The sequence below is a fragment of the Labrus mixtus genome, chromosome 9 (genome assembly GCF_963584025.1).
Source record: "Labrus mixtus chromosome 9, fLabMix1.1, whole genome shotgun sequence".
In the NCBI taxonomy this organism is placed as follows: domain Eukaryota; kingdom Metazoa; phylum Chordata; class Actinopteri; order Labriformes; family Labridae; genus Labrus; species Labrus mixtus.
Window position 1 is genome coordinate 14062743 of NC_083620.1, and position 144179 is coordinate 14206921.

The 144179-nt window shown below is 40.1% G+C and overlaps 3 protein-coding genes across 9 annotated transcripts; 2 read left to right on the forward strand and 1 right to left on the reverse strand.

Moving 5' to 3' along the window:
• Positions 1 to 8527: 8527 nt before the first annotated feature.
• Positions 8528 to 120828, forward strand: gria4a (glutamate receptor, ionotropic, AMPA 4a). 6 transcript variants are annotated; one of them, XM_061046388.1, is made up of 18 exons: positions 8528 to 8931; positions 11609 to 11767; positions 54429 to 54668; positions 59894 to 59946; positions 60236 to 60367; positions 62898 to 62951; positions 63972 to 64130; positions 68872 to 69039; positions 70204 to 70308; positions 71104 to 71214; positions 79478 to 79684; positions 82112 to 82327; positions 83337 to 83497; positions 98740 to 98938; positions 104331 to 104578; positions 109058 to 109172; positions 112571 to 112708; positions 117197 to 120828. In XM_061046388.1, exons 1-18 carry the CDS (start codon positions 8838 to 8840, stop codon positions 117359 to 117361), a joined length of 2724 nt encoding a protein of 907 aa, XP_060902371.1. In that variant the 5' UTR covers positions 8528 to 8837; the 3' UTR covers positions 117362 to 120828. The 6 variants fall into 6 exon arrangements, with proteins under 6 accessions (XP_060902371.1, XP_060902370.1, XP_060902374.1 ...); XM_061046387.1 differs by lacking the exon at positions 109058 to 109172 and adding an exon at positions 111013 to 111127; XM_061046391.1 differs by lacking the exon at positions 109058 to 109172 and adding an exon at positions 111013 to 111127 and having other exon boundaries at positions 112571 to 112818; positions 117197 to 117337.
• Positions 120829 to 125118: 4290 nt separating this feature from the next.
• msantd4 (Myb/SANT-like DNA-binding domain containing 4 with coiled-coils) lies at positions 125119 to 134071 on the reverse strand. 2 transcript variants are annotated; one of them, XM_061046394.1, is made up of 5 exons: positions 133949 to 134071; positions 129835 to 130577; positions 128670 to 128765; positions 128255 to 128554; positions 125119 to 126989 (listed from the first exon to the last, which is right to left on the reverse strand). In XM_061046394.1, the coding sequence occupies exons 2-5, from the start codon at positions 129940 to 129942 to the stop codon at positions 126225 to 126227; spliced, it is 1269 nt and encodes a 422-aa protein (XP_060902377.1). In that variant the 5' UTR covers positions 129943 to 130577; positions 133949 to 134071; the 3' UTR covers positions 125119 to 126224. The 2 variants fall into 2 exon arrangements, with proteins under 2 accessions (XP_060902377.1, XP_060902376.1); XM_061046393.1 differs by lacking the exon at positions 133949 to 134071 and adding an exon at positions 131609 to 131703.
• Positions 132125 to 141686, forward strand: aasdhppt (aminoadipate-semialdehyde dehydrogenase-phosphopantetheinyl transferase). The gene is made up of 7 exons (XM_061046395.1): positions 132125 to 132459; positions 132605 to 132718; positions 133243 to 133372; positions 134116 to 134237; positions 135176 to 135337; positions 139990 to 140058; positions 141228 to 141686. The coding sequence occupies exons 1-7, from the start codon at positions 132316 to 132318 to the stop codon at positions 141378 to 141380; spliced, it is 894 nt and encodes a 297-aa protein (XP_060902378.1). The 5' UTR covers positions 132125 to 132315; the 3' UTR covers positions 141381 to 141686.
• The last annotated feature ends 2493 nt before the right edge of the window (positions 141687 to 144179 follow it).

Sequence of the window (144179 nt, forward strand, 5' to 3'; positions counted from 1 at the left end):
TCAGTGGCTGCCATTGACTCGCATTGATCCACACTTTACTTAGAGTAATGCGAGGAGTCCCCAGCTGCAACATCACAGTGTAACACCATCAATTGATTTGTATCTGCTAATGGTCTTTTTGTCTGTTTCCAATAAGATACAAGACTTAGCTGCTGGGGGCAAGGGAGGAATGAGTGAGAAAGAGTGTGACAAAAAGAGATATTCCTCAGCAGAAATGAGGAGAAAAGAAGCAATTTCGCTTGGCGCAGTTGGGGGAAAGAAAGGCTTTGGGCAAAATGGAGATGAAACGATACAGGTTAAGGAAAGGATACAGAGAGGACTGGTGGATACTGATATTACCCAAATGGTGTGCTGAAGGAAATGCAGAAGGTATAACGGATGGATGGAAAGTTTGAGGAATTCCGTTAAGGGGATGAGTCATAGGGCACATGGCTAAGGAGGTGGATAAAGCTGAGGAGCTTCAGGAAGAGGAGTATGAGGAGGGTGTGGAAGGAGGAGGAGAAGAAAGACATTTAGATTGATGAGTCATCAGAAGGAGGGGATGGTGAAAGGGAAGGATGGATGGATGGATGAAAAACCAGAGATGAAGGAATGGGGGAGTTATTCTTGTAACCTTTCAAGCAGGAGTTGTGACACATGGATAGATGGATGGACGGACGGACGGATTGTGCCACCATATTTTTGATAACAAGGAAATAACTTTAGATAAGCTACTGGCATGCCATCCTTCAGTATGCTAAGTTCACACTATGGAAGGTCCTTCCATACTGACTCTTTGCTCTGCATGATGACAGCAAAATAGATGATGTTAGGTCAAGGGAAAATGGGGGAGGGGAGGTATATGCACACAAACACACTCATACTCACATTTCACTGCCTTTAATTAATTTCTCAAACAAAAGAGATCCAAAGACAAAGCTTGCACTAACTGATACGGGGTTTATTTGTGCTTCTGCCATTTAAAACGTGCACTGACAGTGAATCTCCATCTTAACTCCAAGGTCTTAGGCTATTGTCTACAAGGACCACAAGGTCAACTGCAATGGAAAGAAGAAGGTGACAGATACAGACAGGCAATATTAGAGATATTGTGGAGCTGAAGGTAAGTGTTAGGATGTCACATTGTCAGCTATAACACATATTTGTAAAGCTTTGGAAACATAATGGATACAGAAACTGTGTGCTCTTATATTTTCTGTAATTCAATCGTTGATTCTCAATGTTTCTCTTTTTGAGAAATGTTAAAATTCAATCCAAACTCCTAATAAACTATTTTTGGGGCAGTAGCAAAAAGGGGGAAAAAAAGGATAGGATGAAAGAATCCACTCTATTTAATTCAATCCAGTCTAATGTCTGCACAGCAAGGCTATTAGAATTTGATTCTGGTACAGTGTGTAACAGCAGAGTCCCATCATCATAATTGCAAAGAAAAACATTTGAGCCACAATCACATCAAATATCACATAACAGCTACAAACCGTTTGATGAGAAGGCAATAGGGGAGCCAGGACGCTGCAGAGCCATATTGCAGTGAGGGGAAAAACTGTTTTTTCATCTGTTTGTCCTTGGTGGCGATGATTTGTAACACCTCCTAGAAGGTAATGGCTGGAACAAGGAGAGAGCTTGGAATCAGTCGGATTCTAAAAACATAAACATTAAGAGCCTACAGCTACACCAGCAGCTCTTTCATCTGTACTCAGCACAGTGGTGCTTTAAGGGAAATTGCAATGTCAGCATTCTAGCATTCTCACAGAGACAATGGGAACATGTGGATGTTTAGCAGAGTTCCTGTTTATCATATTCAGCCTTATAGTTGAACATGTTTACATGCTAAGTGCTAATTAGTATTGGCAGCTGTGGCTCAGCAGGCATCATTGTCCACTTATCACAAGGTTGGCGAGGTTGATGTCCTTGGCCAGCAAACGAAATTGCTTTAGAGGATTGGGCCAGAACCTGGTGTGGTAGCTCTCTGCATGCTTTTTAGTATTATTAGTAAGTGTGTTTTGGTGATTTAGAGAGGAATTTAAAAGGGCTCCAAATGAATGTGCGCGCAACTGCAATTCAACTAAAAGGATTAATCAGAGACTACAACTTAGGGCTTTTGAACATCAAATTTTGACACTGTTTTTGACTAATAGAATTTGAACTGTATTCCATAAATGTTCATACTGAGGGAACCATTATTGTTATAACATAGTTTCATGGCAACAAGGTAAAGGGTTAGGGTATCAAAGTCAATATGATTCATGCAGACCATTGATATTTGTACAAATTTTATTGGCAGAAAAACTAACATTTGCTGAAATATGACAGACTGTACCAGAGTGCTGTCTGCGCTATCCAGAAAGCCACATGGATCACGTGTCAAATAATCTAACCAAGTTTGCAACTTTGGTTTGCATGATAAAGACACACTAATTGTTGGTTGATTGACATTACGTTCAGTAAGTATAAATGTTTCTAATATCCCTGATTTAATTGTGAAATGTGGCTTTTCTAGCAGTGATCCATCTGGGTTTGGACATACAGTAGCTGAGACATTGTTATTTAGCTAGTTTGGCCATGTTATGTTTGTACCAAAGTCTGTAGAGACTTTGAATTACATTTGTTAATTTGCCCTGCAAAAAAACAACATTACTATGCCATTTTGACTTTAATATCAGTCTAATTAAACACATTTTTCACCATGAAAGTGGAGGAGTATATCAAAATGGGTTGCTTTTCTCAAATGTCAAAAAAGACCCAAACCAGAGGTAAAGGTTTGTTTTTCAACATCAATATTAAAGTGTTAATTTTCAATCAATATGGTTAGACGTACAAAGCTAACAGCAAAGTGTCAATAACCACACATCTATAGACTCTTCGTTGATTAGTCTTTATATTGACCGTGAACTGAGCTAATGACTTTGGCCAAACCAAAGATATATGGATATATGGCCAATATATAAATTGATGGGTTTAAGAATATCTGATATTGATATATTGATTAGAGCTACTTTAGAATATGAAAGATCAAGACATATTTTCCACCATGAAGTCCTTCATAATGACTTGCTATGTTAGAATAAAAAGGGTTTTGTTTTGTTTTCTTCTAATTCTATGTGTGCAGGTCATGCATTAGCAGAAGTATGTTTTGTTTTCCCCAAACCTGTACTCATTGTATCCTACAAAAGATGTCTTCTTATCATACATTTCTAATGTGTTAAACATGAATTAGTTTGTACAATAAATGTGACAATACAGTACACTTCTTAAACAATTTTTCCCAGGGTCATGATCGATTGTGTAAATTTTAGAAAAGATTAAAAATACCATCAGCACATATTATAGTAGAGATAGAGTTTCTCCAGGAATAGATAAGATGCAAGCTTTTCTTTTCAAGTGCATACACAGTGTTGGCCATTGTGATGAGTTTATTGGCAAGGGAAACATTGTTTGGTTGGAGTCTTTCTCTTGAATCTTCAAAATTCTAGTCTTTGAATTAAAAAAAATTCTCTCAAGGACAAATAAGGAATATATCAACTGTTTCAGCAATCTGAACCTGACCAACTCAGCCTACAGGCACCAATTAATAGCGCCTCACTCACCTCATACTCCCCTCTGACTGAGGACAAAGTCTCTGAGCTTCTGCTGGACTCTCAGCCCACCACCTGTCCTCTGGACCCGATGCCATGTAACCTCTTACAGACTATTTCCTCTACACTTCATGCTACAGTTATGCACATCGTCAACTCCTCTCCTTAAATGGGTGTCCACCCCCCCTCCCCCACACACACACTGCATTCAAGCAAGCACGGGCCACCCCACTGCTAAAAAAAAAACCACACCCTGGGGGTGCCAGTAACCTAGTAGTTTGTGCACTCGCCCTATGTACGGAGGCTAAAGACCTTCAAGTGGTTTGAATCCAATCTTAAACTCCTCATCTGCATGTCATTCCCCACTCTCGCTCTTTCCATTTTTTGACTCTTTCCACTGTCCTATCTCTAAATAAAAAGCCCAAAAATATACAAATATTTATTTTTTTTATATATATATTTTTTAAATAAACCCAGCCCAGGTTAAAAACTACAAACTGGTTTCACTTCTGCCATTTCTGTTAAAGTCTCTGACCCAAATCAGTCTTGCATTAAGCAGGGACATTATACTGAGGCTGCACAGCTGTCAGTAACCAAATTGTTACATTTGGCTAGACCTGTCAGCTGCCTTTGACACAGTGAACCATCAAATCCTCCTATCCACACTCTCTCTTGGCATCTCAGGATCTATCCTTCGCTGGTTCATATCCTACCTCTCAGGGAGATCTTTTAGTGTCTTGGAAGGGATAAGTCTCCAAAGCTCACAGTTTATCCACGGGGTGCCTCAGGGGTCAGAGCTCAGTCCCCTTTTCTTCTCAATATAAACCACCTCACTTCACTTGGTGCAATCATCCTCTGCTCTGGTTTATCATATCATTGCTTTGCTGATGACACCCAGCTCTTTCTGTCATTCCCACCAGATGACATAACAGTCTCTGCAAGAATTTCATCATGCCCTGCTGATATCTCTAAATGGATGAACGAACGCCACCTTCAACCCAACCTATCAAAGACTGACTTCATCATCATTCCAGCTAGTCCCTCAATGCAAACACAGATCAATATCCAGCTTGGAAAAAACAAACTCATGCCCACAAATTCTGTCTGGAACCTGTGTGTCATGATTGATGACCAGCTAACATTTAAGATTCACATGGCCTCGATTGTCCGGTTGTGTCGATTTGCCCTGTACAACATCAGGAAGATCAGACCTTACCTGTCAGAGCATTCTGCACAGCTCCTGGTACAGGCTCTTGTGATATCACACATTGACTTTTACAGCTCCTTTCTGGCCAGGCTTCCTGAATGCACAATCAAATCTCTGAAGGTGATCCAAAATCCAGCAGTGCCAATGGTCTTCAACAGATCAGTTGCCAGGCTTACATTTGTCTCCTGTTTTTCATTGACCTATATGTCTTAAGACTCTGGACACTTGAGAAACTTAAAAATCTGTATGCACTTCCTGGTGAAGGAAATCTACAAAGGACTAGGTGGTAACACTTTATATTAAGGTGCTTGTAATAAGCGTTAATAACAGGTAATAAGTCACTTATAAGACCTTATTAGATTCTTATTAACACAAATAAGACTATATAAGTGTCAATATAGGCATAATTAACACATTTATTATGTCTTATAAGACACTTATAGGCTCTTATTAGAAACGTATTAACACTTTATAAACCGTCATAAACATTAATAAGATGCTTATTAATGTTAATAAGACTTCATGAGTGTTAATTAAACTATAAATTAATTTATAATTGGCTTGATATTAATTAATTATATTAATTTATATTAAGGTGCTTATTACAAGCACCTTAATATAAAGTGTTACCAACTAGGGTTTCATTTCTAAATCATGTCCCTCTTCTCATAAGGAATACTTTTTTTTACATTTTGCTGTTTAAAAAGCATCAAAATTGCAACAGTTCAATGTTGTTTTTCTGCAAATTTGCTCTTGAAACACATTTACATGTAGATAACACTATTGCTGTGGGAGAGCATTAGAAAGTTATAACAATGATTCATTCTTTGTGTCTAAGTATAACTGTCCTGTATAACAAAAGCATTTCCTTTAAGATATGTTTTCCTTTAATTACTGTTATGGATTACCAATGAAGAAAAATGCTGAATGAGCACAATGAATGTGTTTTCCAATAGCACATAATGTCAGAGGTTGACCATTAATAGTGTCATGTGGAGTTCAGCGAGACATCTTCATTTAAAGATGCCTTTAAACAGCCACCAAGTCACCAGCAGAAAAAAAGGAGAATGTTCCCCAGAGGGGAGGCCTTACAAAGTTCCTGTGTGTGTTTAATACTAGTGCCATGATGCAAGCAAAAGTAAAAATGCATTATTCATTTTTTTCTTAACTGTGTAACTGTGTCAAACCTTCAGCAGCATTTACATACTTTATTTAGCCCACTCACAGTAAAACCTGAGGTCCCCAGTCAGTCTGAAGGAGCATGAAAACACACTGCTAAGAGACAGCAGGAGAAGTCATTATCACATTCAGTGAGTATTCATAAATAAGTAAGAGAGCCGAGAGTCAATGAAGTCCCTTCAAGAGACATTCTGTTCAGGATTTAACATCTGCGTTGATTGCATGCTAAAAATAAACAGCAATGAATAACCTCCACCATGAAGCACAGTAATTAAAGTTAAGATGGCTTAACCTTTGTCTATCAAGAAAAGTTTGGGAAAATGACTTTGTATAAGCATCCCTTCACTGCATTCTATACACTCTTGTAGGCTGTAAGCTGTCTTTTTAATGAAAAGCCAACAGGAAGTTCAATAGATCTATCATTGCTGCAGACTAATCGTCCAGCAATGGAAAAAAGACTGTTAAGAGTTATTATAGCCATGTGAAAGTGCCCCTATGTTGCATGTTTCTACCTGGATCTTTAGTGGACTCATCAGATTAATACTTCAATGTTTGTTACAAAAATATAACCACAATTGAGATTTTGGAGAAACTATGGGTAATATGGTTGGTCATCTTTATCTGCCACTCAGGTATAAGAGAGAGCTACACATTCAGAGGGGATTAAACAGTTCGGGAGCCCTGGCCTAATTGTTCTTATCAGAATAAATGCACTGGCAATGACACTGCACTTTTGTTGGATGCTTTCCCCACTTTCAATTTGAAAAAAGTGGAGCAACTGCCTGTGTTTGGGTGCTGTCGAAGCATTATATTTGCAACAGTGTGAGTCAATTCGATACGAAACAGTTTTTATATTGTGCGTCAGAATGAGACGTCAAAGGATATACCAAAGTGAATGAGAACATGTTGTAGACATCAACAATGAGAATCAGTCTTAAGCTTTAAAACTGTTTTCCCGTTGTCGAATTTAGGCATCAAAACTTAAATGTCAGCACAATGCTCCCCGTGTCCGTAAAGGTGACACGGAGGGCAGGTGAAAGCGTCCCAGCCTGCAGCACTATAGGTGAATTTCCTAATTAGCGCACCAGACGCATCTCATCAATGTCAACTCCTGGTGAGCTGTTTGTTTTTAGATGCCTGCAGACTCTCAGAGGCACATGGTGTGAAAGCAGTGAAGAGTCTGACTGCTGCCTGCATGCAGCGCAGTTTGGTTTCAGCACCATGGACAGAGTCCGCCAGTCTGACTGGACGCTTGCGACATGAGGATGACAATACCGAATTGAACATCTATTTGAGCACTTCGCAGGCACTTATACTGTTGTACAGGCAGGTCTCCAAGAGAGATTCACAAGATTTTGTCCGATTATTTTAGCTTAAAATCAACTTCAAATTCGAGTTGGAGGCCACCCATGTGTGTTATAGCTGCCAAATCGTGCAATGTTCAATATAAGATATGTTGAACTCATATTTGTTCCAGGATATTTCATTATACTCTTATGTTCTGTAACCGTGTGGGAAACCCCCTCAGAGATGGACAGAGCGCATCTTTCACTGGGACGAGCCATAAAACATTCGTTTCGTTTTGCCATCTGGAAAAATGAAACTGTGCTCTCCACCGTGTAACTACGCGATCCCACACCGTCTGTCAGTTTTACCGACCTGCTACCGGCGCATGCTAGATAAAAACCACTGTGGTTTGGATACAGCTATAGCATAATGTACTTTATGCTAGAGATTTACTCCAGGTTCGATTCTTCCTCAGCGTTTTATTATCGTATTTTAAGATGCACAAAACACATTTTTAAAAGCATTCTGTGTTGCCCTGTGGTCGCGCTCAATGCCTTGTGGTCTAGTCTTCTTTTTTTTTTTCTGCAGCCAGATGTTTGTGCTCACGAGGTCGTGACGTTTAACATCCACACAACGACGATTTTAGCGGGTCCCCAGGGCGCCATCAGAGTCCCGCAACTGCAGGCGGCCTGAGGTTTCCCTCTGTTAGCTGTCCTAAATGCTTCTGCTTTAGTGGGGAGACACAGAGTGTGTTTGGCCGCGGAGTTAACCAATGCGTCAGGATGGATTGTAATGAATTTAGTTTGAGCCAAGCCGAACCCCTCTCTTAAGATTGCATTTTTTTTGCTTGAATCTCTTGTCCCTTGTTTTTGGCGCGCGATCAAGCGCTTTTTGTGTTAATGATCTTGGGAAGTGCTGACAAAAACAAAATATGAGCCTTGTTAGGCTAAATGCTGTCGAGCTTACACAGAGGGGACAACCGAGTGGTGCGCGCAAACACGCACGCAAGCACACTCACGCGGATCATTCACTATTTTCCTTTTTTCTTTCTTTTTGCTTTTACTTGTATTAACCCAGACCAACCCTTATCAAAAGGCTACAGCAAGCCAATTCAATGTTAGTAAATAAAGACGGCAGACGAGGAAGGTGAAAGTGAGAGATGGAAAGGAGGAGAGGGGCAAAGAGAGAGAGAAAGAGACAACGAGGGTGTGTGGGTGATGGTTTAGGAGAGAGAGGTAGAGACGGGGTGCGCATGTCCAGTCCATCCATGCAGGCTGCTCTCTGAGCTCGCCAATCATTCTAGCGAGTTTCCCCACTCTTTTTTTTCTCTCCCTCTCTCTTCGCGTCGTTCCATGTGCACCGAGCGCACGGCTCTCTCCTGAGCGGACACTGCAGGGGGAAGAAACGAACGATCTCATCATGGAATAGGAATACTGCTGGACAAAACTGGGGAAAAACCTCATATCTTTCTTCTTTCCCCCCTTTCTGACGCCTTTCCCCCCCTCTTTCTCTATCTCTCTTGCATCTCCCCACTTTCTCTCTTTCCCGATGTCTCTCAACAGTTTCTGAAAGGATTAAAGCAAAGAAAAATGAGGATTATTATTTTTTCCTGGCACTTTCTCGGGCTGTATTCCGCCCTGTGGGGACTGGCGACAGGGGCTTTCCCCAGCTCGGTGCAGATAGGTGAGTTGGAGGATTCTTACGCACGGATCATCATATCAGACACACTACACTTGATATCATGCGTTTTGGTGGACAGCAGTTTTTTTGGGGGGGGTGCGCGTTGAGCCTTGAAAACACAAATTACTGTGTAACTCTAAAGCAGGAATGATAGAAGAAGAGAAAGCACGTCTTGGTGCATCTTGTTCTTCTGATTTAAAAAAAAAAAAAATGTGACTCGTTTGTTTCATGAAAGGAAGAACTTTGCACTCCTGCTATCCTTTCACTGTGTTTGCATGTATTTTAAAGGCTGATCTGGGCTCATGAATGTTTCAGCTAGCTTTGTTCCCTTCGAGTCTTCTTCAATGTTTAGACACTGCAGTATTCGCTCTCTCTCTCTCCCTCTCTCTCTCTGTCTCTCTCTATTTCTCTCTCTCTCTCTCTCTCTCCCTCTCTCTCTCTCTGCCCTTTTCCAGTTACCCTCCTGTCAGTGCTGGAGAAACCTGCCTTAAAGATCAGAGACAAAGTTAACTAAATCGGGATCAACAAAGGGTTTACCTATAGGGCATACTGACCACACACACGTTGGAACTTTCTCTCTCTCCCTTCCTCCTCCCTCTCTCCTACACACACACACACATTTGTAAAGGCATGTGTGTGGTAATGAATGCACTGCATCACCCGTTGTGGGGGGCATCTGGGAGGTCCTATAATGAGATTCGGCTCCTTGACTCTGTCTCCCTACAGCTGCCAATAAACTTAATATGCTAAATATTTCTTCTTGGCATACACACATACACACACACACATGCAGAAACAGATATTTGCTCAGGATTTCAAGCATATACATAGTCCACATGGAGTCATAGAAATACACACATATTGTAGGCTCTGTGTGCACATATTGTACACCATGCAGGGCTAAACTTCAGTCTCACACCGGAATGCATATATGTGCACACATTAACCATACATGCGTTCATGTACACTGTGTGTACCTAAGCATATGTGATCCTTCAGAAGCACACACATTGTCTCCCACTGTTCTCCTTAAACACTCAAATATACATACAGGATTACTTGCTGGGCTCTCCAGCAGTTCATTTCAGTACTCATTTGCATATCTCTGCATTGCACACAAGTGTAATGTCAGTGGAAGCACAGGCTGTTTCTCTCTGTCTGTCTGTCTGTCTGTCTGTCTGTGTGTGTGTGTGTGTGTGTGTGTGTGTGTGTGTGTGTGTGTGTGTGTGTGTGTGTGTGTGTGTGTGTGTGTGTGTGTGTGTGTGCGTGCATGTGCATGTGCATGTGCATGGGTGTGTGCATGTGTGTCTGTGTGTGCAACAGAGGCAGAGAAAGACACAGATGAGAAGGTTTGTAGAAATTCTTAGAGAGACTGGTGCAATAACGTATCATGACTAGGACATATCAAGACGCCTCACCGAGTTGAAATGTGTGTGTGCATTCTAATTTGGAATTCTGTCTGTGGCCACACAAATATTGGACATTTGACCCAAGATTTGCGATACGAAAGATACATTGAAGTTTATTAAAACCCATCAAATTATTGTGTTCATGCAAAATCTGCTTTACACATTACTAACACATGTCCAATGGGTGTTATCTTTGTGTACTGTAGGGAATTGGTTACTGATCAAATAATCTGCAAAAACTAAAGAAAACTAAGGCACAAAAAAGGAAACATAACGCAAAGTTCTCCTTTGCATGACACACAGTTGTACACATAAGTGGCTCAATGTAGTGATACCGCTTTGCTCAATATGCTCTTGCCTCCACACTCCCTCCCTGTCATCTTTCTGTACTCCCTCCTTTTTTTCTCTCTCTCTCTCTCCTGATGTGAAGTCAAGCCTTTACAGTCTGTCATTATGATCCAACTCAGTTGAGTTGAGTTTGATTCAGTAAAACTTAAGTCACATCCGTTTATTTCAGTTCAGTTACAATTACTGTTTGAGGAAATACAGAGAAAATCTATACAATTGGCACTACGAACACATTTATTGACAGGGATATTTACAGATGTATAGCCAACCAACATGTTCCATTAACAATGGGCATAAGATATAAAGAATAACTGTATCAATCTCTTGTGTCTCTTTTTTTCATATCTTTTTAGTTTTGATATACAAATTATTAGTCTCACTGGTCCTTTCTCATCTTTATTTTTTTTTAGCTAGACCTCATCTTTAAAGGACACTTACCTCACTCACCCTTTCTTTTTGTATCCTCCATGATCTTCCTTCATTTCTCTCACTCTGTCTGATCCGGCCTTCATTCTGTTGTCTTTTATGTCCTCTCTGACTCATTACCCCCTTGGCTGCCTTGAATTCCTGTCAGCTTTGTTGTCTTTCTTTTCTTCTCTTCTCCTCTGTCCCCTTCTGTCATCCTCTAATTCCATCAATGAAATCCACAGTGTGGGTATCCTCAAGTGTGTTTGCACTCATGTTTGTGCGTGACAATGTGCTAGAAGACAAATTACCTTTTTGTAACAACGCTAATGAAGATCTTGGCTTTCTTCTCCATCACCCCTCTCTTCTGCTTACTCCCAATTTATCTATCCTTCCTCCCAACATTACTCTCCTTCTCCCTGTCTCCGTCCCTCTTTCCACCCAACAATAACTCACTTCCTCTCCTCTCCATCATACTCTTTTCCTCTCTGCCCCCCTCTCTGTGTCCCTCTCTCTAGGTGGGTTGTTCATTAGGAATACTGATCAGGAGTATACAGCGTTTCGGCTAGCTATCTTCCTTCACAACACCAGCCCAAACGCTACGGAAGCGCCCTTTAACCTGGTCCCGCACGTCGACAATATAGAAACGGCCAACAGCTTCGCCGTCACCAATGCATGTAAGTACCAAATGTGCATGCAACTACAAAAAAGCTCAAACAAATATGTGCAAAGTTCCTCTATTTCTCTTCCTATTTTTTTTCTCTTACCTTTTAAATGTCTGGCATCCTCCATGTTCGTTTGTTAGCCTCTATATGCTCTATTCTTTCTGTACTGTTGGAAGAAGAAATGGTCTAATTGGGATCTTAATTTAATTAAAGGATCAGACTGCAACTTCAATCATCATCATAATTTCCACGCAAAAAACTCGGGCTGTGTTATGTTTTGTTCTTGTTGTGTAAAACTGGCTTTTCTGCACAAGTGCCAGATCAAATTTCCATTTTGAAATGCTGGTTTTAGAACATGCTGCTTACATTTTAATGGGCCTAATTATAAGCCATGCATTTTGAAAGTTGTGTGGGTTATTTTTGTCATCAATTATGTTAAAAAATATTTATAAAATCATATTTTTCCCACTTGCATGTCGTTCAACTCTTCCCCTTGTCCTTTGGAACGGTACCAATAACAACCTGACCTCATTATAAATATATTCTACATATTAAATTAACCTCAGCTGCAGACACTGATGAAAACGGGCCCTTTGTGTCCAGAACCGAGTGAAATAGTTGATTCTTGTGTCCTCTCTGATCTTTCTGAGGGATGACAGCTAATCTTTCGGCCCCCCTCTCTTTTCTCTGGGAGTTGAGATCTAATCCTTCACTCTCTCGCTCGACCTAGGAAGACTGTGAGAGAGAGTTAGTGATGTTTGTACTGGCAAGTCATTGTTAACAAGGCTATGTGGGAAGCCAACAGTTGCCAGCAGTGCAGTGCTGTGCTCAGCATGCTACAGGTGTCTGTGTTTGTCTTTCTTAGAAGTAGCATGTATTGGCCCTGAAACAATACATGCAATTTGTCAACTATATATTTATATTCAAATAGGATGATTCATGTCCTGCATCAAAACGTGTATATAATAGCTCACAGGATTCTTTGGCTCTGCTATTATGATGCAAAGACAACCATTTAACAAGTGTTGTTCTTCTGTTTTGGACATGTTGTTCGCATGGTTTTCGATAGACATTTGTCAGTTTTTGTTTAGAATATAAACATTAAAAGAAAACATTTATAACGTTAATGTGTGCTTTTTGAAGCCACCAGTTTTGCCTTTGTCCCACACTAATCACTTATTGTCATTTTCTGCTCTTCTCGGAACTGTTGTGTGAATTCATCCACAATGATTATGGCCTACTTTTTAGTTTATGGAAGAAGGGGAAGATAATTCAATTCAATTCAATTCAAAAAACTTTATTTGTCCCCGGGGGGCAATTCAAAGGCACACAGAGCAGTAAATTAACAACAGTGCAAGTAAACGAAACATTTTAACCTAAATATAAAGTGTCAATTTAAATACAACTTAAAGCTTAAACTTAACTTAAAAATACAAAATATAAAAGAGTAGATATAAGTGGACAGTGATCGGACTAACAGATGCAAACAGAACTATGTGCAGTAAACGAGAAATAAATATATATATACAGAGCTATGTGCAAGTAGGCCAATACTGAATGATAAGTTATTAAGGTGCATGGTGAATAATGGAACAACAGAACTAATATATACAATATAACTGTAAAGGTAAAAAATTAGATGGATAAGAACAACAGGAATAAATTAACCAGAACTGTATGAATACTGAAATAGAAAGGATAGAATAAAGTGATGTAGTGCATGAGACCTGATACAGCAGAGGCAGTTAAGGTGCATGGCAAATATAAAGGAAGTAAAAAAGCAAGTTCACGGCTGAGAGTCTGCACTGGTTGAGAGGTGTTGGTGTCTGTTGGGGGGGGGGGGGGGGTCTGTTGAGGAGCTGGACAGCCCTGTGAACAAAGGCTGCCCTTCTCCTCTGTGTCCTGCAGCAGGGACAGCGAAGCCGGCGTCCTGAGGGGAGCCACTCAAACGCTGGGAAGAGAGCGTGTGAGGGGTCCTGCATGATCCGACCTGCTAGCCTGATTGTCTGTTGCTCATAGATCGATGTCAGAGTCCTTACAGGTAGTCCAATGATCTTAGAGCAGACTGTGACCGTGCTCTGCAGGCGGTTTCTGTTCTGGAGGGTGGTGGAGTGGAACCAGCAGGTTATAGAAAAAGTAATAATGCTCTCAATGAAGGAGTAGTAGAAGGTCAGAAGAATGTTCTTACTGACTCCAAAGGAATTGAGCTTCCTCAGGAGGTATTTCCGCTGCTGACATTTCCTGAGAATCTCCTCGGTGTTGGAGGCGAATTTCAGCAGGCTGTCGAAGATGGTACCCAGGTACTTATACTCCTCTACTAGTTCGACAGGATTCCCATGGATTGTGGTGACTGCTGATGCAGCCAGTTCCCTCTGCTTGTTGGAGAAGGTCACCACCATGTCTTGTGGTCTTGCTCACGTTCAGTTCGAGGCAGGAGCTGTCACGCCACTCCACAAACTCCTGAAGAACCGGTCCACGGTGCTGAGAGGGGCCTGACAGCAGAGGCAGGAGTCAACTGTGTCGTCCGCGTACTTCACCAGGTGACAGTTTGGCTGCGTGGTTCTGCAGTCGTCGGTGTAGAGGATGAAGAGCAGAGGTGAGAGCACGCAGCCCTGAGGGGAGCCAGTTGAGGTGTGTTGGAGGTTGGAGAAGGTGTTGTTGACCAGAACTCTCTGTGATCTGTTGGTCAGAAAGTCCAATATCCACAGGATAAGCTGGTCGTTCAGATGGAAGCAAGTTGAAAGTTTGTCAGCCAGGATATGAGGCTGCAGGGCGTTGAATGCAGAGGAGACGTCTGCAAACAGGAGTCTGGCTGAGGTGTTGGGGTGCTCCAGGTGTTTTTGAACTTCATCCCTTCTGTTTGACTAGCCTCTTGAGTGCTACTTGTCTCACTCTGTGAAGGGCTTTGTAATTTACTGAAAATCATCTTATTGTACTCTGTGATCAAAAAATGATTACTGACAATATCATTTTTTTTTGTACTTTGAATGGACTGTAAGACACTCTCACTTGGTTTACTCTGACTTCTTGCTTTTGGAGACAAAACTTCTCTGTGATCCTGTTAAAGGAACATTATTTAAGGGCCCGTGTCCACGGACAGCGCCCAAAACCTCAGTTCCAGAGCGCTTCTCAACAGTGCTCATTGTTGCCAGGTTGCAAAAGTTAACTTCTGCTTCTCTCTGTAATGTCCGTTAGGTGTGTTTAAGTACCCTCGAAAAGACGAGTTGGACTGGCGTCTCCTCCGCCATTGTTGTTGTCAAAGCTGATATCAGATATCCCGCCGCTTCTTGATTTTGATTGGTGGATGAGGGAGAAGTGACATCGATTACAAATGTATCCTTTAAAGTATTTGGTTATTTGCTTTCTAACATCTGCTGGGTGACACTGGATCGTGCCCTTCACTCATGCTGTTAGTAACGACTCTCTGTTTGATTGTGACTGTTTGGTGACTACAAGATGGGACTAATAACTCTAGGATTCAGGATGAGGGGGTACACAAGACTCCCCTCTTTATATCTCTCTCAAAGTTTCCTTTGACAAAGATTGATTTGGCTCAGTGATGTAAATTTATTGCAACACTGAATTAGATATAACAAAGACAGAAATGGAAAATAACTATGTAGAAATAATCAGTCTTGTCACAGAGGATCCTGTTCTCTTTTCTATGTTGTTTAGAGGCATCAGTATTCATTTCAGTCTGTTTCATAACCCATTAGCTTTAAGTAATTGAATATGTTTGGTTTTTATTTGCACTTTATTCAACACATTTGTTGTTAAAAGCATGACTTTAAATAAAATGTGTTTCCTCTGCGTTGAAAGGGGTTCAGAACAGGGTATCATGTCATATAATGTCCTCTGTCTTACACAGTAGTGTGTTATATCCATCATATTTTAGGGACATTTTCAAGTAATTGTACTGTAATGTTTCACCTCCTTTTCTCATTAAACTTTAACAAATGGACCACTGGGGCTGTTAACTAGGCAGAGCATCAGGATCAATACAGTATAATGCAATACTTTCCCCGGTGTATTATTTACCAGTGTTTAAAAAGTATCCTTAAATACCTTCAAGTCGTAAATCAAATCTGACATGAGCTGCTCCATTGTTAAACATGGCTACAGAAAACAGCAGAGAAATGGTTCTCTTTAGAGTGCGTCAATGTCTGTAAGATCTTAAATATCTTATAGCGATTGATCTGTGCTGCAGGTACACAGGAGTAAAATACATTTTGACATTTTATACCCCTGAAGGGTATTATTTTTTAATTTAACTGCAGCCAAATGCAAGTCACATAAAGTCATAAATCAAAACTGTGTAATGCAATTTCCAAGTTTGTTTGTCTCCCGTTGCCTGTATTGTAGTGCCACATGAATGAATAGACAAGTTAACACAACCTACAGTGATTGGAAAATTAATAGTCCATCCACTACCTCCCACCCACAAATATCATTACATGCTGCGTCTATTTTTGTTCACTGTGAGTGGGGAGGTCCACATTGTATACACATCAGGTGTTTTTTCTTCTAATGTAAGGGGAGGAGGAGGAGGAGGAGCAGAGATTTTATTGGTGATGTGTAAAGGGGTGTGTTGAGGGGAAAAAAGATTGGGCTGGTTATATTGAATATAGAAATGTGTGTGGGTGGGTGTGTCGCTCTCTCTTAGTACTCTTACTTCCTCTTTCTTCTATATCCACTAAACCTGAGTGACCTGTCAACTTTTCAGTTGTAACAAATCAATGTTGTGCAGACGAATATTTTTAAATATAAGAAAAAAACTATTTAAATCTTGGTAGATATCTAATTTGTTAGGCTACATTTGGGGAAATTGTTCATAAAATTATGCCGATACAGAATATTTCTACATGGATGGGTGCCACCATAGATCTACAATACGTGGATATTTCCACTCTAAAATGGGAAAATGAATTATATAGGATAAGGCCAGCCAATGTTTTTGTTATTGTAAAGGAAATCCAATTAAAAGGCCAAAGCCAACAATTAAATAATCCTATAAAGTGCTTCTATATGTTGCAAAAGTATTAGGAAGGCTAACAAGATTTACTTTGGTAACAAATCCCCAAAGTTAATTGAGCAATGTTACACTGGAAAACCATGATTCAGTTTTAGGCACTCGGCTATAAGCAATTATAAAATGGTGTGTTGACAGGTCCTTTGGTGGCCTGTGTGATTCCGAGATACCAGCCTGATTAATTTAAAGTCTATCTGCTGGAACTTCATTAACTGTCATCAGAACTCCTCAGGCAGAGTGGTACTCAAAGTGCAAAGTCCCAGTGCTTTTGTGCTCTGTATGAAATGTGTCAGACTTACTCTGAACAAACTGCTTCTCATTTATACTGAGAATGACGAGAATGTATTTATCATATAAAGTGACAACATTCATCTCTCTGAATGACAGTAGAAATCTCTAAGGTTTGGTAGAGGAAAAATGAATGATCACCGAAGTCAGTCAGATATGCTCTCCAACTTTCACTTTCATTGTTTCTGGACCTAAACTCGAAGCAAATCATCCTGCAACACACATCAACAAGTTGCGTTGAAATGCGTATTCATCCATGACTGAAAATAGTCCCTAACATATGCACAATTTTTTTCTGGTTTGAGTAAGATTTGCTTAGAGCTAGAGTGCCCAGCTGTTTGTGGGAATTAAGCAGCCTATTTAGAAATTAAGCGTATATTTATGACCCAATTTATAAGAGTTATGGCCTCAATAGAAACAAATGGGCTAAGGTGCCGTAGCCAACATGCGAGGGAAGTTGTACACGTCTGAGGGATGGAGTAACATAAATGTGTCTTTCAACAGGAAGTTGTGTTTTTGCTGCTGCTTAATTGTCAGTAGGGGTTAGGATTATTAAAGAATATGATGGAAGGATGTTGCCTGGATAAAAGATCCCAATTAATTCTTGAGCAGATTGGAGTCTGATAAGCACTATTGGTTGGTCTGTGGTCTCCAAGTGCCCTTCTATTTGACAATAAGAAAAGTTTAGACTAGCATGACACAGACTTTATTCTTTGAAAATATATAGTTCAGATTGCTCCTCTGTTCTGTGTTTTACTTCAAGATTACTTTATTTACTTTTCCTGCTCAGAAAACTCTGTTTCTCTTTCCCTCCCAGAGGTTGTCTCTGCCTACATATCATCATCTGTCTATCTTAGTGGTGTACACACACACACACACACACACACACACAACATACACACACATAGTCATCTGGGCAATGGGCCATGAGAGGAGGAGTGTTTGGAGAATGAAGCTCTTCTATGCGAGCCGTCTGCCGTCTCTCCGCAGGCTACACATAACATGCGTAACCACTTCTCTCTGTCTCTGTCTGTCCCTCTTTCTGTCTCTGCTTCTTGCCCACTTTGCTTTCTCCCTCCTTCCATTCTCTCTTTCTCCTCTCCATCACTCTCTCCCCCGTCTCCTCCTCAGAGTCTGTCTCTCTTTCTCTGCTCCTCAATTCTTCATCATGTTTTTTTTCCGTCTCCCCTCTACGCGCAGGCATGGTGAATTGATCTCTAAATTAATACCTGACTCTTGCTCCGGGTGTAGAGAAACCGCCTGGCATTAGAATAGGGAGTTCTGCCTCTGACCTTGGCTTGGTCCTTTCTATTCTAGTATTCAGGAAGCGTGAATGGATCATAAAAAATCCTTGGTCCCCGTCGTTTCCCCTAGTCACCAAGGAATACAACCCATTTTCTTGTCCCAGGGTCACACATCCATACAGCCTCTGCTGCTGTCAGTCTTTCTTTGTTGTTTTCTGCACACACATGCGTACCCTTGTATCAGCCTCTGCCTCCGTTAAGAGTCATATTTATGTCAGAGTTTCTCTTAGCTGTTTTTCCTTCTGTGTATATGTGTCTTTTGATGTGCCTCAGCCAGAACAGCAACACAATTCCACTGGGCTCACCACTCTTTTTTTGTCACTAGCTTATAGCGAATAATACACAACATGACCAGAAGCTGCAGGGAATCTTGAGTATGTGTGGTGACATTTCTCTCCATACTAAGCATATGGGTGCTAACATGTGTGACAATGAGTGCACAGGCATGGAACTGTGTGTGTGCTGTGAAAAGAACCCACTGAGACAGAGCGTGATGAAGATAGACAGAAAGTGATGAGATGAATTAGGGACAGAGGAGAGAGAAATGAAGAGGAAAGGATTTTTCGAACAAAGAGGTGTTCATGGCTGGTTTGTGGTGCCGGGGCTGAGAGACGCGGTGACGTGCTGTCATGACTCTGAACTTGATTCTTTATTTGAGGGATAATTCTTCTCCTTTAATCCATTCCAAGTCAAAACCTATGACACATGATGAACCCAGAATGAGCACAGACTGTATATTTATTCTGTTCTGTTGGTTTATTTTCTTTCAGATCTATTATATTCTAATTCTGTTCTTTTTTTTTTTCATATCTGTTCTGTACTATGTAACACCAGCCATGGCTAAGTTCAAACGTAGTCTAGTTTGGCTGCACTTTCTAATGGAACATTTTTTGCCCTACCAACATTTGAGGTGTTGCAGCTGAGAAGGTTCCAATGTAAGGATAAATTACAACTTAAATCTTACAACTAGCCTGTAGATGTAAAGGCCTCCATAAAATACGTTGGTCCGGCTGTTTGCAGTCTGCAGTGCGTTCTCCGTGATTGATTTTATCTGTATTATATATATATTAAGACATGTGCGATGATTTGACACATGTATGACACATTTGTTTCCAATGAGAGGAGCAAGACGTAACTTTTAATTAGCTCATGTTGTAAGCTCTTGACATGAATGATGCTATTTTACACTAGCTGTAAGGATGTATGCTTTAATTATCAAACATATAGCTTTATCACATTTTCATTTCTGTTTGTCGATTAACGGCAGTTAACAGAAGTTATTTTCAGCCGTTAGTCTGTTAAGAGACAAAGAGGAAACACTGTAACAAATACTGCAATAATAATAAAAATTCCTTTCACTTATTGGTCACATGAAGTTAAGACATTTTCTTCTATATTATATGGACGATATTCACTACTAGTGAACCCAACGTCTACGTCGAGCAACCAATATAACTGACACAAATTAAGTAACACACTATTTTGTTTCAATGTTGTGTTTAGTTTGGATTAACACCCAAACCTCTGACTGAATTTTCTAGGCCATTGTTCTTCTCTGTGCTAATATCTCTTTCTGTTCCTTTTTATTCCATTTCATTCTTTCATATTCTGTTCTTTTTTTATTCTATTATTTGTATTGTAATTTTTGTCTGTTTTCTTCATTTGATTCTATACTCCAGATTATCGTCTGTTATATTCTATATGTTCTTACTCATATTTTTTAATCATTATTGATCATTATTACTCTTACTATTGAATTCTTACTATTAATTAGTATTATTGTTATATTCTTTGTTATGATATGCTTTGGCAGTATTCTCACATGCATGACAAAAAAGCATACTGAATTGAAATGAAAAGATTCTATTCAGTTTCTTTCTGTTTTTTTCAGTCTGTTCTATATAATTCTGTTCTGTTTCATTCGGTCTACTTCTTTTTTTCATTGTGTACCTACTGTACAGAAGTTATGATAATGATGAAGATATTAAGTGTGTGCTTTGGTTGGTTGATTACTGCACTGGTGCATAACCTCATTTATCATCTAGAGTTAATAGATTGTGCCTATAGTGAATCATTCACAAATCCATACTGTTTATGTACTATTGACTGCCACAGATTGCATTTACATCCTGGCTGCACCTGATTATCTCTGTGTCCTGATAGAGTGAAAACGTGGGAGTCAGAAGCTCCTTGAGGTGTCACTCTTGTTTTGTTGTGAGGGGTTAAGGACAGAATGATTTCATTCAGCGTGGTGAAAGCGATTAGTCATCCAAATTCAACAGGAACAGTCATGACAAGCAGTGTATCCATCCTTTCAATCCTCACACCTTGAATTCATGCATTTGCATTATCTAATTAGAAATGAGAAACATGGCAGTGCCCCCTCCCTCAACCTCCAAAACCTCCTTTGTGGCTGATCCCTGCTGTATATGAAGGAAACATAACATTAGAATATACCTGGAAGTAACTTGGTGTTGCTCTATTTGCGAGAAAGTTACACTATAAAGTACATTAAAGAGGACATATTATACCCCTTTTCTACCTTTTCAAACAGTCCACTGTGGTTTAAATGAAACATCTGTGCTGTGCTTTGGTCAAAATATAACATGAATCAAGCACCAGAGGAGGTTTGTGACTCTGTATATACCAGGTCTCTCAGAACGCTCCGTTTTGGTGTGTGTGTCTCTTTAAATGCAATGAGCCCCCCCTTGAGTTTTCAAAGTAGACATCACTCCTTCACTAGTGAGAATAAAAATGGTGGACCTGCACAAAAGTTTTGTTCTAGGCTGGGGGTGGAGTCCATGGGTGGAGATTTTAGTGTAGGGGAAGGTATTTCTTTGCCAGAAACCCACTGTGATGTCACAAGGAGAGCACATTTTTCTCTGTGTTGTAAGATGTATGCAGACCACAAACAAAGGACTGGATGGTTTATTTCACATTTTGTGGGCTGGTAGACACTCAGGTTACCCAAATATATGTTCAAAAACACTTTAAAAGTGGATTTTTCATAATGTCTCTTTTAAAAGGAAATTCTTGCAAAACTGTGCACTTTTCCATTCTAAGAGGCTCATAATAATTAGCACAGTCAAATAAATATAGCCTAACAGTCACTTTACATCCGTTGGAGTTCTTGTCATGCTAAAAGCTCTTCCGAAAGTGATCAGTCACAAGTTCGATGTAGGTTGACGTCACTGTTTTCAACACCTCGCACTGACATTTTTTTTCCACAAAGTTATTTCAAGAGTTTCTTCACACCTTTATGTTACTTAAAAGGTGCCAAATGAAACGCAGAATGACAAGTCTTGTTCCCGTGTTGACAAGAAAATTACAGCTTCTGTGGTGATTTAGCTGTAAATTGAAAAAGGTGTTAATACAGTGATGACCATGGGGACACACATTTACACACATGCACACACAAACACACACTCAAAGAGTTCTTCAGTGTTTCACATTCATGTCTAGCCTTGGAGCTTTGATTAAGTAGATTCTGAAACTCTCTCCCTCTACACCCACACACACACACATAGAAACACACTCTCTCTATTTGACACATACACATTGATTTGCCAACCTGTCCATATATTTCCAACTTCCACGTATACAGCACTTCTGTGTGCCTTTCTCTCGCTCACTCCTTTCATTAAAAGGCTCAGTCACTTCTACATGATTTGAGACGCTCAATAATAGCACTGTACCATCATCTTTATCGGTGACGTTTTGCATGGTTATATGTCTTCTTAATGGCCACACTGGGGGAAATTGAGTGAAATAATATCTGAAATCCTGGCAAGGCAGGGAGATTTATTGTGCTGCAAAGCTTCCTTTATTCATGTAAGCGGCGTACTGAAAGTGCCGGATAACCCTGGCAGGCCCCTAAATGCTTTTCCTAGCATCAAGATACATATATTGTTCAGTGCTAAAAGCATAGCAGTAATGGGTTAATGTAACCTAAACATTCCTTATTTAAAGAGCTTTATTTTCTTAGTCACCAGATGGTAATAACTTTAAATAGTTTAAATGCTTATCATGTTCCTATTAAGAGATGAGTTAAAGTCACTTTTTGCAACTGGAATGGTAATAATGAAACATTAATAAAGAGCAACAATACAGCTCAGTTGTTCTATCTATACAATACTTTCCACAATGTAATTATGACAGTATTGTAGGATTATGCCAGCCTGACAGGCCGTGACTCTACTTTCTAAACTACTTCCTCAAAACAATAGCTCTTATTTCATCTAGTCAAGAACGTTTGACTGACATCATCACATACAGTACTGGTATATGTGCATCTGTTAGCTTTATGAAGCGGCTTGCAAATAACCACTTTCGCAAATTATCAAGGACTTTTTTTCCCCCACACTGTAATTTCTTACTTGAAGTAGTCAGACAGACAGAGTTTTTATTTTTAGGATTTTTACATTATCCAAAATAAAGAGAACATTTGAATAAATGTATACACGCACATAGGTCCAGATAGTATATGCCTGTTTAATCCTCTCTATTATACTAATAACACTAAGGTATTATACAGGTGTTTCATTCCTGTGTTAAATATCAAAACAGAGGGGCAACACGTCAATATGTCATGGTTGATTCTTAAAGACTCCAGACTTCAGAAGCCATCAGAAGAAGTTCAAAGAAAAGAAAATGTCCTACTGAAAAGTAACAATAGATGCTATAGCAGACTCCTTCGATAAAGCTCAGTAAGTTAGTTTGATTTTAAGTTCTGCCTCTGTCTGTTCTGAAAGCAATAGCTATAGTTTATGTGGCGTTACCTGTTGTAGACAATCAGAATTCAAGGGGTGCGATAGGGGCATCTAAGGCCACCCCTGGAGACACCCCAGGTAACAGAGACTGTAGAGGAAGGTCAGTGTGTGAAGACCTCACATAACAACAGCAATGCTAAAAGGACTATGCTTCAAGATAGTCAGCATACTTACTTCACAATGTCAAAATAGACTCAGCTTTTATGGTTCTGCCAGCAAGAGGGTCATTTCTGTTGTGTTATTGTACAGTATATGCTGCATACTTGACATCGTCTGGCATCTTTGTGCTTGTTTCTTTCAGTGAAGAACCTAACAGCCACATAAGTTTTCACAGTTTGGATTTTTCCTTAACCCCAATGACAACTAAAAGCTGAACAGTACTGTATATCAGTGTGGGCGTGTGTGTGTGTGTGTGTGTGTTCAGCTGCGGCTGTTTTTGTGTGTATGGGGCCTCATTTGGAGTGCTGTAAGGGCTCCCTGGCTCCCAGAAGAATTGCTGCTGTTGCATCGTTTAAGCCACAGCCGCAATGACCAAACAGCAGCAATATTATCAGAGCATGCAGCACAGTCATAATGTATCCACACATTTGGCTGCAGGTAATATGATTTCATTTATTGTTGCAATAAAACAGGTTGTTTCTCAGAGTGTCTCACTTCTTTCATCAGAAAGTCCACGATGCTCTGGCATTGGTGAGAGTGTGTTACAGCCAGTAACTGTTTTTATTTTTTTATATATTTCATATAGTGCTGAAGGCTGTCTGCACAGCGCAGCATGACACTCAATATTTGTCATTTTGGTAATTTCCTGCTCTTAATTTCCAATTGTGTAATACAAAGTGGGTCCAAACCCACACTGAGAGCAGTCTTTCCCATTCTCACTTTATTATGCCTATTATACAGCATCACCTCAAGTGTCTTTCCTTAAGGCGTCAGTCCTGGATCATTTGGTGATACTCTTGTTTAATAGGGTAATAGCAAGTGCAGTGTAAGACAGCAAAAGTCCCCCGAGCATCTATTCTCTCTAACATTAAAAAAAACAACTGATATATCTGTTTATGAGGCCGTTGTCATGTTATTTGATGGTGTACATGGCTGTAGTTTTTTACATAACAGCTATTTAGCTATTGCAAAAAAACAAAAAGGGATCCACCGAAAAAAATATGGTGTGTGTTTTTCTAGCACATTTTTATCATTTTTTACCATTATGTTTCAAAATTGGGTCTAATAAATCTATTCAGTAAAACTGTCACTGAAGATGTGAAGCTCTTTGGAATAGGAAGAATGTGTCTATCAAAATAAAATGTGTTTTTCATCTTTTGAAAGAAACAAGAAATCTTGCTTCCACAATATAGCCAACAGAGGCTGACACTGATGTCTGTGAATGCTTTGAGATTTTTAAGTAAAAAAAAATGTCCCAAATATATTCGGTTATATCTGCAACATTTTTGAACTGATATTCACCCACTGAATATCTGAAATTCTGCCCCACAGAAAGCATTTCTTCTTAGTGTGAAAAGGCCACATTATACAGCATTATGGAATGTGTTCCATTACCAAAGAAGTACTGAAACCCGTTTTAATGAAATTCCTTTTGTGGCTCTGTAGTTCCTTGAGGCAGGTTCAGGCAGAGTGATTTTGTCTTATTGCAGGTTTTACAGACTACTAAGCCTGAAGCATGTTGGGTAAAATCCTCCCACGACATTTTGCAGTGCTTGGTCTGGTTCAGCCACATGATATGAAAGTGACGATCAGAAAAACATTTTAATTAGCTGGCGCGATCAGGTAGGCAACAAGCATAAAAGAGAAGGAGGTTTTTTTTTCTTACATGTCAATATGAATTCCAAGTCAGCACCGTATTCTCTCGCCTTTGTGTTCAAGTCTCTGTTGTAATAAACAATAAATCATATCATCAAACCACGCTGCATGCTGCAATGAATAGTCACATACCCTCTAGGTAATCTGACTTCACTAGGATAAAAGGCAGACTCTGTCTCTTTAACCCACACATTGACCCACACCTACATGAGATTACACACACACACACACACACACACACACACACACACACACACACACTCACCTTAAGAGCCTCGACTGCCTCTGTCTGTCTGTTGAATACGTTTCATTAAGAGCTCCATTTTCCCACTGGACATGAAAGCAGCGTTGTAAACAGTAAAATATCAGTTCCCTCTGTTTTTCTTTTTGTTTGTTTTACGCTGTGGCGTTTGGTGAAGATGAAAAGCATGAAAGAAGATGACAGAGGATTTTAAGTGTTACTCATTGCCTAAGCAAAACTCAGGGGTGTTTAAACTGAACAGAGCCGTGTTCGCAGTAATTGTCTGTGACGTCTTTTTGTTGTTCTTCACTCTCTCGGCTTAGCTGCTGTTGTTTTCATGTCCCGATCAAAGGATTTCCATTTGCAGTCTTTCTTCTTCTCACTTTGCTTTTTTATTCTGCGCTTAAAAGCACAAGCATGCACTCGTGCGTAATCGCAAACACAAACATGGTGCTTTCTTGCTGTCTGTGTCTCCTCTGTGTTTCTCGCCTGTATTTCCTTGAGTTATACTCACAGTTTATCGGTTTTTTTCCCGCCTCACTTACAGTACTTCAATTCTCCCTTTCTCTCACTGTCACACCTCTGTCTGTCACTTTTCCTGTCTAATTACTTATCAGCCGTTAAGTTGCCTTGAGTTGTGGACAAAAGCTGTGATGTGTCCGTGAACATCAGCTGCAAAAGCATGCACACCTTCATCATCGCATCTGATCCCCCTTATCTATCAGTCCTTATGTTCCTTTTGATTTTTCTTTCTTCAACTGATACTCATCTCTGTAAATATGCACAATTTCATACATTTATTATGTTTTATACGACACTGTTTTAGTGCAGTACTCCTCATTTTTACATTCCATCTTCTTCATGAGGCTCAACAAGCAACCCAAGTCTCTCTCTCTCTCTCTCTCTCTCTCTCTCTCTCTCTCTCTCTCTCTCTCTCTCTCTCTCTCTCTCTCTCTCTCTCTCTCTCTCACACACACACATAACAAGGAACCATCCCAAAACCTTCATGTGTGTGCGTTTGTTTCCATGGATTTATGATGTGGATGAAAGGAAGGGCATTAGTTAATATTGATGAGTGCTGCCACTCAGGCCTTCTCGCTGAGGCTCACTTAGAGATGAGAGGCATGACCTTTACACACACACACACGGCAATGTGTGCACCGGCACACTTCCTTTCACAAATGCATACAGAAAACACAAAAAAAAACACCCACAATGCTACATTCCTTTATGTGTTATCAAAGTTGAACTCTGTGCTTTAACCTGAGAAATCCTAGAATACACAATCATGTTGGGCCTGAACTGGTTAAATCCTGCTCGCTCATTGAGTTCATTGCAATTCTCCTAAACCTCAAATGTCGGCCTTGAACCAATTCATCCCTAATGGCCCATTGGTATTCCGCAAGAGCAATAGATTCCAAGGTAACCAGCAGGTAATTCATCACACTTACAAATAGGAAGGGACAGAGTAGGAAGCAAAAAAAAAAAGCTATTAAAGGGATCAGAGTAGAGCTCATATGAAGAGAGAGAGAGGCTCTCATGAAAATAGAGGAAAATAATTAATTATGCACTCCGGGGCGATTATCGGGGGGGGGGGAAACACACAGCAAGAGGCAGGGAGGGTCAGTATATGAGCACATATATGCACACACTCTCAGCAATGCAGTAGAAGCTAGTCTTTAACCTTTATGTAAGACCGAGACATGGCTTCTGTGTTTGTTTGGACATGTTCTTGTTTGTGTTCTATACTGGCCTTAAAGATCGATTTCTTTCTGACAGCATTGGTATTTATCTCTTTTGGCCTGCTGGTTTACCTGTGTGTGTGTGTGTGTGTGTGTGTGTGTGTGTGTGTGTGTGTGTGTGTGTGTGTGTGTGTGTGTGTGTGTGTGTGTGTGTGTGTGTGTGTGTGTGTGTGTGTGTGTGTGTGTGTGTGTGTGTGTGTGTGTGTGTGTGTGTGTGTGTGTGTGTGTGTGTGTGAGACACAGGAAGAGAGAGTACAAGTGTCTTTGGTGTATGTATGTTTCAAAAGTCACATCACAGTTTGCCCACTCATTCTGGCTCGTCTTGCTGAGGTAGTGGAGAGCATCAAAAAGTAGGCACACACATGCACCCGTGCAAACACACACACACACACACACACACACACACACACACACACACACACACACACACACGAGCATACATACGCAATCGATCTGGCCCTCCAGACAGTCACAGTGATGGATGGATACTCCCTTGCTTCTATTTTTACCCCTGAGCACTCTCGGTGTCTGCCGTCTTATCTTCACAAGTGAAGGAACATGAAGAGAATCCCTGTACCATGATTAAAAACCAAAATCGAGTCTGTTTCTGTGCTGAGGGAATGTTTACGATTGCATTTTTATGAGTAGTGTGCTTTCACCCTGGTAGCAGCCCTGCAGGGATTTTTTGTTTCTTGCTGAGCCACATCTTCTTAATTCAGCCTCCTGCTCCTCTACTTGTGAGGCTGTATGAAACGGAGCGCCGCATGGTAACACTTGCTGCTTCACACGGAGGTCTCGGAGGAGTTCCTCTTCTTTAATCATACAGAAACATGTCAAAGAAAAACAAAGAGAACGCTGATGAAGGACAGGTGTTACTTCAGAAGCAAGTTGCAGGCTCTCGTGGTGATTAGATAGGCAGACCGTATGCTCGAGAATGTGTCTCATCGGACTTTTACTTCAAGCTGAGAGCAACTTGTACTACGAAAGCCGACAAGGGCAATCGTGCCCAATGATTCCCATTACACTAAGAGAAACAGAGTGCAAATTCAGAAGATAATGAAAAGTCAAAAACACACGCAAAAGTACAAAACAAATGAAGGGAATGCGCTGCAATTCAAATAAAACAGGCTGGAAAAGGTTTGAAAAAGCATTAACATGAACTGCACTGCAAATACATGAATGTTTTCCTATGCAAAAGAAAAAAGCTGCAAATTCACTCATCACAACAGACATGATCAAAGTCATGGGCTCCCTTAATGGTCAGTTTACACCCAGCATAAGCACCCTCCTCTATGCCAAGTATTGTTGGCCTGTGCATTGTATGTTGACGGAGGTCATCTATTTTCAGCTGACCAGGTTTAGTTCGGGGAGCTGATCATTTATTTTTGGATGCAGGTGTTGAATGTTTACCGGGGAGCTTTGCTTAGTCACTGCATACAGCGCCATCATTTAGCATTGCATTCATGTCTTTGAGAACAAATAGGACTTTCACAGATAAAATTGCTAACTTCAACACAGTCTTGAGAAAGGGTCCTAAACAGCTAGAATCTAGTTATTTTCTCTCAGAAGTTTATTATAATTTATCAGGCTCTAACATTCATTTCATACGTGTATTTCTAATGTTTCAAGCCACATTTCTAGAAGATTCATTCTTATTGTGCGTGCAGGATTGTTACATTGGAATCAGTCATTTTACATAATGTAAAGCATCTGAATGCACCTGCCACAACTGGTAATATTCTGCTTAGCTCTTTATTAATTTACCCAAAGCGCATGCAGACCATGAAACATGATTGCAATCTAATTCAAACAAAATTCCTGTAAGTGTAAGTGGCTCCGACTTAATTAAAGAGACCCTTAAACTGTGCCATAAAAATATACTTGTGAGTCACACAGCCTGCATAATAATCACGACGACAATCATCTGATGACTCCATTTAGAGAGGCATTGGGTTGGGAAATGTAAACTAGCCGAGCATCCACATTAGCTTTTGGCAGTGTGGAAAAAGTTCATAACAAGGTCAAAGCCTTCCCATCTGGGGCCCTTTTAGTTAGAGGAGTCACCAGAGGGTGCTTACTAAATGGGATCACCAACTGCCTGGAGGGCCCCCTCTGCTGTTGTTTTTTTTTGTGTGTGTGTGTGTGTGTGTGTGTTTTCCTCCCTCTAAATTTCTCAAGTTAAAGGGGACTTTGTCTGTTCCACATTTTGTCTAGCTAGTGTCTAGACAGTCTTTTGTAACTATGTAGCCTACTTACATTATTGTGAAAATATGTACTAATGTTTCAAGAATTTCTTCCTGTCATGTGCCTATCCTTCCTCCTGTCTGCAGTACATTCTGGATTTAAATTCGAAAGAGCTAAACAGCCTTCATCAGCAGCTATTATTGTTCTCTGTCGAGTGAGCAGCTGGAGGGAGACTCTACTCAGAAACCTTGATTGCAATAGTTGTCAAAGTACAGTTAGTAATTACACTTAAAGAACTCCCAAAGGTAAATGTCAGACTGTGTGTGGGAGTGTGATTTCTGTATCAAGATGGAGCCCACTATACTCTTACTCTGTGTTAAATTGAACTCCACGCTCGCTGGCATCACATTCTCTCTGGCTGTAAATATCAGTTATTGCACCTCTCTGGTCAAATGATCCCGTCACTTTTCATACAGCACTACCAGCAGGTCAAAGCATTCACATGGGCCGAGTTAAAAAGAAATCCTAAAATAATGTTTATACTTTTATGCGCACGAGTTGAAACGTCACAGACATTCTTCTCTCGAATCTCAAACATACACACACTACAAGATTGCCGGAGGTAGCGCCTACAGCACAGCACCGGATGTGATCTCGTATAATCTCGCGTGATGTCAAGCAGATGCAAAGAAAATGCATTGCTACTGTGAGAACAATCATATAAAGAATGATTAACGTTGCTGGATGACACAATGTTTGGGGAGACGTGGTCAACATGAGTTGTTGTTCTTCAGCAGAAGCAGGAGGTGAGCTCTCTGTCAGCAAAAGAAGTATTCTTTGCCTCAGGAAACACCATCAGGGATTTGATCTCTCACGCTATTGTGGCATCGTCGGAAAGTACTAATGTAATCATCCATCCATCTATTATCTGTAGCTTACTGTACAGGGATATGTACCTTGTTGGAGTGGCTGGGGGTTGGAGCCTAACCCAGCTGTAACTGGGCAAGAGGCTGGTACATCATGGAGAGTCAATCACAGGGCCGACACATAGAGACAACCACAGCTCACACTTTTAGAGTCAGCTATTTAGCATGTCTTTGAACTGTGAGAAGAAGTCGTAGTCCCTGCAGAGAACCCACACATACACAAGGAGAATATGCAAACGCCACACAGAAGGGCCCGTGTGTGACCGGGCTTTCAACCTGGGAACCTTCTTGCTGTAAGGCGACAGTGCTAACCAATGCACCATCATTTATTTAATGTCGACATTATGCTAAAAAACAGCATAGTAGTATTATCACTGTAAGCTTGATGGCTGTTTCTTGTAAGCATTTAGCTCAAATAATCACTGCCCATGTACAGTGAAGTCAACAGTCACTGATATAGGGCTTATAAGTCTTTCTTTCTTTCTTTCTTTCATCACCTAAGGCAGGTTTCTGTGTTTGTAAGGCAGTAGGTGAGAGTAGAGAGGAAAGATTTGGGTCAGGTTTCTTGTCTGGTGAAGGACGAGAGGTGTGGGGAGGCTTGATAACATGAGAGAGGATAGAATCAGAGCAGTAACTCTTCTGCTAACCAAGAGTTACAGTTTAGAGCTGGCTCTATCTACCTAGCTGGCCATTTTTTACCTGACCACATTTTTCTCTTGTAAAGCAATGGGATACACATGCTGAACTTTTACTTCCAATTGTGCAATACAAACTGATTCCGAACCCACACTAGCACTACTAGGACTGCTGTTTAAAGCAGCGATATTTACGCCCCTGTGATGATTCGCTTTCAAACTGAATCTCACAGAGGCGTAATTCGGGGACCTAGGGTTCCCCCTCTGTACTGTCGTCGGAGATAGTAACAAAGGTGTTGTAATAGTAACAGAGGCATGACAGTTTCAGTGGAGCTAGTGGGGAAGCGCAGCTCTGTGTGTGCATGCATGTCTGACTGTGTGTCTATGTGGAGCTCCCGCTTAGCCGTTTTTCCGCAATGCCGAAACGCAATGTGAATTCATAGACTGAGCCAGGGATATTACGCCGTGGCAGAAGCAATATGAACGTACAAAGACGTGATGATGGCTGAGCTTAGTTATGTCATTTTGCGAAAAAAGAAGTCCAAAAAGGGGCTACTGAGAGCAGTCTTTCTCATTCTCACTTTATTATGCCTATTATACAGCATCACCTCAAGTGTCTTCCCTTAAGGCGTCAGTCCTGGTTCATTTGGTGATACTCTTGTTTAATAGGGTAATAGCAAGTGCAGTCCCCTGAAAATCTATTATGTTAAACATAAAAAAAAAAGGATGTGTCGGTTATGAGGCCATGCTCATGTTATTTGATATTGTTATTTGATATGACAATGATGATTGTGTTCCTGAGGACATGGAAGGACTTTTGAGAACACTCAGAAAGACGCAGTGCATCAACTCTGACACTGTGTTCTATACGTGTGGATTGTTACTCTGTGGCTTATCATGGCAGTGCGGTACAGACTGTGAACTGTGGGAACCAGTGCACATGAACTTACTGGCACCCTCCATCTCTTTATTCAAATTACTATAGACACGCACACAAGCACACACACACACACACACACACATGGTCTGCCCTCTCTCCACTCGTTTTCCCACAGGCTCTATTCCTGACACACATACACACACACCCACACACACCCACACACACACACACAGAAGTGGTCACACGCTCGAGGGGATGATAGGATGATAGTACAGATGGCGTACTAGAGTAATATTCTCCATATGGGAAGGTAATATCGTCAGAGCAGCCGTCTGGGGAGATGGAGTGAAGGAGATTGGTTTTGTAGGGAGGAAGTGAGGGAGCAGGAGGCTGATTTTTCTGTTGTCTATGAGATTGTACACCAATGAATTTGGTCATTTAGTGCCATTGCGGTGTATAATACAGTAATGAGGTGGGAGTTAATTGGTCATAAAGGAAATTTGAATCAGTATTAGATTAGATTTTAGATGTTCCTGTTTGACAAATTGTGTACCAATATGTACATGCAAATTAACAACTGAAAATGATGCTTGTGATTCACTCACTTACATACCCACCTTTGGTTTTGAGAGGCATGAGAGACACTGTTTGGCTAAAGATGAGGACCCAAAAGCATGAAATTCAGTATGTCTTGAAGTAATCAATTAATACAATTTATAGCTGAAAGGATTGCTTTATTACCAAAAGTAATGTTTCCTTCATGGCCTTAGTTCTTGTGGTAATTGGTTTTAGAAGAAACCCCGTACTAAATAGCTTTATACAACCTTAGTCTCTTAACAATTAATGTTATTCCATTATCCATAAAGGGTTGCTGGGGGCTAGAGGTGCTGATATTAGGCAAGAGGAAGGGCACACACTGGACAGATGGCCCGTCAATCAAAGTGCTTACAATTTGAGACAATATCCAACCCACTCACACTAACAGCTACGGGCAACCAAGAGTGACCAATTAACCTAACCATGTCCCTGGGGTGTGTAAGGATGCCAGAGTAACCCAAGAGAAACCAAGCATGAGCAGGCTCACGCGCTAAATCCACATTGAATGGCCCCGGCATGCCATCAGATTTTGAAACCAACCTTCTCGCTGTGAGGAATCACCGCTAAACCAATCCGCCATGCAACCCACACATAAAGATGGATGTGAAATAACAAAAAGAGTCAGCATTGTTATGCTCTTTAAAAGTCCTCGATGAAGAGTTATTTCCAACAGATACAGCACAGAGGACATGCAAGAGCTACTGTAACTACATGTTACTAATATGCTAAATGTTTTGATTGCATGAATTACTCAAACTAATGAGCTTAAGATACTAATTGTTTTATTTAATGACTTCATGTTGAGAGTATTAATGTACTTGTCGTGAGAATTAGTTGCGTCAACTAACTGCTGTAATGTAGAGATTATCTTCTATACACAGTTGATCTGTTATAATCAATGTAATCTAACATTTATGAGGTAAGCTACCGTTTCCTTCTATATTATACCCTTTTATATCAATCCATACCGTGTTCTTTTTTTTTACCATGAATTCTTTATTTTGTCTTGCTCAAAGTTGTTTTCATTTCATTCATCTGATGAATACATATTGGCTGTGTTATGATTTATAAATAAGTATCAATAAGTAAAGAAAAATCTTGGTTTTTACGGGGTGTGTGTCAAAACTAGTTACTTTCAAGCCCCCAAACACAGTCCTGATCAAGAGCTTCTTCACTATTTTAGGTTATTACGTTTTCTTTTTTTAAATATTTCTCATCTGATGTTTTTGTTTGGCCCAATTTCACAACCCCGGTAAAAATGCTGAACAATATGTTTGCAACGATCTGACACAATAGTGGATGAACACTGAACAATGAACACTCCATCCAACACTGCATAATAGATGGTTATTCGTTCCTGCAGTGTGTCATAAGTGCCAGCGTGCATCATGGATTAGAGACGAAGCAAAAAAAGACCACGCCATAATGTGACATGACCCGTGATTTCCCTTTTTAATGTATAAGGACACTATAAGGATTAACCAACATTAAAATGGATTCTCACCAGAGGTCTTTTTTGTCCTTACTGTGTCCTCCTTTAGATCACTTCCAGTTTTGTAGAAACAACTTGAAAGGACTGGGGGATATAGATTGTAGCTTCTTTTTATAGAGCAAATCTATTTTTTATGAGGGGAATTGTGCATTTTTAGATCCACTGGATGGTTTGCTGGTCGCCAGCCGAGAGAACAAGAGGGATCGGAGAGAGAGATATGAAATAGACAGATATGACACAAACTGCACATAAAGCTTGTAGAAGATGTCTACTTTGCTCTTAATTGGAGCAAGCAGGAATATTTTCTTTCAGGCAGATTAGAGAGAAGCAAACGACAGTACTCAATGCGCTTGTGTGTGTGTATGTGCTGCTGCGTTTGTGCTCATCCAGCCATCCATCTAAGCAGTTGTTCATATCCTGCACATGTCTTTGCACATTCGTCTTCATATTTCATTTCATGTGCGCAATTATCTGCCTTGTTTGTTGATGGTTTTACGCATGCAAACAGCTTAGCCTGAAGAGCGAGCGAGCGAGTGAGTCATTATCACACAGAGCCTCTTAAAAACTCGATGTGCAGATAAGGCTCTGAATGTTTTTCTGCACATGTGATGATATATGTATAGTATGTAACAGCCCAAGGGGGTGGATGGTTTTCCGCAGCAAGCAACCTGGCCTTGGCTAGCTTTGAATGTTTGCTGCATAACACTGAAACTCTTTTAATGCAGTAGAAATCAATTAATCCATCCCTAAAAGGAAATGCAAAAGATATGATTGTGTGCCCCAGTGCAGAAATAAAGCTGTTTGTGCTGGTTAAGATGTGATTTATAATGGACTGATTAGAAGTTATCCCTTGCTGTTTAATCCTGGCTAACAAAGACGAAGCCCTTGGTCATCAGACTTTGTCGATAAAGAACAAAATCCTGATACTCAGCATTTGTCCACTAGTCCTTTTGAAATGATTCAGCCCAAGTCCCACAGCCAATTACTTGTGAATCGATGATGTTTACTAGCCTCATAGGGCTCCGTGTCTTATTTGGACTTAAATGCAATCATTTGACATGTTTTTGCAGTGGCTGTACTAATAACAAAAAAAAAACACACAATCTCTGCTGATACTGCTGCACTTTCTAAACTTAAATCGAGTTTCTTCCCACATTTTCTCTGTCAAGGGGAAATCTCTTTCAGAAGGCTTTCTAGGACATTCTTGCAGCTGTGCTTCTCTGATAAACTTTTTTCATTGTAGAAATTGGACAAAACCTTAACCAGAGAAAAAAAAACATAAATCACTGGAAAAGCTGCATGAAAAACATTTTTTTTAAAAAGAAAGAAAGCTGTGACCCATGCAGGCTATGTATTGTCATTGCCTGTTGTAAACACAAAACCTGCACATTAGCTGTATGTTTCTACATTTCACAGTCCTTACATGACTGTGCATTTGATCACTTGGCAGCATGTTGGGTTTCAGGACTCTGGTCAAAGTTATTTTGTTTTTGTGTCTGTCAAAAATGTAGATATTCTGCAATAAAAAAGAAGAGTGATCACTTCATTTTTGGTTTTAGTCCATCAACATGGGATCAACTTCTTCTGAAGTCTGTTCTATACATTAATATTTATTCATTACTTCCTTATCTTCCCTGTACAGATTCTTATTTTTTAACAATATTAATTTAGTTATATGTGAATGTTAGATGACTTTACCTTAAATGATGCATATGGATGCTTAAGTTATGATAAATGCTTCAGGAATTATTATAAATTATTTATTATTATAAACCCCTGCCCCATTGAAATTTCATGAGGTAGGAATATAAACGTGCCACGTGCATTAAAAGGTCACGTAGCTATCTTACTGTAAATCAGTGATCCCAAAGTGGAGCCTATAGGACATTTAGGTGAATGGGCTTCCAGGTAAAAATAAAGCTGAAAGTGAATCCTCACCAGTGACACAAATTTGAAAGCTTTATGATACAGTTTCACTTTGAATTGCCTCTTCTTGGAAATTGGCTTGTTAGTTGTTTTGGGGTTTTTATTATTGTCACAGTCTCATCTGTTATTCTTAACTTTTTTGCAGCCAATGTTTGAGATACCTTCTAAAAATATATACAAAGTGTTTGCAAAGAGCATGCATGGCAGGGGGTTTAGTGTGTGTCAATATACGTTTTGTGTATGGTGAGGGGTAGGGGGGAATTATGTTCATCTGCCCAAAAATATCTGGGAACCACTGCTGTAACTGCAGATCATTTCATAAGTACATGTGCACATATCTTTCCTCTAATGATCTTCATTGGCAAAGTTAACAAGCTGCGACCTTTTTATATTATGTGGCACCACTTATCTTTCATCAAAGCACCCCCCCCCCTCCCCCCCTTTTATTTTCACTGGGCAATGAACAGCTCCACTGCAGCAATAAACATTGAGTGCCTTGTTCAAGGGCACCTCAACAACGGTTCAAGAGAGAACTTAGAGCACTACTAGCTGCTCTCCCCTCTCTTCACTTGAACCAGTAAACCTCCGGGGTGCAGTCCTGTTTCTCTAAAATCTCTTACAACCCCTGGTGTGTTTACTTTGTTATTCAAACATGTTTTGTATGGTCACTTCACTACAGCTTTCCAGGCATTTTGACACATTGTTCCATTCCATTTCATGTTTCTTCTCACTGTTGTGCTTGACCATCACATTGAAACTCCGTCAGCTCGCTCATTGTAATTCTTCAGATGAGTGCCAGAGCAAAAGGCTAGAATGTAAATTGGAATATTTTGTAACGCAAAAAGGTTTGAAGAGCATGCAGCAACCTTTAGAAGTGTAAGACTTTTGGAGCCAATTCATTATCCCTTCACTGTGAAAGGGCAGCATTAAACTGCGTTCTTTAGCCAAGGACAACGTGGAAAATAGATTTGGTTCACAGTTATATTTTAGAGGTCAGTTGAAATGCTTGTGAAGGCAGACTGAACATTTTACCAGGAAAAAAAAAATGTTCTTAAGGCTTAATGTGTGGTTTTGTCCAGTGAGGTTAAGAAGTGGTGCAACTTTTTTTAATCATGGCCGTGTGTCGCCAGGCTTCAAGACAAAGTGTGTTTGTTGAAACCTAATTTATGTGTGTGTTTGCTAAGTATATATCATCGATGCTGTGAAGTGTTGGTAAGTTCGTCTAAGGTTATGGAGGACTGTCCTGAGGAAAGAGAGAAATTTATGAGCATACAGGGATGGTGAATCAGGCAGTGTGTGTGTATGGATTTTTGTGTGTGTGTGTTTGTTTGTGTGTGTTTAGCTTTCATCAGCAGAGGTTGACTTTTTGCTTGAGGACAAGTTGACTATGCTGCTTTCCTGCAGTGTGTCTGTGTGTGGATATTCCCAGGGCGACTGAAATTGTGGTTACATTCAGGACTGTGGACACTCGCAGTAACACAAGGGTTAGATTCTGTCCTACATTCACCCTTTCTGTCTCCTTATTATTTTATTTTACTGTTTGTTATTCAGGTGTGCTGTGCTGAGCCTAATGTCTTTGTTAATTCCAGGAAATAACAGCAGACACAACACATCAGGCAGTTTTGCGTCTGACAATTGGACTTGAGGGTGTCGGGGGAGGGTGCTATATGTCCTGCAAACCTATAAAAAAAAAAAGGAATACAAGCGATTGAAAGTTGTAGTATGGTTGCTATAGTAATGAGAGCCGAAATGTATTCTGGAAAACTGCACCATGAAAGCTCTATTTACTGTGATTACATCAGTTTAATTGTTTCACCCTGCCTTAAATATTACACATTCTTCATCCCGACATTTGGGGAGCTGACAATGAAGCTACTCCCCACTTGTTATGTCAAAGACAAATTCAGAGAAAAAAAATTGGAATTCACATTTTTCCACTGCGTTCCCATCAACAGAATGTACAGAAGGAATCAACCTCAAATATTATCACAGGCTGGCTATTTATAATACATCAACTAGCCACCCCTATTATTCAGAAGATTATGCAAGATTATTCTGTTTTTACTTGCTAATTAGCTTCATCTGTCCTGCTTATCAGCATTTCTTATACCAACTAACCCAATTTAGTCCCCCGTATCTGGAACCCGTTCAGTCCTTGTCAGCTATATTAGCATTGGAGGAAATGTGTCATTACCAGACAAGTTTGTTCACAACTTTCCTTTAATGATTAATGTGTTGGTTTTGGATTCCCAAACCTTCTGTCTTAGACAATCTGTGTTTACCCAGGCTGGGAGCTAAGCAGACTCACAAACAGTGGCCACAGACTGGCAATGGATTTGCAAGAACGCAGTTTTGCACTTCTAATTATTGACATTTTTCCAAACCTGTCACAGTCACATTCTAAAATGGTATATCGAAAGTAATCACGCAAATCTGCATCAACACTTGTTACAAGGTTGTCCTCACAATTACTGAAATTGCTCTTGTGCTGATTGCATATGTTCTTATTTCGCCTTTTGATTACACTATGTAAACTATAAGGCTAGTTTTATGGTACCTCCCAGAGTTTCTATTAAAAGGGAGGTATGGAAATCTGTGAAGCTCGTTCTGCAATTAACCAACACGTCTAGAGAATGATTGTCTGTGAACCTATTTGCATAACAACGTAAGTGCTACTTCCTGTTTTTTTACCCCTCAAATTCTGTGTTAGAGCTTATATATTTAACCATGGTCCTTTATTACCCAGCTCGATATCCACTTTAAATGGCACATTGAGGAGCTCTCATAAAGTCTAATGTGTTTTCAACATTTTATCCCCTAGGCTAAATGTCCAGTGTATATCTATGTCTATTGACATTGATATTCTCAAAACATCCGTACACTTTTTTTCATTAAACCTGAATTTGAAATCTCTTTAAAAAGATAGCCCTTACCAATCTCTTATAATAAAGCCCACGGGAAGACAGAGAGGAGGTTCAGTGTCTGCAGGAGCAGGAGTCACATCACTGAATTGGAATAAATACAAACAAATAAGATTTGGCACTCCTAATTAAATAGCCGTCTTGGCTCATTCTAAGAGAAATACGACACACTTAAGGCTTGTGTAACCCAAGCACCTCTTTTTTTAGCAAGCGGCAACACGTTGCAGATGCTCGGGGAAAGTGCTAGTCGTGGTTCCTACTGTTTCTATGAGACAATATGATACTACTGGAAGCACAAAGCTCTTTGGGTGAAATTGTTTTTTAACTTTAATGAGTAAAAATATGCTCGGCCTTTTACATTGTAAGAAGCAGACGTCTTTTTCGTTGCAAACAAGGAGGTAAAGAGGCCAGAGAAGGAGGCTCAGCAGACACAATTGGATTGTTTGCATGCAGGCAATTGAAGCTGAAATGCAAACAGAACAGAGCAACAACGGACAACTCATGAATCTGCAACATAGCTGATACTTTAAAGATTTCTCCCCAGTCTCTTTTAGAACAATCTTGAAAACTACAAGCTATTGCCTGCAACAATTGAGTCAACAGCCAATATCTTAAGTCTTCCAATTTAGGCAGAAAATATCTGACACCCGGTGCCAAGGCTTTTTCGTCCATCCACTGGTCTTTCTTGTTAACAATCCTACTGGCAACTTGTGTTATCAGAGGAGTGTTGGGGTTGAGAGACAGCATCTTAAAAGCAGAATGTTATCGGCTCTAATAAATAAGAATAAAGTCCTAAACAATATTATTGCTCTTGCTTTTTTTTTCCAGTTAAGTATATAACATAAAACTAGCACATCCATTTAAAGAGGTAGCTTTGTATTCTCTTTGACTTTATATGCTGTAGTTAATGCAGTCTATACCTCATCAGGAATGCCTTCCATGATTTCTAAACAGTTTGTAGTTTACTGTACAACTTTGATCTAATAGAGACAGAACTTACATTGAAGTGCTAATAAGGACAGGATGGAATACTCTTAGTTTTATGTGAAGTATCTTTTTTTCTGGAAACTTTAAACAAACAAAACCATTGATTATCCATGAAGACCTTTTTCCTTTCAATTATTATTTTTATTTTTCAAACATTTTTTGAACGGAGGACGAAAACCTCCGTTTTAAAACTTACCCGCTGACGTGTGGACTAGGCCTAATTCACTCACAAATGACACACTGAGATACACCTATAAAGAGCAATGGGAAGTTCACTGTCCTTCTTTACAAGCACTTAAAAATGTGGAAAACAGAAACTCAGGAGCAGACCAATCAACAGACAACTGGCCAGGGTTTACATCAGAAGACACCGGCTTTTGGCAGGGATCATGTGCAGTGGTTTCAATAGTTATGTCCATCTTTGTCTGAACTCTTCGTTTTGAATCATTGCGTTGTGCTGCACAAGAGAAAGACATGGAAGGACTTAAGGAGGAATGAGGAATAGTGAGGTGAGGAGTGAGACAGCAGGAGAAATGTTTGCTGGGTGTCATTTCCTCTGTGAAATTACTGCTCTGTTTATCTTTTGAGCACACTCAGTCCCTACTCAGCTGGAAGGGCAGACACAAACAAACACCTGTGTGTGCGCGTGTGCGTGTGTGTGTGTGCGTGCGCGTGTGTGTGTGTGTGTGTGTGTAAAGATGAGGACACATTCCATCAAGTAATAGTCTGCAATTCCTTGCGGTTTTAAGGATAGGATGGTACACACACACGCGCACACATGCACACGCACACACACACATAGTCCAGTATCCAGATGCAGTTTTTTTGCTCGGAACTATTTTTGCATCACTCTGCTTCTTGAGAAACTACATCACTCTTTTTATTTGTATCGCCATACATTGTATTGTCAAAGCCGAGCAGACAAGGTCAATGATAACTTACGAGTGAGAGAGGCAGGGAGACATTTTGCAGTTTAACAGCGAAAGAAGACAAAAGAAGAGAAGGTTATACAAATTTATCTCTGACAGTTCCTCAGTCTCACTGTCACACTGTCTGCATCATAATGCATCAGTCAGTAGTTAGAGCTTTAATTACAGCACTAAAAGAAACATATTGGGACTTAGATGGATTTAAATGTCTAAATTTGAATACTTAAATTAAAGCAGGAACCTTGCTGTGTGTGAACACTAAACCGATGTTGTAATGAAGAAAGCACAGCAGATGCAGCACTACCTTTAGCATTAGACGTTAATCCAAATCCTCAGTGATGCATCCAAAGTTAAAATTACTGGCACCTAAGCAGAATTTTCGGCTGAAGTTTCAGAACCGTCCTGTTATGAATAAGTGCATTGCCTGGTGGTATTATAACTCATTTCAGTCAGATGCAAATAAGGTCAGTCATTTTTTTAATAGACCCACAGATGGCAAGCATTATGAGAGTGGAAGTTTCTTTTCGACCCAAAATGCAAAACACAGACTCAGGTGAATCAGTATAAACGGAATAAGATGCAGCAAAGATTTCAGACCGGTTATGCAAAGATGTAGGCTGTGTGGAGAGACCGGCGGCTGAGGAGCTGCAGACAGCTGCATGGAGGCATAGCAGAGGTTTGTCTTGATCCTGGATCACAGGACAAATCAGGTTAAAAGCAGGTACAGGACAACCTAGCTGGCCTCAGACTGAACAGACAAAACCTGTAGCCACCTGGGTCATGAGAGATGTGGGCCTTAACTCAGAGATAAACCAAGTGAAATGGGTTTCTGGGCTGGAAATAATTTCATATTTCAACCAATATGATCATAAACCTACAAGTCCTGTTTTTGTTATAGTGTGGTTAATGCTATCTTTATTTTGAACATGAACAAATAAGAGGAGATAAAACTGCCACCACAACCTTTCTTCATCTCTAAACCTTTTTGAAAAATGTTGTGTTTGCACACTTTTTACAGAGAAGTAAAGTCTGTTCTTTGTTTGAGTTTCAGCTTGAGACTCCAGCTCCACAAATCCACCACAGACTGTAATACAGTCACTCTACATTAGTGAAGGGAAACAGAAACGATTGAAAGGCCAGCCGAGAAGCCAAAAAAATGGGACCAACAGGGATAATTACTGTACTCTCCTGATCATATTACCCTGACGATCCAAATCCAGCGACAGACTTAATGCAAACACTACACGTCCATAAAGTTCCACAGATTGTTTCAAATTTGCCGCCACTTTGCCTGATTTCCCACTGTATTAGTCTGTGGAAATACATTTTTGAAAATGACCTTTTTTGACTGCGATACATCAAAATTGGTGGTTGCACTCTGGCTTTTAGATTGACACCTCTTTAAGCCAATTGCAACCTTCCATTTCTTGTTCCCAGCCTATAATGGCCAATGAGATCATGAGTTGAAAGGAGGTGCTTTTATAATATGTACATCCCCACATAGCTGGAATGAAATGATCCTTGTTCCATAAGCGGGTGTTTGACTGAGTGTGGCAGTAGAATGAGACTCTTGTGAATTTTGGACTTTATTTGGGGTCACCCCGAGTTTATTATATAATGGATTTATTTTCCAAAAACTTACTGTAGTGGTTTAAAGGCCTAGACAAATGATGCTGTCCTTCAGTGCACTTCCATGTGTCTTTCGAAAGGGCATTTGCAAACAAAGTATTTTGACATTTAATTAGGAGAAGTTGTTGTCTCATTTCATCGAAGTGATTCTATCTCACATGTTTTCAACATATTCATCAGTTGAATATGTGTCCTGGATTAAAGAACTGGGTTTTGTGATACGACAGGAAGAACAAAGGGACCATTTGCTGTTAACTAATATTTTAGAAGTCCCAGCAGTCCCTGCTGCATGCACACTTCTGTATGCCCTAGTTAGCTCTCTGCGGGGATGCCGTTCAGATCACTCATCATGTTTGGGCACTGAAACAGAGACGTGACTCAACAGAGGCTCTGCTTTAAAAAAAAAAAAAAATATTTAAAACACCTATAGATGAAATGTCTCCATGCACCTGGGGTCTCCTGGCTCATGTTTGTGTGAAATTGACAAGATACAAATATTTCAAGGTTCATACATGGATACAGAAGAGCAAGGAAAATGAGCAAAGAATATCAGAAGAGAGCAGTGCTTTCCAAGAGTGTCATACCATAGGAAATCTGTGTTTTTTTCAGGTTTTCTCTGTGTGATCGCTGCCTCAGAAGGAGATGAAAGCACAGCGCATATACAGTATCAGTCCTGCATAGTGAGCGTGTTTCTTCTCCCCTCCTCACTTTCTTCGCTTCCCCTCCTTCTCCCCTTGTCTGCTGTGATGAATGGTTTTGATATCAGCAGTCTGTGTGTGTGTGTGTGTGCGTGTGTGTGTATGTGTGTGTGTGAGTTTGTGTGTGCGTGTGATGAATGACTGTGTTTGCACCGGACAGGCCCGCAGGGCTTTAGCTACTGTTAGTGGTGCTTAAAGATGACTGGAGTAAAAAGGCTCTCTGTCACATCTCTCTCTCTCTCTTTCTTTATCTCTTTCTCTCTCTCCCTTACTCTTTCTATCTTTCTCTTTATCATACACACCCACATACACACACATATAAGCACACAAAGATTAGCCCTGTTTAAGGGATTATGTCCTACGGGTACACAGCAAAGCACTATGGCAGGTGATTTTTTTTCTTCTCCTCCTTGTTCTCTTACTTTCTCTCTCCTTTCCTCAATCATTTATCTCTGTGGCTGCAGACCTCATTGTGAGGCAGAGCTTCTGCAGAGCATCTCTACTGTATATTCTGTACAAATATGGGTGTATTCAGTTGTGCATGCATTTGTTAATGCTTATTTTACCCGTGTATAATTCTGTCAGAAGACTTGCTTTCAGCAACCATTTTGGCAGGAGTTTATTTTTCTCCAGGTCCAAGTATTACAAGATTTATAACACCTCAGTGAACACAGGACCTAAGGACATGTTTTACAATGTTGCCATGATAACAAGCAGTGTTTTGTTCCTGAAAAGGTGAGAGAATCAGGAAGTTGGAATTGCTTAATGTAGTTGCTGCTTAAAGGTTTACATCTAATGGATGTCATGGTCAACTAAGTAATACATTGAAGGATACTTTCCTTATTCAAGCTGACTCATCTTGAGCTTGAAGGTCATATATTGTGCAAAATACACTTTACCATGGTTTTCTAACACTAATATGTGTCCCTAGTTTGTCTACAAAGCCCCCAATTATGAGAAAAGTCCATCCTCTACGTTTTTTACCTGCTCCACTTTTCAGAAAATTTGTGCTCAAATAGGCCGTTTGGAGATTTTTCCTTAATGACATCACAAAGGGCCGAATGCATGTGACACTCCCACAGCTATGTGTTTGTTCTGCCCTCTGAGTCTGCCTTCTCACTGTTAACGATAGGGCATGGAGCGGGAATACCCAAAACCACCCCAGCCCTTCCAAAGGGGCGTGGTCAGACACAGCTTATTTACATTTAAAGCTACAGACACAGAAACAGCCTGTTCTGAGCAGGGCAGTTGTAGAGGCGTTTAGAGGCATGATAAAACAGGATCAGAGTTGATTTTTAACAAGGCACTTCACAGACATGTTTTGCGGACCTCTGAGACTTATTTAAACCAGTTGAAAATGAGGATAATATGTGACCTTTAAAAGTCAAAAGAGAATCCTGTTTTGTTCTGGTTGTGCTGAGGTGTTCTGAAGCAACATGCTGCATAGAACTTGAAGGTATGGTGCTCCTTCTCCACGCAATTTCTTCTGCTTGGTTTAATTTTAGTAAAAAAATCAGTTTGGTTTTAAAGCTCACGTAATCACATTACTAACTTTTGAAGGCAGTTTCTGTATATATTTAAGCCAATGCTGTCATGGTGTCTGATGTTGCCATATCATGTCTTAGATCACATCTGAAACTGTCTTAAAAGGGTATGACAGATGTACAATGTGCTTATCCTGATTTAGGAGAGACATCATTCTTCACTGGCCACTTAAGCCAATGGCCTGCTCTTTTTGTTTATTTGTTTGGCCAGCATGGGTTATGATGGGCTCCAGTTCCAGTAAATATCCAGAATACTTGAGCCCAGCGGATTTGTTGGTAATGCCTCTTTGTCTTTGTCTGACAGAAAAGCAACAACCGGGCCAAACTCTGTCACTTGTTGTTTGTGCCAGACGAGCCCGATGTTCTGAGTAATTTGCTGAGCTAAGAGATATAAACTCCAGACACTAATGGGATGTTACCAGAATGTGTTTTATTTGCTCATGCCGGTATTGAGAGACACAAGTGGTCAAACACAGCTTACTCAAGCGGTTTTCACATATACACTCCTGAAAATATCTAGATCATTTCAGGAGGACAGGAAGGGGGGCAGGGGGTCTCCCAAGGTAGCAAGTGAAGTAAAAAAAAAAGACGCAGAAGTAGCAGATGGAGCAACACAGTCAGCAAAACGATGCTATAATGAGAATATTTGCTTTTATATCAATGCTACCGGTGAGGTGAATTTTCCAGAGAATATCCTATATAATATATATATGCTGTGTTCTTACATCAGCTCAGACTTGCTGTGGAAAAAATACTTGGGTGCTGGCAGGAGAAACTCCGACCAAAAACGACCAAAAAGTTCTGCTGTTTGCGTTTAAACACATACAGCTCCTCCTGGAAATATGAGGAGTTTTTTGCAAGTGTGAAAGCCCTATTACATTTAAAGCTATAGACACAGAAACAGCCTGTTCTTTGCAATGCTAAAATAGGGTTTATAGGCATGCTAAAATAAAGGATCAGAGTAGATTTTTAGCAAGAAACTTCTAAGACATATTTCAGAGATCTCTGAGACTTATTTAAACTTGTTGAAAAGGGGAATAATATGTTAACTTTAAAAGATAGTGATTTTTGTACCAAGCCTGAGAGGCTTTAAGAGGGTTAAGAAAGGGGCAACGTAGTAGATGCTCCTTGCCCGGAAAAGAGATGGTAGAGAAGATGTGTACATAGCATATTGGTTTCAAAAGAGAAGTTCTTGTGATCTTAAAGCTGCGTTTATTTTCTAATGACCAGCAGGGTGCGACTCCAATGATTAAAAAAAAAAAGCCTGTTTCTATGTAGGCGAATAAAAACTGATCCAACTTCTCGGTTGATTATTATCTAATTTTCTCGATGAGATTAGGATTTCAATGGCAAGATTATCTTCCTCAATACAGCACGATGCTCAGTTTGTAAATTATTTTTCCATTTTGATTCAAATAGATGACAAATCAGAGCATGCTTTAAGGCATGGTTACCTGTGCTCAACAAGTTGCTTTAATGCCGGCCTCACAACCATGATGAAGAAAAAGTCAAAATGCAAAACTCAAGACTTTGAGACATGTCGTCCACAAGCCTCTGGGAGACATTAATGAGAACATGATATTTTTTACCCATGTTTCCAAACTGGGCTGATAGAAAGTAATCTAGTTTTACCATGCTTCCTTAAAAATGATTTACTGGTGGAAACTAGTGGTATAAAAACATATATATTATAACATATTTGGAGAGACAGGCTGGCCATCTAATAATGTAAGTGTAGAAAAAAAAACAGAATTTGTAGCCATTACAAGTCTAAAACATTCCTTGTTTTGTTTTTTTTCATTATCACAGCCACCAAATGATCACTTTTTGAATTATCCTCAGGTGAAAACCTTACACAGCTGGCAGCAGGATCCAAATGATTTTTATTTATTTTTTAAGAGAGTATTTTTTTTCCCCTTCTTAGACGACACAAGGGAGGAACGCATGTGTCAGAAACTATTAGCATATTTGCCAACTGTGTCAACACCAAAGCCCACAGAGATAGCTGTCCCCCTCGTGGGCACCGGCCCTCATTTTCCCAAATCAGTGCTCTTATACTTAGAAGCTTTATTCATGCAGCCTGAGGGACAGAGCCTGGAGGAGAAGTCTGGGGAGGAGGAGGAGGAGGAGGAGGAGGAGGAGGAGAGGACAGGACAGGAAGAAGAACAGGTGCAGAGAGGTGTAAAGATGTAATCAAAGAGAATAAAGAAGTGGCAGTGTGGCAGTTTTACCCAAGAGTCCATCACCTCTGACCTCATCAGTTCAGACATGGGTGCCAACAAATGTCATGGACTTATTTTGAGGCAGCTCGAGCATGTGTGAGGTTGAATCAAGAGAGAGCATTTAAGGACTAAAATCAGTCTTTTCTTTCCCTTCTCTGGCCAGCAGGGCAGCATTTTCCTGCTTTCTCTTTTGGTTTTTGTGTACTTTCATTAACTAATTTCTTCTGCTTTCTTTCCCTCTCTCTCTCTCTCTCTCCCTCTCTCCCTCTCTGCAGTGTCTCTTGGCACACTCGCACTCTCTCGTCACTGTCAGAGCCCCTTGTGGGTTTTTGGAACCACTCTCTTCCTCTCCCTATCTCTCTGTTTCTTCTTCTCCCCCTTCCCTCACTGTGAACACAACTGAAGTCCCCTTTTTCCTCTCAGCTTGAGGCACTCTTTTGTGAAAGAGAGACGATAGACAGACAGGACAGGAGAAGGAGGCAGCAAGCGGGAGGGATGAATGGCCTCATTCACAAGCGCGGAGAAGCGGGCCCACACAGATACAGCGCGGCGCACAATACACTATCACTCTCAATAATCGCCGGCCTGTTTATGAAGCTTTAGCGTGGCTCAGTTATCTTGTAAACTATGTTCCAGTGCAGAGGATCAGATATGAAATCCATAAGGTGGCAGAAGTCCCCTGCCTGACTATTGATTGCAGAGCTTTATCTTTTCTCCTCTCTTTATAAAGCTGCAGATGAGCGCACTTGAGGCCTGCTGTCAGTTTTAATTTCATTCGATTTTAACAAGGCTTGTTGTCATATTTTATATTAGAACTTATTTAACCAAAATGTTTTGCTTTTCTATGAGTAATAATTAAGTCTCTAAGAAATAATACCGGTTAATCTCCTTATCTGGAAGTCATACATAGCTTTTGATGGTGTTCTAAAACAGTTGCTCACCCTTTTTAAACCTTTTTAATTTAGCCCATGTCTTAAAATAATGAGCATACACTCTTGCAGAATATTGATCCTTCGGCTTTTAACTTTTCATGTTAAAAAAATGCTGCTCATGAATGCATTACACGTTTTTGTCCTGGTGAAATTAAATCAAGGGGGAAGGTACAGGGTTATAGGTGATTTATGGATACAAATTACTTCTCAGGTAATAATCTCACCTTTTTTATATAATGAGTATTTCTTAAAGCATCATTTGAATGGGTGTTTTACCTCTACATATAGATATAAGCAATTTTTCCTAACGTCTTTAGGTGCCCTTGTGTCACCCTGAGAAGTTGCCCCATTGTTCCGTAATCTGTGTTGTAGTGAGGTGGAACAAATATGAAATCCATACAGTGACGGTGCTCTCTGCCACATATTATTGATCTCCAGACTTTCTTTTGTCTCTGGTCTTCATAATAACCCCCCCGTTATCTGCAATGCCTTTGTCAGTATAAAAAATGTTTTTTCAGTGTATCTACATTTGCATGTTTACTAGAGGATGCAGCCATAGTTTGACATCATTTCTGATATTCTGCTGGGTCCCTCAAAGCATCCAGTCATTCAGGGTTCTGAACTGATTCAGTAACCAGCTTTGAGTGTACATTAATAAGAATCAACCTCCAACCACATACTAATAATGTAAACCATGTGTGATGAAGATGTTGTACTCTACTACTTTTTTTTTTTTATGTCTACTTTACTGGTGAACTCCAGATTTGATCTTTTGTCCATCTTTACAATGCCACTTGAGATGAAAGTAACTATGAAACACAGAAAAAAGACTGTTATCAAGAGAGTAAGCACCATCCACCCTGTGAGTATGCCATTAAGACACCAACATATCCACATTCTTCTTCAGCAAATTCAAGGAGCATTGTGTAAGATAAAAACATAGAATGACCTTTATATCATCAGACATTAAGGAAACATGCTATGCTGGAGTGCTGGCTTCTCTGTCAACAATGCAGCAGCCAGTATGTCCTCCTTCTAAGATCCGTTTCTGGTCCAGAATGGTCTGTATCTGGGATAATTATTGGAGATGTTTAAAAAAAAATGGAGAGAGGTTAGAATGCAGAAAAATGTCAAGACCGCAGTGCTGGCTAAACACTGAAGCTTCAGTGTCCACGATATGGCAACCCGCATGCACATCAACAGTAGGGCGCAGGGGGAGGAAGCTTTCTGCAATTATTTTATTTTGACTGCAGTACCAATTTTAAACACTATGTGTCAGAGTTACATATTGCTCCTTTTAAAGTACTGATGACTTTATGAAAAGATAGTGATACAGACAAGAGTAGATGGATCTCCTGCAATATAGACATGGGGAGCTGGGCTTGTGTCAATTTTGTCAAAACCTGTCAACAGATATATTTGATATTTTCGCTGATATAGGCTTGTCAAAAAACATATTCTGCTTCTTTTTACCTGGCTAAAGTATCGCTCACTGTGAAACCTTTCCCATGAAATGACAAATGAAGAAATTCCCTGTGGTAGCTTTGAAAGCCATTCAATGAGAAATGTATCGAAATCTACTCTTTTCTCTGGTCAGTTTCACAACATGTTAAAAACTCCTCACAGAGCTGGTTTAATTAGGGATACAGCATTTCAGAGCCTTAACCCAGATCAGCTAAACCTCTCTGCTCTTAAGACATCCTCAAAATCATGTGCAAATGCCTTAAATTCACTGCACCTGCTACCTCTAGATAAAAAATAACATTGTCAGATTATGTATCAGTATATTTTTGTGTATTTGCAACATATATATCATCTGATTTTGTTGGCTAAGACTGAACACTGCCAAATACTTCAAAATGAAAAGGGTTGTTGTTTCGTTGCACATCGAGTGTCAAATTGAGCTAAAGTTAGCCATAGCGCAGCTGGAAGCCAGTAATGAGGGCTGCTCTCCGTGTGTATATTCATGATCTCTGTTTCTGTTTTATTTTATTTTCATGAATAGCTTTTCCTAAAAATTGAGTTGAGGTTGTGCGTGAAGAAAACTGTTTGTAGAAACTCATTGTGAGGACAGAATCAGAGTGTTAAGCAACTATTCTCAAGATATCCTGCAGTGAAAATGTGGCATGAATTGTGTACAATACTGATGATGTTCATTATGTTGTTTATATATCTTTATAGAGAATACTAGGATCAACCATACAATACAAACCCTCTGCCATGTCAACCTTTAATAGCATAAAGTGAAGCCTGTACAGTCAAAGCTTGGGACTATAAAAGTCTTTAAATTATTATTAAATTACCTGTGGATAAGGTTATAAACATGTAGGCTATCATCTATTTCTTTAGTTTGAAACATGATAATACAGTAGTACAAGTCTTATGGCATTGGAACAACTTCTATAATTTTTCCATTTTAAAGCCTTCTTCATTGGAGTTTTTTTTTAAGCATCTGTCAAAGTTCATTCAAGGATTTTACTAGGTCGGAGAATTCACGCAAACTCTATTAATTTCAGTCCCACTTTGGTCTTCTAAAACCAGGGTTACAGCAGTAGAAAACCCATCCTTTTCCATACTGCATACTTACCATTTTTTCAGTATTTATAACTGACAAGAAGTGTTAATTTAATTCACACTTTGAACTAGTTGTGTCAGATTGTGTTAGCCTACAGTTTCAGTCACTGGAGAAACACCATTCTTCTGGTTGCAGGATGCCCCAGTCCTTTTGCTTTTACCTGTAAAACTCATGTGGTTCTGTATCAGAATAGAAACCAGAGCTCACTCCTCTTGAGCATACAACTTGCACATTTCTTGAATGTCAGTGTAAAGCTTTGGGTGGTTGATTCGTCTTGTAATTGTATAGCTAACGAACACTACGATTGGCATTTACCTTCCTTCTGCCCTCCAGGTATCACTGTGCTACACTGCAGGTAACCAGGGGCAATGCCAGGAGGAGAAAAAAAATAACATTGTTTGGCCTTCGGCTGCAGGTTATAAGCAGTATCTTTGCCGTGTTTCTGTGTGTAGAATGTGACTGCAGCTGTAGATGGTTGTTATTCAAAAGGGTGAGAAGCATGCACAGATTTGGGGCAGGAGGTTGTAAAGCTGAATGTATGTGTTTGAGGATGGTATAGTTCTGGCTTTTATGTGTTAAAAAAAAAAATGGGTGACTGTGTCTATGCAAGTGTGTGTTGCTTTTATATTTTTTGAGCTGTGGTGCAGTGACAGGGAATTCAGCAGCAGGTTATCTGTGAGCATCTGTTCTTGCTGTCATATGAAACACAAACAAGCAGCCGGCCCACAGACATAAGCACTGTGATGAGAGGGGTAAAAAAAGAAAAAGAAAGAATATGGAGGGGGAGGGGGAGGGGGGGGGGCAAATATGGGAGAGGGTAGAGAAATAGAAATCAGCAATGCAAAGAGGGCTAAGATATTAGTAAAGTACTGTGCTGCCTAAGCAATGCATTCTCTCCCCTCTTATGCAAATAGTCACATTTGAATTTGAACTACAATAAGTAAAGTGATGTGCCCATGGATTCACATGATGGAGAGGGGTTTCTAAATGCACAGAGAGAAATGAATCAGAGAGAGGCAGGGGAAGCTGGCGAGGAAGATGCACACATGCTCGGGCTTGATATACAGTATGGAGTAATGCAGATAAGGGAGAAAGGTTTTAAAAGAGATTTATTGAGAAGTCTGCACTGGCAATAAGACAAGGTTTGACAGACAGAGCGAGCAATTAGGAACCTGAAAAAGACAGAGGGTTGTACACAACAACAACAACAAAAAAAATCGAACATATGGAGATGAGGGGGAGGCATCGAGAGGTGCAGGTAGAGGATGTCCCAGGAGACCTATTGTGTCGGATGCTTTTACAGTGGTGATGATGCACAGTGCTGCTGGTCCCTTCCTCTCATTAAAGCTTTATGGAGCAAGCTTAGCACACATTTTATTACAATGACGCCACTGTCTGGCACATTCCAACCCTGCGGCGGCTTGGTGGTGGTAGTGGAGGTGGAGTTCATGTTGGACAGGGTTGCAGAGGGAAAAAAAAGCCCATCCAGCGATACATCAGATCGAGTACGATGGGAGAAAGAATGGAGGAGAGGCAAAGGATCCGAAGGCTTTTGATACAAAACAAGGTCATAAGGGAGGGAAGAGGTGAAAGATAGGAGAGAAAATAGTGTGGGTGAATGAAGCATGAGACTGAGAATAAGATATTTTTTTGTTATATGCTCTGGGCCTGTCTGTGTATGGCTGCAGATGTCTTGGCATTGTTTGGGATTAAGGCTATCAATATTTCCTTAAGTTTTGATGGAGACCCAGGAGCTGGGTGACAAATAAAACTTTCAGATAGTGATGTCACAGACTGCATCTAGGCCAGTACTTTTGTCAAGTTTCTGAAAAAGATGCATCAGTTGGCATGGGAGCAGCACTCAACTCTGTTTGTTACCCAGTATGTCAGTTCACATGTGTAATGCTTTCTTTATCTATCTGCCAGTTTTTTTTTCTGTTCTCTGCTCTCTTACCAAAAACAGCTGATCCCTGAAAACGCTAACTCATTTTAGAGCAAAGGTAATGGAATTTACAATGACACTGCTGTCAAAGAAATCCAATTGTATGTTTATTCTAGTTTGTCCTTACACAGTGTAAGCACATTATTTTTTATCCGCAAAGAGCCATTTTGCAGTGGTACAAGAGCAACATCACTGAACAGAAAGAATGCATTCCCCTCACTGTTTCTATCTAAATAAATGCAACATATCTCAACAAACTGTCTCTGTTTGCAGTTTGTTTCAATCCTTGTCATTTTGCTCTTTATTTTATTTTTAGATTAACTTTTGCTCTTGTCTCCTGAGTGCTTAATTGTGATGCCTGCTTGAAGGATTCTGTACAAACTTTTTCTAACATTCCAGGTTTTAGACTGATCCTGTGTCTGGTTAAAATATAGCACCTGTCACTCAGAAGTTAAACACGCACATGCTCCTTCTTGCAATGTGCTCCGAGTTATCAAATAAAACCTGGAAATCCATGGAAAACCTTTTTTTTTTTGGAGGCACTAAGTTTGCTGACTTTGAGGACGACATGACTCAGCTTCTTCTGAATGATGCATGCTAAGTACGTAGTATGCTAGTTCTTTGAATTGAAGACATTTAGCTGCTGTCATAATCAGAGGCTAAATCCCCGCCTTATCACCTCTTGGGTGCAGAGGCCTCGGCTTTGTTTAATTGCCACAAGCCGAAGAACCAAAGCTGCATCTCCCTCAGTGTTTACCCCTACTGAGGCTTATAGCTGATAATGGAATTACTCTAAGTCCCAGGAGGAGAGAGGGAGGGAGGAACAGAAAGAGGAGGCAGTCGAAAAGGATGAGATGAAGGAAAGTGGAAGAAAGAGGATGGATGCAGTGTCTGCCCTGAAAACAGAAGAGAGGGGAGAAGGTTTGAAGTGATGCAAAAGAAGATGTAAAGGTTAAAGGGTGATGGTCGGTTGTTGCCTAAAGCAAGGTCTGCAGTCCCGGCTCCCCGTCTTACTGTTTACTCCAGTGTGACGTATATTACAGGCTGGAGAGTGAATAATGATGCAGGATGGAGCTCCAGCTTAAAACACCCCTGCCTAGAAGAATCGAGCTGAAAGGATGAATGGGGCTAAACAGGGAGAAGAGGAAAATAAATAAGAGGATGACAGAGGAAAAAGGGCAGACAAAGAGAAACATTTAAAGGCCGTATATAGAAAATGGTTGACACACAGTTTTGGTTTCTTCACTCGTGGAATCCTGAGAAGGCTTTGTGTGCACATTTCGGTTGATTTGTCAAAATCTGCTGCACTTTCCGTTTCACACACCCGAGAGATTTTTTTTTTTTTGTGTGTTCAAAATCTGTTTTGGTCGAGCGGCGCGGATGAACGACGAACTGAGGCGGAGGAGAGAATTTTTATGGAAGCGAGATAGGGAAGGACGTCTGTGCCTTTCACTCTGCTCTCTGTCATGGTTGAAAGCTTCGGGTTGTTTGAAGACTGAGGTGCAGTGTTGTAGTGGAAAATGACTTCACATTTGAAGTGAGCTCGCGGCTCGGTCAAGGGTTTGGTATCATTGTGTGTGTCTCTGTGGGTGTGTGTGAGTGAGGAGAGATGGATCTTAAGAATGTTAAGCTCGAAGCAGGTGGGAATGTTTGGCTGAAATTTCCTTAACAAGTGTAAAAGCAGCCATGCTAGTTTTTGCCTCTTGGGAATGATTTAGTGCCTGTCTGAAAATTTGAAAATTGCTTGCCAGAGGCAGACAGTGCAGTACTACCCATGCACATGTAAATGTGTGGGCTTACATTTTGAAATTACATCTGCTTGAAGTGACTGGGAAGGATTTAGCTTTTCATTCATTCTATTTTTTTATAAAGGGAATCACAACAAAAGTTTTCTCATTACAAATAGCATATGTTATATTCACAGAGAACCAACTTTTTTCCACCAGGAGCACACAACTGGCAACAGTAACATGACGGATCTTCTTTTTCATGGGCAGAAACCTCGAACAGAACTCGACATAAACAGTCATTTGCAGTCATTTGAAGTTTTTTTTTTCTAGATAGGGCACTTTTTATCAGAGGAATCTGTTCAAGACTTATGCTAAACTGATTAATGGGGCAGTTTCAAGATTTATTGATTCTCATATACCACTCAAAGCTACCGATTTAGGTCTAATTAGGAGTGAAAAGGTATCCTTGACACAAGCTGAAGCTCTTGCTCATTAAAATAGTTGACCTATCAGTGTCAGTTAATTAGGTACCATGTGTCTCCCTCAGTTCTATCCTTTCATTTTCTATTTTTTCCTATTCTGTTAATTTGTCAAATCAATGCTAAGCTTTCAAAAACAGTGTCACTGAATGTATTTTTTTTTTAATGTTTTTACTAATTTTCCCCCTTTTTTTCCCCCTTCATCCACCTGGATCCTTCTATCTCCGACACCCCTCCTCCCTCCCTCGGTGCATCAGTCTGTTCCCAGTATTCCAGGGGGGTCTTTGCCATCTTCGGCCTTTACGACAAGCGCTCGGTGAACACGCTGACGTCGTTCTGTGGGGCCCTGCACATCAGCCTGGTGACGCCCAGCTTCCCCACAGAAGGAGAGGGCCAGTTCACCCTGCAGCTGCGGCCGTCCATCAGAGGGGCTCTACTTTCGCTGCTGGACCACTACGATTGGAGCCGATTTGTCTTCCTCTACGACACAGACAGAGGTAATTACACTGTGACACATGGGTTAACAAGGTATGTGAAGGGCATGGTGTTCCAGAGTGAAATAATTATTTTGTGTATTTTTACCCCCCAAATTATTATATGGGGTTTTGAAAGGCTTTTCCTTATGACCCAACAGTACTAAAAAAAGAAGACGTAAAAAATCAAGGGTGCAAGAGAGGAAACTGTGTGACTGGATTGTTTTCATTTCAAGTTTTTAAAGTGACAGCAATAACCCTCATAATGCTCTTCCGTAACCGTTTTGATGACAGTATTCCTCCCACAGACATTAGTTTTTACTTCACTCTCTCTGCTCCTTTGTTTTCAGTGAACAAAAAAGTCAGAGAAGGATTTTTAAACAGGGCTGTATCTGTGTTAAAGTCTAAGTTCAAATTGTACCAGAACATACCAAAAGACTGTAGCTTGAGCAGAATTGTGTCCTTGAATAGCCGGAGATTAACTAACTGTGCAGCGATAACAACATCTCTCTGCCATCATTATTACGGCTCAGAATAAAAAACTCAGTTATGGGTGATTAGAAAAAAATTGAGTCTGCTTCCAAACAAGTTTTCCCTTGTTAAGTTTGAGTTTGAGTTAAGTTTCTAATGGCACCCTGAGAACAATATTATTATATCAGCAAGTCATAATTATCTTTTTGAAGTTTCTCCTCTGCAGAGCCTTGGTTTTACCGTAGGAAACTTTCCCCGCACTGCACTTTCCCCGATGAATAGATACAGCTGCGGAAACGGGGGGCTAATTTGGCACTTTTCAGCCAGGGTATGGCATCAACTCAAATCAAAGTATCAAAGTATTCACATGCTTTTAATTGAACTGTCCCATCATGCAGTGCACAAAAGTAAGTGGAGGAGGCACAGCTGATACCTTCAGCCCCATGACCCCTCTCACAGGAATGCTCGGAACGGTATCTCTCTCTCCTCTGTGCCTAACAAACACACACACTAATTCCCTGCCACAGGGAGAGAAATCACAGGCCAAACTATGACACAAAGTCCCCAGACAATGGTATACATAAAAGGACCATCACCAAATTTGGTTATGGCTGTTTGGACCCAGGCACTGTACCAAGGTGCCGTCCTATCCCGACCCAGGTTTATTGTGATGACTGCTTCTATTTCATACAGTGCGGCCTTTGATGCTTTGGTAGTCTATTTAAATGGCGCAGCTCTTCTTGCCTTTATGGTAGCGATTTCAGTGGCCAGGGAGGTCACAGACCATAGACTTTAAATTAACATGGACAAAGCCTGAGTGATGACACTCATTTGTTAATTAAGTAGGGTCTCAGAAGCCCAACTACGGCAGTCTCCATATTGGAAATTGCGTCTCAAACCAATTTTTCGCTCAACCTAACGACATGCAGTGAGCTGGAGTTGAGGCCGGTCTTAAGCCTCTTTACAAACACCTACATCATGCTCACACATCAGTCAGGACAGCCATGCGCCTTATTATCAATAATCCTTATCCTTCATAAAATCACCATGGAGGATGGCATACAGTATGTGCCGTCAAAGAAATGAGCTATTTAGACCAAACTCTTGTTACAAACCAGGCTGTAAGCAGGATTACTTCTGCTGTAAAAACTGGCTTTTTTTTTTAAATGTGTGTGTGTGTGACTTTGGGGCTTCTGCAGCCAGCCTCAAGAGGACACTCATGAACTTCAGGTTTTTGCACTCATGTATTGGCTTCACTTTTCAACACCAAAGGTTGCTGCTTGTCACAGACCAATGCATTTCTCCAAAATCAGCACATGTGACACTACTAAGCCGATCATGCATTGCGAGTGAACACGATGGGTATGTGCTAATACATTTACACACAGAGTATTCAGTGGGCAGAGAGTTTGTGAAAAGAAGTCAGGGGAAAAAAAAGCTATTAAACCAGAATGGATGGATTCTTCTATGTTTGTTCTCCCTACAGGCAGTTTAAAACCACTATGCCTCGTATTTAACGCTCAGGATCATTCAATCCTGATGTCAAACATCATTCGGACACAAAGCAGACAACGTTTGAGCAATCAAACCAACTCACATCTGATCTGAGGACAGGGAAATAAATGAACTTAGAGTCTGGTGTGACCAATCCACCATAATCCTGCACAATGATTCACTGACCAACAACTTGGTTTTGAGGTCAACACAGAAATCCTTTCACTGACACGAAATTGGCCCTGACTCAAATTCAGCTCAGATTTGAAAGTTTTGACAGGGTAAGCTGAAGCTCATTTCTCTCACCATACAAGAGAGAAAGTGTGAGAGTGGGATAAAATATAAGCGGGAAAGATGAGCAGGGGTTGAAGCTATTAATTCTTTCATATGAAATTTTAAGATTGTTTATCATTAAATTGAAACTTGAACGTATTTAATTTTTTTCCAAAGTGAAGCCTTTTTATTTTAATACACTCAAGAGCAGCTCTTTCTGTTTTTAAATTAAAAAAAACCTTTTACTTTAAAGAAGAAACTGTTTATTTTAATATTTGGTAAGGAGCATTATTATTTTATTATCGGAGTACCTTCCAGTTCATAATAGCGGATGTATTACCACTGAATTTAACTTTCTTCATTTGATTTGACATGAAGTTGTTTCCAACCACAAACAATAATACAAATACTAGGCTCCTTTAAAATATATGGCACTAAATCATATCACAAGTCCGACATTATCATGATCCAGACTTTCCCTTGAGGAGTTTTTCTTCAGCCAGACCCTGTTGAATTTTCATTGGACGACCCCTGGTGTAGAAGCATGTTAGGGATTCAGTGAGCAGCACAGTCTAAGTGTATGAGTATGACTTTGTGAGTGGCATTACCCTGGTGCAGGTTTTCTGAGTAAGTACCCGGGGAGCAGAGGGAGAAAGAGGAGGGAAGAAGGGTTTGCTGGAGAGACAGACGAGGTGAGTATAGAGCTGGTGGAGCAGCTGAAGAAAGAGCAAAAGGTTGGATAAAAAAAAAGGCAGAAGGAGACAAACAAGGAGATGAGGGGAAAAGAGAGGAAGCGCAGGTAGATTGAAGGCGGTGAAGGGAAGCAAGGGGGGGAGATTATGGAGAAACAGAGTACAGACATGATCATAAGCCTCTATGGATATACAGGTGCATACATAAGAAGCAGGAGGAGGTAAAAGGCAGGAGAGAGTAAGGTGAGGAAGGAAAGGAAAGAGGGGGAAATGAAGCGGTGGATAGATGTGAGAGTTTGGGCCGTGTTCACCCTTGACTTGGCCGAGGCAGGGCCCTTCATTATGAGCTCCCATCAGGCCCTGCTGACGGTAATGTGCCGGAAAATGGGCAGTAACGCTGTTATCTGTTTTATGCTCTCTGCTCTGGTCGGCTACACAGACAGCCTGCCGACACACACACACACACACACACACACTTAAAATGAGGTATGTCCATAGAGAAAAATGCATACAAGCATGTAACAAGACATGCACAAAATTACAGTATGTGTATGCATGCATTACATAAATCTGAGTTAGATGATACAAGCAAATCACACAATCACACAAACACATAAACACACACACACACACACACACACACACACACACACACACACACACACACACACACACACACACACACACACACATACACACACACACACAAGACGCATGCTTCTCTCACACACACATGTATGTATGTAAGCCCCCCCTACTTGTATTTAAGAAAAGCTGAGCCCCCCCTGTTCCCACATTGATAAAAGTGATGAATTGATTTCAATAATTAATATGAATGTGAATAGTTTTCATTGATAAAATCCGTTCAGAATATGCCTACACACTTCTTAACAAAAGACCTTTGTACAAATGTCCCATTGATGTTTTAACATGATTTTATTTCATGTGTTCAAATCTAATTTTGACAAACTCAGGGCAGACTGAAGTGACCCCAGGTTGGGAACCAATGTGATAGAGATTCAAATAATCCTCATGATAAAGTATATTTACTTGAAAACCAGTTCTCTGCAGGATTCCTTTAGTGATATCAAGTTATAATTGATATTTTCCTGCTTTACTGACCCCTCTTAAGCTGTTCAATGTAACACACTGTGATATATTCTATAATTCATTGTTACTGGTGTCGCCACCTGCTACTCATAATAACTTTGAAACTCATCTAGTATCACGCTGAGAGGCACAATCACCCTGTTCAACGCTGTGCTCCATCAGGATGGAGAAAAAGAACACAGTGTTTTGTTCCAGGCTATAAAATTGATAAGTGGCACTGTGTTTCTCAGGTGACTTACATTTCAATCACAAATTTGCAGCTGAACTAGGAGCAATGGCAAGTTTAATTTCAATGAAACGTCACTATCAACAGTTTCTCTCAAAATGAAACTGACAGTCTCTATTGTTGTGTCACATAAGTCTTTGTCCGGCTAAGCTCTGTGGGTTTGTTTGATAAAGTGGTATTCAAGACATGACTGCTAAGGTGCTGAGTGTTTTTTTTCCTTCACATTTGAACACATTGCAACAGTGTTGATTTGGTAAAGTGAGATGGGCTGATGAAGCTACTGAAACGTAATGTAGACCCAGAAATGAACTTGCTGTTAAAGGTTGCGTATTATCCTCCTTTTCAACAAGTTTAAATAAGTCCCAAACATGTGCAACACAACATTCTGAAGTTTATTACTCAAAATCCACTCTGATCCTGTATTTTAGCATGCCAATAAACCCCGCTATTTCAGCCCGGCTCAGAACAGGCTGTGTCTGAGTCTATAGCTTTAAATGCGAATGAGCTGTGTTCGACCACGCCCCTCTCTTGAAGGCCTTTGGTGCCTTGGGCTTTCTTGCACCATGCCCTTTTTTTGACAGTGAGAAGGCAGACTCAGAGGGCACAACAAACACCTAGCTGTGTGAGTGTCACCTACCTGGGGGAGGGGTTACTACCCTTTGTGATGTCACAAAGGGAAAAACTCCAAACAGCCTGTTTGAGCACACATTTTCTGAAAAAGTTGAGGAGGCAGACGGAGAGGACGTACTTTTCTCATAACTGGGGGGTTTGTCGACAGGCCAGGGAGCGTACGAAATCCATGGTAAAGTGTGTTTTGCATAATATGTGACCTTTAAAGATATTGCAACTAGGTGTGAATTTTTGCCTTGAAGTTTTGTCTGCAAAAATCTGCAGTGCAGGCTATTACTTCTGTGTCCGGAGTGCAGCTTCTACCTACTACCAAATTAATTCTCTGTTTCTCTACTTTCCTTTCTGTTGTGCAGGTTATGCAATACTGCAGGCAATTATGGAGAGAGCAGGGCAGAACGGATGGCAGGTCAGAGCACACACACAGACACACAGACACACACACACACACATACAAACACACACTTGTTGAATTGAAACAGGCCGATAAAAACGTGTGCACGCACGCACACACACACACACACACACACACACACACACACACACACACACAGAGAGTATGCATATACTTACACCAATGTTTTTAGACCTCTTATCTTGCTTGTTGTTTGTATGCATGACCTTATTCCTACTTGCGATGTGTTTGTATTCATATATACTGTACATTCTTGTTAACATATGCATGTATGTTAACTCAGGTGAGCGCTATCTGTGTCGAGAGTTTCAATGAGGCAGCGTACCGACGACTTTTAGAAGACCTGGACAGACGCCAGGAGAGGAAATATGTCATTGACCTGGAGCCTGAGAGACTACAAAACATCCTTGAACAGGTAACATTAGTATAATGCTTACTATGCAGAACACAGTGTTACAACTGTGGTATTGAGATCAGCAAAGTAATCAGACATGTAAAGCCACAATATATCAAGGCGTTGAGTTCATTGTATTCAGCCTGAAAAAAACACAATTAACTTATAAGTAAGTATTATTAGTAATATAAAGTACTATCTTGGTATTTCTGTCTGCAAATAATGACACACTATAGTCCTAAGATTGGAGGACACTGAAAGGTTAAAATAAAATATCTGACACTAATGTTGAACCCGAAGGACCCTGAAACAAATGAGATCATGAGATACTGTTTGAGTGGAGGCCACACAATATTTTTTATGCACCCTTAAAATCAATGAGATTACTATGAACAGGGCAAAGATTACATCGCTGACCTGGACTCAACAGCACTTAACTATAAATAATGAGGTACAACTACCACACAATGACATCTTATTGCCCCAATAAAACTGAATCAAGGCTCCTGTGAGGAGTTTTTAGCTGCATGAAACGGACTGAAATTAATCATGATACCTCAGTCCAAACCCCCCTAAAAACAAAACAAGACCATCAGGAAGAAGATTGATTACTTTCATTTGGTTATTTTTAATGCCTGTAACAGCTGCTGCTGGGTAGGTGTCCGATGTGATTAACAGCATGCTACCGAAACAGCCTTTGTTTCTGTGTTCAACAGGTAAAAATTCCCCTTGAGTAAGAAGTTTGACTGTTAAAAGACAGAAAGATGAGATTTTTCCTTAATAAAAATGTACACATGTACAGGACAAGATCAGTAGTGGTTCTGCTTAGTCCACCGGAGCGCCGAAATCCACACAAAATAAAAGTTCCTTGAAGAAGCTGTAAGAAGGAAAACGTTTAGTTTTGTAAAGTTATGAGTGCAATAATTATTTGAAAGAGTATAGATTACTAAATATATATATATATATATATATTTTTAACTATATTAGAGGTGTCCGTCAAAACAGTTCTCCTTGTGCTTTTTGACATCTGGAAAGTAAACTAGATTTGAGCTTTTCTCTGGAGTTCATAGAGAGAAGTGAGAAATATGACTTCCCCAGCAGGCTACATCAGTGTATGATCTCCTCTCTCACACACACACACACACACACACACACACACACACACACACACACACACACACAAACAGACACAAAGACATACAATATATGAAGGCACACATTCTGACACCTTATGCTTGTCCAAGTTCATTAGATTATCTGTCTTGCCTCACGGTTGAGCACTGACAGGTGGCGCAGATGTTTGTGTGTGTGTTTGTGTGTATATTTGTGTGTATGAAAGAGAAAAAAAAAGAGATGGAGTGTGTGCGCGTGTGCCCTCTGACTTGGGTTTCAGAGAAACATCCCATTGGTTCTGCCACCTGTCATCACATCTGATCATCTGTCTTCACATCTGACAAACTCAGTGACACGCAACGCTAACAGACACACACAAAACCGCACATAAATACCACCTCAACTCCCACGTATAAGTGCATAATGCAAGCTTTAAGCAAACAGACATACTTGTATTTGAAGACACATTTCATAGTTCTGCACACACACAGTAAACATGCACTAAAATCTGTGTACCAGACAGACATGCTGACAGTTTCTTAATTGGCTTCTTTGGGTTTTTTTTAACACACACACACACACACACACACACACACTCACTCTACTCAGACACTGAGACACAAACACACACTCCCGTCACAGTGGGCTCTGCAGTGCTGGCACTGGCCAGCATCCCTGCTCTGAGACACTGACTGCTCTGTTTGTCTGCCCTCGCCAGCTGCGATCTCTGTGTGTGTGTGTGTGTGTGTGTGTGTGTGTGTGTGTGTGTGTGTGTGTGTGTGTGTGTGTGTGTGTGTGTGTGTGTGTGTGTGTGTGTGTGTGTGTGTGTGTGTGTGTGTGTGTGTGTGTGTGTGTGTGTGTGTGTGTCTGTGTGTGATTTATTAATAAAGTTGATGCACCACTTCAACATGAAGACTGTCATGCATCAAAATCACACATTATGAGATTTCAACACAAGTATCTTAATCCCTCTTTACATATATTAACATAACAACAAGTTGATGTGAGATAACAATACTGACCTTGCAACAATGCTTTAACCATCAGCCATACAATCTCACAAACATAGCAGACAGATAATCAGTGATACGTTTTACACAAAGCTTACAGGTATTGAGCTTATTTGGTGTGGAAAAGAAAAGAAGCTGAGGTGTCGGCCCAAGCTAACGAGGCTTTAGGTGCTATGGTGCTTGAAGGGAAAGCTTAAACAATAATAATAAAAAAAATACTTATCATTTCATATTAATTATAAAATCTGGCCTTGACCATTGCATATTGTCTACATAGAAATGTTTTCTGCCTTTGATCAGTTGCTATTTTATGCAAAATGCTAAAGTTATCCAGAATCCCTGTTAGGCAAAGCCCCCACACCACCCTGCCCTGCACCCTGACACTATTTTATTACTAATCTTTGTCTCTTTGTGTTCTTTCTTTTCAGGCTGTCAGCGTGGGAAAACATGTAAAAGGTTACCATTACATCATAGCAAACCTGGTAAGACATCTGAATGGGAATGACTTTGGTGGTTAATTTGAGACATTTTAATTACAGAGTAAGTCTTAAGTCTCGTTTAGGACATCTGACTTTGGATCCTTTCTTTTTTTCATATGCAAGGGAGACCACAGAGGACATTGTGATTCAAACAGACACACAAAAACAAAATGTCTGGGATAAGGTCTTTAAAAGTCAGCCATGACAATCAATGTCCACATCTTTTAGGCCAACATAACGAGACATGTTTTACAAAACCTTGCAACGACATTTACGTAGCTTGTCTCCATGTGGAGTTATAAATAAAATAGAAACGCTATGCTTGCCAGTTCCATTGCTTATTTTATTGCTTATTTTATTATCGCTATTCTATTTTATTTCCTACTGCTGTATTGTGTGAAGAGCAATGGTAACACCGAAATTTCCCCTGGGATTAATAAAGTATTTCTGATTCTGATTCTTATAATGATTTAAAAAGAAAAAATCCTACTAAAGTAAAGAATGAACAATCTGGACATAGCAGGAGCTCCATGGCAGCTGCCCAAATACATATCTGTAAATTTCTTATTGTTTTAACCTTAATCCCCAAATCTGTTCCCATGCAAGTCTCTCTGGGATGGTGAAAGAGGGGCTTGTGAGCTTGGGTCAAGTTAGATAGGCTTTTAGAGCTTTCAGCAATTAGCATCCATCAACCCAGGATAACCCTCACATGTCTGCACGCTCTGCCTCTGTCTCTGGCCTGTTCCCAAATGGATTCCACTCCACCAACACTTCACTACAAAGTGTCACTCTGCATAAAAGTCACACTCGCAGCTGTGGAAGCCACTCCATATCAAGTATAGTTATAAATAATCAGGTAAACTGTTGAGGAACGTGGAGAGGGATTCGTCAGCACACAGTCCGTCAGAGGGCTTTGTAGTCAGATTTGACTTTTCCTTTGACCGGTTTGGAATGTTTTCCAACACTTGTAGCCTCCTTTGACCTTTTCTTTTCCGTCTTTCTACCTTTGTCTGTCACTGTCAGGGTTTTAAGGACATATCTCTGGAGAGGTTCATGCACGGCGGAGCCAATGTGACAGGTTTCCAGCTGGTGGACTTCAGCAGAGCTATCGTTATTAAATTGATGCAGCGCTGGAACAAACTGGATCAGAGAGAGTACCCCGGATCTGAAAGCCCACCTAAGGTGATGACAATATTCTGTCCTGTACCGTATCACTCGTACGTATAAAAAGCCCCTATCACAACTCCAGAACTCTGTAAGATTTCAAGACAATTTTCAGACGATCAGGTCCTGACATTTTCTGGGCTTTCCCTTTTTGCATTTGTGCATTTTAGTTGGAGAGTGTGCATGTCACAACACATTCTCACTCCTTGACATAACCCATCTGGTCCACTATACATGTTGTTTATACACAACATGTATAAGGACGTATTTGCATGACCAAAGCAAAAGTGAAAAAGGTGTATAGACAATTGAGGCAATCAGTAAAGGGTAAAAAGCAGCAGAATTCAGTTTAACAACATCATCTGAGGACCTGAGAATTTCCTACTGCATCCACAAATCAGTTGTGCATAAGTCTTGCAGACTCTTTACGGTGGGGCTGGCAGTGTCAGGAAATTTTCAGGCGAAGACTCAATGTGTGAAAGGGGCTAAAGCACTACAGTTTCTTAAAAATATCTTTGAAATAACTTAAGGTTTTCAGTATTTATTTAAACGACCCAATTTTATTGTGACTTCTTAATTGAGGAATCACTATTTATTTACTTTACTTCATGCTACTTGATGATGTTTTCACTATAAAGGTACACCATGTGTGTATCGACATGCATATTATGCAGTGTGCACACACAAACCTTGAACATTGGTGTGCAAATTGTGCCCTAAGTTCTTCATAGAAACCAAAGATATTGAGGATTCATACAGGTACTGTAAGGATGATGTGCTGCATTTGACCTGTTCAAAGTATGGCATAGTGCATTTGGTGCAGGGTCTTAGCCAATCAGAGTGTGACCTAAGGGTGTTAAAGAGGATAATTGCCTAATCATACTATGATTGAATACATACAGTACAGTCTTCTCTGACTCTGTTATTATGTGTCAAAGATAATATGAGGCAAATTCTTGAGTCCAAATTTATTTTCTCATGGTCTGACCTGCATGATTTTCCATGTTATCTCCCTTTGTCAAACTAAAGTCCCCCCTGCCCCCCTTTTATTCCTGTTCTGTGAGCAAATCTGCAATTACATTCCTTATAAAAGTGTCCGGTTACCTCACCTTGTATAATTCTTCTCCTCTGTCTACTCACCATTCTTGAAATCGTGTTTTCTTCCTCTCTCTGCCAATGTCCCTTTCAGTCACAAACGTTTGTGTTTTTTTAGTCTCTACTACTCCCCCTTTTCCCCGTCTGTCTCGATCAGTGTCCTTCTCTCCTCCCTCCTCCTCACACCTCTATTGACCGCATGCCGACCTGCAGCCAATTGCGTTTGATCGGTGTATATATTAACTAGAAATATGTCCACCTACCTATTAAATATACATAATACTGCAGCATTTTGTCCCCTTGCTCTTTGGTTCACACTCACAGGCATGGGGTAGTATCTACAGAGAGGCCCTGCTGTGTGTCGGAGGTTTTCAGGGCTGCATTTATATGTTGAAGGTGATTTCCTTCACTATTGGAGCATCATTTGTCACCCAAGGACCAAATTAATTGGCTCATCATCGTCCCCAGATTGACCTGATGAATTCTCATTAGTGGATGTCAGCTGCATCAATTGACTCTTGTCTTTCACAGAAATGTTAATGTGTTAATGGAGGAAAATGTCTAATGCATGTGTGTGACAGATCGACACAAAGAACATGTTTAGATACAGAAGAATGAAGCTAGACATGTCTACAAAACTTTATTAACATTTTTTTAATGATTTTTTTGACATCTGGAGTTTAACCTCTGCCTTTGGCTAACAAGGACACACAATTTGAAATGTTCAACACAATAACACAAAACTAGATATCTCTTGTGGCAACAGATGCCTCCAAATTGCTCCAGGCTAATTGGTGCTGTGTAACAAAAAAGAAAAAAACAGAGTTCAGTCAGCTTTGGGCCAGCTCGTAGCCTCAGGCCAAGCAGAACTCTGGTCTAATAACGTGTGGGTGAAAAGCACTATCGGGGATTGTCCTTTCCGCTCTTGAGACTGGATTTTCAGTTTGCTGCTTTTAGCTATTAATCAAAATCTCTTAAACCAGTGACTCTCAGCTGCTTTGCCTCCAGTTTTTGTTGGAATGTAATGAAAATGATCAGTGACCTGGAGAAGTAATATATTAACATCATCCAAATTCTGCCATAATGCTTTGGATCACCCATATGTTCTCCAGGTAACAGCCTCTCGGGTGATTTATACATTTATTTTTTTACACTTTTTTCACTAAGTACTTGATGGGAATATGAATGCCTGTAGGTATAAAATAAATAAACTAAGTATTTTATTCAATACGGATTTAAGGCTACTTTCTTATCTTTCTTTCAGTTCCTCATCTCATTTGATGACAAAACAAGAATAAGCTTTGTGTTATCACTGAGTCATTAACCCTGCCTCCTTTAGATTAAGTTCCCTGTTGTACAGTCTACGCTGAGATTATTTAAATAGCATAAAAAGCAGAAACAGATTTGTGTCTTTTCTCTAAATGTATAAATTACTGAAAAGATTATCAACCTTTTAAGCTGCATTCATGTATGAGCCCTTTGCACTGTTGTCCATGTCGACATGCCCCCTGTTGAACTTTTAGAAACATACCAGACATTTTCTTTATTAGTGTTACACTTGCATTCTCCTCAAATGGCCTCATATTAATTATCAATGTAGAAGGAAATATCCAAGATACAGAGCCTATATTTAACGATAAGTTTATATGTTTAGGATACAGAATATGTTTAAGGTCCTTTTGTATGATTGCAGAGCAGCGGTTTACGCTAACTGTTAGAGTTAGCCAGTTTATTACTTTTGTCACTGCCTTAGCTTAGCGTGTTAGCATGTTAACACTAACTGCTAACAGCTAATTAACATCTATGCCAAAGTAAGATTCAACTGAATAGAATTTAAGTATCCAAGGTATTCAGGTCAAGACCTGCTAAGGCTAAAAGAGTGTTTAAAAGAGTTACACAATACCTTGAGGGGGAATAATGTATGTATACTATTCCAGGTACAATTTAATTAACGCTACTTTCTTTGTGGATCATACTAGATATTTTATTTTAATACATGCATCATTTATAAACCAGCTCTTTGGTCCAACATGGAAATACAAACTTGATATAGGATATATGTTTTATCTGAGGTTCAGATTTGAAGTTTCCAAATTTGTTAAGTTTTATTTCAACTTAATCTGAACTGATCCTTTAAACATGTTCCACAGTTTGAAGTTCATAAAAGCCACTATACTGCTTTGTATGCGTCTCCAAGGTTTTTTTTCTTTCTTCCCGCTGACAGAGACAGAGAACTGTTAGGCTAGTTGCTTCACTTTCGTCGACTATTTCTCCTTGATTTGGATTCAATCATCGCCATCATAGTTGCAAACCTTAAGGCGTTTTTAGATTCCAAGAGAAGAGATGAAAGGAGGATGACATGGTTGTTCAGCCTCCCAAAACCCGTCTTTTTGCGATCCAAATCACTGGGTGTCAGAGTGAGGGAAAAAAACTACCTGCAGTGGCGTGGAGAATATACGGCAGAGTCTGTCTACTGACTTCCCTCTTTCCTCCTATTTCATCTCTCTGCTTGTCTCCACGGTGATGTGAAGGCAGCCTGCTGTGTGTTTGACTGCCTCAGTCTGCGTAGCGCTGTGTGTGAGCTGGGTGGGTTTGTTTCCTGCTGCGCTGAGTTTTACCTATAATTAATTTGTCAAATAATCTGTCGGGATTGTCAGGACTTTAAGAGTTTCCTTAGACAGATCATCTCTTTCTCTTTTTCTCACTTGCAGTTGGTAAGTTTTGTAATTTACTAAAAGTCTCAAATAAAGTGTGTTGCCAGTTTTATAAAAAAAAATATAACCAAATGAAAGCACTCTAATAAGTCCTTAGAATAAAGGAAAATCCAAAACACTGTTGTTGTAATAAACAGATCTACAAAATGATTTACACTGTTTTAATGTTGTTTTAAGGGCTCAATGACTGTATTTAAAAACGATAAGCCTGTCTGAAACTGGCATATTTACACTGATGTTACATTTACAGTGCTGTTGATTGATGTTTTAACCGGTGTCAATGGTGGAAGTCAAATAAAAGTCAGTGCGGTGGGACGGCTCGAGGCACAGTTCAGCATGTTTGCATAAGGATGGTTCAAATGAAGATAAGGCAGGCTGGTACAGTGTAACAGTTGTTGTCTGGGATTAAATTGGTTCCCATTTTAGAAATAAGTCTGATAGGGTTTCCGGTAAAGCTCTGTCACTTCAGAATATTCTACTTTGCAGACAGCAACTATTCAGACACTGTTTACAGACATCAAGTCCTTCTCATAATTTAAGTTTATTAAACACTCCAGAGTTCAGTGCAGCTTTTGCTTTACAATGACTAAACTGAAATACCTGTGTTCCCTGTTAAAGACTAATCTTACGGTATCAGCCTCTAAATGGGGATATTTGGTTGATAATTTAAGCTTAAAGGTTAACACACCTCATCTCAATCTGATCAAACAAAACAAGCTTAGCCCAGGAAAGTGAAATCAAGTTTTCATTTGATTCTTACAGGAAACTTTTTATCATATCTTCCTTATTTCAAATGTTGGCAGTACATTAGAGTTGCTGGTTAGACATGATTAGTTGTGATTACTGTGTAGAAGAACCATTAATTATTTATTTGTCTGTCAAACCCAGTTTAAAAATGTGCAAAAATGTCCTAATTCTCTTTCTTTCTTTTTTTCTCTTCCATTCTGCAGTATACCTCGTCTCTAACATATGATGGCGTCCTTGTAATGGCCGAGGCCTTCCGCACCCTTCGGCGTCAGAAAATTGATATTAGTCGTCGTGGTAACGCTGGGGACTGCCTTGCCAATCCAGCTGCTCCTTGGAACCAAGGAATAGATATGGAGCGTGCTCTCAAACAGGTTGGCACAAGTCCGATGTTGTAGAGTTTAGAACAGACAGATTGGCAAATGCTTAGACAGATGTTCACAGATAGATACACGCACAGACACACAAGCATAAACACAAACAGAGTCAGTGAAACATCTGGGATGAAAAAGGAGAAAATGTTCCAGAATAAATCAATGCTGACGTTTCAAATTCTTTTAGGACTCTGATGAAGTATATGAACTAGAGTCAATATACACTTACCGTAAAACACAAACTTATATTTCTACATTTTTGGGGACACTGAAACTATTTCCATTAACTTATAAGGTACCTATCTTAACATTTACAATGGATGCTATATGTCTTACTCCACATCTTACCCTAACTTTAAGCTTTTCTTATCTGAAAAGTTTCTGTTCTCATTGTTGTTTTCTGTGGCTTTCCATTCCATTTTTAACAATATCACACAGAAAACAGCAAAACAGAGCTATACCATGATGGTGATAAAACATTACTACCTCTTATGGAGGCAGGCAAACATTCAAGCATCCAACCAAAAAGGCCTGCTGCACATTCTCAATTATAGCATTAGTTGGTAACTCATAAGATGCAGTCTTGAATGACTTCAAACATGGCCAACACAAAGTAAAAGCCTGTCCCAATTACAGTCTGGGGGGAAACGTGAGTAGATACATGTCAACTAACTATACAGAAGTATTCAGTTACATTGCTTTAATTTACTAAATGTAACAATAAAATCATGTTTTTGGCAAATGCTCAATATATGCAGAACTGTATCTTATAGAGATAATCAAGTGTCACAAAGACAGCAATACCTAGATTTGACGTGGTACATTGGATCTATGAAAGAGTTTTCCAAATCATGTACTCAAATGTTTCCGTTGTCCATCTAAAGTCATCAGAGGGAATTTTTATTTAAAGCAATACAATAAGTTTTAAGTTTGAGAATGACTGAGTATTATAATTAAACTGAGCAAATGAGAGATAAGAGCCTCTTGTACAAGTGTGCTTTAAACAAAAAAAGAGTCTGGTATATTATTCAACTGATGTTTATAAAGGCCCCAGCAACTGTTCAATGAAATATGGAAGACTTAAAACTAGCAAGTGTAACTTTGAGTAGTGTTTCGTTTTGATTGTTTCCCAAGTCCTGACTGTATTTGTCGCTGTGAACTCAGGTGCGCATTCAAGGCCTGACGGGGAACATTCAGTTTGATCACTATGGTCGGAGGGTCAACTACACTATGGACGTGTTTGAACTGAAGAGCAACGGACCACGCAAGGTAGGTTTGCATCATGACATAGACAAATCTCATCACATTCAGTCTCTGTATTGGCAGGCCTCTTTTAAGAGGACATGAGCTCGCTGTTATTATTCAAGGATAATTCCTTTCATTGGCTGCATTTTTCTTCTTTCATCCATCTTGATGAATGACTATTCAAGAAATTAATTCTTTTACAGCATAATTACCTTCATAATCGTTGATTATTAACGGTCTCACTGCAGTAGTAGTAGCTTTTGATAATAATAATAATGCCTTAACAGCTTTTCTCAGTGTACATTTGAGAGAACCTCCCACATAACCTGGGGAACATAAAACTGTACACAAGAAAGACTGAACATAATCCTTCCTTATGATAGCGAAGAGAAGGTTGGAAGAAGTCATAATTTCTCTATACTGGAAATAAAAGGAAATATGTAGCAACTATAACAAGAAATAACACCATGCTCCTGCTTCTCAAGTGTTCCTTGGACAGCAATGTGTGTTTATTGAAAGTTCTTGGCTCAAACTCAATATCTCTCAATATCTTGTAGTGTTCCTTTGGGAAATCTGCAGGAGTGAACTCGTTCAGTTGAATTTTTCTTATCATTCTTTTCTTTTAACCTTATTTCACACAGGTTCCAGTGTTTTCACCATTTATTTGTGTCATGTCTGTCTTGTTTTCATTGTAGGCATTTTATGTTTAATTTTTTTTGCACAAATTGCTCCATAAAGATGGATTGAATGGATGATACTTTTTTTCTTGGATGTTTTTTTTATCTTCTTCTCACATCTGTCTTCATCTGTTTACTTCAGATTGGCTACTGGAACGACATAGACAAACTTGTGTTGGTCCAGACTGAAAGTACTCTATCCAATGACAGCACAGCCATGGAGAACCGGACGGTAGTCGTGACGACCATCATGGTAAAGTACCCTCAGACTCCTTTCTTTTCTGCCGAGATTGGGGTTATGGGGTTTTGAATGAGGCTTTCCTCCAAAAGCTGAAATTTAGAGTTTACTTCCACAACCCCTCCATTCACCAAAAGTCCAAAGCTTGCGGTCACCTGATTTCCGAGCTCAAATCTTTTTTAACTTATGTAGCACTTGTTTTTAGAGACTTAAAATGGGGTAAACCAAATGACACATTAGGTGTACAGAAGGTGAATAAAATTAGATCTAAAGAAAAAAAAGGACTTTATGGGCATGTTTTGGAAACATTCTTGGTTCAGGTAAAATACTGTGTTTAAAATTAATGTGGTTTGGCTGGACTGGTTGCAGATTTAACCAATATGCAGTCATTTCTGGGAGGGTGGGATAACAGTGAAGACAATTTAATATATATATTTCCACTTAGGGAAATTGTTTTAATTTTGTTTTTTAATCTTTTTGAACTTATTTGAATGCAATCATCCACCCTTGGTTATTAGCCATAGAAATACATGTCCCATAGCAAACATTTTTCAGGGCCTGCAAGTCTGTCTTCCACACAGAATAATTACTGTACAGATCATAGACAGAGCTAAGGTTTGATGGTAAGAATTCACATCCCTGCGTGGTCTTGTATGATACATTTAGTGTCAGAGAACTAGGTTACTAAGTACAGCAAGGGGTTGTTGTGTAGCAGATTTTCAGGTTAGAGTTGTGTGATCCGCACAAACTGCAGTGAGCACGTGGAGCACAGCCAGGAGGAAGTGGCACTTGTCCAGCTAGGAGATTGCACTAATGTTTCATTAGCAGGAAAATCTAAAGCTGACCTGAGATCACCATTTAGAGGTGACCCCAGTCCAGTCTCTTCTAATGGCTTCCACGTAGACACCGGTCTTCAGCCTGGTCTAATTATTCCTCTTTCTTCGACAAACACGGAGGACTAATCGCTGGATTTGTGCACATCCTCTGCTTACATTTGATTTCACTTCACCCATCTGCAGCCTTTTTATGGTGGCCATCCCCTTCCTGTAAATGCAATCAGTCTAATTCAATTGGGCATGCGAAATGATGCAAGTGAAAGCAACTCAAAGGACTAATTTCAGCCCAGAGATAAAACAAGCCACAGATGCTTGAGCTTTTGGCAAGTCAGCATCTTACTTCAAGCTTCATTCTGTCATTCAGAAAACTCCTGAGTATGACCAAAATATCTTTAGTTGTACTTTCAGTGTGCCTTTAGAGCTCATCTAAATACCTATGAATGGACAACTGTACTCAGATGTTGATTTGACAGTACAGTGAAAGTCTACAGTGCCTCAAGTGGACAGAAGTGTTACTAAGCACATGCTGCAGGAAGAGTTCAGAGAAATGAATTCAGCCAGACTAAATGTCCCCAGTGACAGCCCCTCCTCCAAGCGTGCACACTTCCACAGGCGATGTGTTGAACCTCAGTGCAGCATGTTGTGTGGTGCCTACACGGAGGCCCAATACAAGTACATAAATACAGCAACACAATTCATATAAATGAAAGAGCAAATTGTTTTCTGTAAAATACCCCTGTTTAGAACATGTGTGTACGGTGTTAATACAAAGTGTTTGATATGTCTATTTGGCTCGATTTTACTAATCACATTCATTTTGTGTGGTTGTAAAAAGAGATGAGAGTGTGCAGAACAGAGTTTGGCATTACTGCATCTTTCCCATGTGTGCCGCCCTCCCTATTTCTTCCCACCCATGTCTGTCTGCCCTGTTGTCTGACTTTTTCCAACACGAGTATCCCCTCTCTCTGTCTTGTCTCTGTCACTGTGTCTTTCAATCCTTCCTTTGTACCACCATGCCCTCCCCCACCTGCATATTTCTCTGTGGATGGTGACCTCAGCAGGCCTTGGCTAACGTTAGCTCAGCCGCCTCCTCCTCTTTGCAGCCTCTGATGATGAGGAAGCCTCTGCTGCGACACTGATGCGGGGGTCTGCAGGCAGAGCAACAGACTGAAACAGAGTTACCTGAGTCGCACCCCCTCGGAAGAGAGAGGGGACAGACAGACTGATAGACTGAGTGTCTCTAAAACTTTATACAAATACTCTTTTTTGTCTGTTTTTTTTCACTGTGTTGTTTGAAAAGGTGTTTATTTTGTATAAAGATGGGTTCCCTGCATTGATACAAAGAGGGGCTGCACGGATGGAAAGGAGATTAATGAGTGCCATGTTTTGAGCCTGTGTGGAACTGGGCCGCCTTGCTCACCGTGCTCCTGTCTTCCACATGACATAAGCCACAATTGGATACAAGCTCTGCGAGGGATTTCTGTACCCGCTGTCAGATTTTGACATCTGGCCGCACAAAATCAGCAGACCATCAGACAGGCCTGTTAATTCAAATTCTTTGCTCTTCTTTGGAAGAAACAACAATCATCTCTTCTCTCTCTGGTAAACTTGGGAGCACCAACTGATAGACGTACACCAAACTGAATATTTCCTTTCTATATTTTCAAAGTTTTTTCCCTGTAATTTGGGGACAAGGTGAATAGGGGAGGGATACATGGGCAGGTCCTTGTGCTGCCCTCACCTTTCCATACAACTCTCTTGATACTCAAGCTTCATCTTTCTGCTTTGTCGCTCTGTAAATCTACTCAGTCATGCTTACTGGGCCGACTTTCCTCCACAGCATTTTCACTCCTCTGAGAGCTCTACACCTGAATGGAAAGGTATTCAACACTAGTGGCGTTTGTCTCCAGCACTAGAGACCCCCACGCTTCACAATATAAAAGTTTCAACTCCTGCATTATTTAACTCTCACACTAGCATTGTAATCATTATTTTTTTATATGTGAGAACATGTACCTTAGCACAACTGTAATTAAAAATACAGCTTTTGGGCACCGTATGGCCTAGCGGGTATGTCGCGTGACCCGTGTACAGAGGAAATGGTCTGCATCAAAGCGGCCTTGGGTTTGAAATCCGACCTCGGCCCTCTGCTGCATGTCATCCCCCACTCTCTCCTCCCAAATGTCTATCTTAAGCTTTCTTATTTACAAAATTTGCCTAAAAATACATCTTTGAAAAAAACATTCTGCTTTAAAGACTTCATATGTGATTTTTCACACTTAAATGTAGGCTAATATAAATCAAGTATATCCTCTGAAAATAACTCTGTGAGTCATGACTGTCTACAATGGGTGTAACACCCGAGTCCCACTGTCTGTGATGCTTTCCGAGTTTTCCGAGTCCTATCTTCAGTTTGTTTACATCGCCCGGACGGCCGGCTGACTCCTCCCCTCGTGTATAAAAGTTGTTTAATTGAGGGACTAGAGAAAAGAAGAATAACATTCTGTACTCACTGCTTAACTGCGTTTCTAGATCACAGTCATTTCGGGTAAATTTACATGCAGTGTGAAGATACGAGCATAATAAAGATCGCTAGCATTAGCATGCTAACACAACAATGCACCGCAAGTTGTTTTGGTTTCATGCTGGTGCTCAAGGTTTCATGCTGGTGCTGAATGAAAAATTTGCATATAAAGCCTTTAAGTTAAATTGGTGCGACATGATACTTGCTTCGTCTGAAAACCTCGATACATGCAGGATTTGTCATGCAAACTATAAGAAGTACATGTATAAACATGTTCTAAAATAAATAGCACACACTCACACATCTTGTATCAGGGAAGCAAAATCAGTGAGATTGTTTGTTAAGCATTTTTTCTATTTGCTTTTAAGTACTTGGTGTTCTTGTGAGCAGCCCCTGAGGATATGACAGACTCTTGATTACGCTTCAGCATAAGTTAACCACTGCTTACATAATTCCCCATTTGCAATTTGTATGTTTAATTGGCGTTAACTTAGTATTCAATTATTTCAAACGTTCCGACTTGTAATCAAAACAAATTTTTATTGAGTGTATTTTGTATGATAGAGGGATAATTCAAACACAGTGAGAGCCAAAAAGAACTGCAGCACAGTCCTGTTATAGTTCCTCCCTCTGTGTGTCAATAAATGAAAGGTTCATGTTCTTATTCCAGCTCCTCATCAGGATGCATGAAACTCCAACATAGAGCTACAGATGAGACATTGATATTAATTGGGTACATTATTGATGAAAAGTAGTATAAAGTAGGTCAAATTACGTAAACAGAAGACAAAATATGCAAGCTTCTGAAAGTCGGCTTCGGAAGAACATACCACAAGTTCAGCCCAAACTTTGGGGAATTTAAAAATGATATGTATGTTGGTTTAGTAACTTTTTAACAGTTTGATTTTTGGCGGGTTGGTAAGTTACCTGTCTGTGTAATGCTTTTAAACTGGCAGGTTGCATTGGTAACATGCCAGTTGGCAGACTGGGTATACTGGCTGACTATCTGAGTTGCTCTCTGGTTGACTGGTCGACTGATGGCTGAACTGCTTTCCCCTCTTTAATGCTGAATAGCTGTGAGATAATCATGCTGACTCACTGGCCAAATATGAGACTGGATAGATGATTATGTACTGTAATTGCGGCAATTATTTAATGAATGAACTGATTGGGCCACTGACTTACTGAAACAGGCTGTGACTAACCGACTGCCTGGCTCTCCTCTCAGGACATCTCATGGGCTGATTAAATGTCTCGATGGTTGGCTGACTCGTTTTTGTGACAGTCTGGCTTTTAAAAAAGCTGAATTGATTGATTGGCAGCCAGATGAAGGGTGGGACAGTGAGATGATTGTCCAGTCAGGTGCCTCTTTTGAACACTGGCTGGCTAAATGACTTACATAGAGAGTCCTGTGTGCCTCTTTGGCTCCAGTGTGAAGTATTTCATGTCTTATCAGCCTCTACCATTTGCTTCTACAAAGCTGTTCTCCCTCTTTTCCTCCACCCATTTTATCTCTCCGTGTCTGTCTTTTCATCCAGTTTCGGCCTCTTTTACTCTTCATTCTTCTCTTCTTTCTTTCTTTCTTTGTATCGCTCCTTCACACTTCCTTATTTTCCCCTTATAGCTATCTCTGTATTCTGATCTTTCTTCTGTTGTTTCATCCCTCTCTCCATCGTAATTTCTCTTTCATATTCTCTCCCTTTCTTTTCCTGGTCTTTGCTCCCATTTCCTTCCTATGTCTCTCGTCTTTTCACGTCCCTTTTCCTGACCTGACCTTATTCATGAATCCACATGCAACATCCAAGATGGCTCTTTACCAGCAGGAAATACACAGACTAACATCCCAGTGCACACACAAACAGACTCACACACACAGCACTGGCATACTACCTTCACACAGAGACAAAGGCATCTGGTGCAAACTGATAACAGACCTTAAGAAGGATTTAAAGTAAAACAGAACCACTGCTGGCAAAGCTCCCCATAGTATTTTTTCTGCAAATGGGAAGTTGCTTATATATATAAAATCACCTCAACAAAGTAGACTGCTCTGAAATCACTTGACCTTCTATGGTAAACTTGAGGGTATAATGATGAAGAAGGTAATTGGATGCATCTTTATCATTAACACATAGTAAATAAACGGTTTCTCTTGAGATGAATGGTGAGCAAAATTGCTTGCTTACATTTTCAGGGTAGTGTGTCAGCAACTGACAAAACAAAGGGCCAGATCCACAAAAGGACTGCACTGCTTTTGCGGGTGCTAAACCAGCACATACTGCACTGCCAAGCAGATAGCATCCTGGGTGGGCCTGTCTCGTTGGCATCTTTGTAAATTATGGAATATTCAGAAATTTACTGCAGAAGTCCCTTTTTCCTAGGCAAATGTGTCTAGTTGCAAATATCATCTCATCCACAGCGTTACTCGCCACAGGCAGTTAAAGCGATATTGAACGCCATTGAGACCCTTGTCTCTGACCCTTAGCAAGCTAACCATAAGTTAGCTAGCACTTCGCTTAATATGTTAGCTGTCGTGACTAATCAGTAGCTAGCTTATCCTTATTATCGTTTCACTTTAAATATGACACAATAGTAATCTCTCCCGATTTCCAGCAGCATTGTCTTTTCAGGTGGATTATTGTGTAATTCTAAAAGTAAAGACTTGGCTACTGTACAATGAGTGCAATTATTAGAGCATGCCATAGAGAAAGTCATCCAAACCAATTCCAGGCTGGAGATGGTCATAGATAGTCTACTAGATTTTTGTCATTTTATATAATAACGTCTTTCTGGTTACGTCATTAATTCTTCATCTTGCTTCATTTTAACCTGAAAAAAACATTCTGTCTTTGTCAGTGGCAACTCTAAGGTTTATTGTAGGCAACATGTTTGTCTTTCTATTCAAATGATGTGATATTTTTTTGTTGAGCATACACTAAACATTGCAAGCACTGTGGTGTCATTCATAATCAAATAGTTTTATCCCCCCCCCCCCCCCCCCCCCCCCCCCCCCAAAAAAAAAGTACTCTTTACTATAACTTAGATCCAGTTAGTAGCCTAGTTGATGGGTGTTTCAGATAGGCTAACAGTCACACCAGGTTGAAAAGAACATCAATGAAAACTAAAGTTTAAAACATATTTTCACATCACATTTGAATACATTTTATCCCTGCCACAGAGCAGTGCTCATGACTGTGTTGATGTATTAGAGAGCATTTACTTGAAACTGTTCTGCTGTTCATTAACATCTTGATTCATGTTGAGTCGATGGGACGAGCTCCTCGGGTCCTGCTAATGTCCCTGATAATGACATTTTATGAGGAATGTTTCTGTATTTTCTGACACGGGAACATTTCTCTTTTGATAATGATGTTAGTCATAAAAATGGTTGAAAGAAAAAAATAAGCATCAATTAAAAGCTTATTTGTTCGGTTGATGTTTGGAATTAATGTATTTTGTTTCAAGAAATGGCCATGTAATGGTTTATTACGCTTGGGGTGTTCTTTTTCTTTCTTTTGTTTGTTTGCTTTAAAATGTCTGTTTTTCTAAAATGTATTGTATGCTTACATGCTCAAAATGACAATGATGGTATGTTAATGGGATACGAATTCATGTAAGCCCATTGGATAATAATATTAGCATTTTACCTTACATTGATTTCATAGTACTCAAAGAAATGTTTTTTAGTTTCAAACCCTTTGTTTACTTAGAGAGAAAACATCAATTGGTAAATCATCTGTTTGTAGAAAATGGAATACTTCATTGTCAGATTTTTTTTAATCCCTCTGCTGATTGTGTTTGAACTACACCTTTTTTTCAAAGTAATTCCATTTCCTAGATAGAAACTGTTGTGCCGATTCTTCTCAATCTGTATCAGAGTGATTGTATTCCTCATTTGAATCCTTTTAAAATAAGTTAGTTTTCATCAATTCTCTTTAATTAGCTGTCCTTGTTTTCTATGTGAATCAATATCCTGACTGAAGAATTCAATCCACAACATGTTATCATTATTTTATTGTGTTTTATTATCTTCATAAACCATTTCCTGGCGCAGTAGTGTTGGATATCATAGCGGCCTGTTTGATTAATTAGATGAGATTAGTCTTTGATTAAAAAGATTTTGATAGCATTTTAATAGGCTTGGTTTCTGGTGGATTACAGGGTGAGCTGCCTCAGGCATAATACCATAACTCACTGCTCCTGATGGATGCGCTGCCATTCAGAACTGTGTATGTGTGTTTCCTTTTTCACAGAAATCCTGCACAGGCGTACGAGCATGCTCTTTCTGTGACCATGCATGTGTGTTGGCTTTAAGAAAAATTACCAAAGCAGCAGTTTTCTTCCCCTTTTTATTTTCTCCTAGCATTAGAGCTGTAACAAGTCAGGTGCAGGTCCCAGTGGAGGCATGTAGAGTCAGATGAAAGCATAAAACAAGGTGCTGCATGTCAGAAAAACAAGATATAAAACATCTACCTGAGAAATTACCTTTTTCAAAACAGCTCTAATATTATTCCTGTCGTATGAACTGTGCAGCTGTTTTTCTCAAGCTGTGGCTGCTGTGTATTCCCGACAACATGGTTTGTTTGCGAGAGGCTTACATCCTTTGATATGTCAAAAAAAATGTGGATGTTTGAGCAGAGAATCTTCATGTTTTGATCAAAGTGTTGCTTCCGTAGAAGCTGATGTCCATCTGTAGCAGATTGGAATTCTGTTTCATTGAGTTGATTCCTTTGTGTATTTAATAAAGTACTATGTTTCCTTTAGACATGTAATTGACCTAATATATTAGACAAGAATCATTTTCCTTTTTTTAACAATTTTTCTTTGTACAGCATGTACATTTTCCTTCTTTTAATAATCGCTGCTCTCATGTTCCTCCAAACAGCTTTGTCTTTCTCCCTTTATTCTGCTTTCGTAGGAGGGTCCCTATGTGATGCTGAAGAAAAACTGGGAACTTTATGAGGGAAATGACCAGTTCGAGGGATACTGTGTGGACTTGGCCTCTGAGATCGCCAAACACATCGGAATCAAATACAAGATATCCATCGTACCGGACGGGAAATACGGAGCCAGAGATCCAGAGACGAAGATATGGAATGGCATGGTGGGAGAACTTGTGTATGGGGTGAGTTTGGACAGAGCTTTAGTCTTGACTGCACCTTAATGTTTGTTTTATTTTGCTCTGAAGTTGCTTTTTTCTTTACTTACTCATTGAAGAAATCCATCTTAAGAATTCACATCTCAAGATGATTTCTTCAAATTTAGCGTGTTTATTCTCTTTGATCAGTTCAACCTCACTTTATTCATAGATGACATCACCAAAGGAGTCTCTGACCACCTTTACAGGTTAAAACACACCAGAAACATTAGAATCTTATCCATGAGATGATTTCCCAATCACACAGAAAACACTGAGGTTACAGAGTTACGAAAGTGAATACAACAATAATGACAGCATTGATGGGACTCAATTCTTTATTAATTCCACTAATGGCGATTTCATTGGAGCAGCTTGTACATATAACCCAGCAACATTTCTAGTTGTAGGAATCAATCAATTGCTTAGCTACTCAAAATAGCACAGAGAAAAAGGTGCATTTAAATCCCAGACTTTATTAATACATTTGCTGAAATAGTTTTTGATTAATTGTGGAGGCAGCTGAATGCTTGCAGCAGTGTTAGTTCAAGACAAGCTTCCCCAAGGGGACAATCAAGTATATCATATCGTATTGTATCATATTATTTTGTATCGTTACTATCAAATCATGTCACATCGTAATATTCAGTCTTATGACTACATGAATGCTCTTTTTCTGTTTCAGTTAAATTCACAAAAAGATGTACACAAATTGAGATTCCTGATAGCTCGTAACAGTGCAATTTATTCAAGTTATTTTCTTAAGTGATGAAATAACTAAATAGACTATCCACAGAATTGTTAAGATGCTTTATTTCAGAATGTTGTCTTACAGCTCCAAATTGAAACAAAAGCTTATAATGAATTGAAATCTGACTCTTTTCCTCTGCAGTGTAGTGACACAAGTTGAAGTACTCTAGAATGACTTTACATTTACTTTACACTAAGAGTATGAGACTAATACCTTGTACATTATACTGCAATGCAATCAACATTTACAGCACATTTTGGCCACAGAAAAAGTGAAAACAAATCACAGCTCACTGGTTGGAGTGTGAATATTACTATCTCTACAGCTCATATGTGCTGCAGGAAGTTCAAATTGCATTAAATGTGCTTCTGCTATTGTGATCCCAACACACGGCATCAAGCAGTAGCTGACAACGCTTAAAAATAGCTCTTATGGTGCACTAAAGTTTTCTTCTGCTCCTTAGCTCCCATGTCAGCCTCCTGCAGTGAAGCTGTGTCTAGAAGGGTTCACTCAATTCTTACAGAACTTGGCAGCCTGACTAATTATGCCACTCACGCTTATGCACATTCTGGGATTTAACCGCGGTGTCTGAATGCAAACTTTATCAACATGCACAAGACAATGTCAGTCGTCACTTTTCAGACGAGCCAAATCGGAGACGTTCGCTGCAGAACAGCGACAGAATTAATTAGCCTCCGGAACCCGTCTAGTGGAAGGTGACGCAGCAGAACCACCGCACTCACTAATCTGGTTTGATTTGTTCCAAACACTCACAGTCCTTTCTGATGACTCCTCTGCCACACAGAGAAAACACATTTAGACAATTTCAGCACTTTACACTTCTCCTCTTTGCTCTGTTTTCATATCTGCATGTCCTTGTGACTCTCTTCTCCTTATCCTTCGTGTCATGTCCTTTAATCTCCTGCTTTCTGTCTCCAATTTAGTTCTTCTCTCTTTTTGTTGTGGCTTTTTGATATGCCTCTGCCAGCTCCTCCTTGTCTTTTCCATATCACTCCTGACTTTCTTGTTTTTCTCTTTCTGTTTTATCTTCCATGCATTGTAACATCCTCGCTCATGCACTAGAACACTTGTCATTTGAAATGCAGTTATTGTAGCCTCTTTCCCAGTTAAGACTGCAGACGTTGTTTAGACACGCACAGGTTCTCCGACGCAGATACTCAGTGTGCTGAATGAATGATGTTTTTGACTCTGTGTGTGTGTATGCGTGTTTGCATGCATGCAAATGCGTGTGAGACCTTGCAGACTAATTTATATTCTAGCAGTGTCACTTTCATGCCCACGTATGAATTACTTCTCTGTCATTCGACTGCTTTTCTGTCTACCCACTCTGTCTCTTTCAACTCTCTCCTCTCCCCTTTTTCTCACCCCCGCTGCACCAATTCCCTCTCGGTGCGTTCCTTATATTCCTTATTCTCCTCCTTATGCTGCTCCTGATTCAAACTCCACGGAATCTTTTACTAAACTTGTCTACTTTAAACGACCTCCTTTATTTCAATTTTTATATCTCCTTCCTTCATCTAAGACTTTCCCCTAATGCGGCCTCTGGAGAAGTCCTTTCCACCATCACAATTTTTTTTTACACGAGTTAATGAACTGCACTAATCTTATATTTCCATACTTTCTCCCCAAATGACTCTTTGCAGAAGGCAGAAATTGCAGTGGCCCCACTGACCATCACTCTGGTGAGAGAAGAGGTGATCGACTTCTCGAAGCCCTTCATGTCTCTGGGAATCTCCATCATGATCAAAAAGCCGCAGAAATCCAAACCAGGAGTTTTCTCCTTCCTGGACCCACTGGCCTACGAGATCTGGATGTGCATAGTGTTCGCTTACATCGGAGTCAGTGTTGTGCTCTTTCTGGTGAGTAAGATGTCAGCACTTGAACTGGATTGAGAGCTGTAACGCTTTGAAGAGTTTTAATGGCTTGGGTGATATAAAAGATCTCTTTTTTAGTTGAACATTTTTCTATATTGGTTACTCTGGGGACTTGTCTTGAGGACTATTCCTTTAACCCCTCAGTTGAAATGTCTTTCATGGTGATGGAGAAAAATTCTGTATAGGAATTAATTCAATACATACTGCAAAGTATTGGGGAGGAGTTACTCATTTACACAATTTAATGTGCAAGACTCACAAAAAAACATAATAATGACAAGGTGATTCAAGTGTAGATCTTCAGGAAGTTCTCATTCCCAGCTTGTATTTTAAAACCTTGGACTGCGACCCTATAAGCTTTTGCATACGATGATCTGAACACCACTCCAACTTCAGTTTTGCTGGTTAAGAGCTCTACTGACAAGTTAGCAGTGCTAGATGCAACGTCTTGTTTTTTGTACATCATCCATATGAATATTCAAAATCAAGCTCTCTAACAGAAAATATCCATTCAATGTCTTTTGGACATTCAACAATCACTTATTCAGGATGAAGGTTGCAAACTGGTCACAAATCAACGTATTTAGGTCTGGAAACAGAACGTGGTATTGGTTTATTAAGTACTAATGTAGATAAAAGTGCCACACCACATTCAGTGTGTTCTTCATAAATCATTGACTGACTATAACCTGACTTTAGGCTAAAAGAAAGCATCTAGATTTGTTGCTATAGAGGAACCTACAGTGATATACTTTGACGCAGTGGACACCCTACCAAGCTGCTCTATTTCATAACTTATTCTTACTTTCAATATTTGCAATACAACTTTCTTCTTTGCTTTAATGTTGTTGTGAACATTACTATGGTAATATATTTCTCCCTCTCCTCATTTGCATCTGTTTTCATCTATTGTTCTGATATTGTACTTTCTTTCTGTCTTCCTTTCTTTCCTCTGACCTCTAAACGATCTGTAAATGTTCCGTGTTTGTCTCAGGTGAGTCGCTTCAGCCCGTATGAGTGGCATGCCGAGGAGCCAGAGGAGGGTACAACCGAGCAGGGCCCCACTGACCAACCTCCCAACGAGTTTGGCATCTTCAACTCCCTCTGGTTCTCCCTGGGAGCCTTCATGCAACAGGGCTGCGACATCTCGCCAAGGTAAGGGAGAAAAAAAAGAATGTGTGTGAGACAACTGAGTGCATCTGTGAGCGCAGGTGTGTCAGACTGCGAGAATAAAAGATAGTATTTGAGTCTGTGTGGAGGATGTTTGTGTCGGCAGGGATAGCGTGTGTGTCAGCCTGAATGCCTGTTATTTTAAAGTGCTTTAGTATTTCACAGTGGTGATTCAGACTGTTGACTATGTGAGTCACCTCTTTTAGCATTCTTCTTGCTTACACTGAACTGGACTGTTATTGTTTTTTCAAGACAATGTGTTCCAGAAGTTCAAGGTTTGCTAGAAACACACACACAGAAACAAACATATGCACGCTCAAAAACACACGAGTGAGAGGAAAACACTTGCATGTAGTCCAATGGTGGCGTCCATATGAAATGTGCTACGGTGTTGGAGATTTAGCAGTTTGCTAGATGTGTATGAATCTTTAATGCACCACTGAAGAAGAAGAGTCCGGCAGTATTTTTAGAATATTTATAAGAATATGGCATTTTATTATTGATAACCTGAGAATGCAGTTTAGTGAAATATTCATGGCCGTCATCCTCAAGACCTTAAGGGAGCAAATCTGAGGAGAGACGAAGCAGCAGATAGAAGAGGGTGATAAAGGATGAGCTGCGAGAAGGTGTGAGTGTTAGAGTAACGTGTGCGAGAATAAGAGAATAATATGAAGTGATGGAAAATATGTGGATGTTCACTTAACACTTCAAAGATGTGGAGCTGTGCGATGTGGTTTGTGTTTTGCAGTCATGGCTAACGTGATAATGGGCGAGTTTTTTTCCTTTTCCTTGACATTTTAAGGCCCCTTTCACACATGCGAGTCACTCCTTAAAATTACTCAACAGGGTTGTATGTTTAAAACTAAATGCCCAAATTTGTTCACCACCACTATATGCAGACTTCCCCGCCAGCACTGTAGTAAAAAGTACACTCAAAGTTCACAGCATATCATAGTCTGGAAAATTCACTGTGACCAAGTGGGTGGAGTGATGATGTTTTCCAATGTTGTGTTTGTACAGTGTAAATTTCCTCGTACATGTTTCAGTGATACTTATCCAGAAACAGCTGCTATTGCAGAAGACCCAAAGAGGAAGACACTCACAACAGATGATTTCAAGTTGTGTGAGTGCATCTGACAAGAACAACCTCCCACACTTTGGACTTGCATGAAAGGCAAATATTGGAAAACTGAATGTCAAGAAAATGTCAGGAATTAGGATTCACGTGTGAAAGGAGCTTTGATGATAAAAAGTCCTCATTGCTGTGACGTTTGGTCCTCATTATAGAAACTTCTTAAACAAGGTGATATACTTTATTAGTCCCGCAAGGGGAAATTCAGTTTTACACTCTGTTATTGTGACATGCTTCACACACACACATTCACAAACAGGATCATATGGGCATGCATTATTGAGAGATGTCAGAGTGAGAGGGCTGACCACAGCGAGCACTACTGAGCTGGTGGGTGTGGGGGTTTGGTACCTTGCTCAAGGGCACTTCGGCAGTGCTCAGTAGGTGAACTGGCACCTCTCCAGCTATCGGACCAATTTCCAGACTTGCTCCGCACTGGGACTTGAACCAGCGACCCTCCGGTTCCCAACTCAAGTCCATATGTATATATATACATAATATAATATATAATCCAGACCATATGTAACTCTTTACTGCTCTCTTATGCATTCATGGAGACAATAGAGGAATATTCTACTGCCTTCGTAGTAAACTCAACCATTTCATGCGACAATTGTTCAGAGTAATAATTGTTCAGAGATAGCTATTTGATAAGTTTTTCCACCCTCAGAGGTCCCTTCTCAATATCAACTTTAATTCAAGTCCAGGCTCTAAATCAAGATACCACTAATATAGGTACATATCATTTTTCTTATTTCATTCATTTTAATCTTTGAGACACTTTTAGGGAAAAAAAATCTGCATCTGCTGGCCAAACTTTACTTTCAACCTCCCTCTTTTTTGCTCCTCTGCCCTTCTCTTTCCAACCCTTCCAACTTTCATCCATCTCTTTCACGCTCTCTCTTTCCTCTCTCCCCCGCTCCTGGACACCTGTCGTCTCCCACTCCTCCCCTCTTTACTGTGACTGACAGTCCAATTCTAACCCCAACACACGTAATGGAAAGCACTCAAACCAGCTGCACACACACACACACACACACACACACACACACACACATATTTAAACAAACACACACACACACTCAGTGTGCACTCAAATGTTTAGACACAATGAGACCGCTTACATTCACATGCAACAAACCAGCACACACCTAAACTTGTCAGTCACTTACCGCCCACTGGATGTGTGGGCATAAGCTTCAGCTATCAAAGTGATGATGTGATACTTAACATAAAGCCAGTTTTGTCATGTAAATCACTCTGTCACCTTCAGTACAGCACAGCTGCTCTATAGGCCAGGATTACTTCAGGTCTAGATGCTAGATCATGTCTGGGCTATCATTTTGTGTCTTTTCTTCTCCTTTTCATTTTCAATTTATGCGCTGTACCAGCTATGACTTTTAAAAGTATGATATGCAACATTCTGAATATTAATATAGCAAAGATCAAATATACCTTGTGTAAATATTAGTGGAATAATGACATCCTAAAAAGAGAGTGAAGTCAAACTCTCTCTGGCTTTGCTGTTCTCATCTCACATGGATGGGTTGGTACTTCATTCAGCTTGATTATGTTTTGGTCAGAGGCTCAAGCATGATTCATGTTTTTTACTACCATGTGGGGGATAGAGAAGTCCCGCTCACCCAGGGACGCTGTGTCTAGAGCAGCCATCACCAAATGGCGGACCACAGTCCAACGGACCCAGGTGCCATTCACTCACCTAAATGTGAGAATTGAATGGCACAGCTTTTCTCTCATATATGGTAGATATTTCTTGAGCCAGGAAGGTCACAAACCAATACATTTGTCCAAAGTCCTCACACATGCCGTGACTCAGCCAATCAAATCTCTTACTCAGACCAGGCACTGCGAATGAACCCGGCGAGTGTGATAATTCATAAACACACGGGAGGAGTCAGCAGACATGGGAAGTCAGAAACACAGCAGGAGAGACAAAGTGAGTCAGGGAAAAGAAAGACATGGTGTGCTTTTAAATTAAAAAAGAGATTTCAATCTAGAATGGACATACTATTATGAGTTTATTTGTCCCACAGGCAGTTAAAAACCAGAATGCCGCAATATGTTTCAATATCATAGCAATCATCATTAAATGCGGTAATGTCAAACATCACTACCAGACAAAGCACTTTTGAGATATAATACCAACTCTTATCCAACCCGAAAGAAAATAAACAAAGAGCCAAATATGATTGATCCACCAGAATCCTGACACAATCATTTACTGATGTACAACATGCCAACAATGGTCCCTTAAAGTTGCTTTGGTTTTGTGACAATATTAAAGCCTTTTACTGACTCTGGGGTTGCCTGTCATAAAAATCTTGACAGGGCCAGCTGAAGCTAATTTCTTTCACTAAACAAGAGAAAATGTCTGAGTGGAATATTAGAGGGAGAGAAAGACAGGCACTTGTGTTAAAGCTGTTAAAGTTTTAATATGTGTTGTTGAGACTGTTTACCTCGATGTATTTTGAAAATAATGAACTAACTCAAACTGGACCTTTTAAGTGATTTTTCCAACATTAAATCATTTTGTTTTGCTTTTACTTCAAACAAGAAAATGTTCATTTTCAGATTTTATCATTAAACACATTGTTGTAATACTATTGAATGAAACTTTCTTTATTTGACGTGGCAGTCAGTAGACTGCCTACAGATGTAGATACTACAAGGCTGCTTTACAATATAAGGCACTGAATCATATCACAAGTTGACATTATGATGTCTCAAACCTTTGCTTGTCAAAATTCTCTTGACGACCTCCTTGAATTTTAATTAGGGGCATATTAATCTCGCAAAAGTACAACTGAAGGAGAACCAACAGACTTTCAAAATGGAAATAAATATTTAATTTGTCCTAAAATGACAAACATATAATGGAATCAACTTGAGATGCAAATCATCCCTGAACTTGATCAAGGAATCTTTTTTTCAGTTGTTCTTTTTCACTCATCCACTGCTTTCTCTGCCTCTCTCTGTAACCACCATTGAGTTTAGAGTGTAATTGAACCTGCAATATCTGATTCCTGGGTCTTGGGGGAAAGTAAAGTACAAACATGAAGTGAACACAATACTGACATAGAAGTACTTTTAAGTTGATGTAACCAACTAATGAGCAAAAGTTGATTGGTGCTGAGCCAGTCCTTATCCTCCTCCTTCTTCTGGGAAGGAAAAACACACCTTCATATTAGAAACATGTCCTCATAATACCATTACCGGACAATAAAATGTTTCATATGTCATTGTATCATAACATGTCTGTACCGTACCTTACAATAACTCACAGAAAGTTGCCAGTCAAACAGGACTGGAGGGGCGGGGGAAGAGTAGAGATATGGGGGAGGGGGAGCTGGTAAATAAAGGAAGTGTGTCTGAAGGGAGCATTTGTTTTAGTCTGAAAAACTGCTCTAAGGGCACGGTAACACTGGCCATCTGTACCGTGCCGTACTCAAGCATGATTGGCCCCCCGCTGCGCCATTCCCACGCTGGCCGGCACGGCCCGCGGTCACACTACACAGGACTATCCGTGCTTAAGCGCGATAACCTCTTGTACATAACGTTGTAATACAACGCATGCATGCTTTATGTTATTATGAAGCGTGCTCAGACGTGCGGCCGATTCCGCGGCAGAGAATATGACAGCTACTTTGAGGCTTATATCGTGTCATTTTAGTCAGTTACAGCCATGAAACATCGGATTTCTCCATAATGAAGGCTGTCAGCGTTGTGTATCCACGTGCTTGTGCTTGTTCATGAACTGTACCGTGCCGAAGCACACCTCTCCGAAGTGTGCCAAAGCCAAGGAAGTGTACCGTGCCTGAGCACGGCACGGAGCGGTCACACTGGCCAAACAAACTGGACTTTCGGGTTGAAGCATGCTTGGGCACGGTATGGATGGCCAGTGTGACCGCGCCCTAAAAGTCACATAGTAAGCCTTTAAGGACGATACATTATGATGTGATGCAAAACGATACAATATGATACGTTGCAATATGATAAGATGTGCTTCGATGGGATATGATATGAGTGATATGACGCAATACTGTACAATGTGATACGAAACGATACAAAACGACATGACACAATATGATATGAAAGGGAATGAAGTACATTAAAAGGGAGACGGTTTACAACACAATCTAGTAAGCACTCGTTCTGGCCCATTACTCTTGTTAGCCCTGTAGGTTCATCATCAATCATCATCATGCTTATACAGCAACCTCACCCCCATCCCAGTGTTCACCTGTAGCTGTTCGAGTGACTCACTCCCTAATCTCTCTGTGTGGGCTTCTTCTGCTAAAGGCGATGTGGTTTGACTGACGTGTTTAAACGTCATTTACTGTTCCCTTTATTCACATATCAAATATTAAAATATCTCAGTTATAGTGCAATTTGTGATTATGCAAGAGTTAGGAAATATATGAGAAGACAAATGAACTTGTTCATTGTATTCATTAATGAAGAAATGAAATGAGCCTGCAGACCAGGCTCTCTGCCATAAAACCATGTGATGGATGAGCCTCCACTGTGACACCGCTCTGCAGAAACACTACATCATGTCCTTAGGAAAAGGAGATATTACATGCATATTATCATGTTGTATCATCTCTCTGTCCCAACAGTACATTCGCTTTTATCTCACATTCCCTTGTCCACATTTGTAGGCAGACAAATGGCAAGGATAATGCTAACTCCTCTCACAAGTGACACCAGAAATACAGTATGTTATAGCTATGGCAGGCTACCTGCCTTCTAAAGTCTGCATAGATATGGACTTGGTAAACGGACTTGAGCTTATATAGCGCTTTTCTAGTCTTCCAAGCGCTTTTACACCTACCCATTCACACCCATTCACACACTGATGGTAGTAGTCGCTATGCAGTATCATTCATGAGAGGTAACTAATCCCATTCATACACCACCACAGAAGCAGAGGGGGCAATTTGGGGTTAAGTATCTTGCCCAAGGACACATCGGACATGTTGCCCAGCTGGGGATCGAACCCTCGACTTCCCAGTTGAGAGGCGACGATTCTACCAACTGACCAACAGCCGCTATAGATCAAATGTCACAACCAGAAAATTATTTATTAGATTATACATACTGTAGATGATTTGGGAACTTTCAGTGTCTTTTCTCAGCCAGAGTTTAACTTGATCACCTGGGTCTCACTTATAAAGCATTGCATTCTTCTGTGTGGTGTGTTGATTCAGTCATGTGAGGCAGGTGTAATCTGCACAAAGGTGAGTTCCTTACTACAAAAGGTAAAGATGGTTTAAAGTTAAATGTGACCAAGATGAAAGAAAGTCAGGATGCCATAACACCAAATCCCAAGATAAATCCTAAAATGATCAACCACAAACCCCCCAAAAAATGCAGAAGCCATTTCCCTCAAGCACAACTTGTACTTGAACTTGTACTGACTAAAGTCTAGTCCACGATTGAGAATTGGATAAAGGGCGGCATAAAATCATTATCAAATACCTTTCTCTGACATTCTTGTACTACTAGATCACAAGCATTAGGATTTGGAGGACTCTGGCCATGTGCAATGAGTTCATGTGCAAAGGGAGATGGATAAAAGAAGACAGGCATGTAAGCCATACAATCATGTCTTTCACACCCAATGAAAAAGGACTGCAAAGACTTTTTTACACTCTTATAAAAAAACCTCAGATGCTGGATTTTGGGATTTTTTTGAGTAAGAGCATTTGATTTACTAATAATCATGATATGGGAGAGAATTTTAACAGCAAATGCTTCTTAAATATTTAAAACGCAAGTTAAAAACAATCATTTTCAGTGCTGACTTTTTTATGGACAATATTACATCCTCTAACTCTGTGAGAGGAAAAATAATTTTCCTTCGCATTATCTGTACTTTTTTCCATCTTTCATGTCTCGCCCGACCATAGAATGGCCATTCTTGTTCTCTTTATCCTTCCTGCGAGGTCTCTATATGGTCAGCAGGGATCATAGTATTGAGGCTGACATTTACAGAGGAGATGGGAATAAATAGGAGGCACACTGCAGGAAGAGACAGTCTTACAGACTAGTTGAATGCCTTTCAGTCATTTTGCGCGCGCGTGTGTGTGTGTGTGTGTGTGTGTGTGTGTGTGTGTGTGTGTGTGTGTGTGTGTGTGTGTGTGTGTGTGTGTGTGTGTGTGTGTGTGTGTGTGTGTGTGTGTGTGTGTGTGTGCGTGTGCGTGTGCGTGTGTGTTTGTGAGAAAGAGAGAGAGAGAGAGTGAATACATACATATATTTTGAAGTGTAACGACTGGAACATTAAACTGTATTTGTATTTTATCTTCAAAAACACATGTCTGTTTTTATCTCGTCTTAACAACCTGAATAAGCATCGCTTGGTCAACTGGTCATTGATTTACAAAGCTTTTTTTTTTTTTACTTTATGCACCGTCTAGGTGTGTGCGTGTGACTGTGCATGGGTAGTGTGTATTGTGTATTGAGCTGCCATAGTAGGTCCATTGGTATTCAGTGTGGGTGCCTCTCTTCCTGCTGCAGTCATCTCTGCAGTCTGGAGACTCTGAACAACACACAATCCAAAGACTTCCACTTTCTCTCTTTCCTTTTTCTTGATCCATCCATCTATCCATTATCTCGTTTTCCTTTCCTTCCTGTTCAGCCTTTATCTGCTACTGTTCTCTCACTAACTTAATTTCAGTTCAGCCTGCTTAAAAAGCTAGAGAAAAGCTAGAATTAAAGAACCTTGTGGCGTGCATATTACTTTAAAGTGTTTCTCCTACACACATGCCGTCGACTAGCTCCTTCACCTTTCCGATCAAGCAGAAGGTAATGGCTGGCAGCAGACACGGATGCCTACACAAACGCTCGAACACATCATCAGAATGACCTTGAGATGGCATTTTGCACCACACACTTGTCATCTCTCAGCCCAGGCTTTGGGGGGGTTTGTAATGTCGGAAAGAGAGGGCTGGTCACCGCGTAAAGGGTGGCAACATAGTGATGGATGGTCAGGTGACAGGACTGGAATTCTTAATGAGTGAAAAAGGCAGAAAAGTGCTTGTGTACACTGAGGAAAAAAGAGCAAACAAGTGCAGGAGAGGGAGAGAGAGAAAGAGAGAAGAAGGTAAACTGATCACCAGTAAACGTCTCGGAGGGATTGGATCTGTCTCTGTCAATAAACATCTGAAATTACAGCTCTCTGCTGCTGTTTATGTGTGTGGGCGTGCTTGTGTGTCTGCTGCCGGGTGGGGGCACACACTGGCCCTAAGAGTGTGTGCATTTGTGCCTGTTTGTGAGGGTCATGTGTAAGTATTGACTAAAAGGCTGTTTGTGTGTTGAATAGTTAATGTCAGCTGCAGATCTAGCTGATGGTTTAACTTACTAACTCCAGCTGAGTGCTAATGCTTACTGACTTATTATTCCTCTCAAGGTCACTGATCAGACCACAATTATTTGTTAATACTTTTTTTTTTACATTTTGCAAATAATCTAATCTCCCTCTTCTTATCTCGTATCTTTTATGCTTCACTTTCATGATCCCTGTTATTATTTAAATTCATTATCTTTCCTTATCTCCCTGCTGCACCTCAACTTTAATCAATTAATGGGATTTTCTTTTGTGTGTGTGTCTTTGTTGGCTTCACACCCTTTGTCCGGCTCTTTTCTTCTGAAGAGTTTAAATCCATCAGTCTGTTCGCTTTATTTCACACCTGTAGTCCATGTAAAGCCCCTTTCACACATGAACCCCTTTCACTCATTTCAAAATGTTTGAATTTTCCAGACAAGCCTTTCACAAATGTACCCCACAGCGTGAAATGCTCTGTTGAGACAAGCTCTCACAATTGGAAAGGTAGGGGTGCCTGGGAGCTGGAAGAGAAGCAGTGCTCTGTAATAGTGACTGTTTAACTACAATCTGGAAACCCATTGGTTATACGCCTATGGGATTAATAACAAACTTTTCATGGCTTCTGGTGTAGCTATCAGTTAGCAATAAATTACTTTCAGCCATCGATTCCTCTTCCATGTGTTGCATTTGTCAACAGTTGCCTGTATAGTAAATTGACTAGTCTTCTGACTACTCAAAGCGCTTTGTACTCTGCAGGTCACACCTTCCCATTCACACCCATTTACACATTGATGGCAAAGGTTGCTATGTAAAGTGTCAATCAGTATTAACCATAGACTGTAAACACGACGAAGCCTGAGTGAAGTCAGCCATTGGTTACTTCAAGCGGTTGATGGCGGTCTCCATGCTGGAAACTCTGTCTCAACCTAACTTTTAGTCAGGCTAAGAGCTTGAGCTGAGGCAGGTTTTGAGTACATCCCGCCAGCCAGTCAGTCAGGTCAACCATGCAGATAACTAAACATGACTTGCATCCTTCATAAAATCCAAATGGATGAGTTGTGAAAAAAGTCACATGTGAAAGTGGCTCTTGAGAAAGAAAAAAGATGAACAAGGGGCTTGTCTGTATTTCTATTTGCATTTTTTAGTCTTTGTGTACTAATCAAACATTCCTGTTTCACATTGCCAACACAGACCCTCCTAACTGCATGGCTAACATGTCTGTCAGCATCTCTTGATAAAATATGTCTTGTTGCTCCCCAGTCAGAAAACAGCGCCAAAGTATTACATTTCCTCCATGTCGGCATGTCTTAGCAAACTAGTAAATTCATTTTTGAACATGCTCATGATTTGCATAATCAAATGGAACACACATCGACCCTGATGTCTGGTGTGTCCGAGTTAGTTTGACAAGATTTAGTAATGATGCTGGGAACAAGATAGAAAAAGTAACACTTGTCACTTATCTACATGTACTGTGGGAACACAACAACTCCAGCTATTTCCAAATTGAAAAAAAAAACAACTTCTCATGTAGTGCTTTCACACTTGCAGAAAACTCCTTAAGAACTCTTGACATTTGCTGGAGGAGCTGTATGTGTGAACGCAAACATCCACCTATTTCACTTGGACCTGCCAGCCCCCTAATATTTGTTCCTGCAGCAAGTGAGCTAATGTGAGAACGCAGCAGGATATTATCCTGAGAATTCACCTCAAGTCAGTGGGAGGGGGGTGTTTACTTTTATATAATGTGACTGCTGCACGGTGCATAGAATGTATAAACGCGACCACTACAATCTCTGTGAACGTAATTAAACGGCTATCGTAAAGTGGACTCTGTTGCTTCGTCTGCTACTTCTGGGTCGTTTTTTAAAATCACATCTTTCTGACAGGGATAGTACCACGCTGTGAGGTGCACATGTGAAGAGCCAGGTCAGGAGAATAAACGGAGCAGTCCTCTTGAAACTATATCTAGATATTTTCAGGAGTGTATATGTGGAAACAGCTGTGGACAATGACTATCCAGCTCACTTTACTGTTGTTTGTATATTTGTGTTTGGATGTGTCAGCTCCAATCTACTTCACAGGAACCATTTCTGTCCTCATTAAGAATGAAAATAAAACACATGCACACGCATCCTAAAACTGCTGTCTCTACTATTAGATGAGAAAATTCTGATGCACTGGATCAAATGAATCTGTATCAGTAGGCGTTGGTGTGTGTGTGTGTGTATTTGTGTGTGTGCCTGTGACAGTATGTGTGAGAGAGAAATAGGAACAGCATGCCATTAATCTTTCACACAGAGGATTGTGGAGGCAATCTGTTGGCTATCATAGATGATACATGACCTGCTATACAATGATTCGCCTGTTGCATACCAACACACAACACAACTACACACTCAGGCGTCACACACTTGCACATTCACACTGATGCGTCACGTATAAGAAAAAAGGACGTCAATCCCAAAGCTCAAGCACACACACGAAGAGTACACTTGCAACAAAAAAAAATGGAATATTTATGGACAAATGAAGTCACACACACGCACACATTCAAGTTTTCGAACATGGTCTCATCGGATTCCAGCATGCTCCATCGACCCCCCCCTCCGCCTACTGACATGTTCTCAACCCTCCAAGGCCAAACCCTGCTCCCTCTCAACCTTTTCATCCATACACCCACATGCACAAGAACGCACAGAGACATGGTGACAAATCAAGGACAACACATGTTGAAGCAGTCATGTTGTTAATCACGTCCTCCTCAGCAAGACTATTTATATCTCTGCGTTGTTGTTGGCTTTCAAGCCTCCTGAGAAACAAACCATTTTACTTGCATGTCTTAAATAACAAACTCTGTCAGATACTAACAATATGGCTTCCACTAATGATGCAATATGCTAACTCGACTTGCTGTGTTTACTCTTTGATTTACTCCATCTGCATCAGTGTCGCTCTGCAACCTTCTCTTGAACTTAACCCGACAAATGGAAGAGTCATTTATCTCTAGATGTATCTTAACACTTGTTTTATGGAAACTTTGTCCTACGTAGCTGTATAGGTGTCTTCTTATCTTATCTTGTAATATCCTGGAAAAATTTTCTGTATAGCATTCACTTGCTGCTGGTAGTTGTATGGATCCAACAAATGAAAGTAAATTACATAAACATAGCAACCCGGTGAAGCATTTATTCTGTCTGATATGAAAGAGAAATTACAAGACAAAAGACATTTGATAAATCACATTACAGACTGTGTTTACTTGCACTTAAGAATTCTTATTATTTGGAGCTTTCAGCAGGAGTGCAAGTCCTCCAAGAATTAAGGGTTTAATCTGTTTAACATGTCTATGTTGTGTATACGTTTAACCAGTAGTTATGAGTTATAATGTTTAATTTAGCTGTTTGTAATTATGTTCACAAACACACACACACACGCGCACACACACACACACACACGCGCACACACACACACACACACACACACACACACACACACACACACACACACACACGCACAAATCACTTGCAGCTCTGCAAAGCTGAAGCCAAATGTGACTTCACTCTGCCAACTCAGAATTAGTTTAATGAAATTAGTACATTTTTATTGCTGAACAGAAGGTTAAATGAGGTTATTGTATGCCTTTGCACACTTCAACCAAAAGACACATTTCTTCTCTTTGCTTGCAAAGTAAACACAATAAAGGATTTCATATTCTAAACTGTAGATACTTTTCCACCACAGTGTTTGTCCTCTTCAGGCATCAGTCCAAATGTTATAAAATAATGTGTTTTCATTCTTGATGTGAGTAGGTGGGCTCACTAGAAGTCTGGTACCATGTACATCTTAAATGGTAGGAATCATTTAATAACATTATTTGTTACCTCCTGCTTTTTATTAAGAATTTAAACACCAAATACATATTATTCATGATAAATAATTAAGATATATGCATATAAAATAATGATGTTTTTTAGACAATTTATTTTCAAATAGCTGATCGAAAAGAAGGTTTTTAATTCATCCAAAAGAGTGACTGGATTTGTACGCCTCTTTTGAAAGTCCTCAACTGATCACTTTATAATCTCTTCAAGTTGTTGCAAAAAACAAAAAAGAATCATGTAGAAATCAAATTTTATATTTCAATTTACTTATGGCACCTTTAGTTTAGCAGCTGGTTATTAATTAGGTAAAATAAATTAAGTTGTTATGTCAAGTTCTTCAGCTTTGTTTTGCTTTTATTCCCCTTACTCTCGTGTTTGGATGCCCACTTAAATCACACAGTCGCTGCATCAGATAATTTAAAATAAAACTGTCACAGCTGCTTTAAAAGCTAACCAATTAGATCACACACCCCTGTTGTTTTCTTTAGGAGACCCCGTAGAACCTACTGGGAAAACTTTTCAAATACACATGAGTTGACATTGTTGTGTTGGTTGATCCGAGCACCAGGACTATAAATGATATCACTGTCAAATCAAGGTTTTTAGCAGTGCTAAACACTTATTGTCCTTTTTGGTACGATAGGATCTGATCTGATACATTACGATACGATATGATGCCCTTGGGGAAGTTTGTCTTGGACTAAAGTGCTGCAAACATTTAAAAGTCTCCACAGTAGAATCCATAAATAAGTACAAAAATAATCTAACAATCCACTTGTAAACAGAGACGCACATACTGATGAATATGACAAACAAATATTGTTTGAGGTTTTATCAGAATGAAAACTAATGATAAAACTAATGACTAATAACAAAAGTTTATTTATTAGAGTGTTACCTGTTGGGAAAAAAACGTCTGACCATTGTTTGGGAGTATAAAACAAAAACTAACAACTGTTTCACAGAAAAATCCATCACAGAACAAACCATCTTCATTAGCTCAGGCAAACAGATCAATGCCTCGGGACGCGTTATCAATTCACATTTGTGTGTGTGTGTGCGTGTGTGCGTGCGTGTGTGCATGCACGCGTGCGAACGTGTGTAAATATGTGCTTGTGTCTGAGCGTGCGTTAGTGTAGTATGTTGTGTGTGTGTGTGTGTGTGTGTGTGTGTGTGTGTGCTGGCTTATGAACTACAGTAGAATGCTGAGTTGATCTAAAAGGTGACAATTTATGCCGAGTCAGGCCTCCCTGCATCTCTGCTCTCTCTCCTTTACCCTCTCCCTTCTTTGGCACTTCTCATAACCAGCTCACCCTATCAATAACTTGCACATCCCTGCTCTGACATCCAAGTGGTGATGTCACCACACAACCTTTGCAAAAATTGTTGGGCCTTATTTTATGAATGCGTGTCAGAGTGTACAAAAATCATCCATATACTGTGAAATAATAATCAAGATTATTATTATACCACTCAGTTGGTCAAATGACTTCATGTATTCAAAAGTTGCTGATACCTTCAAACCTGAAGAAAATATCCCCTAAATCTGCAGTTGAACTCAGCGCTAGATTCTGGGAACTTTTACAGTTCGTAGTTAATGCTTTATGGTTATGTTGTACTCAATACTTTATAGCAGCAATTCTGTCAAATATAGTAGAGCTATTTTCAGAGAAAAGGCTCCAAAAACCACCTTTGACTTAAGCTTTCCAGCCCCTGTTTAGACACATATTTTCCATTTTCCTCCAAATGATAGTGACACAAACAGAGCTTAAAAGAGAGTGCCTAACATTTACCAGATGATTTAGTCATACTGGCACTTGTATATTTTGTCATTGCGAAGTCATGTCCCATTCCTTATTTTTACCATCTCAAGCCCTCACACACGCTCACACTGCATACCTGCCGTCATCAAAGTCTGTGAGGCTTCAGTGTTGGATTTTCGGTTGTAGATAGGGAATGGGCCAATGGTTTATTGTTATAGTCACTGTGTATGTATCAACCCTGATAAATACACTTAATTTACTATACCTCTTAATAAAGAATAATACAACTTTGAAATGATTGTGATATAAGCGCATGAACTTTTCGATTAATGGAAGCTCGGTACTTGAAGTTGATCTCTGTGAATGTAATGATCTGTTAAATGTTATAATTTAAAAGAAAATTGTGAACCTGAAAGCACACGTCGTGTCCAATAGCCTCTTCACTTTCTTTCTCGCCATCTTAAAGTGTGGATATTTTGTTGTTTGTGCTCATTACAGTCTGAAGGTCTGTTATTGAATGCAGCACTTAAAAGAGAACAGTTTATTTCTTTCTTCTGTCTTCCTCCCCTTCTCTCTAATGTGCTCACTCTTGCTTGCTCTCTTCCCCTTTTACAAGGTGACAACTAGTTCACGCAAACAAAATGAATTGCCACTTAGTTTGATGCTTGTGCTCACATTTGGAAGATAAAGAGAGTAAACATGGAACCCAGAGATGAGAATGGGAAGGGAGTGAGGAGGAGCGCCCAGATTACAATCTGTTTCATGTAGCCTTTGTTTTTCTTCAAGCTGAATTGGTTCAAGGGTTGGAAGACAATTACTTCGGCAGCATTGTCATTTTCACAGTCATGCACACAGTGGTGTCGAAAAAATGCTTTGTGTAACTACAGCGTGTTGTTTTGCGTATCTCTGAGGAGCAAACCTTAATTATGTTTCCCTGTTGTTCTTTTCCCTCTTTGTCTTTCATTTCTATCCCTTTAACCTTCACACTCATCATTGTATTCCACTCGTCCTTCTGCTGAATTCTCATCTGCAATTGTCTGCCTTTACTCTCCTCCTCACTCCCTTTCTGTCTCCCTTGCCTCCGTCTATCTTCTCTGCAGGTCTCTGTCTGGACGTATTGTCGGAGGTGTGTGGTGGTTCTTCACACTCATCATCATCTCCTCCTACACAGCCAACCTGGCTGCTTTCCTCACCGTGGAGAGGATGGTGTCCCCCATAGAGAGTGCAGAGGACTTGGCCAAACAGACAGAGATAGCCTACGGAACGCTGGACGCAGGCTCTACCAAGGAGTTCTTCAGGGTATGGACTCGACACGCTCTGTTCATGCTCTTAGTTCTTTCAGTGTTTTCAGGCTTTTATTTTGTTATAGTGCTGAGAAGGAGAGAAAATGTTGACGCTTCAGAGAACCAGAAAGAGGACTTTTTCCAACCTACTAGTATCGCTGTTGATATTTTTACATAATAACCCATTACTGCTCAACTAGCTGTGCATGTACTGTACGTTTATCAGAGTTTTAGGATACCTTAAAAGCTGTGTCAATGAAAAAGATTGACATAAAATGATGTAGATTTTTTTAACAGACATGCTAAGAGAGTTTCTGAACACCTGCAGTGCAGTGAGTTGCTTACCACTTGTTTTCAGTTTCATACCAGTTGCAAACTATATCAGTTTTTTTTGCCGATTTCCATCAAGATATCTGCAAAGAAATTCAAAATAGGACAGACATGTCGATGATTTTACAAGGGTTGTTGTTTCTGTATGTTGTCCAAGTTGCATGTCCCAAACAAGCAACTCGTGGGCTTTGGCTGTGTTTGCTTCCACGTGGTCCATGTGGACTCAAACATTCCAGACTGCAGCAGATGTAGAGGAATCTTGGTACAAATTGGCTATTGTCTGACTAATGCTTCACCGCAATTAATAATTTGCTACAAGCAGACAGTTATACCTGTACAACGCAATCCAGTCACCTCTTTCCATTCCGTTTTTATTTCTGAAGTTGCTGGTCAGACTGAAGACAATGACCAGCACCTAGAAAAAGAAGCATTGTGCTTAATTGCTTTATATGTTGATGGCTTCAACAACACCCCACCCCACCCCCGATAATAATAAAAATATATATATGTATAATGTAATTTCCTCCCAGAGGCTTTATCATACATGCAGCAGCAGAAGTCAAAATTGCATATTCACAGTTTTTAGGTTATGTGTTGAAAATGTAGTAATGCACTTGCAAAAAGTTTGAAACAAGAAGAACATTTCATTCCAGCAGATGTTGACGTAAATAAACTTGGTGACTTAGTAAACTGAGGTACAATGTGCTCTCAGAACTGTCATATGACCTGTGCACGTTATTTCTTGTTTGAACGGCTATTAAATGAAGTGATGGTCTATCCTGTGTGTGCCTTGTAGTTGAAAGACACCTTTCTGCTATACTTTGCTTTTAGAATCACCACTCTCCCTTTCATCCATTATTGCATTCTTGCTCTTTTGTGGGGCTTCATAGAAAAGGGACAAACTTTCTTGTGAAGTGAAATGGAAGCACTTGAGGAAAAAATGATAGCGGTGGTGTCTCGTTTATCAAAGTCAGACAAAAGTAGAGCAGCATAAATCGGCTCTGACTGTAGGTGGGGTGAGATAGATAGATAGATAGGTAGATGTTTTATTGATCCCGAGGGAAATTCAAAGCTTTCATAGTAGATTCATAGTGAAAAACAATTAACTACAGCCCAGATGGTGGGAGAGGAGGGAGTGGATGACTTTCTACTGATCTTCAATTAAGAGAGGATTTAATCTGGCAAGTGATGCTAAACTCATATGTCTGGCTTTCACTTTTTCTAGAAAATTTGTGGATCAAAGTTAGTGTCTTGTTCAAAGTTAACACCAAGGTTTCAGAGGCCAACACTGATTACTTGAAGCGAAAGCACCTGGGTAATTTATTTTCATTTACCTTTTGATTAAAATGTACAATCATGGTCACAGTGGATTATAAAGCTATCATTTTACTAATAATTGACTAAATAAATGGTTATGGGGACGCAGTGTTTGAACAGAATATACAACAGGGAGCTGTATCTAAAAATAGAAAGCAAAAAAAACAATGACAGAGGAGTGGCCCTATAGTGGCTTCATCCATTGACCCCTTCACCTAACTGGATTGCAATTACATAAGCACACATAAACACATACAAGCAGTGACACACATGCAAACAATGCTGATGAAGACAGAACATTTCTGCAGACTGGTACAAAAACACCAGTTTCCTAGCATGCACAGAAACAAACCCGCTCTGTCAGGTAATCAAGCTCTGTCGGAAAATATTCAGAACTGTTTGTTTGCCCATGCATTGTGTGTGTATCTAAGCATACAAACTCACAGTAGTGCTTTGCAAAGATGTATGCACTAGTGTGTGTGTGTGTGTGTGTGTGTGTGTGTGTGTGTGTGTGTGTGTGTGTGTGTGTGTGTGTGTGTGTGTGTGTGTGTGTGTGTGTGTGTGTGTGTGTGTGTGTGTGTGTGTGTGTGTGTGTGTGTGTGTGTGTGTGTGTTTGGGGAAGTGGAGGAGGGGAAGGTGGAGCTTGTAGCAGACAGTTTGTGCTTCTGTGAGCGGCTCTGGCATCATCAACATAACGAGCAACTGAAATCTGTGGAGGGTGAAAAAGCAATTTACTCTCCCACAGCTGAGGGGGATTCGCCACCACCATTAATTATCTGTGCGTGTATGTGTGTTTCTATGGTGTGTAGGCATGCACCAATGCATATATTCAGCCCCATATGTAAGCATGTGCATGTAAGTGTGTGCGTCAGAGCAGATTTGTTTGTCAAGTGTGTTCTGCATATAGTGTGTTATGCCTGAAGGTGACTTGCATCATTCATTTCCCCCTTCGAAGCCTCTTTTATTGTTTAAGAATCTGGAAAGAGTAACACTGCTCTGTCACGCATCCATCCCTCAAAAGCTGGACGCTGACTCACTCTCACACACACACACACACACACACACACACACACACACACACACACACACACACACACACACACACATTCAGGCAGATCTAAATGCATACACACAGAAAGTAATGAATCTAAAAGTGCAAATAAATTAACGGTTAAAGGCGTTTTAGTGTCAATTAATGATTGACTTCGGTAGAGATGGAGGATTGAGAGTAAGAGAGGGTGGACTGCAAAGAAAGGTATCCTTCTGGTCCTCTTGGATGTAAGTGACATTATTATGGGATAGGTGTCCGTCATGCACTAGTAACACGCTCGCTCGCACATGCACATCGTCCCCCCCCCCCCCCCCTCCCCGACACTAGTTTCACTTGCTGAGGCTAAGGCTAGTGGCTTGCAGAGTGACTGAATAACACTTTATCACCGGGAGAGGAATAGACGAAGGGAGCAGGATGCTTGTGGAGGATGACAGTTTGACTCCTCTGCTTGTTATTTTCACTCTTGAGTACACACAATCCACACACACACACACATACATTTGAAAACACATTAACTCTCACTTTTTATACATAGACTGGTGCACAACGCTGCTTGTATACACACAAATGCATGGCATATACTGAATATAATACAATCCAGTGCTTCATGGCAGATAGATTTCCTCTAAAAAAGCTCTTGTGTCACAACAGTTGACCAAATTCATAATGGCACAACCAGAGCACTGTGCCACTATTCCAGTCATAAAATCAGTTAAAGTAAGATTTATGGATGACTTGTCAAGGGAGGCGTAGTGTTATATTTTAAATGTGGTTATAAATGTCATTTTGTGCCAGAGGAGCAAAATGGAAGATGGAAGACGCTTCACTCCATCAGCAGCGTAATTGTATTCAGGAACCATAGGAAGCCACAGGAACCAGTGCAATCAGTCTGCTATACAATCTATAAAAAAAAATGGATGAGGGGCTCCGGTGGACTAGTGGTTGGTGTGTGCGCCCCGTGTGCAGAGGCCGTGATGCTTTGGCAGGGCAGCCCGGGTTCGAGACCAACCTGCGGTTCCTTTCAGGCATGTCATTCCCCACTGTCTCTCTCGCCCCGATTTCTGACTCTGTCTCTAAGATAAAAAAAATCTTAAAGCCAAAAACATAAAACCTTTAAAAAAAAAAAAAAATTGAAATAAATGCAATTTTTCAAAAACAGAAAACCATCACAGAACACTTCTTATATATTAAGCCTGAATGCTAACATGTTTTTTCCTTTGTAGGAGCAAAGAAGAAATGTTCATGCTTAATCAATAACCAGCACTGAGTGTCACTGTGTCAACATCATGAATAGCGCTCTTTGTTTTCACCTCCTCAGCTCTCAGTTTTATATCCCAGATCAACCAATTTGTCTCATTAAGCATGGCATGTTGTTTCTAATCCGTAGCTCTGATTGCCTCACACCTAGCTGATGAGCATATAACTATCCCCCTTAATTTTTAATTTGAATAATAAAATCAGTCAGGTGACAATGGCAAACTAAATAAACACAAAGTATGGACGTGTTATCATGACAGAAAAGGTGAGTGTTAAATCTGCTTAAAAGCCAACCATGCGTAGCTTCTTTTCATACATTACATTTCCCAATCCTGTTTTGCACCCTTTTTTTGGATTATTTTTTGGGCTTGTCATGCCTTTGTTGAGAGACAGGACAGTTGATAGAGTCTGAAATCAGGAAAAGAAAGAGTGGAATGACATGTGGCAAAGGAGCCTGAGGTCGGATTCAAATCCCGGCTGCCCGCTGTGAGGACTGTAGGCTCTGTACACGGGGCACACTAACTAACCACTAGGTCACCTGCACCCCCAGCACCTTTTTAATTTTGCGCAAACCTTCATTGAAACAGTGGGGACTTTGTGGCAAACTCATTTGGCCAAGTATTTTAGCCGAGTATTTGAAGCTTCATGAAAATGTACAGTATGTGGCTCTAAATAATCTGCAGGAAAATGCTCTGATCTTTTAAATACTTAAATACTGTGACATTTCTAATCTGGGCTTCAAAACTGAGGCAAGAAAAAAAGATAACCCTAAACTTGATTTTTTGTTAAAAAACACAAAATTAACAGAGGTGCATAAACAGTTTCTGTTTAGGCTTTTACACATAATATATGTTTTTGTCTTGTCTCGATTTAGCTATAAGAAGCTGTATGGTATCTGTACTTTTATGTTATATGAGTATTTTTCAACTCAGCAGGGAAACTGAAAGGTACAATTGGGTGTCATCAACATGATGATGAAACTCAAATTCAGGCTTTCTGATCAGGACCTTAAGGTTAGTTAGTTAGTTAGTTAGTTAGTTATTCATCTTGGAGAAGTACCCTTAATTTAAAGGGCTAAATATACAGTTCAATGACAGAAAGGGCAAAAGGATGAAATACCTTTAGTGAGCAACTTGCATTGAAATGTTACTCCGTGTTCTCCACCTGTGAGACCTTACCCATCCAGAATGTTCTTCTTTATCTACATGCATCACAGATCCAGGCAATTTAGGATTGAATTGCCTGTCTTTCTCTCAATCTGTCATCTCTTTTCCTCAAGCGAAAGCATTTGTATGCAGCCTGGCCCACATGATCTCCCTTCCCTTGGCAGTCTTTCCCTCACTGCTCTATGAAAACTGTCATCTGTGAGAAAATCTGGCTCTGTATGTTCGCAAATTGATGCCAGTTCAATTCTAATTAACCTCTGCTCTCTCCCTTATCTCCCCCATCCCAGAGGTCCAAAATAGCCGTATACGAGAAGATGTGGTCATATATGAAGTCTGCTGAACCGACTGTCTTCACCAAAACCACAGGCGAAGGTGTGGCGAGGGTGCGCAAGTCCAAGGGGAAGTACGCCTTCCTCCTGGAGTCCACCATGAACGAGTACACAGAGCAGCGCAAGCCCTGTGACACCATGAAAGTCGGGGGAAACCTGGACTCCAAAGGATATGGGATTGCTACACCGAAAGGCTCACAGTTAAGGTGGGTGGAATAGTGTAACAATAGGAGACAGTAGCAACGCTGATGCTGTACTATTGCTGCGATATTCCACCTACCCTGCTGTGCCTTTTTAAACTCAACATACAGTAGATTAAAGTGTCACTGCTGTCAGGTGAAAATCTGCTATCCACAAGAATTTAAGGTCAAATGGTAACCTTTATTTTCCCAAAATGGCTATTGGTAGTACAAGTAGCTGTAATCACATGCAAAGAAAAATAAATACAATGAATTCCATCCATTAGGAATTCAGTTGATCATTTGGATTTTGGTCGTTTCTCATAGCACTATCAGTCTCAATTTGACAGTAAAAATCATGGCCTGAGAAATAAATTTAGTTTTAGCCTATAATCTCTAAAAATAAAGAATCAGTTATAGGTTTTCACCCAGCAGCAGCGCTATATGAAAGTCGATTTAATATGCAGACTTTATGTTTCATCTTACTTTCCCTTCCCTGAGTTTTTTTATTTTCCTCGGTCTGGTCCCCTCCTTATATATCTCTTTTTTTTTTAGCTACCCTTTCACTCAGTCCATCTCACTGTTAATTTAGGGCTCCATTACTGTGTCCAATGTCCTGTGTCATTGTCATTCGTCGGTCCGTCCCCTTAGTGTCTTACATTCTTTCCGTCCTTTTATCGATCACTCTGTTTCTCCACAGGGCCACCTCACAGGTAACTCTGTCCATTTTTTCCGTTGTCTCGTCTCTTTGTTCCTTTCATCTTCAGAGATGGTAGTCATGATGGTGATAATGATGATGATGGTTATGATTATTATGGTAGAGATTTTTATGAACTGAATATGACCGCAAGGAGGGGCTGAACCTCAGACTGCTGCCTCTACATCCTGAGCCACAAGGGGAAATTTATAGATGAACAGGAGACTAAAAGTGAGACGTAGAGGGGCCTGGAAAAAGGGGGCACTAGACATCTAAATCAGATCTGATAACAACAAAACAAAAAAAACACATAAGAGAAGAGAAAAGATCCTCTAATTCTGCTCAAAATACATTTTAAAGTAAATATGAAAGGCAATCGGACGAGCCCTTATTCATCCCAAATCAAGGGGAAATCAGTGGTTAATCATTTTGAATGTACAAACAAATGTTTAAAACTTCATGGAGAGTGTGTTAGCTGGAGGAATTGAATGAGAAAGTGATGTCATAAAATCCTTTGTTTGGATTTTCCCTCAGGAGACACTTGTGTATTAACTTTATAAACTTGACAGTTGTGTGTCTAGGGTGGGGCCTGGTCCCCCTGGAAATGTGATCAGTGCCACCCCATAAGTCCAAAGGTTTATAGGCAATGTGCCCAGTCAGAGGAGGGACTTGTGCCACTTGCAACAAGTAGCCAGAAGCTCTGTTGTGTTATTTTGTAATTGGAAAAAAAAACTATACACCTATTTTGAAGACATCTATATGATACCATGTTTTTTTAGTTGAATAACATTCAATCAATCAATCTTTATTTATATAGGGCCTATTCATGACAAATGTGATCTCAAGACACTTTACAAAAAAGAAGGTAAAAGACCTTACTCTTTGTTGTATTACTTACAAAGACCCAACATTAATCCATCAGAGAAGACTGCAATGGTAAACTTATGCTATTCCGACATGTGTGTGCACATAGATACATTATAGCACCCCTTTATAAGTGAATGCCCCAGTCAAACCTGTAACTTACAGCTACAGTCGTTATAGCCGTCACTGAGGTATGCGAACAAATGCATTTATTTTCCAGCAGTCTGTGACAGCCGTAAAGACATTTTGTCTCAACAATCTCTCAAGTGCCTCCTGTGGGAAAATAATTGACTAAAAAAGGTAAAAGCTGGACCACTTCTTTTCTCTTTTCTCCCTCCATCACAGTCTCTCAAGTCAGTATTTTATTATTGCCTCGTGAAACGCAAAACACAAACAGAATATCAGCCTCACATCCTGTCCTATAACTTTCTCCTGTGTGTTGAAAACGAGTCCCTCAGAAAAAGCCCACCATTTATCCCTTGTTATTTACTCAAAGGTTTTTCCGTTCATGAGGGAAAAGTGGCAGACAGCGGGTGGATGGATCCCTTTTAACCACCCCACTCCCCCCTTTCCCAAGCCATAAAGCATTTCTGGGACTATCCACGGTTGTCTCTGGCTTCTCCCACTCTGCGGAAACCTAGTCTACCAGGTGCACACATGTGGCTGCTAGTGCGCACGTCAGGTGATGGCGCCCTTCCTCTCGGTGTTCTAAACATAGCTCTAATATAACCTGATGATGTCAGTAATGAATATGAATGTTAGGAATGTATGCTTTCTGAAGTATAACTGCCTTTGATTATGTATATGTGACTGTTATAATCATGACTGACAAAAAGATGTTTGAACTGTTTTCTCCTACCTCTGACATTGATGTGATTAGTCATGTCTTGAAGAATAGATCAGGAAACCCATGAAAACACTCTCTCTCTCTAAATCTCTTGACGTACGTATTTAGAGAGGCATCCCTAACAACCAATTGAATGTGCCCCTTTCAGTCACTGGCTCATACTATCACCTGTCCAACAACACATTCTGTGATCTGGTGGGACAATCGGAAAAGCTGATGCACAGATATGAGGATAGATTAACAGACACGCAGCAACTGCAGTGACCTTTTTGTAGAGATTAGCCGAGCCTGATTGCAGCATCTCACAAACAACAGGGCGGTCAGCAGAGAGTGGTAACAGCAGAAAATGACTACAGGATGATTTTTTTTTTTTTATAGGTCACTTTAAAAAACAAAAGTGCAGCAAACAAGGGGAGACAGGAAATAAAGGAATTTATTCAGGCGATGCAGAGAAAGTATGCAAAATCATTCAGCACCTGCAGCTGAGTTTGTTGACAGTCAGACAGTTGTAGACAGATGTTGCGGTGAGGGAACAGGGAACTGGTTGCATCGCAATAAGAGACAAAATACATGATCAGGACTAGAACATTTACGGAAAACTAAAAGCTACGGTAAACAGGTTTGTTTATACCACATGACCAGTACTTCTGGTTGTTGTACAACGTTTTGCCCTTTTTATATTTTATTAAGGACTACGTCACTTTTGTTAGATTCTGTCTTGTGGCAAAGCTTACCACAGATGTTAACAACCGTAAAGGCTGTGGATCAGTTGGTAGAGCCATTCGTCTCTCGACCTGAAGGTTGAGGGTTCGATCCCCAGCTCCTGCAGCAACATGTCCGCTGTGTCCTTGGGCATGACACTTAACCCCAAATTTATCCCACTGCTTTGTCAGCAGAATATGAAAGCCCATGAATGGGATTAGTAACTTCTGATGGTCACTATACAAAGCAACCTCTGCCATCAGTGTGTGAATGTGTGGGTGTGACATGCGGTGTAAAAGAGCTTTGAGTAGTCACAAGACTAGAAGTCCATTTAGCATTTAGCATTTACCATTACATTAATCGAATATTAACCTCTTAGGACAGCCACTGCTGATACATCATATCAGTTCAGTTATGGATATCAGCTTCAAAAGATTTGAAAATCTTCCCATAAGATCCATGTTGTCATTGTTAAAGTTAGGTTTCTGATGCATGGTAGTGCAACTATTCCCAGCTTCTTTGAGGCTTCCTACGTACACCTCCAGAGAGAAGCACTGAAATCTGAGATCCAAAAGTTGTCTGCAAATGACACAGCATTCAAAAAGTATTCTTTCTACTCTTACTTTTGAATATATTCACAATGTTGAGCCTTAAAAATTAGAAAAATAATACAATAAACCATGGTTGGATATAGCCTTGCAGGATATTGACTGTGGATTTTGACAGTAAACTGAAAACTGTGCTGAAGCTTTTTTTCTTATAAACATGCTAGATATAAATCCTTGCTGTATTTATGTGCTCATGCCACATGCATGCCTGATATTAAGCCTGTGTCCCTGCTGATTTTTTTTTTGGAGGTCAGTTGCTTCAGGGGTGTGAGCAGGAGGGCTGTAGGAAACTGGAGCCACACACACAAACACACAAACACACACACAGCATAGTAGAAAGGTAAGTGAGCAGCAGGAGGGTACAAGAGAACCATTAGCAGACTGCAGAGAACTGGTTAACACAGTTTTAACAGGAAATATGACTCCTCTGTGAGTGCAGCCTGGTAAAGTAAAGCGACACAGGACGAAAATAAGAAATAAATACGAATCTTTAAAAAGAAAAAGAAAAAAAACAGAAATCCATATCTAATGTTTTAAAAAATAGAGAGAAAGTCAGAGAGAGAGAGAGAGAGAGTAAGAGGGAGTGTTGTCTGGGGTACATCCTCCACCACTAACCTACGTTTTGTCCCTTCATCTCCTCTGATTTCTCCCCTCATTGCTCCCTCTCCTCCTCCCCCTTTCTTCCTCCCCGGCTGTGGTCCTTGTCCATCCTGTCTGTCTGTCCCTCCCTCCATCCTCTGCTCTGACCAAACTTTCTTATCTGTCCCTCCTTTTTTTTTTACTCAAAGAAACGCGGTCAACCTGGCCGTTCTAAAGCTCAACGAGCAGGGCCTGTTGGACAAATTGAAAAACAAGTGGTGGTATGACAAAGGAGAATGTGGCAGCGGGGGAGGGGATTCCAAGGTTAGCCCTCTCTGTCTGCCCAAACCCACCACTAGGGGGGGGGGGCGGGGGCCACTCACCGGCTTGGCAGCCCGCGACGGCCCCCGCCCTGGGAGTGTAACCACGCATCTGCCCTGGTGAAAAGTCAAGAAGCATAGAGGAAGGACAAAAAATACCCCCAAAAATGTCCTTAGACACCCAGCAACTTTTATGCAGAATGTTGCATCTGTTGTCAGTAGTGTGTGCCTTTTTACAATAAAAGGTTCAGACCCAGTGACAAAGATACAATACTTGAGCTTATTAAGCACTGAATAGAAGAATATGACATTTCTGATAAAAAGAAACCCTCTGAAAATAAAAGCATTTTTAAATTGAATCAATTAGTTTTTCCCTTTGAAGATAATGAAAATGCTTTTAAAATATCAATTTTGAATAGGGTTTTATGAAGAATCATCCAAGATAAATGTTTCAATATCATACAGAGGAATGTGTCTCCTCTGCGGGTGAGGGCCACACACTATAAATCAAGCACTCCTCATGATAATAACCATTTCAAATGTGTGTGGCGCTGATCTGGTAATGCCCCTCTGAAAGGACAGAGTGAGGGGTAATGGGAAGCGGGTTCAGAGATGGATAGGTGGGAAAATAAAGAGAGCAATTACTGTCAAGACAGGAACATTCGCCCTCTAGTGGCAGCTCTGGGGAGAGGAGCGAGGAAGAAAGTGAGAAACACCCTCTCAGATTCTTTTAGGCTCAGGTTGACTTGAAGCAGAAGGTTGGATGAATAATTGATAGCTGCAGAATGCAATTACCAGATAAACCTTCTCCCTTGTGCTTTAGTTGGATTTCAATAATTCTATTGATTCAAACATTTGAACCACTCTTTTGTTTCCACTTTCTTTTAATGATTCTTGTTGTCTTCTGTTTGTTTAAGCAGTCGTAACCGGATTAATGTACTTCTAAAAGTTCTGCTTTGTATATTTAAATAATCACAGAGAAATTAAAGAAACATGTTCCCTTTTTGTGAGAACTGAACAAATCACTAAATTCCAAGAAGTAGCCTACCATTTAGCAAACTTTATTTTATCATTCTCACCTTTAAAGGAGGTATAACTGGATATCCAAAGTCAATTTGGTGATTCTTCAGGGGACCGTAGATCTCTTTGTGCCAAGTCGACTTCAAATTACTGAGATACTTTATGTTCTTGAATGAACATTTGTGCCTGCTGGCGCTAGATGAAGAGTCAAAGGATTACCAAAGTCACAGAACAGATCAATATCTGTTCAAAATGTTTGCCAAGTTATCCTCAGATTGTGGACATATTTCACCCTGTTAGCCAAGCAGACCTTACTTACTGACCTGAAAGTTGCCTTAAAGTCAAACATTTTATTAATGTTGCAAAGTGAGATGGACGGGCATCAAGTAAAGCTGACACCTGTAAGAAGGAGGGATTTACCTATGGCCCTGAAGTCGGCTAGGTTTGAAATCAAAATCTTTTTTCCTTGCAGCGGCCTCTCCCAGTCTTAGTACAGTGCTAGCACAATGCTAATAGTCCTAGCTTAACAGTACCTGCCTCTTGTTCAGTAGACGAAAAGCTGGGGCAGTATGGGTGTGTTACCTGAAGTGACAAAGGTGGGTCCCACTCATATGTCTGTAGCTCGCCTTAGCTCCTCGCGCCCCCCAGCCCCTCCTCATCGAGCATACACACATGTACTCAGTGGGATCCATGCTAGGTCACTTGATTTGAACAAAAGTACCTTTTTTTTATGTGACTGAGCTGTGCAATGCAAATGTAATATACTCTAATAACATAAAATAACATGTCCTATGATGTTATTTATGTTATTTTTACACGCGAAGAACCCCAGTAAACCTTGCAGTTTTGAAACTGAGCGAAGCAGGCGTCTTAGACAAACTGAAAAACAAATGGTGGTATGACAAGGGAGAGTGTGGACCCAAGGACTCTGGAAGTAAGGTCAGTCTCACCCTGCTGCGGCCCACAAAACGTTAGCCTAAAACTCACATCCTTAATACGCTCCAGATTATTCCAACTACTGTTTTAGCATTAGCTATATTCTCAATTAGCCTCACATCTCTTTAATGTCCACAGTAGACTTTACAGTCCATCAAGTGACTTTGAACAACATATAGACCAAATTTACATCTTCACATGCATCAAATGACAATCACTTTATATCCTTGTTTATTTCCTGTACCAATCCGGAACAATTTCATCTTCACTCCACATTGACAATTTTTTCATGAAACTCATCTAGACTACCACTTTATCTTTATGCATTAGCCTAAGCATCAGCTTTACCTTTAGCTTTAGTGATAGTAACCTAGTAGAAGAAAATAGTTTTCACCCTCAGGTTTAAAATGTAATCAAACCAAGGCTATCTTTTTATATCCATAACCAGGAGTACAACATGGTAATGCTTTGTTTTACTGGTAGACCCACATATTGTTTTGGCAAAAACTAACTGCAGGTCAAATGAAGTTTGAACTTTCATGAAACTTCTCACACAATTGGTAGAAAAAATGATTAACCTTTAAGATAAAGTGTTACCATATTATTCATAAGCATTTGTCTTGTTAATACAATGTTTTACTTAGGTAAGACATTTGGAAATATCAAGTTTCAAAGAAGAAAATGATTTTTTTAAATTAAAGAACTTTAGTTAACTGGAGCCTTTAAATACCATTTAAATATATTTAGAAAAAAAATGTCATCACCGCTCAGAATTAAGCCTGCTCTGTCATTTTATTTCTGTTATTGACTTTAATGAGTTGTGCATTCAATGTTAAAGTTGTAGAAATGTAGTCTGTGTGTAGGACTGTTACAGATGTGTAAGACTGTATGTAGCAGCTGTTGTGATGATTTTAGTATTCATTGTAGTCTTAGGTGTAGAATGTAAATGAAGTGATAACAACTGTAATTGTAGTAGCATACTATAATAGCACAGTTTAAAACAGTATAATACCAGAATTTGTCTCTGATTATATTTCTGTTATAGTCTCCATTTCTGTGGCTAACTTACTGTTGCCTACATTCTCTATCTGCTTTTTCCCACCTCTTCCCCCAACCTCTCACCTCTTACGTTTTGGCATGTCGTTGCTCGCTGCTCCTCCTTTACTTCCTTCTCCTTCATACTTTCTCCTTTTATTCTTTCACCTTCTCGTAATGATACATCTTTTTTTAAACCTCCATCATCACTCTGCCTGTTCTTCGCTTCCTTTTTGTTTTTCATTCATCACCTTTTTTTTCCCCACAACGTCCGGCCTTGACTCATCCTTCCCCTCACCCCTCTTTCCTTGCTCTACTCCCAACACCACCCCCCCCCCCCCCCCCCCCCCCCACACACACACACACACACACACACACACACACACACACATCCCTGCTCCCTCTCTGCAGGACAAGTCGTCTCAGGCTCTGAGTCTGTCCAACGTGGCCGGGGTCTTCTACATCCTTGTTGGCGGTCTGGGCCTGGCCATGCTGGTGGCCCTGGTCGAGTTCTGCTACAAGTCCCGAGCAGAAGCCAAACGCATGAAGGTGGACCTTAGCCCCCCCCACTGCCCCAGCCCCTCCCCCAGCACCCAGAATCTAGCCACTTATAGGGAGGGGTACAACGTGTACGGCTCCGAGGGGGTCAAGATATAGGGGTAGGACTTAGCGGCTCCCATATAGGTGGGGTAATGGTGGTGTTGATCATGGTGGTGGTGCTGTAGATTTTTGTATTGTCGATGTAGAGGCTGACTCAGCAGCCCATCGCAACCGTGTTGTACTTCATGTGGTGATGACGATGTGGTCAAGCATTGTGGAACCAATGTAGCTTCTTATATTTCTCCAACCTTTTTTTTTTTTTTTTGCTTTTTGGTTTATTTATTGGGCATTTCTTTTCTTAGCTTTGGGGTCCAAATGTGTTTTGTTTTGGTTGTTATTTTTATCCCCTGGCTAGACTGGGGTTAGATCTGTTAGACTACAGATTTGGTTCCATCGTCTTTGGCTGCTGATGATGATGGTGGTGGTGGTGGTGATGATGGTGATGATGACATTCATGGTGATGCTCTTGGCTGATGACTTAACATAGGCACCTGCATTGTTACCTTAGCTGAGACTTAAACATTGAAAGAGCAGAGATGCACAACTCCACTTCGATGACAAAATACTTTATGTAGAGATGCAATTAGCATCTTTAGTATTCACTTTTAATTTTCCCAATTTATTTTCCCAAAGTATGGACTGTGTTGTCTAAACAACACTCAAAAACCCAAATGTTTTTACTGTATAGAGAATATAAAACCAGGGATAGCAAAGTTAAGCATTCAAAAAAACTAAAAACAGGTGTGACTATTAACAGACCTTCTTAAATATCACTTGAAATAGTTTTAGCGTAATTTAAAAAAACTAATACTTAAAAACCTTTTTTAAATATTTTCTTCAAATGTTTGAAATACACCGTAATTTACCATCGTGAGATCAGAAGTTTGTTCCTCGTTAACATCTACTTCCAGCCACATGTTCATTACATCTAATGTTTGGACACCAAGTCGTTATGTGATCGACATCCTGGGGATGAAAAATACTATCAAGTTGTCTCTCATATCAGAAGAAGCCCAAGATAATTTCCATAACTAGATGAGCAGTACCATGAGTACCACTGCAGTATCAGAAAAACACAAAAAACGTTTGTAGCTATTCAGCCAATTTAAACAAATTAAGGCTGAGAATTCTGACAGCTTGAGAAAAGTCAAAATGTTGCTTAAAATGCAGATTTTTTATCTCAAGTCACTTAAGGTAACATTTTTAATTAGGGAAGTTCGAGTTGTGACGGGAACAAATGAAATAGGCGGAGCATTTTCTTTTTAACCCAGCAGCAGTTTTTAATTGCTTTTAATTCTGATCATAGATATCAGCCAACCTGCAGTAAAACTCAGGGATTATTTTTTATCTAAATGAATCCCTCTATAATGTACAAAACGTTATAAATGCACCTACAGTAATGACTTGTCCCTCTTGCCTTATTCCTAGAGGGATACCTTATATGCATTCATGGATTGGTGCTTAATTTCATATGTAGCCGATAGAAAAACTATTCAATGAATTCAAGTAAACCAGGATACACAAATCCACAAAGATGTAGAATTGTTGTGTTAATAGTTTATTCTTACTATACTGACCTTTTGCAGCTCCAGTGACTTTAAATAAACCTCTCCATATATAGTGTCTTTAATATGTCATACATAATCTGGAGTTGTGCACCTCTGTATCACACAGTCCAAACAAGCTCTCTGACTTATTCCAGCCCCGACTACCAAACAGCCCAGTTACTTTGTTTTAATGCAGAGGAATTATTGATGAAGCGAACACTTCATATTGAACGGCTACTCAGTGATGTGCTTGTTAAAAACATGACCCATGATTATTGACGTAATAGACCAATTAAGTGAAGGGAAAGGAAACTCTTTGAGAACCTTTCAGAGGCATAATAAGATCATATTTGATAATCACCTTAAGACAATTTGCAGGATCAATACCCAGGATGCTGAAGTAAAGACAGCTTCATGCAGAACGCTAAATATTGGCTTTTTATCTGGGTAAGGGGAAAGGTGCCAACAACAAATGAAGTGCAATGCTTGCTGCAGATTGCTACTTCCCCCAAAAAGTAACACTGACACTAACAGCTTTTCGTTTATCATTCTGCTATGAAACTCTCTGGATGTCTGCCATATTTAAGATTTTCATCCAAAAGAGTTCAGTTACAAAAATCAACAGAAGGCAAAAGAATATTTTCCTTGGAAATGGTCTTGGATGTTCTTTTAGAGAGCAGGTTTTCTCTTTTTGTTTTAAATTGTGCTATAAATCAGCATGACAGCACTCATTTAAAGAGGAAGAGGGTAAGCTGTTGTCTTTCCTCTCTGCTAATGTGTTACCACACACAGCTGGATGTTTGTAATCGCCGAGTAAACTTTTTCAGATATTAATGCTGTATGAAAGCCATTAGTTAATAAGAAAATCTTAAACTGCTTAATTTCAGACTTCCAAGGCATAACAGCAACATTTTCCTTTCTCTAGAATCTCTAATTTACACAGGCTTCTCACACTGGATTGGCATTAACTGTGGTGGAAATTCCTTTAACTTCATTCATAGCAAAGTAATGAAAGTATTATTATTCCGATTTGAGGGTTTTCCTCTCACAGCAGCAGTAGTGCTAACATTACTCAAACATCACAGAGTAGCCTGCCTGTGTGAAGTGTCCCCCCCTACTCCGAGCAGTATAGTCAGTCACTCCCTCTCTATAAATCTGAACCCTTAAAGGAAAAAAAACACTCCTTCATGTTCTCTGTTTGTCTTTCCAAAGTCCTCACCTTACAAATCCTATATGCTTCCAAATCCTCACCCAAATTTTTTGTCAGATAACTCAAACCCAGAACCCAGAAATGCATGGTCACTTCTGAAATGCAGATGTCTACAACCCAAATCCCCTTTGTCCACTACTGTATGTACATGTTTGTTGACTGTTGCCTGCATATACGTTCACTGTTACCTTTGGTAAAATAACAAATATGTGACTGTGGCCTTTGCACTGTGTTGTAGCCCTTTGGTGAGAGTTGAATGTGTAGTTTGGGTTGCATCCACACCATGTCAGTTTGAAGAAATGAATTTTAAACTCTTAGGCATTACTACATGCATTCAGCTTGTTTAAATATGAACATTTATACTTGAATGCACAACATGCAAGTGTTCTGAGCTGATGCCAAAATGGAAATCTTAGTTCTTTTTCAAGCAAATTTTGGTGACTGTAGTTCAGAAAACAAACAATACAACATTTAAAACAACCGAGCAACCAAGTTACTTACATGTGTATCAGGCAATAAGTAGTTTACTGTCTCTGTAATCCTACTTAAAAGACGTGTCTGCCCTTTTTTCCATCTGATGCCGTTTTCACCCCCAGCACCCACCTCGTGTAAAAAGGAAGCAAACTTGCACCCAATTAGCGCTGATGGGTGTTTTGGTCTTAGAGGCGAGGTGAGGCGCACAGGTGGTGCACCCTTATCTTGAAGACACGGTCCAATGTCTATCATGCAGTATGCTCCTGCAATTTAGAGTGCACGTTAGAAAAATGGGCATACATAAACAAGTTCATCACAGACTTTAACCCTGTCAGACACACGGGGCTGCACAGCAGTGCTCCCACTGCTTAATAGAATATATTTTTTTCATTTGCTGACAACTTTTTAATGCAGAGGGCGGAAAGACGCCAAGCTTTTGTTTTCAGCTTCCCCTGTTATCTTAACATTTCTTTCAGTGTGATTTCAGTCTGTGGATGTCAGAATTAGAGGAAACACACAGCGCTACCTCGAAGATGCTTGCTTCACCTCAGGGAGATTCCTGCTTGAGTTGCAAATATTCAGAAGCCTCCAGCTGAAACACAAAACTCTCCATCATGAGTGCTCGCTCCAATACAAGCACACACACTGAACTTGGCACCCAGATTGTGTGCCACGTAGCTGGCAAAATGACCTGATTTGCTTTGCGCCTGGCGTTTTAGACAATGCGCTCCAGACCATTAAAATAAGGCCCACAGCTTTATCAGTAGTGCGACTAATTGATATTGAAAAAAAAAAGATTGTTAATCTGACAGCAGCAAATGTTTGTCTTCTTTTGCTTGGAAAATGACTTCAGAGATGATTGGTTATAGACATTGATTCTTATTAATTTGGCAATGACTTTGTTTCAACACAAGTTTATAACATGACTTACAAATCCAGTTGAAAAAGTGAACTGTAAATGGATGTGTGATTGCACCCTCAGACATGTCTAACGTATACTTGTGTGGTGTACAGTATTATGTGCACAGGCACTAGCATGTATGAACATTTGTTGTGCATGTGTTTGTATTGAAACTGTTGTGTCTTTACACAACTGGTGGCATTTGTTGTACTGTTTCTACAGCTATAAGATTATCTGTTTGTTTCTTTTTCAACTAAATCTCCACTCTGCTGTCTCCACCCTCCTCCATCTCTTCTCATATCTAGCTGTCTTTTTCTGAAGCCATGCGGAACAAGGCCCGTCTTTCCATCACAGGAAGTGTGGGGGAGAATGGCCGCGTCTTGACGCCAGACTGCCCCAAAGCCGTGCATGCTGGCCACGCCCCTCTCCGACACCCCGGCCTTGCAGTGGTCTCCTCTGGACTGCCCTGAAAACCAAAAACACCTGCCGTGCCTTAACGACACACCAACATACAGACTGGGACAAAGACACATACACACACACACACACACACACACACACAGACACATGTGCTTACATACAATCGCACACATGTCATTATCATGCATAGAAACACACACACATGAAGACATGAATACAATTTCAGATACTTAAATGCAAATACTTCTATTAAAAAGTGAACACACAGACACACAGTGCACATCCTCATCTCACTCTCCTGCTGCCATTGACTTCTTTTCCAAGAGACAAGAGAAATACAACTGTGGAGAGAAGAGTGGATTTAAAAAAAAAAAAAAAAACGTAACAAAGGACATCTCTGACTCTCACACTTGCCTGCAGCAGCCATATAATTATTTCCGGAGAGGAAATCCTCCTGATATCGTCATACCTTCAGAAAGCCAGCACAGACTGACATGAAATGAACTTTGAGCTGTGAACATGACCATCTACCTGATCATGATGATGATAGTGATAAAGATGATGATCACAGCCGACAGTATATATAAAGAAAATACAACCAAACAGTTCTGCTCCTGCTCTGTCGTCATTTGGACGATGTTGGCCAGTATGCCACACCCCTTGACAACGCCTTACTAAGACTCCAAAACATTGTTTTCATCATCATCATCATCATGGTCATCTTTACTTGCCTGCAAAGACTGAGTGCCAGGTTTTATCACCCTTAGAAGACCAGAAAACTGTAACCTTGAACGTTCAGACTGTGCAAACCCACTCCTTTTTCTTTTTGCCATGGACTGTTCGAATTGAATGAAAAATTGCTTTCTTCTTACGCATAGAGAATGATTTCTCGCCCCATTCTGGTGAGATAATCACGCCGGTATAGAACAGAAGTAACCTCCCACACACTTACGTGCGGCTGATCTCGGCTGCAGAACTCACAGGGGGTTTGTAAAAGAAAAGAAAAAAACACGAGTAATTCAAGAAGTCCTTCATCAACAGCATCTTCATGGCAGTAGATATGCTAAATAGCATAGAGGTAAAGGCGAGGTTTAAACTGTATATTCAGTTGTGGGAAATAAAAAATACGACACATGAGCAGATCTCATATGACTACCTAACAAAGTGCTTCTCAACCTCACACCGGGACCTTATAGAAGACTGCAAAGCGAATGATTGGAGAGAGAAAAAAGGTATCTGGGATAGCAAAAATTCAGCCTCTATGTCTGCTTGAATGAAGATACAAATTTCCAGACACTGAAAAAAACAAAACAAATCAAAGTACTTTAAAACAAGGGTGGTACAAAAGGTTGAGAACCGCCGGCCACATGCTCTGTGCACTTCCACTCTACTTGAAGACCTTTAGATTCAGCTTTCAGTTTCTGAAAAAGTAACGAGTCTTACGGGCAGTTTGGTCGTCATGTGAGATCCTCATTCTTTTTTCCAGTGTTTGGAGAAAGGTTCCATTATCAGAAAAGCTTGCTTTTTAAAACTGTTGTAAATAACTGCGTAGCAAAACAGAACTCACCTGTTTGTTTTTTTTCATCATCTTAGATAACAATTCATTGCAATAATGAATATAAAAGAAAAAAATGCCACTACTTGTAATTAAGATCAGATCTTTTTTTATAAATCTACATATTATATATAATACAAATGAATATATATCTATACGTCTATAGAGAGCTATAGAAGACATTGATCACAGATTGTCAGAGGCCATGGCATACATTCTGTTATATGGCTGGTTTTCTTTTCTTTTGATAACTTGAGAATATTAATATGCCACTGTCTTTGTGCGTCCAGCTCAACACTGAATGTCCATCTGGTACTCACATGGACACACACGTACGATGGAAAGGCATGCACACACATTGTTGCATACACAGGGTCAGCTCAGAGTGATTGCTTCAGCACCATGAGACGTTTGGGCGATTTTTTATTTATTTTCGGCCTGTTTGTCTGTTTTTTCACAAGTAGTTCTTCACTGTTTGTCACTGTCCAACTGTTGTTTTTACTCCTGTAATCTTCTGTCTGCGAGCTCTACATGCCCTCTGGAACAGCATGCAGATTACAGTCTTCAACACTTGGAGGCCAGAACACTTTCAGGGTGGCCTCAGGACAGGAGGGGGGCCATTGTGGTTTCAGTGCAGTAGGAAAATGGAGCGGCCTGACATTTGGAGAGTGTAGCATTTGTGTTGCATTTCCTCATCGCCTCAGTGCTTTTTGTTATTTGTCTTCTCACCAGATGCGAGGCTGCCACACAGTGAAATCCAACATGATCAAAAGCCACAGATTGAAGATAGACGCTAAAGATTGGAATCATAATTGAGCCGGGTATGCACTTTTTCTTGTGGACATAATTGGATCCATTCAATTCTAAAAAGTAGAATTAGTAATATACCATATGGCTGCCTGTTTTGGCACATCCTTTTGCTGCCAGCCTTTGGGAGAGAAAAATGTTCTTGCATTAATATCGGAGAAAAACAATTAGCAAAAGAAGAAAGGTTTTCTATGGACATTGGTGCAATTTTACTCCTTTTGTTGCAATACAATTAAGCATGCACAGATATTGTGCCATACAACATATGAGGATTAATTATTCCTTATTGTCTTTTTTTAATTATGATTCAATTTTCATTGTGACCTACATACTGTCTCTAAAATCCTTCTTGCTCTTTTTCTTGTTTTGTATTCCCCCTTTCCTTTCTTAATGCTTCTGTCTCCCCTTCTGCCCCCCTATAAGACAGAACTCTGTACAAAGTGCATCTCAGCAATGACAAGTTACTTTTCTGACCTATTACACTGCAAAAATAATGGGATAGCTGCTTTGAATTCTGGACCCGGGACACCAACTGACAATCTGAGCTTCATCTGGTTCTCTTTTCTGAACATTGCAAAGTGTTTTACTTTGTAACCATTAACATTTTGCAAAACAAAAAAAACACAGAAGAACTTCAACTTCTTTGATAAACTCTCTCTCACACACACACACACACACACACACACACTTAGAGACACACACCTCCAATGCATCAGTTCTGCATCAAATGTGTTCAGGTTAAACTCCATATAAATTGAATTATCTTAAAACAACAAGTGTCTCTTTATGGCTGAATGGAATAAGGGAGACCATTTCCAATCACCTCTTCTTAGCTCTTGGGATCAGTGCAGCAGAACTGCAGTAATCCAGCTTCAGAGAAATAGTGCAAATAGTGGATTTAGAGCTAAATTACTTTTGTTGAGACAGATACCACTGATTTAACTATCAGGACACCCACACACCTGGAAGTTAAACTTTACAAGATACTGTTGTGTTGTTGTTTCTCGCCACCTCCAGAACATTAGATTTCATGCATCGACGGCGAAAAGCTGACCGCTGGGCTGTCAACACTCTGGCTTTAACACACTGTTTCTTTATTTCTTGATTTCTGTCTTTCCATTTGGTTTCTTTTTCTAGTAAAACATCAATGCTAAACATGGCCTCTCTGTGTGCTTATTCATGAACTGTTTCTTTCCTTTTTTTGACTATAACCAGGCTAGAATTGATTTACGGTAATTTACCACATCACATTGATGACTTCTTTTGTTTAATAGCTTAAAACAATGCAGTTTACGTAATTAAATATCATATGAAATGTTGTAAGACGTGCATGTTGTATGGCACATTGCAATACTCTTTTTACAGGATAATTTTATGATTTTTTAAAATCATATTAGGAGAGATCCACTGCATCTCAAATCTACCGCATAACCTTGAGGGACACCAGATGTATCAAATGAAGTAACTGCTCATAAAACAATCACCTTGCTGCCAAGATAGATCAACTCTTGATACCCCTCTTGATAGCCCTGATCATGTGGTGGGAGTCCCAGGCCTGTACGAGCTGTATGTGAGTTCATAAAAAGGTTAAAAGTCAAATGTTGACCTCTTGTTTTTGCCACATTATCACAACAGAATGTGAATCCAGTAAAAACGTGAAAAGTGATAGGCTTAACACATACCATACGTATGTGCATAACACTAAGACACAGTATAATGCCTGAATTCCATACTTTAAAAATTGATTTTAAGGTAATTAATAAGTCTAAGAATCTACAGGGTGAGAAAGCTTAGAGAGGCCCTACATTGGATCATTTGATTTCAAAAAAGATATTTCCTACTAAAGTTTCTAAACTATAAAACCTCTATATTCCTATTCCTATATAAGATGGACACTTTGTTATACTTTAGATTAGATTTAATGTTTCGGTCAGACAGTTCATTCTTGTAGTTTTGCTACTTTCATTGAGTGATCTTTGCCTTACAGCTTTAGCTTCTTGCACTGCGTTTAAACATCAACTCTGCATTTATAAAATGAAGTGTTTCTGTTTCAAAGCTGGTCTTTTTTTTGTGACATTTATTTTTTATTTAGCTCTAGATCCAATTCATAGCAATACATGGCTTAGCTTCTGTGTTAGTACTACAGCCATCCTTTCCAAACAGGGGCCATGCTGAGCAGATTGTACTGTAGTAACACTGTGTATAAGTACCTCAAATGACTCACTTTAAATTATCCCTCCAATGAAAATGCTAATATGTTCATAATGCTAGGATTGGCTAGCATGATTTACTTCTATTGAGTAGCATGTTAGTATGTTGACATTTAATAAGGCTAGAAAACTTGATGTTTGTGCTGTACAAAAGTCAGGGCGTTACCAAAGTGATGTCATCCAGAGGGGATCATGAATAACTGTAAATGAATCCAGAAATTATCAAGGATTATCATCTTATACCAAAATTGCTTAACCAAAAAAAAGTCTAACCTATGGTAGGGGGAGGGTCACATAAAAAGAGTTTTGTCAAAGTCAATAGGTTTCATCATCTGGAGACTATGACTGTCTGTACTTGATTTTATACCAATTGTTCCAGAAGCCAGATGCTGCATGGTTTCTAGTATTTCAGACCAGCAGTTACTGGGTTAAATATCCCTTTGCGATTGTGTCATTTGGGCTCCTTTTTTTTCAGTCCAGGGAGACCTAACACCCCTAATGCAGAGCCATCACTGACAAGCATTTCCCATTATATCCCCTCTCACTTAAACTCTCACACACAGAGACAAACAAGCACACACTAACCTACCACACTGGGTTATTACAGACAAGTATTTCCCATTTACCCGAGGATGAAGCAAAATAACAATTTTGAGGCGGCTCTGCCACCCTTTTAACCTTGCAACCTTCACATGCAACCGCACACGTGTGCACACACACATCTTCAATCAGTCTCTTTTATCTGCAGAGATACAGCAGCCTTCATTCCCTTTTGATTTCCATTGGCTCATTACATCTCATCTTCCTCTGTCTCTCTCAATTCTGTATTATCCCTCATTCTGTTCAGCCCCACCTTATTTCTCCTCTGATCTGTATTCCTCTGCTCATCGTCTTCCCCCCCCCCACCTGTCTTGTCTCTCCATTTTTTGCATTTGTTTTGATTTCTCATCCAGAGATCCTCTCCCCTCATGTCCACCTCCACCGCTCTCACATTTGCTTTGATCACATGTAGGAAATTGAATTCCATAATCACTCCCTGTAGCTCACCCCATGCTGTTTTGTTGTTGTCACCGCTGCTGTTGGTGCTGTTGTGGTTTAGTTATTGCAGGACTACTGAGAAGTACTTTTGAAACAAACATAATAATAACATATTGCATAAACAGAGTCATACATGATGAGAGCAAATGCACACATACGTCTGTGATTCTAAGCTGTTATATTGGTACTATCCTTTTCCAACTAAATGAGGATGAAAAGATTTGTATTTATTTTCATGCCATCATAAAAGTGTGATTTAATAATTAAGTAAAGAGTCAAAAGTGAATCAAAGGGAACTCAAACCAATGGATTGTTTCGGATCTCTTTGCTCACAGTGAGTAAAAAATATCTGTTGTCTCGTCTCGTGGTACACTGTGACCATGTTTAAAGTGAATCTAGTCAGAGTCAGAGTGACCATCATGGCGTACAAGTGCTGCAAGTGCAATCTTCTTCTCTTCAAATCACAGGAGAAATCATGGTGGCTTGTGGAGAAAGAACACCCTTAGCTTTTCCATTGTCAATGTACGTCAAGATAATTTTCTAAAGGAGGTTGCAAAAAATCAGAAAATCCCTTCAGCGCTTTTAAACTCAAATCATCTTGAGCAAAATGCCCAAAGGGAACAACAACTTACTCTTTTCACTTTTCAGTATATTTCCCCATATTCAAACGACACACCGCTGCTACATATTCAAGTGACACGCATGTTAGCCTGATTGCTGTTTTATTTCTTTTTCTCTAAAAGAACGTATTTGAATCTACCTTCAACACATATAAAAAGACGTAAAATTGCAAAACAACTCTAGTTTGTTAGATACATCAACTGCAACACACACAAAAAACATGTCAACATCGAAGAATTCTTGCCAAAGTGAAACCCGAAGACTGAATGTCAGTTTGGCAAGGCTCAGCTGACTCACTGTATATCTCTTCTGTCTAAACTACTAAAGCAACCCTCTGTGAAATGAAAAATGTTCAGAATTCTGCAGCAACTCTGCTCACAAAGACCTGAGATCAGCTCTGATGTCCATCCACAATTTTTTCTTTTTCAAATCTCCGAAAACCGAAGTGAACTGAATGTCAGACATGCTTTAAAGGTAATAGAGCTCTTAAATCCATGGGAAGACCCAGACAAAAGTGAGGTCCGTGAGCTTTTAGTTTCAATCTATGGCACCTGTATGTTTTTTATTATTAGGAGAGGAAATACTACTTTATTTCTGTCTCCATCTCTGGCCTCAGCTGACATGTGTCATACAGTCCACACAGCAGTCAGGAGAGTCACTAGGCTCTCAGCACTAAGCTGAGGGACCATTTTCATAACAATATCGTGGATATTCAACACAAACCCTGAAGCCAGCAAAGGATATTTTAGGTACAGGTATCAAAAAATAGAGCAGTCTTTATTATTTGATCTGCCTGTTATGAGCTTAAATTTTTAGTGACTGTGTTTGTATGAGTACAATATGTGCAGTAGCGATTCTAGAGTCTGTTGGTGCCCAAGGCAAAAATCAGTTGGGGGGGCCCTCCAACCAGTGTTCAGCAGGGCAATGGAAGTGAATGCTGTCAGAAGGGGCTCCCTTAGGGAGGTTTCCTACTGTCGTTGCAAAATTTGCACATTATGGGTCACTGCCTTAGTTTAAATTTTGTCTGCCCTCTGGGGCCCCCTACTGGTCTGGGGCCCCAAGCAGTTGCCTGCCTAACCTGTTGACAAGCAGCGCCTCTGAGTATGTGTGTGTACATGTACAGTACAGTATGTTGGGATCTGTGGGGGCTCGTGTTATTTAAGAGTTGAGAGAAGCTCACACTTTTTATCTAGATGTTTTAAATATCATCCCGACCTGGCCACCTTTATAATCTCTGCTCTTTTTAAGAGCTCCACTTTTGCACTTTCATTTCTCCGTGATATAAAAAAACATTCAAATGTAAAATTTCAAAAAGGCCCTGTGTCACTGGGTTACATCAGCTTCAGTGAAATCCTCAAAAGTTGGCTCTTTAAAGATTTGGTGTTATGCTCCACGAGTGATTTTAAACGCTTGTCTCTTCTTATTAGCCTGCATTGATCCAGAGAACCCCCTGATGGGCTCTCTGAGAGCACCCATACAGAGGACAAATAAAGTGTAATCATCTTCTGATTCTCTTTTAATATCTCTCTCTGAAGGCAGCACTGGGAACATAAAGACATGAGAGAGGCTGGCCATCAAAAGCAGTACTTGTGGGGCTTGATTTTATTCAACTCTGAAGACAAATGTCTAAACGTTTTTTCACAGCCATGAACTAAAGGAATGAGTGAAATATGACAACTGATATGCATAGACAGATATTTATACATATCAGTTATTGACAATATAAGAAAAATGACAAGAAACTGTGGCTGTTTATCAGGTCAGGTTATCTGATATCAAGATATTTAAAGAAAAAAAATGGACAAATATTCAAAAACAGTAATAGTACAAAGTGCTGTGTTGGATGATATGTACTCTTCAAGTGACACTGTAACATGTCTCTGTATATTTTTGGACATCAGAAATTAAAACACTCACGTTTTCTTGCATGCAACCAAAACTTCCAGACATAACTAATCTTAGAAAAGGAACAGCACAGGTGTTAAAGACAAAATGATGGCTGGATTCAAATTTAGCTGCCTTAGTTTCTTGTTCAAAAAGTGCTTTGGCAACTGTAACATAATGTGTAATATCAGGTTAAAAGCCAGCCTACAAAATCACAATATTAACATGCAATGAACATTTTAACACAGCATTGATAGTAACATAAAACTATCAGTAAAAAAAAAGGCGAGCACTCATGCAGTGGATTACTTGGCACTGATTTGCTGCATAAATAAAGATTAGGACACAATTTCCAGTTGTTCACATATTCTTATATAAAACATGTCTACACTTAAAAGCATGTGTTGCATTCATACTACAGCTTTTGTTGTCGAATGTTTTGTGCATTAGCATATTTAGATGGTGCACTGAACAGCTGTTCAAACTTGTCACATTGTATAAATCAAAGATGCTCAGGGCTATCCAGCTGTGTGTGCCAAACGAATCCTAGTTCATGATTTTTATGATCACATGATTCATGATCATGATTTTATGTATCTTTTTTTGTCCCGTCACCCATTTTATGAAGACATCATAAGGCACTGCGTTATCGTGATGGTCGTAAATATGTCAGCCCTCTGTGTCAGTCTTCTCCTTGGCCAAATTTCAAAGCGTGAAAGGCTTGGGTGAGCAGCTGCTTGTGCCACTCAACATATTGTTAAATCTCTCTTCTTTTTTTTTCTTTTTTAAGTCTTCTCCTCAATGGCCCTGATGATCTTTGTGCAGCTGCATTCTCTCTTTCTCCACATGGAGGCGTTCTCTCTCAATCTGCAGTCTGCCAGCCTCGAATTTAAAGAACTGCAGTCTCTCTTTCTCCAGCTGCAGTCTCTCCTTCTCCAGTTTAAGCCTTTCTGTCTCCAGATCCACCGCCGACGTCCAGCCTTTGCCTTCTTTCTCTCTATCTCTCTGTCCCTCATAGTGGGTGGAGGATAAAGCAGGCGTGGAGGACGAGGGCGGGCCTTGTTGCGGCGGCAGGTTGAAGGAGGAGTCAGCATGTTCGGATTGGCTAAGCAGCTGGAGCCTCAGCCTCTCCCTCTCCACCTGTAGCCTCTCTTTCTCCAGATGCAGTCGTTCCCTCTCTACCTCCATCTGTCGGAGACGCTCCTTCTCCACCCCTAGTCGCTCTTTCTCTACCCCCAGGCGTTCGGTTTCCACAGCCAGGCGCTGTTTCTCCAGCTCCAATCGCTGTTTCTCAATAGCAAACAGGAAGCCCGCCCCCGTGTTTTCATGATTGGTTACTCCACCCAGAACATGAGCTGACATCCCCATGGGGCCCCCAGGAAGTGTCAAGTCTCTGCTGAATGTGGAGGTCGGCGTTTTACAGGAGGTGAGCATCCCCAAGTCCCCGTTGTGGGAGTAAACATCACTGACATGCCCCTCCCCACGTGACTCCATGTCACTGAGGAGGGAGGGGATGTCATCTTCATCTATTTCTCCATCTCCCACGTCACCGTCACCGCTCAGCTAGAGGGAAAGGGTGAAGTCATTAAAACACGTGAAAAAAGGGTTTATGATGTGGCTGTAAAGGAAGCTTTGCACAGCCTTAGACTGGGATCAGGCTACAGGAGTTTCAGGTAGATTTATAGCTGATTTTAACCCCTAAACAATCAGAGAGAAATCTAAACTGCTGGGTTAAACTGCTCCAGTTTGAAACCCTCGTGGAGTTTGCAATCCCTCGTTGAGTCTACTGTGATTACATCAAAAACAAATGATTTTTTTTTTGCCTGAATATGTCAGAAATTTCCAAGGACCACAATAGCCAATAAGGAAGAAGAAGGAGCCACTAATGATTAGCAAGCAAGCAACAATAAACAACGTTTAGCCCACGAGGCGGACTATAACATACTCATGTTGACAAAAAACACATCTGTTGAGTGATTTTCAAACTGACTTTAAAATGATTTTAAGAATCCCGTATTCCAAGCATGGCCCTCCAAAGTAACTATGAAGAGGGTGAGATAAAGTTGCATTATGGGAAATAAAGGATCGATTGTGTTTGGAGCTTGAGCCATACTAGAATGTAAAAAATCCGGATACCTGCCTCTGTAGTTTTTAGATTCTTATACTGTATATAAAGATCCTAGTTAAGATTATCTAGGATCATTTCACAGCATATAGTTGGGAGGTTTGTGTTTTGGTAAAATGCTATGTGTTTTTTGAGTGCATTAGAAGTGTTTGGCTCTCTCAGCTGCGAATAGTCTGGCTCACATGAAACATTTAACCATGAAACACTTTAATAAGACTGTTAAGACTAAATTGGAGGATCCTTATGGAGTTTTTGTGGAAGATAGTGACATACGACTCACAATCTGAACAGATAATGAAAGAGAGCTTAATGCAATCAGCAAAGACTAACATTAAATGTCATGTTTAAATTAAAGTAACGGTCTTGATGATTAAGTTTGATCTGCCTTGTGGACCTACATGTGTTCCATTAAAAGACAAGACAAACAAGGGCCACTTGAGCTACATAATGTGCTATAATCACTGTGATATGTTTCATATAACTGCTGCTGATAATGAAGCTAATTAAAGCAAATAGTGCCATGTAAGTATAGACTGATTCTCCTCCTATGACAGAGTTAATAATCTGAGCCCTGTGTCAAAAGCTGATCTGACAGAACCACTATGTAGATGCATATTTTAATTAGGTTTAATCAAAATCTACAGAGGCTTTTATTCCTACAGACATAATAATTACCGTAGCACCATAAGCTTCTTTTTCTTACTCTGTATTCACTGACGTCGTCCTCCATCTTCACACCCAGAGGTGCCATCATGGCCTGTCCGCTCGGCTCACTAAGACCCTCAAGCTCCGGCCAGTCGCAGTGACAATCCTTTGAGAGGCCCGAGAGGTCAATCAGCTGGTCACAGCCAGATCCCAGAGAAGCCACCTCGTGCTCAGGGGACGACTGATCGTACTCTGTCTTCATGACCAATGAGGAGGACGAGGAGGAGGAGAGAGAGAGCTCAGCCTGAAGCTGCTTTCTCTTCATCAGTGCACGCCAGTCCAGGTAACGACGCTTCACCTGTGCAGAAGGTCAGAAAGGAAAGAGGGAAGTGTTCCGAGAGATTAGAGGGGGTAAAGACAGGATGAGATTTTAAAAAGTAAAAGCATGACTTGGAACAAATAAATAAATATACCTCAGCAGCAGTGCGTAGCTCTCCCTCCCCCAGTGAATTTACACCTTGCGCCACTTCCTCCCATGCCTGTCTCTTCAGCTCATTAATTGCTGTGTTCTGTCAAACACAAAGAGAAAAAAAACACACATAAACAATATACGTTTTATATCAATGCCAGTTTTCCATGAAGCATTAAAAAGCTGCCATGCTAGTCAAACTCATCCTGTGATGTATAGCCTCAGGATAGTAAGAGGCAAATACCAGCATCAATACTGACTTAAAAACAATGTAATAGTGATGGATTGGTTGAAAGATATATATTCTTCTATAAACCTTGTTTGTAAGGGTTGCATTTAGTGGCTGAGTGTTCCTTTTGTTTGTTTGTTTGAGTTCTGATGAAGATGGGAGTTTAACATCTTTCGGCTGAAAATGAACAGTGTTAGCGCTCTCTGGTGGACATCCAAGGTAATGGAGATTCAACTTTCAAATCATTCAAAACATATTTGGCATACCTCTAAAGCACTGTCTTTGTACAAAGCATCTACTTTTCGATACTGATGTAATAATATGGGCCAAGCTACTGATGCAACCACTTGATTGGTCCAAGTCAAGTGTTTGTCTTGTGCTTCTGCCTTGCTATTGGGTAATCACTTCTTACAGTAATTTAATGTTGTCCAAGCCCCCTAAGAAAAATCTGTCTCTACTTTATTATACATACATATACATATAAGACTCCCTATGCGTGCTGGGTTTTAGCCAGTAATAAGCATATGTACTGATTTTCACTAATATATAAAAGAAATGTACAAACATTTTACAACAGCTTGAAGATGACTTGGACAAAGCTGCTTATTGGACAGAGGGGTTTGCATACATGATTGTGCTGATTGGTTCTTACTGTTGATGATATGTCCAACTCAGTTTCCTCTTCAGAGGACAGCGATTACAGAACATAAGTCTTTTGTCTACTGTTCTTTACATACTGATCGGAGTGCAGTAAATGCATCAGCATTATTGCAAATTCATACATAACATCCTGCTCAACAGAAAATGTTGTATCATTTGTTTGCAGCATAGCATGGTGGTACTTATTTGTGATGTAGTATTATTATGTTTTAATGCATTAACAGCTCTTAATGTATGTATTCTTATCAGATAGCATGGGAAAAAATGAAAAAAACGTCACCTGCTGCCTGGAGAACAACACGTCCCTCCTCTTATGGATCTCTCTGATGAGAGTTTGTGTTTCTCTCACACTGTAGTTGCTCTTCCTCTTCCTCTTCAGATGCTTCATCTGCAGGAAATCCAGCTTGACAGGAAGGAGGGGTTGGAAAACCCAAAACAGAGACAAGGAGAGACAACTGGGGGAAAAAAATGAAGCTTATGGTAGAGATGAAAGAGTTTGTGTGGAAGAAGAAATGTAAAAAGGTAAAAAAAAAAAAAAAAAAAGAGAAATAGAAATAGAGCAGATGAAGGTGGGTGCTCCGTCCTGCGTCAGATGGAGAGATTTTTTTATGTTTGTTGTTACGCCATTTCTCAGTTTCATCAACAAGGAATCCCTTAGTGTCACCGGCAGTCCCTGTGAAGTGTTCCACTTGGGAGACTGATCCCAGCTGTTACACTAGAGGCTGCCTCTGTGCAGCAGCACGTGACACTTGAAGATGTGTAGATGTAAGGTACAAACTAGTGTGTGTAATTGCAGAGGTCACAGCTGGTCGGCTTGTTGAGTTAATCATCCAAACCTTTCTCGAACTTCAGAGGGAGAAGGAAGTTTTGCCTGGATTGGGGTTCTTCTTAAATGAAGCCAAGGCCACAGAGGTTATCAAGATGAGACTTAGGGTTCTTGACCTTTGTTTATTCTGCCTATACGTCTGCCAGAGGAGCTTACAGGGAGGAAGCATCACAGGCTGACAGGGTGCTGCATTCTTCCTGTAGTAAAGACAGAGAACAGGCACTGTGTATTAGTAGGATACAGAATGTGCTGATTTTTTATAACCAAACTTGAGGTAGGCTATATTTATTTGTTGATGGACGTCCATATTATACGGCCCTTGCAATACGTCAAGGTGTTTTATGTATATACAGAATTGTTACGTGTTTTGTATGATCAAAGTCAAAGTCAACTTTATTGTCAATTTCAAAATATGCCAGACATACAGTGGAATCGAAATTGCGTTTGTCTCCGACCCACGGTGCAATACAACCAAAATGAGGTAAAAAGATAAGGTAAAATAGATCAAATAAAATGAGGTAAAAATAAGATAAATAATATTTACAGTAATAAATTCTATTAATTTCTATTAATGCACTTTTTAATTTCAGGACAGGCTCCAAGACAAATTCTTCTGGGTATAATAAAGTATATCTCATCTCATCTCATCTCATCTCATCTTACATGCAATAGACTTATTTTATGGGTCAAAGTGGGATAATTTGTCTTTATATGTAAATCTTTAGAAAGGGATCTATCCTTGTCTTAAATATTTGTCAATAAAGAGAAAATCTATTGTAGGGGGAAACAGCATGCATATCCTGCCATACTGCTGTTTGCACTTTACTGTTTCTATTTTCTCAGGAGCAACAATAACCCTTCCTCTGGAGGTTAAAACCTCAGATAAGAAGCAGAAAATAAACAGTATCAATATCACAGCCTGTGTTTAAATAGAATAGGACAAATGAACCTAAGGCTATAAAGACCGTGTGCACTCCTGGTAGACGAAGAAAAAAACACGACACCTTCAATAAAGATGTGCTTCTAGGTTATCCCCACACGCATTATTTTCCAGTTAAAATAACGGAGTGTTTTCGAGCAATAGTACGCTACGAGTATTTTTTTTCTAATCTGACGAGCACAACCCAAAATCCTCATCAATATCTAAAAATGTAATGCAGTCTTCTTTTCTGCACCACCACCGCCTGCATTTAAACATGACCTGAAATATATTATGAAGATATCTCACCTTACACACACAGATGTTCTGCAATGAAAACAACATCCTAGAGGTACAATTTCAATGCTGCGTTCACTGTAAACTCGGAAACGGTAACCTCTCCGCGTTCAAGTTAAAAAATAGTACGGATTGGCAGGCGCCAGTATGAGATAATAAATTGCATAAAACATCGGAGCAAACACTAAAATTAGGTTTACTACTTCTGAAGAAGCACTGCACATTTATCTGCCAAAGTTGTGCGGAAGGGAGGAAAGTAATTGGTTGTGTAGGATCTGGCCCGTTTTAGAGACGTTGTTTTAACAGGGGACGGGTTGAGTAACACGATCTTTACAGTCTCACTGTTCCAGTAAATACTTTCTAAAATATCTTATGAGCTGAATCGTATTAAAAAAATATGTATTTATGGGTCTCTCAACGCAGTGTGTGGGTATTTACAATACTTCCGAGAGCATTTTAAGGCGTCGTTGGTTGCGCACAGTTTCGATCGCTGCTATTGGTCAATCCTCCACCGCGCCCACTTATGACGACATTAGATCTCGCCAAGCTGTTCCGGGCATGTGCACGGCTGTCAAATCTAAAACGTAAACAATGTGGCAGCGTTTTGTGTTTTAATTTACGTCACCTCTGTTGACGAACAATGGGCAAGTGAAACCAAATGTCAGCAAACTTGTGACGCTCTGTGGGGGTCTAGATGAACAGGTGTAATAGGTGAGGAGATGGGCTCTGTTCGGTGGGCTTTCCGCTGTGGCTCGTGGACACCGAGCAGGTCTGATTGGCTGCTCGCTGCTCGCTGCATTCAGCGGGAAGAGAAGGACAGGATCGGACAGTTTGTGTTTGCCAAGGATGCCAAATCAGCTGTGGTGAGCCTGACTGAAAACACTCCAGCTTCTGTCGCTTGTTACAAAATAAACACGTGTGAAACACTCACAGACTGTCTCTCTCTCTCTCTCTCTCTCTCTCTCTCTCTCTCTCTCTCTCTCTCTCTCTCTCTCTCTCTCCCATCAGGCTGGCAGGTTGTTGCTGAGGAGATTTGTGTGTGAGAGGATGGGGATCCCCTGGTCAGACATCAGACTGGAGAGATCACCTAGAGGGAAACCTTACCTGGCAGCACCACTGAAGGTTCACACCATGACTACAGTTTATCCAGCAAGCAAACTACTCTCTCTCTCTTCTGTTTCATGATGTCTAGTTTCAGTCTCACCTTCTCTTTTAACACCACACCTGTCCCTTTAAATACTTATTGCACATTGACAGTTTTCACATGTTCATCATGTCTTGTATCATCGTGTTTACACTGAGTGAAGCTACTTTAAATGTTGTGGAGATGAATGTAAACTAATTTAAAGTCCCTGCAAGTTTATTGGGTTTGAACAAATTTCAACCAAACTTTTCTATTTTGGTCTAGTTTAAAAACACTCGGGTAGTAAAGTTTAGTAGGGAAGACAAATACATAACACAGGTGGATATATGTCTTCTTACCAGTTGCAGTGGTACAGGTCAAACTGTGACCAAAACTTCAATGTAGCTGAATAAATTATTATTTTTAAATTGTTTTTTTTTTTAAAGTAGCTCATTGATGTCGATTATTGTTGTCATGTGATTTAAGTATTTACGTAATGATTGCTGTTTTGCTGTGCGTCCAGGTCGGTTCTGATTCAGGCCCTAAACAACCTGCATGGAGTTTCAACCTGTCACATCAAGGAGACTACGCAGTGCTCGCTGCAGAGCAAGGCATGCAAGTGGGAGTGGATATCATGAAGACCGCCATGCCAGGTGATAACTGGTGTTTCGTCCGATCAGTATTTGCAGATATTTTTGCTGAAACTTGAGAAATGTCTTGCTTTTAGGGCCCAGATGCACACAGGTTTTGTTAAATACATGTTAGAGATGTTTTTTTTTTGTTTTTTTTACAACAACCTCTACTAGTTGTCTTGTGGCAGATTATCTTTGTTGATGTACCAGGAGACTTTCCAATATTCAAGACCCTGAACATGTCGAACAAACGTAACTACAGATGTTGAATCATGGCAAAAACCTTATTTAAAAAATATAACTACAAACTTCTGTCTCAGCTGTTCATTTTAATTATCTAAAAATTTAGAATATTTAATCACAGCCAAAATCTGTCAGAAATAATCCCCAATCCCCACAATAAGGCAGGCATGTTATTTGTTTCTTCTTTAAATATCAAACTTCACCACAAGGGTTCACTGTTGCCTTGTGTATGTTAAAAGTCAAGGCCAACGTTGCCTTGGTTTGCAGATGTTTTGTTTTCCATGTGTGTGTGAATGTGTGTGTGTGTCATGGGTGCATTCAATGTTGTTTGGATAATCTCTTCGCTAGCTTTACCTGAAGTCTGCCTCCATCTTCCTCACACCTTACTCTGCTTTCCCCTCTTCTTCTTCTTCCTCCCTTCCTTCACTTCTGATATCTTCCCCATCGTTCTTCATTGTCCCTCACACCTCTCCTCTGTCCTCTCCTCTGCCACCCTGTCTTTCTTCCCCCCCCCCCTCCAGGTAGCAGCTCTGTGCCGGAGTTTTTCCGCATCATGACTCGTCAGTTTACAGTGTACGAGTGGAGCGTCATCCAATCAGCCGGCTCAGAGCACCAGCAGCTCGCCACGTTCTACCGCCACTGGGTAACCATGGCAGCCATACTACCCTGTCGTCACATTGCATTTCTTGGCCCCCATGAGCAGTGCCTTTTTCCTCGTCTTTTTTTTTTTTTTGCGCATGTGTGTGGAGGAAACGTAGGAAGAAAAATAACATTTATGATGGCCTTTGAGCCATACACACACACACACACACACACACACACACACACACACACACACACACACACACACACACACACACACACACACACACACACACACACACACACACACACACACATTAATACATTTTGTACACACAAGTGTTAACTCTGTTTTTCTCTCCTCATATTTCTCACATTCTGTCCTTGTCTGTCCTAGTTTGTATTCCTCACAGATACACAATAGCTCTCTATTTTCCCTTTCTCAGTATTTGTCATTTTTTGTTTGTCTAATATATTTTCTTCCTTGCCAAAAACACACAGAAAAGACAAACGCGCGCACACACACACCAACACACACAGATGGACATCAGCAGAATCGGCGGTGCTAAGTAAAGATGTGGTGAGATTGAGAGGGTGGCACAGAGACGTCAAGCAGCTCTGATATCATCATCACACTGTTGACTAATGTCAGAGTTCCATGGTTGCCATAGCAATTAGCCTTGTAATACTGTTATTGTGGCTCATTGGTTGTCGAGAGGGGTTTTGGCTCAACACACATAAGCACCATGTATCTCTTTTGTATGCACACTGTTAGACATGTGTGCATGGATTCCCATCTGTTGTGGTTTTAAGTTACTTTGCTACTGAGCCAAAACACATGAAACACACACACACACACACAGACACAGACACAGACTTTCCTCCTCAGCTTAGCGAGACAACACAAAAGTCTTGTTTTTTTGTTTTTTTTGCCTCAAAGTGCCTGTGATTATTTTCTGCATGACATGACTGGGTGTCCTCCTTTCTTTTCCGACCAAGGCCCTTAAGGAGAGCTTCATCAAAGCCATCGGCACAGGCCTGGGCTTCAACCTGCAGCGGGTTGAGTTTCACCTGACCTCTGAGCCTCTCACGGCGGGCCATGCTCTGCACCAGACCAAGATGCATCTAGACGAAAATGAGGAAGACGACTGGATTTTTGAAGTGAGTTTGAAGACGGATGCTAACAGTGAAAAGGACAACAAAAAAAAAACTGCCTAAAATATTGATTTAAAAGGAAGTTGTGATATTTCTTTTGAAAGGTATGACAAAAAAAATAAACCAAAACGACTAAAAACAATATTTAGTAAAAATCTGAATTAGGCGGGAAAACATTCCAAAAATATTACAGACAGTTTTTACAAACAGCCTTATTTAATGTATCATTCACTGATGTTTATCACTTTTTTAGTCACACAGTTCTAGTGGTTTCATTCACTTTCTCCATTTCCCATTTTGAATTCGTCTCACTGTTTTTATCCTGCCAAATGTGTGCGATCTTATTTCAGTGTATGAGTCCATCACAATAACACAATAACACACGTCTTACAATATTTACTCAGAATACTTCTACACTGTCCATGAACGAACAGGAGCAGGAAAAAGGAAAACGTATAATACCTGCTTCTTTTTTCAATAACATACGTTACTGTTGATACAGAATCAGGTTGCTAACCGTAGTTTACTTTTTCTGTCTTGATTCATATCACACTAACGCTGAATCAATCATAGAGTTAGATTTACTCAATAAGTTCATAATTTCTCATGACTTTTTCTTTATACATTCTTTTAAATTCCTGATGTTACTGCTGTGGCACTTTTTTGTCATTTTTTTTATTTTAAAGGAAAGGAACAAGTTTAGGAGTATTTTGACAAAGCTTTCAAGAAATCAATGAGCTTAAAAAGCAAAGGATGCTACAGCTCTGCTGTTGGGTCGTCCATGTTCTATTCCCCAGTTGCCCCCCCCCCCCCCCCCCCCCCCGAATGCATGTGCAAAGTGAATCCCAGGTGGTGTTACGGAGATATACACACAGAAGATTGCAACAGCGGGGCTATCAAGTGGCCCTCAAACCCTCCAAACACCACGACAAGAGATAAGAGAAGCACCAGAGCAGAACACTCGTCTATATTTCTGTTTTTCCATTTCATCTCCTCTTCTCTGCTCCTCATCACCTTGTTGTCTTATCTCCTCACCTCCATCCCACCTTCCCCTCTACTCCCCCCCCCCCCTTGATGTGTTCTCTTATACTCTTTCTTCTCTATCTTCACCTTTTTCCTTCATTTTTCATGTACCTGCTCTCTTCTTCTGACTGCTCCTCACCCCCCCCCCCCCCCCCCCCCCCCCCCCCTTCATGTTTGTCCTCTCTACACCACTCCTCCCTTCACTTTTTCCACCATGCCCAGTGGCAGAGAGATTAACAAGTGACTGCTAAAAGGTTACCACTGCTTCGAAAAGCCTGATGTTACATCTCCTGTCTCTCTCTAAGCCTCTTGGGGTGGTGAAGCTTTAATGCTGTTTTAGTGTCCGTGTTTTCACACTAGAGAATAACAGCTTGCCCGTATCGATCGCAGGTAGATGGCAATGCTTTTTTCTTTTTTTTTTCTTTTTTTTGTGATTGTGGGGAGAAGACAAGTTACCCTGTTAACAGAATGTTGTATTTGTTGGGCTAAAAGGGATTAAAAGTTGTCGAAAGAGTCAGTGGACAGAGGAGAAAAATAGGCACCATATTAGTTATTAGAGGGAAAAATCTCCATCACACTCTCTCATTTCTGCTTTATTTCCCATTAGTGCATATATTTAAATCAGGGCCCGACTGAAATGACATTTTTGGGGCCGATGTCGATATCGATGTTAGGAAGAGAAAAATCTGATATTGATATATGGGCTCATATCTTTCTTTGATCTTTAGAGATTGAGAGATATAGATACACACATTGTGTGGATCCCTCAGATGTAGTTATCAAACATCAAACAAGATATTTAATAAAGACAAGATCAGTCACTCAACTGACAGTAACTGTGCATGTACGTGCTTCACCGTTTGACACTCTGGAGAGTGATGATGGTTGTTTTCATCCACATTGCGCCCCTGCTGGTGACAGCCAGAAAGAAAACTGCTAGTTCAATACAATGAAACTCAGATGAAATGTTATTTGACTGCTGAATAATTGTAGTAATATCGGCGCATACCAGAGATAAAACTAGTCAATACCGATAATCACCTGATATGCTAATATCGGTCGGTCGGGCTCTAATTTAAATGATCTTCATCAAGGATACTAACTAGCTTTACAACTTTTCTATATTGATATTTATAAATGCAAATGTAATTTTGTTATTTGAGGAGATACTTGTCAGTCACACCATAGGTCGTAGAAAGAGAACAAAAAGGATTAAACGGTTGGTCAACCTCTAAATACATCAAGTAATCTGCTGTTACGAAATTCTTCATATTGCTCTGTTTAGTTTATTATGTCATTGTAAATATCAGTCTTTAGGAAAAATGATAAATTAGAAGATTTTTAGCACAAACAGAAAATACTTTTTTATTTTAGCCTTTAATTAATGAATTAATTTCATCTTGGATAAAAGATTCACTGCAACACATTTGATGTAAAAACAATGAGCATGAGTCATCTTATTAAATGAATGCATATATTCATTGAATCCATGGAATAACTTAAGTGTCCATCAAAGGAAGGAATACAAATACATGTGTAACACACACATACCAAAGTATGTTTCAAAGAGATACCAATAAAGTTCTGTAAGGGATCATGTTTAGTTGGGGGGGTTTCGTAGAGAAGAATGGAACCCCGACAGGTTGAGCGAGACCCCAACAGATACTCATTAAATAAATTATTATTTCTCCTAAAAATAGTGATCTGGGAATGGTTTTATTGATTCAAAATTGATAAATGTCTTCCGCTAATAAATAGTCCATCTGAATCTGCCGTTGAAGCTGGGTCCATAGCAACTGTTAACTATGTAGCTGTTATTACTCACTATTGAATTTTTTTTTTTTTGATGTGTTACTAGATCTGTTTTTTATGGGTTTCCTGTCTTGTGGTCTGTTTGTCCCTCCTGAGGACAATGAAGTATATCTAATCTAATCGTATTAACTGCAAGCCATGCATATTAGAGGTGTCCATGGCAACCGCTTAATTTTATAGTAACGGTTTGTTCTTCTTGTCAATAATGTACTATCGAGGGATAGCAGACTGTTCCTATGCACAATTGGCCAATCAGCCAAGTAATTAACGCAGCCATGTTATACTGTAATGTAAGAATGGATGGCCAATTACGGAGTGCCCCGGGCCGGGTGGTTATACTTGATTGCTAATTAAATGTTATTAGACTTTCCATCGAGTCATCACCACAAAATATAGGACTGAACAAAAACAAGCAACAATCTGAAAATTATAACAAGAGGCAGGACAATACAAACATTTTGAATACTAGATAGATAGCTGACAATAGATAATATTTATGGTAAAAAAAAAAAAACCAGCAAAAAATGCTCTTCAACAATAAAGAACATTCTTCAACTCAAACATCCTAAAAGCCCAACAGAATGACAAAAAAGCATTTTAGATGGACACATCCATACACATTGTCCTAACACACCTTGATGAAGCCAGTGATCTCCCAGTCAGCCTCGACGAACAGGGACACACATCATTATTTATAATCAGTGAATGATTGCAGAGACCTTGAGGGGTCAAACGAACTCAAACAAAATCAATGTTTTTTGGATGTGTCTCTTACATAGACAGGCACGCTCAGACCTCCGAGTGTTAACAGAGCGATGAGAGGAGCGGCGGGGCTGTTGACCGCACGTCCTCTGGATCAGTGCGTGTTGATTTGCTAAATCAGAGAGTAGCTATGACAGTTATCACTTCCTGCTTGACCTCTGATGAGGTCATCGCTGCAGCCTCTAGACACAGGCACCGAAGCACACACAATAACACACGATTACACATGGCCAGTAAAGTCTTCTTTTCTAAACAGTTACATACATTTCAAAACAATATGTCCCTTCTTGAATCATTTTTTTTATTCAACTTTTTTCTATGCTACCTTATTCTCTGCATAGCCCCTTGCCTCACACACACACCAACACCTGTTACTCCTACATAAACACACAGTTTGGCCTCTAAGGTTTTAAGTGTGTCATCATGCTAACAACAACTGTTACGCAAATTCTATTGAGACAAAAAGTTTGACTGGACAAATTTCTAATCCAGAAAAACCTTTAAATGGATGTTTTTCTCCTCAACAGGATAGACTGACAGTGCAACAGGCTTCACTGTGTGTGCTTTGAAAATATGAATATACAATGCAAAAATATCAGATTATATTAAAGCAAGAAGGCCCAAAGAAACCTGCAAAAATAAAAACACAAAAGCAAGGTTGAAAAAAACTGGTGTTGGCAACATGTATTAATCATGTATGCAGTAGAATGGATTTGTAGCTTCAAGCGTTCAGCATTGACAGATTTCAGTGAATATATTGAAGCTTGATGTTTCCTGTGTGACTTGTAAATACAGCTGGTTATCTGTCTTAACCTTCAATAGCTCTCCTTAGAAATTATGCAGTCAGATACGAGACACACGCATGCATGTATCACATGGATGCATGCAGGGTGAATATCTACATGAACAGCTGATAAAGATGAACATGCAGTATGTGTCATATTGTTTATGGTATTTGTGAATACATGTGTGTATAATAATATACTCTAAATTCAAATGAGTATAACGTGACGTTTGTTGCTCAGTGTGAGATGTTGTGTTATGTGTATCTTCTCGTGCAGGAGAGCTTACTGGATGCTGACCATCATGTGGCAGTAGCGCTGGGACCAGCAGAGAAACCAGGCTCTGCAGTAAGGAACATTTACATGTTGAACGTCTTACATTTGTTGAATTCTGACCGTTCCTCCTAGGACGTGTGATTAAATCATTTTTAGATATTTATTTTGCAGCCATAAAAATGCAATTTTTTTCCATGACCTGCGTAAGCAGTGTTTAAAAAAGCAAATTTACCCCAGGCTTAAAAGTAGTAATTCTTTAAGCAACCAATAGCGGTGTCACAGTGAGTACACTGATGCTGTTGTACATCTGTACATCACTGCAACAAGGTGAATGGTAAAACAAATGAAGGACAGAAATATAAGATATTGACGGTGTATTACTTTTTGTCATAAAAAGGGAATTCTCACCTATATGTGCAGCTGGTCACATCAGACAGATGATGTCAGAGACAAGCTGGTGGACATTATGGAACATTGAGAAAGGAAATACCTGTTGTTCTATCTATGCATTCAGATGCATAGACTCGTCCAATATTTCATTCATAAAATAAACTGAAAAAATATCTTACAACTACAAACCATATTGGAGATACTGAGCAAGAGATGAGGCACATCACTTTTTTTGTTGTTGTTGTTCTCTGCCCAAAGATACGACTGTTTGGGGGTCAGATTTGGGGAATGATGCAGCGGATATGTGTTGTTCCCCTTTGACCTCTTCGTCTCTTTATCTGCGTGATCTGCTGGAGGGAATAACAGGAAATGGCAGCAACCTCTTGTAAATATTTACAGTCGCAGCAGAAAAAAAAAACAATGACTCGTAAATGGATATAAGCTGATCCACCCACAGAAGATCACTTTCTTCAAATTGTTACCGAGAGTCATGAGACGGAAAGACTGACTTTCCTACTAAAACTGAGAAATGATGAATGCATTGCAAGATGGACAAAATGGAAACTTTATTTGACTTCATTAAGATCATGCTGGGTGGTCTGCCCTGCTCATCTTCACTGCCTAAAATGTCATTTATCTCCCTTTTATATTGCTCTGATAATCATTTAGATGTTGAAGAGCTGTCCTTTATCTATTATTGTTCTATATCAGGGGTATCTAAGGCATATTGGGTGGTGGGCCGGACTCATTTTGCAGACGTCACGATATCGTTTTTAGTTGAGACTTTACTAAATCTGAGTGTCAAAATAATCATGGTTAGACTTAACATCCTTATTCTGTTTTCTCCTCAGCCTCTTCATCCATCCCTTCCCACTCCCACCACGTTCACACTGCTGTCGTTCAGTGACCTCATTGCATCCGCCTCCCCTCTGACAGATGAAGACCCCGCCTACTGGGACAGCTTCCAGATGAAGGCCGAAGCTCCGCAGAGACAGAGACAATAACCTCCTGTCTCACACTGACACCTGCCATACCTACACACACACACCTGTCAGAAGTACCAGAGAAGAAAGACATGGACTGATATGGAGAGATGCATCAGAAACCACAGGTTTGTCTCAGAGGACTTCAGAATCCATACAGCACCTGACACCTTCTACTGTATCATAAAAATGTGAGAAATACTTCCTAAGAAGCAATCCTCCACAATACTGTGCTGTACATCCAAACATTTCTTGTTGAACAGTGATTTAGTCCTGTTGATCATATAAGCTTTCAGAATTAAAAGGCTGTCTTTTTACAAATGAAAAGGATTCATGTCATTTTAACAATAAAATCCCAAATCTTCTCTGAGTGCCTTGTTTTTTTTTCTTTACTTATCTTTGTTTAGCCAAGTTTTGCAGCTGTTCATGTGAGTTTAATGTAAGTAAATGATCAGTGTTGTTATTTTTTTTAACCTTCTCAGTCTCTCTCTCTATGTGTGTGCTGTGTCTCATCAGACACAGAGCTTGATTGAAAATAAATATATTGTTATTAATCACGATTCATGTCCATTGTAAAGTCTGTAAACCCAGTTAATAGAACACAAAGGAGTATAACTATTAGCAATTTTTTATTTCAATATACAGTATTTGATTGCTTTTACCATGTGAGGGATTACAGTGGACCACAACTAATGAAACAAGCCACATTTATTTGTCATATTGTTACATAGATCAACAGCACAAAGACTTGCAGCCCTGTGTTTATGACTGTATGTGAAGTAGTCGAGTTGTGCTTCTTTGTCACTTCCTCTTTACTGCCAAGTATCTCTGATCCGCTTATCTTGCATGAATTTTCACCTTTCTTTCTTTCTTTCTGTCTCTCCATCTGGCAGCTTATCTGTTTTAGTCGAGGACATTTAGCTGATCATCGTGTTCCTTCCCTCTCTTTTTCTGCTCCATCTTCCACCTCTCTCTCTTCTGTTCTCTGTCTTTTTGACTTTCTCAAGTAGAGCAGGTGGAAGGTCGTGCAGGTTTAACCCTCATTTCTATATCACATTCAAATCGCAACCTGTAATCAGAATCTTTCTCCTCCACATAAAGTAAGAAAATGAAGTTAGAGATCAAATGATAGACGCGTGCAGTATGCACCCTCTCTGCTTTCACCCCAATCTTAACTTATATGTCAACACACATTAAGTGGCTGCTGCACAACATTTAGGTCATTAATGTACGGTAGGTGTTTGTAAGAAGATGACAGAATAGTGAAAGTCAAATCATCGTCGTATTTTGCGGTCAAAATAAACAGGATCTTGAAATGAAATTTAAGATATTTACATCTCAAAACTAGTATGGGAGGCAGAGTGCACTATAATTAAGGGATTCTTCTGCAGGTAAATGTGTTCTGGGATGAGAAATGTTCCTTTTGATCGAGCTTATATTAAAGTGGTTTCTTCAGGCTTGACTTGGACCGGCTCATAGCTAAGCTGCTATAAGCTTCGGCTTCTGTCCCCTCACCTCTTTCTTTATCTGTATGCATCCCCGTTCAAATGATGCATGTCACTAACTTGCATCTTCCCCAGAATTGATGTTGTATAATTTTGTCACTGTCATTATTATCTTCGTTGTATTGTGAGTGATATTTATTGTAATGTTATTTCTTTTATTTGCAGTGCTCTTATTGGTCTCTACTCTGTTGGTACTTTTTGCTGCTTGCGTGCATCCCTCTCTGTTTGTTTGTCTGTCAGAGATCAAAGGGCAGGGAAAGGAAATTATAGATAATTATGTTTCTTCTGACAAACAAATATTGTGTGAGCTGCATGCCCCTCACACACACGACCCTGCCTCTTGACCCCTGTGTGGGCTGTGTGACATAGACCTGCTATCTGACACCTGTACATCTGCTGCTCCACTTCATGTCAGATATTGCTCTCTTGATTTCTTCCACCTTCTTCCAGCAGTTGAGGCATTTTTTCTATTGTATTTCTCTTTTTTTTTTTGACAACCGTGCTGTTAAAATGTCTTCATTGAGGTCATTTGTTTGTGTTTGTCTGTGAGACATCGTAGACAGTATGACAGATAAATAGTGCAGTCACCAAAGTGCATGTTTTTGCAAGTGTGTTTATGTGTGCTGCGAGTAAAAGAAATAGGGCTTGAAAACACACACATTGCCTCCAGCTGGAGAGAATTAGTTTGCCTCCTCGCCCGTCTTAAATCTTGTGTTCTCTGCGGCGGTGAAGGAGGGGAAAAGGGGTCAGACTGGAGTCACACAGGCTCTCCTCTGAGGGAGGCCATTTTTAGTCTCCTCAGGTTTCCTGGCGTGTCTAAGAGGAGACCATGGTAATGGATTTTTTTTTTTTTTTTACACGGACACAAGAGTGCTTCAGGCATCAGACAGAGTTTCCCCAGTAGTACCCAGAAGTGACGAGACCCTTTCCAGCTTGTCGTTGAAGATAAGAGCAAAGTTTCGTCTTGATTTGAAAATGTGGGCCGACCGTCACTGGTACAGATTTTAAAATGAGTTTGAAGTTTTGGAAACCCCATGCTTTTCAACCATTGTTTCATAGAGAAACACCTTTCGAACTGTAACAATTACAGCCCTTGAATGAGTCTCCAATGTATTTTACACAGTATTATTATCTACAGAAATGATTCACTATAGCGATGTTATTTCTGACTGGAGAAATGTCCTTGTTAGCTGAGCAGTTATCAATTGTAACCCTTTAGTCATGCTAGCAACACGGCTCTAGAATCTGAGTGTGGGGTGGCATGGGCCCCAAATGAAGTCTAATTAGCCATCCCAAAATCCTTAACTAGTGTCTA

Excerpts from the sequence above, each read along its gene's own strand:
- gria4a (XM_061046388.1), top strand. The coding sequence starts at position 8,838 with ATGAGGATTATTATTTTTTCCTGGCACTTTCTCGGGCTGTATTCCGCC. Across the intron at positions 11,768-54,428 it reads CTTCGCCGTCACCAATGCAT|TCTGTTCCCAGTATTCCAGG; the intron begins GTAAGTACCAAA and ends TCGGTGCATCAG. Across the intron at positions 62,952-63,971 it reads ATTACATCATAGCAAACCTG|GGTTTTAAGGACATATCTCT; the intron begins GTAAGACATCTG and ends TGTCACTGTCAG.
- msantd4 (XM_061046394.1), bottom strand. The coding sequence starts at position 129,942 with ATGAAGCATCTGAAGAGGAAGAGGAAGAGCAACTACAGTGTGAGAGAA. Across the intron at positions 128,766-129,834 it reads TGTTGTTCTCCAGGCAGCAG|AACACAGCAATTAATGAGCT; the intron begins GTGACGTTTTTT and ends TGTGTTTGACAG. Across the intron at positions 128,555-128,669 it reads AGCTACGCACTGCTGCTGAG|GTGAAGCGTCGTTACCTGGA; the intron begins GTATATTTATTT and ends CCTTCTGCACAG.
- aasdhppt (XM_061046395.1), top strand. The coding sequence starts at position 132,316 with ATGGGCTCTGTTCGGTGGGCTTTCCGCTGTGGCTCGTGGACACCGAGC. Across the intron at positions 132,719-133,242 it reads ACCTGGCAGCACCACTGAAG|GTCGGTTCTGATTCAGGCCC; the intron begins GTTCACACCATG and ends CTGTGCGTCCAG. Across the intron at positions 133,373-134,115 it reads CATGAAGACCGCCATGCCAG|GTAGCAGCTCTGTGCCGGAG; the intron begins GTGATAACTGGT and ends CCCCCCCTCCAG.